Source organism: Dysidea avara, chromosome 2 (assembly GCF_963678975.1).
Source record: "Dysidea avara chromosome 2, odDysAvar1.4, whole genome shotgun sequence".
In the NCBI taxonomy this organism is placed as follows: domain Eukaryota; kingdom Metazoa; phylum Porifera; class Demospongiae; order Dictyoceratida; family Dysideidae; genus Dysidea; species Dysidea avara.
The window spans coordinates 32,728,616-32,872,794 of record NC_089273.1 but is presented as its reverse complement, the minus strand read 5'-3'; the positions used below and the strand labels follow the sequence as shown (position 1 = coordinate 32,872,794).

The 144,179-nt window shown below is 37.3% G+C and overlaps 6 protein-coding genes and 2 long non-coding RNA genes across 9 annotated transcripts in view; 4 read left to right on the top strand and 4 right to left on the bottom strand.

Annotated features, from left to right (window-relative positions):
* Nucleotides 1-34,275: 34,275 nt before the first annotated feature.
* On the bottom strand, nucleotides 34,276-59,077 carry LOC136247093 (uncharacterized). Its single transcript, XM_066038711.1, has 3 exons — nucleotides 59,004-59,077; nucleotides 54,256-54,323; nucleotides 34,276-43,770 (listed from the first exon to the last, which is right to left on the bottom strand). The coding sequence occupies exons 2-3, from the start codon at nucleotides 54,308-54,310 to the stop codon at nucleotides 34,760-34,762; spliced, it is 9,066 nt and encodes a 3,021-aa protein (XP_065894783.1). The 5' UTR covers nucleotides 54,311-54,323; nucleotides 59,004-59,077; the 3' UTR covers nucleotides 34,276-34,759.
* Nucleotides 59,078-59,112: 35 nt separating this feature from the next.
* On the top strand, nucleotides 59,113-79,534 carry LOC136248015 (NACHT, LRR and PYD domains-containing protein 3-like). The gene is made up of 4 exons (XM_066039832.1): nucleotides 59,113-59,187; nucleotides 69,684-69,774; nucleotides 78,104-79,069; nucleotides 79,512-79,534. Exons 2-4 carry the CDS (start codon nucleotides 69,720-69,722, stop codon nucleotides 79,532-79,534), a joined length of 1,044 nt encoding a protein of 347 aa, XP_065895904.1. The 5' UTR covers nucleotides 59,113-59,187; nucleotides 69,684-69,719.
* A 574-nt stretch (nucleotides 79,535-80,108) lies between these two features.
* On the top strand, nucleotides 80,109-84,777 carry LOC136247092 (protein NLRC5-like). Its single transcript, XM_066038710.1, has one exon. The coding sequence runs from the start codon at nucleotides 80,266-80,268 to the stop codon at nucleotides 84,775-84,777; it is 4,512 nt and encodes a 1,503-aa protein (XP_065894782.1). The 5' UTR covers nucleotides 80,109-80,265.
* Nucleotides 84,778-96,818: 12,041 nt separating this feature from the next.
* On the top strand, nucleotides 96,819-115,860 carry LOC136244437 (uncharacterized). 2 transcript variants are annotated; one of them, XR_010695244.1, is made up of 3 exons: nucleotides 96,819-96,987; nucleotides 115,654-115,722; nucleotides 115,769-115,860. It is a non-coding gene; the product is annotated as an uncharacterized lncRNA (long non-coding RNA). The 2 variants fall into 2 exon arrangements; XR_010695243.1 differs by lacking the exon at nucleotides 96,819-96,987 and adding an exon at nucleotides 107,264-107,347.
* On the top strand, nucleotides 110,675-113,141 carry LOC136244426 (uncharacterized). The gene is made up of 7 exons (XM_066036012.1): nucleotides 110,675-111,171; nucleotides 111,229-111,276; nucleotides 111,328-112,031; nucleotides 112,084-112,311; nucleotides 112,367-112,598; nucleotides 112,647-112,700; nucleotides 112,747-113,141. Exons 1-7 carry the CDS (start codon nucleotides 110,763-110,765, stop codon nucleotides 113,055-113,057), a joined length of 1,986 nt encoding a protein of 661 aa, XP_065892084.1. The 5' UTR covers nucleotides 110,675-110,762; the 3' UTR covers nucleotides 113,058-113,141.
* A 3,602-nt stretch (nucleotides 115,861-119,462) lies between the features above and the next one.
* Nucleotides 119,463-122,729, bottom strand: LOC136244419 (uncharacterized). Its single transcript, XR_010695239.1, has 3 exons — nucleotides 122,652-122,729; nucleotides 119,638-119,692; nucleotides 119,463-119,582 (listed from the first exon to the last, which is right to left on the bottom strand). It is a non-coding gene; the product is annotated as an uncharacterized lncRNA (long non-coding RNA).
* An 8,966-nt stretch (nucleotides 122,730-131,695) lies between these two features.
* On the bottom strand, nucleotides 131,696-132,488 carry LOC136248014 (tripartite motif-containing protein 2-like). Its single transcript, XM_066039831.1, has one exon. The coding sequence runs from the start codon at nucleotides 132,383-132,385 to the stop codon at nucleotides 131,696-131,698; it is 690 nt and encodes a 229-aa protein (XP_065895903.1). The 5' UTR covers nucleotides 132,386-132,488.
* The window catches only part of LOC136244412 (E3 ubiquitin-protein ligase TRIM45-like), an 18,910-nt gene continuing 7,096 nt past the window's right edge, over nucleotides 132,366-144,179 (bottom strand). The window contains exon 2 of the mRNA XM_066035999.1: nucleotides 132,366-133,923. Coding sequence (XP_065892071.1) covers nucleotides 132,430-133,917 — 1,488 coding nt within the window. The 5' untranslated portion in view covers nucleotides 133,918-133,923 and the 3' untranslated portion in view covers nucleotides 132,366-132,429. The remainder of the gene's footprint in view (nucleotides 133,924-144,179) is intronic.

Below are 144,179 nucleotides of genomic sequence, written 5' to 3'. Positions count from 1 at the left end.
TAACTTTTATTACATTAAACCAGTTATTCATAAGCAAACGTTTATCGTTATTCATTAGAAAGTAACAAAACATGGGAATTGCAGAAAACTTTGAGCATTATTATGAGCATAATGGGTAAAAAATTTGAGCACTGCAGCATAGCATTATAGGCAAAATTAAAAGCATAATAGGCTGGTACCTAGCAAAGATTAAGCTATCTGATTGTGTATAAACTTTCAACATACAACAAGGAACTCACCTGCTATGACGTGCTGAATTATTTGGTGTCCTTTCATCTTCGTATCGTCATTGTGCTTGTCCAACAATGCCTTAATCATGTGATATCTGTATATCAACTGAATTGCCATCACGTGAGGAGTAACGTAATACCAATAACAAGTTGATACAATGAAGTATGGCTAAGTTATAGCCATTTGTACATTGTTATCTGAAGAAGTAAGATGGAGGTATTGCTCTTTTGCTCTTTCAAAGTGAAATGGGAAGCTCTGGGTGTGATGAAAACGACAAAGTATGGGACTATTTAAGCCAAAATTTAATGGTGAGTAAGATAGTGTTTATTGCTTTTAGATAGTTTTAGTGGTTTCTGTGTTATGGACTTTAGCAGTTACCTAGACATTATGCCTAACAAAGAAAAGACTCGTGACAAAGAGAAGGCTGTCATTGGAGCTATTAGAATCATAGATGCCATAAACTGAAAGCCATTAACTTAATTGCAAAGTTTGGTTTGTACTGAAAATGGATATTGAGGGGGTTGTGGTTGTTGGTGGTATGGTTGCTAGGAGGTAAGTAGATAACAAATATTGTAGGAGTAGCTATGAATAAACTGGTATGTATACCATATAAATTTAGTTATCCCTTGCATGGTGAAGTTCATTATTATACATATAATAGTTGTAACACAGGAATGAGGGCTGTGCCTGATCCGGCTCTCAGGCAGTTGGGCATACATATCAGGCAAAGCCTGAATGCCTTGTGTTACAGCTAATACAGTATTGTCCAAGTGCAACATCGCACTTGCTTGCACACACAATTTTTCTCAAGATTTTTAAAGTCGGTAATTAAGGGGCATGGAAACTATTTCACTTGCGATTCTTGCGAGCGGAACAGAAACAGCTGCCATGCTATCTCACGAGTGAAACAGTTGCCACACCCCTTAATTATCAATTTTTAAAACCTCAAGCAAAATAATTGTGCGTACAAGCGAGTGTGACTTTGCGCTTGGGCAGTACCATATGTAACACTTGTCAGGCTGATAGCCTGTACAGGGCAATCAGTCACCCAAGCCAATACAAGTGCAGCCACTGGATATATTATATATGTGACCAGATTTGTAAAAGGGGTCTTCCACACACATCCAATTCTATGAAAGTGGAAGACCATAACTTTTGTTTAAGAAAGATACAATTCTAAACTTTTCTCCATCTATGGATTTGTGTTGGTGCTCACTACTGCCCAATTTCAATACAATAACGTTTTCTATCAGAAGTTATGAATTGTCAAAGTTGGTAAATTGGAGGTGTGTGGAAGACCCCTTTTCACAAACCCGGTCACATATGCATACCTAAAATTTTTGATTACGGGTCAGCATTTGTTTGTAGCTGACCTCTCTTCAGGGTGATTTTTTTCTAGCTGATCTCTCTACAGGGTGATTTTTTTGTAGCTGACCTCTCTTCAGGGTGATTTGTTTCTAGCTGATCTCTCTACAGGGTGATTTTTTGTAGCTGACCTCTCTTCAGGGTGATTTGTTTCTAGCTAATTGCTCTGCAGGTTGATTTGCTTGTAGATGAACTCTCTACAGAGTAACTTGCTTGTAGCTGAACTCCTTACTTTGTGTCTAGTTTGTAGCTGATCTCTCTACAGGGTGATTTGTTTGTAGCTGATCTCTATACAAGTTGATTTGTGTGTAGCTGATCTCTCTGCAGGGTGATTTGTTTGTAGCCGATCTATCTACAAGGTAATTTGTTTGTAGCTGAACTATCTATAAGGTGATTTGTATGTAGCTAATCTCTCTGCAGATTGATTTGTTTTAGCTGAACTCTGATTTGTTTTCAGCTTATCTCTGTACAGGTTGATTTGTGTGTAACTGATCTCTCTACAAGCTGATTTGTTTGTAGCTGATCTCTCTACAAGTTGATTTGTGTGTAGCTGATCTCTCTGCAGGTTGATTTGTTTGTAGCCGATCTCTCTACAGGTAATCTGTTTGTAGCTGAACTCTCTATAAGGTGATTTGTTTGTAGCTGATCTCTTTGCAGGTTGATTTGTTTTAGCTGAACTCTCTACAGGGTGATTGCTTGTAGCTGAACTCCTTACATTGTGTCTAGTTTCTAGCTGATGTCTCTACAGGGTGATTTTTTGTAGCTGAACTCTCTTCAGAGTGATTTGTTTCTAGCTGATCTCTCTACAGGTAGATTTGTGTTGATTTGTTCATTGCTGATCGCTCTAAAGGTTGATTTGTTGCAGCTGAACACCCTGCAAAGTGTTTTGTTTGTAGCTGATCACTCTAAAGGGTAATTTGTTTGTAGCTGAACTCTCCACAGTGACTTGTGTGTAGCTGAATTCTGTGTAACTGAATTCTCTAGAGAGTGACTTAATTGTAGCTGAATTCTCTACACAGTGCATGGCTTGTTTATAGCTGAACTTTCTTCAGTGTGACTTTTAATGTTCTGAATCTCTATAGTGATATATTTGCTTAACTCTCCACATGGTGACTGTCTTCTTGCTGAACTGTCTATAAGATTAACTGTTTGCAGCTGAACTCCCTACAGAATAACTTGTGATGTAATAAAATTCTATAATGGAGTAAATAAATTAGCCGAATGCTCTATTAGGGTGACTGTTCTATTAGAGTATCTCGATCTCGCATTTGCTACACGGAGTTGGCTTTCGAATCATAACTCAGTGGTTTGTAATCCGATTCTTCTGTACTACTGCAAGGACTTTCTATGAAGATTATTGCAGCTATACACCGATTTTCAGCTCATTGCTCTAAGCGGTTTGCCTAGTAGGCGTGAAAACTAATACTTTTTTATTCATAAAAATCGATCGCGTAATTGTGACACAGGTTGGGTTTTGTGTCATATCTCCGTGGTCTTTATCTCGATTCCTTTCAAACCACCAAAAGGCACTCCTACGATGGTTACTCCATCTACATAGCAATTTTCAACTCATTCCATGAAGCGGTTTACCCTGTAGGCGTGACAACAAATCGATCTTGTTTTACGCGAATAATCGGTAATAACTCCTGAACCATTCATCGGATTTGTACCAAATTTGATGCTAGGATTCGCCTTTGGACTCCCGTTCTGTGTGCCAAATTTCAAGGCGATCGGAGTACGCGTTTGCTTGTTATAGCAATTTTTGCAAGTGTGTGAAAAGACGAAGAAGAAAAAAAAACGAAGAAAAAAAAACGAAACTTTGGCAGCTCATATCTCGGAAATGGCTGGAGCGATTTCCTTCAAATTTGGAATGTAGACTCCCTTGGCTGGCGGGCAACTGTGTAGCAAATTTGGTTCCAATCAGATAAGTGATCACCGAGATACAAAGGTGTGAAAATGACGTTTTCGTTCTTCCTGTCAATATACTCACGGGTGTGGCGCGCCGGCTTCTTGGGCCGCACGACACACTACCGTGTGTCTTGATATAATGTACCGACTGCAGTGCAATATACAAATATTGCACTGACTGCGGTTATGTGCAGCAATGCATAAGTGCTGGCAGCTGAGACCACTACGACACCTCGCCTAATAGGTGGAAAGACACCTCACAGATCACTCGAATTCTTTTGCAGCCTGACATGTAAAGGTCGATTGTGGGCCATGATGTCACCAATACGTATAATGTTTATCAAGCAGCCAATGGCAATTGAATAAGCTAACAAGGTGGCCACAATTCTAGTCTACATATACCGTATGACAACAAATATTGGTGAAACTAATATTTGGCAATTTGTTATAAAATTGCAGATGGTAAAATTTTAATTTGGCGAAATGCTCTCACTGAAAAAGTGGCGAATGGCATAAGTACGATGCTGTACTGACTCGCTTTAAAGAATATTCAGGTTCTGCTTCCATATATGCCTACTGTACTCGAATATCTGTGCTCCAATTTCTTTCATAACCACACCCACTTTCATGATTATTTGCTGTCTGTAGGCATACTCGCCCATTTCTGTGCACAGTTTCATGTCTGCAAGCTTACATGGAGCCACGCTCACTAATCGAGTACGAGAATAGTCAGTATATCCATAGATAATGTAGGTAAGGTATTATCTATGGTAAGTCACACCCATTTGCATGCATGGAACCACACTAATTTACTAGTTTCAGCAGTATCCATGAAGGTTTGTTGAAAACCTACTTCAACAACTGCTTGATCCAAGGTTTAAAAATAATATTGACGAAATTTAAATTGGGCAGTTTAGTGACGAATCACCAATTTGCCAAATTTAGTTCACTGCCAAATTTAATTGATATACAGTATAAAAGCGTACTTATACACCTTACTAGTCTGGTGCCATCTTAGCCTAGATTAAACTGTAGTCCACTTCAACAATGACTAAATAAATTACAATATTCTAAATAATACTCACCTTTATGTTTGATTGTGGTAACCAATTTTTGTCATGCCACCAGATTCGAGTTTAGCCAGTGTGAATAGTAAGAATTAGACTAGTGTCATTAGTAGTTAGGTTTTGTTTACTTAAACCATCTATTAGCTGCTTTTGTTCACTCGAGAGAATCAATATGGCGATTAGTCTGGTGCTTAGTCTATATGGCGATTGAGTGATTACGCTAGCATGCTGAGCACTACATGATGAGAGAAAACAGCGAATGCAAGTTAGTGATATATCCCATAGCGTACTAGCTTTCAATATCTCAGGTGGCTGCAGTACTGTAGAGGGAACATCATTGCAATGTTCAGCTTGGTTATCCACAATTGATGTTAGAAACCTAGCCTTTATAAGTGTTACAGCTGTCTTGTGAGACTCTCCTTACATATTAGGTGAGTGGTACATAACAGTTAAACAACGTGCATTTGTGTTCTGCCTGTATAAACACACTTGCCTTCTGGCCTGACAGCCCTCAGGCTCGTGCGTTTATATCAGGCAGAGCACTCATGCCTGTTGTAACTATATAATAAATGTCAAACCACAAAATTTCTGATCACCATTGTATGACAGTTTCCTGTATTACAGCCACCTGTATGTATGCAGTATAAAGGTCAAACCCAAAATGCCTGTTATAGATGAGTACAGTATACTTGTAGAGTAAATGTATGCACATGCAGTTCTAATACTGAAGTACTGTATTGCATGTTTTTTTATTGCTGTCTTAGCTGGATGGCTGAGGATGAAACTTTAACTCTTGAAAAAATCAGGTCTTCCAAAATATGTAAGTTTTTAGTTTCTGTTTAAGTACTAGTACCTTTGTGTGTTAGGAGAGGATTAACATGTCAGTATGGTAGCTAATGTTGTTACTTGGTTTAGGCAGCATATTAATGTGTGAAATCCAAGGTGGTGGCCAAGAAATGGAAAACAGTTAATAACGACAGTGCATTTGGGTTGCCCCTCTCCATATTTCACTAGGATTCGGCACCAAATTCACCTCAATTGTCATTATTAAATTATTTTGCCATTAACCTACCACCACAACTATTTATTGTTTGCCACCTTGGATTTCACATCTTTTCATTGTCAGTGTTTCTTTTCTTCCTTCTTTACAGAATAAAAGGCCATGACTTGGCTATACTTCACCTTATCAATTTTAAAAGGTGGACCGTTACCAATACCAGTATTGGTATCAATGCCGATACCAATGGTATCGGATTGAATCAGTATCAGTAATACGAGGTACAGATACAGTACCACCAGTATAGACACTCACCACTTTCATTAAACCATCTCTAGCTAAGTTTCCGGTAACAAATAACTTAGTTGGGCTAGCAAAGTAGTTTAAAAAGTTTTTGTTACTCTTTACCAAGTATTGCTACTATTGCTCCATGTGTATTCTAATATATTATATAGAGCATGTGAATCAAATGACAGTGCAGTTGTTTCTCAAAGAAGAAGTTTATGACTACTTGGCTTGCATTTTAATGAAATTGTTTGGTTGCAAAGCTGTAACAAACATAGTGGAATCATCGTCCCACCCATGCAATTAATTACCTAATCAAGCTTACAAGAAACTACCTAAAATCAATCCACAATGATGTTTATCATGTTTAGACAATGAATATTTTGAAACTTGATTGAACTGAGATTAATCAACTTGAACAATTACTATGATATTTTAATAGCTAGCTATGATTACAACAGTAAAATTTCTGTATTAAACTTATCTTGGCTTCAATGCTTATTATCGGTATCAGAATCGGTATCGGCAGATAATTTCAGTACAAATACTTGTATCAGAAATATCAGTAAAAAGTGGTATCGGTCCATCTCCATAATTTTCTGTCAACATCATAATGCTTGCCGTGTCATGGTAATTCAGTTGATAGATGATTTATTAAATATGACTGGACCTGCGATAATAGTAAATGTGGGCACAAACTACACCCTGTCACACAACAGGTCATATATCAGTCACGGAATAGAATATTTGCACTCTGCAACTTTTTATACAAAACACTGTGTCCTTTTAATACATACTGATATTTCAAACCCATAGCATGATGGTACAAAAAGTTATGGACGATGGAAATTTGAAAAAGTAGGCAAAGTTTTACATGCCCACACGTCCTATTCTCACAGGCCCGGTCCATTGAGTACAGTGATGATGCAAGGGTGAAAGGAAATGAAATGATTCAATGCTCTGTAGCTGGGTGAACGCTTCACAAGATCTGCATGTTTGAAACCATGTATGTAAATTAGCAAAAAGTATTGTGCATTTTTAGTTGTTTTTTTTTTAAATCAAAAGCAGTTATCTGGATTATGCAAGTTTAAGGGTTTGTGATATTGCTATTAATGCCATATACCATTGTTAATATCAATTTGCTATGTATTCATATTTTCACAGTGAAAGGTGAAAAGGCACAACTCAAAGATTTACACAATCTTGTTAGCCCTCATTATGCTGTTGCTTGGAAGGAAATAGGCAATGAGTTGGGTGTGCCTGATGGAATTCTTAATGCTCTGCAAAAGGACCATCCAGATAGTAGTGAGATCTGTTGTGATAAAATGTTAGAAGAATGGTGTAATTTATATACCAGTGTCCAGTGGGGTACTGTATTAAAAGCACTGGATTCTCTCCCAGTTGTTGCTCTCCTCAAAAGATTTTCTAGTACAAGTTCCATTCTACAATACAATGATGTTGAGATGTTAGAGGCAGTCACAACAGTGGCTGAACGGTTGCAAGAAACGTCTAAAGAGAACAGGTATAAGGTTTCACCAGATGATTGGCCTCCCAATATTATTAAGCTCAAGCACTTTACTAGTGTTGCACTTATTCATTACAAACACGGTCACACTAAACGGGAGGAAATTGAAGTAATAGCAGAAAAGCAGCACAAAGGTGAAATTTCCAATCTTGTGAAAAATACAAAAGATATTTCAGAAATATTTGCATCAATAGATACTACTAATGAGGTTCCTAGGACAATACTAATAGAGGGAGCTCCTGGAATCGGTAAAACTACACTTAGTAAAGAAATTATGTTTCAGTGGTCCACCCAAAACCTGTTAAACCATGTGAAACTCCTTGTGGTGGTGTTCTTGCGTGACACTAAAGCTCAGCGCATAAGAAATCTTAGAGATTTTGTATGTAAATACTGTGAATGTACAGAAAAATCAAATTCCATCATGGAAGAGTACTTGAACATCACTTCAGGGAAAAACATTGCCATCATGCTTGATGGCTATGATGAACTTCCCAAAGATATGCGAAAAAATACTGAAAATTTTTTTGTACAACTGATTTATCGTGAATGTGCAAGCTTACGAAAGTGCATGGTGATTATCACGTCACGTCTTAATGTATCAGTTGAGCTTCATGGCATAGTTGAACGTAGGGTAGAGATACTGGGATTCACAGAGGAAAACAGAAAGGCATACATTAGGGAGGCATTAAAAAACAACAGCGAAGGTGCAGAAAAATTATTGCAGTATTTGAAGAGGAATCCTGCTGTTAATGCATACTGTTATATTCCACTAAACATGACCATTTTGTTGTGTTTGTTTAATGAAGATGGGGGAAATGCTGAGCTACCAGCAACCCAGACAGAAATTAACAAAAAGTTCATTTGCATTACCATATCTCGGTTCATCAAAACAAAACAGAAGGAGGAACATGATGGTATTTCAGATTTCAGTGCTATACCAGCTTGTTACAAACCGCTTTTCTTGGAATTGTGTCAATTGGCTTTTCAAGCTTTATGTAATGACAAAATTGTTTTTACTAGAACCGAAATTCAAAGTGCCTGCAAGCATCTCACTCTGAATTCTGGAAACTGGAATGGGTTAGGCTTATTAAAAGCTGTGGAGTTCTACAATATTAACGATAATGAAACAAATACTTCATTCAACTTTTTACATTTGTCTCTTCAAGAAACATTAGCAGCTTATCACATAACTTTATTAAATAATGCAAAACAAATAAATTTGCTAAACGAAAACTTCCTAACTAGTAGGTATTTCAACACTTGGATTATGTATGTTGGATTAACAAAAGGTCAGTCATTTGCATTCAGACATTTTTTGTCTGGTAATCCTTACCAGATTTTCACCATGTTTTCATCCTGGTTTTCTAGAGATGTTAGTATATCAAATAAACTCATTGACAACAAAGTGACATGTTTACATTTGTTTCAAAGTTTTTCGGAGGCAGAAAATGATGCTATGTGTCAGTATGTTGGCTATTTATTGCAAGACAAAATGATTGATCTTAGTTATCAAATGTTAAGTCCAGTAAACATCCACACACTTGGTTTGTTTTTAGGTAGATCTACCACAAAGCATTGGAAATTGCTAAACTTATCAAACTGCTACATAGGGGATGACGGAATCAAACAGTTATTGACTTTTAGCATTAACAGCAAGAACACTGTTCATATTGATGACTTGAATTTATCTTGCAACAACTTGTCACCGTTTTCAGCTAGTAAACTTGTTGATTTGTTTTTGGCTTGGAATATTAAGAGAGTTGTAATGTATTCTGGAAACAATTCAGAAAGGAGCACAATGGCCAGCTATGTTATTAATGAAATTGTTGACCACATACATAAAATGGATTATAGTGAAATATGGATGGAACTTTCTGTTGCAAATAAATCTGTCCTTATCGTGTGCAAACAGGAGTATGAAGTAATAAAGGAAGCTCTACAAGAAGGACATTATTCGTATGTCCATTTGTTTTCATGTGAACTAGGAAACACATATGAAGAGTTGGTTCAAATGGTTCTCATATTAGCCGGAAAATGTGTAGAAGTTTCTTTTTACTATTGTAAATTCTCCTTTCAACATGTAATAGATTGTGCCATAAAAAGTAACATTTTGTCGTTTCATTATTTTGACCAGAATGATCTACCTATTGCGGCAGAGATAACACAGACAGCAGAACTTGTAATAAAATTTGGTGATGACCCCTTGCCCTTACATATTTATAATATTTTAACAAAGAAAACACTTGATTTGTTTGAAGAAGCAGTGGTTCAAAGAAACTGTCTGGGGACTTTTATATTTAGAAATTGCACAGATAAGGACATTGAGAATATACTTTCGTGTTTTGATTTCTTTTTACATAAAAACAAAAATAGTTCACAAAAAGCTAGATCTACGACAGTTTTCCCGCAGCTGCTTACACATTTTCTATTAAATAAACATTGTTTAACCAGCCGAACTCTAATTAACACTGTCATAAAATGTCCATCATTGAGGCGTTTCAGTTTGTGTAACAGTGCATTACAAGATCATGACATTTTGCAAGTATGTAAAGTGATTGAAACTTTTACATCGTTATTGTACATCAACTTAAGTGGCAATAATATCAGTGTACAAGCTGCAGAATTTTTATCAGTAGGTATCAACAATAATGTACACTTGCAACATCTTGAGCTGGAAAACTGTAGCATGTGTGAAAAAGGCCTCAAATTTATTTGTGTTGCAGTTAGTCACAGAGATTTGCTAACACTTAATCTAACTGGTAATTGTATCAGTGACAATGTTGCAGATCAGGTAGCAAATGTAATCACAAGCGGAAATTGTATTGAAAATCTTCATTTGAGGAAGTGTTCACTGAAATGTCATGGAGTACAAGTTCTTACTACAGCTTTGACCGATATAAAGTCTTTGGAAGTTCTTGATTTAAGTCACAACAATATGTCTAAAATAAGTGTAGATTTTGCTGCTGTTGATGATGCAAATGGTGATCTCGAGAATTTAGATTTGTCATTCTGTGAATTCCAGGAAGAAAGTATGTTAGTATTGTACGAGGCAAATTTTCTCAATTTAAAGGCTCTCAATTTCAGCGGTAATCACATCAGTGACTCAGTAGCAGATCACATGCAAGCAATGATCATTAATGCAGCTGGTTTGCAGTACTTGAGTTTGTCAAAGTGTGATTTACAAGAGCATGGGTTAATTGCTATAATGAAAAGCATTACTTGTAAGTGCTCATTAAGACATCTTGATATCAGTTCAAATAAAATCACTGATGAAGCAGCAAAGTATGTAGCAACAGCAATTTCCAGAAGTACTGAGTTAGAACACTTAGATTTGTCTTACTGTGAGTTACAGGAAATAGAGTTTGCTCTAATACTAAAAGCAGTTACCAATGTCACTAAACTAAAGCATATTGATCTTAAATCCAATGCAATTGGTGATGCATTGGCTACTGAAGTATCACAATGTATCTTAAATAATAAATATACACTAAAATGTCTTTGCCTTTCAAGCTGCGCCCTGAAAGAGGATGGACTGCAGAAAGTAGCGGATGCTTTGAATCACAACTATTTATTAATGGATTTAGATATTAGTTCAAATTTTATTACTGATAAAGTTACAGCAGCATTAGGTTTGTTTTTCAAAAATTCACAACTCCAGAGATTGAATTTATCATATTGTGAGTGGCAAACAAAGAGCTTATCAGAACTCATTAATGCAACGATGAGTTTGCGATACTTAAAATGCATTAACTTCAGTGGTTATTCACTGGATGATGAGGCAGCTCAGTATTTAGCTGGCTCCATAGACGCTAATGATACTTTAGAGGAGTTAACACTAGCAAAATGTGTATTAAATCCTAGAAGAATTATACATATTTTTGTTTATTTAAGGAAGCTAGGTACACTGAAGTATCTTGATTTGAGTAATAATCGAATTGCCGATGAGGCTGTCACAGTATTAGCAGAAGCTATATTGTGTAATCCAATACAGCATTTGAACTTGTCTCAAAGCTTACAGGGAGTAAGCAGTTCCATCATAGTCACCGCAATTGACAACAGAAAAACACTTCAATACCTTGACCTGAGCAATAATAGTATCGATGATGAGGGAGCAATTTTTATGACAGATGCCATTGTTGCCAATAAATATTTACATCACATAAATCTCTCCAATAATTGCTATAATAATAAAAGTATTGAAAATATTCTTAGTGCAATGGCCATGATTACTTCTTTGCAACATGTTGATTTAAGCTCGTTCGACATCACTGATGAGTTGGCTGATGGTCTGGAAGAGCTGGCAGTTAGTAACAGTGGGCTACATGATATTGTAGTGTTTAAATATGCAATAAGTGATGTTAAAATTCAAACCGTCCCTGCTAGTCTTTCCATACTTGTTGTCAGAAAAGTGCTGTGTATTAATAACCAGATTATTGATACTGATATGATAGAATTACTCATCACCAAAAACAATTCAGTTTGCCATATTGATATAGCAAATTGTGCAATTGCAGTTTCAAATCAGCGCACAATTATCAAATCAATGCAGAAGCTTTCTGAACTAAACGTTCTTAAACTAAACAATGTCATGTTCACTGCTGAGGCAGAAGATGAATTGGAATCTTTGTTTGCTTACACACCAAATTTGCAACATCTTGAAATTGCTGGGTGTGAATTTAGTGAATCCTTCCTCATTAACTTCTCACAAGTTCTGATGGTCCATAAAACATTATCAACCTTAAACATAAGTAACAACACACTACCTGAACCTGCTGTAGTTAGTATCAGCAATAGCCTATCTGAAATCAAAGGATTTCAATGCATTGAAATGGCTCATTGTGAACTAAGCAAAAAATGTCTTTTAGTTGTCTTCAAGGCATTGTCAAGTTTGTGTAAAGTTACAAAATTAAATTTCAGTGGCAACACACATTTTGACCATAGCATGGAAGCGTTTACAACTATCATGACTAATAACCCTGGTCTACAACATGTTGAAGTGGCTGAGTGTAATTTGAGCCATACTGGATTGTCCAAATTTGCTGAAGCACTGAAATCTAACAAATCAACTGAGTTACTACACCTTAACATTAGTGGGAGTTCCATTAGTGGAGAATCTGCAAATAAGCTATTCTCTGCCATTGCTAGTTGCATCAAACTCAATCATCTAATATTGTGTGATTGTAATTGTGATTGCAGTTTCAATAGACTTTCTACACTGTCCGCTATAACTTACCTTAATTTGAGTAATAATCCCATCACCGATGTACATGTTGATGATGTGGCTACCCTGATTGCCAACAATACCAATTTACAGCATCTTGACCTCTCCAGTTGTGGTTTTGATTCCAGAGGCACCTTGAAAATAGTTGATGTATTGAAAACCTTTACAACTTTAGTGTATCTTAACCTGGCATCAAATCAACTATCAGACAGTGCAGAAGTTCTAGCATTTAATATAGCTACTTTGATCACTAGTAATATTACCATTCAACACTTGTATTTACCTCATTGTCTGTTTCAAGAGAATCAACTTAAGGTTATATTTCAAGCAATGAAGGGTATTACTTCTTTAATTTATGTTGATATTAGCTGTAACCAAGTGTCTGATTTGCTATGCCAGGATGTTGCTGCTGTGATATCTACAAATGATCACATGAAAATATTCAGATTACAGAAGCTAAGATTGTCCCAGATTGGACTCGACAGTGTATTGGTAAGTGCTATTCTACCGAAGATTAGGATGGTTAATTATGTCAGCTTGCATCAATGTCTTATCTCTGATCAACAGCTTGACAAATTTTCTGAAATGTTTTCTAACAATGAAAGCATCAGTAATTTAATTTTGCATGACTGTCTTTTTTCCGATGTTGATAATGGCACATCTAGATTTCTACAGTCCCTGAAACACACAAAATTTCTTAAACAACTTAGTCTTACTGGTCTTGTTTTACTGAACAATGATATCCAGAGTCTTCAATCTCTAATTGCATCAAACCAGGATATTCAAGAACTCAGTTTAGACAACTGCAAAATATCCAAATGCAGCAATAATGCTTTGTTTAGCATTCTGGCTTGTATTACCAACCTCCAGCGTTTTAGTATCAACAATATGATCATAAGTAAACAAATTGGAATAGTAGACATCTTCAAAAAAAGTAAATTGTTGCAACATTTAAGTTTCTTACATTGCAAATTACAAATCAGAAATATTTTGCTGGTATGTGAAGCAATTACAAACATAACATCTTTACTGTGTATCAACTTAAGTGGTAACAATATAACCAATCAAGCTGCAGAATTTTTGTCCGTAGGTATCGGCAATAACATTTACCTGCAACAGCTTGAACTAGCCAATTGTAATTTTAGTGAAGAAAGTCTTCAAACAATTTGTAGTGCAATCAGGAAACGAAACTTGCTAACACTTAATTTAAACTGCAATTGTATTACTGATCAAGTTGCGGGAAACTTAGCTCATGTGATCATAAGCAGAAATTGTCTTGAAAACTTGCACTTGAAAAAGTGTTCACTTAAATATTATGGAATTCAAATTCTTGCTAAAGCTTTGACAAAAATCAAATCATTAAAGCTACTTGACTTAAGTCACAACAAGATGACTAATGCAAGCCTTGATTTAGCTACTGTTATGAATGCTAACAGTGATCTTGAACATTTGGATTTGTCAAACTGTGAACTACAAGAAAGGGCTTTGATGGAAGTGTCAAGTGCAAATCTCTTGAAACTAAAGGTGCTCAATTTCAGTGGAAATCAGATCAGTGACTCAGTGGCTCATCAAATGCAAGTGATGATCAGAAATGCTATTGGTTTGCAACACTTAATTTTATCAAATTGTAGTTTACAAAAGCGAGGAATAATTGAAGTAATGGAGTGCACAAAGTGTTCATTGAGACATCTTGATATTAGCTTAAATGTGATCACTGAAGAAGCAGCCAAACATGTAACACAAGCAATTGCCAGAAGTACTGAGTTAGAGCACCTAGATTTGTCTTACTGTGGTTTAAAGGATGAGGGATTAGTCGAGAATGTCAATGATTCAGGGTTTCTTTTAATAATGGAAGCAGCTAAAAATCTCACTAAGCTAAAACACATTAATCTTGAAGGTAATGTGGTAAACGACATATTTTTGTCTGCTGAATTAGAAGCTGTTATTGAAAATAATGTGTTGCTAAATTCTGTATGTCTTTCCAATTGTGACATAATAGAGGAGGGAATGCTTATAGTTGCTGATGCATTTAAAAGTAGTAAATTATTGAGCCATTTAGACTTTAGCTCAAATTTAATTACAAACATGGTAGTGTCTAGATTAACAAAAACTGATATCTTCTCTAAGGCATCACAATTTAAATCCCTCAATGTTTCACGATGTCGGTGGCAGACAAATGGTCTTCTAAACATTTTGCTTGCAACAATGAATGTTAGCCACCTCAACAGCATTGACTGCAGTGGATGTGTGATAGACAATGAAGTTGCTCAGCAGTTGGCTAAGACCATAACTGAGAATAATACTTTGGAACGATTAATTCTAGGCGAATGCACATTGCAGCCACTTGGACTAGGCACCATTCTTGATACATTAAAGAAATTAAATGTACTAAATCATCTGGACTTAACCAGCAGTACCTTTACTGACAAGGATGCAACAAAATTAGCAGAAGTTTTATCATGTAACCAAATAAACCACTTAAACGTGTCACAATGTTTACAGGGAGTAAACAGTTTGGATGTACTAACTGCTATTGCTAGCAGTGTTGCACTTCAATACCTTGACCTCAGCTATGATGACATCAGTGATGATGAAGCAAGTTTGGTAGCATCTGCTATTACTGCCAACAAATATTTACACCATGTTAGTCTCACTAATAATGAATTTGGTACCAAAAGTATAAAAGTGATTCTCTGTGCAATGGCTACACTGAATTCATTGAAGCATGTTAACTTGGATTCATACTGCATCACTGATGAATCTGCTGTTGATCTTGAAGCAGTGGCTAAAAGTAATGCTCTTGAGAATGTTGTGGTCTTAAAATATGCTATATGCAATGTTAAGCTTGAAAATGTTCCTAACAGTATTGCCAGTCTAGTAATAAAGACGGCGCTGTGTATTAATGACCAAACTGTTAATTGTTACGAAGCTCAAAAACTAGCAGCACTTATTTCAAGAAGCAGATCAATTAATCACATTGATTTTGCCAAATGTGTGATTCCTGCTTCAAACAAAACCTTGATTGTCAAAGCTATACAGAAGCTTGCTAAACTAAACTATCTTAATCTTACCAGCATCACTTTCACTGCAAAGGCAGACAAAGAATTGGCATGTGTATTTACCCACTGCAGTAAGTTACAACATCTTGAAATTTCCGGATGTGAATTGAGAGATCCTTGTCTCTTAGCACTATCAGAGGCTATGAAGGAGTATAAACAGTTATTGCACCTAAATGTAAACAGTAACACACTTACTGAAGAAGGTATAGCCAGCATTTGTGATGGCATGTCTGAAATCAAACAGTTTGAATGCCTTGAAATAGCTGATTGTTGTTTAAGTGAAACAGGCTTCTTAAATGTTCTTGTAGCTCTAAGCAAGTTGCATAACTTGGCAAAGTTTAATGTCAGTTGTAATGTTCTTTCTGATATTGTCATTACAAGGTTTACAACTATATTATCAAATAATCCAAGTTTACAACACATTGAAATGGCTCAGTGTAAATTAAACTCATTTGGAGTTATAAAAGTTACTGAAGCTTTGCAGTCTAGTAAATTGATGGAATTGTCATATCTTGATCTTAGCAGCAATAATATTGCTAGTGAAGCTGCAAATGAATTATTTTCAGTGATTGCTGGTTGCAACAAGTTGAAGTATCTTGGATTGGGTAATTGTAAAATGACACATTTATCCCTATTCAATACACTGTCTGCATTGACAACTCTAACCTACCTTGATCTGAGTAACAATATGATTACTAATGCACATGCTGATGTCGTGGCTGATGTAATTGCTGTAAATAACAATCTACAGCATCTTAATCTTTTCCATTGTGACATTAAATCTGAAGGGACTGTGAAGATACTTACGATATTAATTTTGAAACAATTCACAACACTACGATATCTAAACTTGGGACTCAATTTAGCACCAGACAATTCTGAGATTGTAGCTTCAAGTATGGCTGCTTTAATTACCAATAATAACTCCCTTAAATCTTTCCATTTACCTTATTGTTTGTTTCCAGAAAAGTGTCTTAAAATAATCTTTCATGCTATTAGCAATGTTAACTCCTTAATTTGCATTGACATTAGCTGCAATCAAGTTACTGATGCATTATGCCAGGAGGTTTTAGATATGGTAGCATCAAATCCAGGCTTGAAAGAGTTTAGGTTGTGTAAGCTGATTCTGTCCCATTATGGATTTGAGCAACTAAGTGGTATTCTGCCAAAGTTTAGGACACTGCAACATGTTAGCTTACATCAATGTCATGTCTCTGAAAAACAGATGATGGAAATTTGTGAAATGTTTTCTAATAATGAATGCATCTCATATTTAAGTGTGGTTGATTGTGTATTTTCTTATAAGAATAAAGCTGTTTCTAAAGTGTTCAAATCATTGAAATACACAAAATGCCTCAAACACCTCATTCTTAAAAGTGTTATTCTTTCTGACAGCTGCATTGACTATATTTTAGGAATGATTGAGGTCAATCAAAGTATTGAACATTTTTGCTTAGATGATTGTAGAATGTCAGGATCCACTAAAGTTAGTCTCTTTAAAGAGCTTAAGGGTATTAATACTCTTCATCATTTCAATATCAGCAACATGACCATTGGTGACATAAGAGGTATATCAGATAGCTTGAAGAGCAACACTTCACTAAGGTATTTGAATTTATCAAATTGCAAGTTGCAGAATGATAATGCTTGGTTAGTTTGCAATGCTGTACTAGCTGTAACCACTTTGGCACACATTAACTTAAGTGGCAACAATATTTCTAAAAGCAGCGCTGAAATTTTATCCGTTGGAATCTCCAGGAATTCATTTTTGCGACATCTTGAACTAGACAACTGTAATTTGTGTGAGGAAGGTCTAAGATCCATTTGTAGAGCACTTCACAATGGTCACTTACTGACACTTAGTTTGAGCTGTAACTGCATCTCTGATAAAGTTGTAGGTGGCTTAGCAACTGTATTTTCTAACAACCATAACATTGAACACCTTTACATAAAAAAATGTTCCATGGAGTACAATGGGATTAAAGCACTCATAGTGGCATTGGCAAAAGTGAAGTCTCTGAAGACTATTGATTTAAGCCATAACAAAATGTTATGCAGAGATATTGATGTAGCTGCTGTTGTTATTGCTAACAATAGTTTGGAACGTTTGAATTTATCTTATTGCCAACTACAGGAATGTACTGTTAATGATATAGTTTCCAAAGTGAATGCTGTCAATTTGGTTGCTCTTGATTTATGTGGTAATCAGATCAGTGACTCAGTTGCTAATCAAATGCAAGCGATGATCAGTAATGCTGTTGGTTTGCAACATTTGAGTTTGTCAAATTGTAGTTTTCAAGGGAAAAGAATAGCTGAAGTAGTGCAACAGATAAATAGTTCATTGAGATATCTTGATATTAGCTCAAACGCGAGTACTGATGAAGCTGCTAAATCTGTAGCAAAAGTTATTGCTAGAAGTGATGAGTTAGAACACTTGGATTTGTCTTACTGTGAATTACGAGAAATGGGACTTGCTTTAATACTAGAAGCAGTTAAGAGTACTGCTAACCTAAAGTACATCAATCTTCAATCTAATACAATAAATAGTGAATCATGTGCCACAATTGGTGCACTTGCTACAAATAATTATGTGCTAAATTATCTTTGTCTGTCAAACTGTGGCTTAATGGAAGAAGGTTTGCTTAGAATAGTTGATGGTTTAAGAGGCAGAGAATTATTAAGCCATTTGGATATCAGTTCAAATTTTATCACAAACAATGTAATTGATGAACTAAAGAAATCAGATGTATTTTCTATAAAATCGCTACTTAAACATGTAAACATTTCACATTGTCAATGGCAGAAAGATGGTTTTTCAAAAATGTTAATGGCATTAACTAAAGTCTGCAGTTTAAAACACATCAATTGTACTGGATGTAATATGGATGATGTGGCAGCTGAATATCTGGCTTGTTCCATAAGTGCCAACAATTCTTTAGAAGAGTTGGTGCTATCTAACTGTGAGATGAACTCTGGACAACTTGTAACTATTTTTAATGCATTGACAAACATCAACACACTGAAGCATCTCAATTTGAGTAATAATCGTATCACTAATGAAATCATCGTGAAAGTCGTTGAAATTTTGTCTGGCAGTCAATTAGAGCATTTGAACTTGTCTCATTGTTTGAAAGGTGTAAACAGTTCTGATATACTTACTGCTATTGCTAACAGTGCTACACTTCAGTACCTTGACCTCAGCTATAATGACATCAGTGATAATGAAGCAAGTTGCGTAGCATCTGCTGTTACTGCAAATCAATATTTGTGTTATGTAAACCTTACCAATAACCACTTTTGTAGTGGAAGCATCCAAAGAATACTCAATGCAATGACCAACACAAATTCACTGAAACATGTTGAGCTAAATTTTGAGAATACTTGACAACACACTATGCATTCAGAATAAAGTTACCAATAGTCACACATTGTGAAGTCATTTTCAAGTATATAAATACGTATGTTCAATTTTTGTAGCTTGCTTACATTTATAATATAGGTAGTAGGTTCATGCACATGTGTGTCATTACGTCTTTTAGTTTATACATGTACGATTTTTACATTAAAGATACATGTATTTTATTTAAAAATTTTTGTTAGTTTTTCTATTTTATTTAAAAATTTTTGTTAGTTTTTCAACAAATTTTTTTATTTGTAAATCCTTTATCTTCTACGTGAAGTGTATCATTACTTCTAGACAGTAGGTACTGTATACACCACGAGATGCACCAGTAGTTCTAATACGTATATCGTAACAGTTAACAATTGCACAAGTAGGGATGTGCACTTTTACAATTTATTAGCAATTAGTTATGCATTTTGGCATAATGCATAACAGACATGGTAATCGTAATCAATTACAGTCAATTAAAGATTTTCAAGTAATCGTAATTTAATTAAAGTTTTCTAAGTCTATGTAATCACAATCATAATTGAATACATTGGTAAAGTAGTCATAATCATGATTACACCAACTTAACATTATAATTATTCATTTATCTTAATTACCGTGTGGTTGTCTAATGAATATAACTGTAACTAATTACATGTGCTTAGAGAGACAAATATATGTACTTATATGTGACCAGCACTGCTTGAAGGTCCTTAGTTTACTAATTTGTTAAGCTGCTGTACTGTAGTTGTACCCAGTTATATTGATAGTAAAATGTCAGTAACTTTAAGTATATGGAACATAATTGTTTTACTAAGTTATAAACTCTCAGTAAAACATCAGTGAATGCGGGTTTACTGAGAAACTACTAAAATACCAAACAATTAACTGTTCCATATACTGGGGATATACCACCCTAGTAAACTAAGAAACTTCAAGCAGTGTAGATTTGTGAAAAGAGATCTTCCGCACACATTCAATTTACAAAATTTGACAGTTCATAACTTGAGATTGGATAAAGTTATTGACTTGACATTTGGTCAGAAGTGAGCACTCACATAAGTTAATGGATGGAGAAATTTCCAGGTTTGTATCTTTCTTGTACACTACGTATGTGTTAAGGTCTTCCAAGTTCATAGAATTGGATCCCTTTTCACAAATCTAGTCAGTGCAGTCACATATACTGTATGAAGATGTGCACTTATATGAGTACCTTAAAGCCCTTGTATTATAGTTTTTTCATCACACAGGATGCATACACACCCATACAATGTATTCATGATTGCAATCAGATTTCGTTAGGGAAGTAATTGCAATTTAATCGAATACATTAAAAGTAATATAAATCACCGTAATCATAATCATAATCTCAATTGCAAAAAGCAAAGTAATCGTAGTCATAATCAATTACTGTCCTACTGTAATTGTCCCATGCCTGATTTGTATAATTATCATCCTACCATAATTTGATTTTTTTTGTTGTAAAATAATTTTCGTATGCAAAATTTGTACGAAAATTTCTTGCACAAAATTTTTTATACAAACTACTCTAATAGAGCAGACATTTACATAAATCATACGAAAATATTTTTACACGAAAATTTTTATCGCAAAATTTTTTTGTGCGAAAATAACTTACGGTATTATGTGTGTATATATAGCCATACATTATAGTAGGGTCTTCCATATTATCCATTGTGAAGTATTATGTACTAGCAATAATGCAACTAGACCTGGGTCAAATATGCTCAAAAAATTTCCCTGAACACTTTCAGGTATTTCCCAAAATATAATTTTCACCTATTATGTTCTTCAGTGCTCCCTATTATGCTCCTAGGTTAGCAACATTTCTTACAATTATTTTGTTCGAACATTTTAATCAGTGAATGCTCTATTAGAGTATTTGACTACAAAGTGACTGTTCTGTTAGACAGTATCAATACAAGGAGCTATTATGTGCAATGCATTTGAGTGTTCTATTGCAGTTTCCACTGACTGCTCTATTAGGAGTATCAATCTATTTTCATTGATAGGATCATGGAATTAGCTCCATAGTGTGAAATTTAAATATCCACTTAAAATCCAGAAGTTTACCTTTTACCAAAAGCATCAACAAATGTGATACGGCCTGACAAAATTGTTCTTATGCATAGCTTTGACTGGATAAGTCATACCTTGTAAAATATGACCAGACTTGACAAAACCAGACTTCCACACACATCCAGTTTTATGACTTTACTCAAAGTAAGATTATGGATTTAACTTCAAATTTGACCTGTGACTTGTCATGTTGTTGTAATGCTAAGGAAACATTGTGTGAAATGTGTGCTGATGTAGATGTTTAATCTGGTCAGCCTATAACCATTAACGTGGCAAAGTTTCAAGTAGATTCATTAAAGATAATAGAGGTTATGAGTTATCAAAAGTGGAAAGGCTTTAAACTTGCTCCTCTGACAATGCACATTATTGATATACTCTAATAGAACTGTCAGTAACCAGAAAGCTTATATTATTCAATATTGTATAATATAAAGAATTATTCCATGGACAGTTACAATAATATTATATTACTAAATAAATTTGATATACAGAATGTGCAAATTATTTCAATGCATCAATGACAATAACTAATGAAAGCACAGCAACAATGCAACATAATAAATATAACTTCTTATATATACACACATGTAGTGTATGTATATACCTGTGCCTACGTACTTTAAACCTGGTGATAGGTATGTTTGGAAAACCATATAAGGGTATACGGTATTTGACAATGGGATTCAGAGAAAGCGTTGATATTTGCAAAGTATGCATGGCTTTATTCTGGTAAGAGACCAGCTACAGGGGCCATTGTCTAAATTACTAAGACATGCATATTAGGATTCTCCAGTGGATAAATATATATATATATATATGCCCCTCAGGAAATCGCATCATTCCTTCAAGGTTGTTTACTGAAATGCTATAGCTAGCACTGCTTGTCTTACCTACAAATTTCTGCCTTGTTTATTTTGCACACAATCCACATGTCCCATCATCCCATGCTGTATAGACTCTAAGTAGAGATTGCCAGGGAAGAGTTGAATAAAGTTAGCAGTAGAAAGAAATGAAACTAGCATTGCCCAAAAATCAGGCAGTAAAGCCCATCTCCCATTGTTATAATATATATCCATGCAAATTTTAATACTAGCTTTGTGCATTATTACATCATTGTAGCCAATTCATAACTGCCACCTTTGATTTCACAACTTTTTTCACCCAGGCTTTTTGAAGGCCACACCATTTTTTATATATACAGCTTGGTTGTTATTGAGTTGATTTCACTTCTTTTCTATTTTAAATATACACCCCAAGGCCAATCATAAACTGGCTTTGAGGATTGTGTTTACACAAATCATTGTTCTTTTCATCTACAGATGCAAAGACAATGATGTAACGCTAACTAGTGCTCTGCCAATAGAAAAACATAATAATATTGTGACCCAGTCTGTGAAACCTTGATGTTCTATATAAATTTATGGGCAACTCACAGAGCCACTATTAGGAAGCTTTAGAAATTAATTAAAATTATAGAGTGAGTTTTAGGGTATGTACATTTTAATTATATTCATGTATGTTTGGTGCATATACTGACAATTATGCAAAAAATGTGGTAAATTTTCTTTTAGTACCTTGGTGTACTATGCATGCAATTGAAAAGGTTACAGGACCCCTTTTTGCAGACCAGGTCACATACGTATATGTGACCAGATTTCACAGAACCGATCCAAATCGCACATCAGGCAAAATCAAACTAACACCACCAGTGGATAGCTACACTATCGTACTACAAGTTTTGACCCTCAGCACTACTCAAACTACACGAGGCTGGTTTTTACACACGTCTTTTCTGGGTGGTGTGGAGTGCTCAAATGGCGGTTTCAGGCCTTGTGAACGACCTGGCTTGGCAAGAGTCAGTGGTTTACTGGTGGACAGCCTTATAATGTTGGCCAGACGTGTTCTCTGCTGATTTTGCTACATATCAGCCACTAAGGAGCCAGCACAGCCCTGTAATCTGGTGTCTGGACTCCAATCGTGGTCTGCCTCCATTTTGAGGTCTATCTTTTGCCCTCCCCACCACCCCCCAACCTCCACCCCTTTGTGAGCACTCGTGATACTACTTCGCTCGTCCAACTGCTCAGATTTTCTATCTTATTTGGCGGGAAACTGTACAAGCAGCTACAAGTACTGGAAGTGGCTTGAAAGGTAACAGATTGATGCATCTTTTGTGTAAATTTTATACGCGTGCTTGCTATCCTTGGAGAGTTATGCTGGCTTCAATTCTTTAAAACCGTTTATCTCGGAACTTCTAATGTGCGATTTGGATCGTTTTTCCAAAATCCAGTCACATATAACACTCATCTGGCTGTAAAGGAGCCAAACACACAAAAACATACTTTGGAATCACTCCATGACCAGTGCCAGCCACCACACACTGACCAGACTTCTTTCCACTGCTCCAGGATCCTTGGCAGGTCACGTGATCTCACGTGATGCTCCAGAAATAATTTATAACACTCATCTGGCTGTAAAGGAGCCAAACACACAAAAACATACTTTGGAATCACTCCATGACCAGTGCCAGCCACCACACACTGACCAGACTTCTTTCCACTGCTCCAGGATCCTTGGCAGGTCACGTGATCTCACGTGATGCTCCAGAAATAATTTAACACTCATCTGGCTGTAAAGGAGCCAAACACACAAAAACATACTTTGGAATCACTCCATGACCAGTGCCAGCCACCACACACTGACCAGACTTCTTTCCACTGCTCCAGGATCCTTGGCAGGTCACGTGATCTCACGTGATGCTCCAGAAATAATTTATATGTGACCAGATTTCACAGAACCGATCCAAATCGCACATCAGGCAAAATCAAACTAACACCACCAGTGGATAGCTACACTATCGTACTACAAGTTTTGACCCTCAGCACTACTCAAACTACACGAGGCTGGTTTTTACACACGTCTTTTCTGGGTGGTGTGGAGTGCTCAAATGGCGGTTTCAGGCCTTGTGAACGACCTGGCTTGGCAAGAGTCAGTGGTTTACTGGTGGACAGCCTTATAATGTTGGCCAGACGTGTTCTCTGCTGATTTTGCTACATATCAGCCACTAAGGAGCCAGCACAGCCCTGTAATCTGGTGTCTGGACTCCAATCGTGGTCTGCCTCCATTTTGAGGTCTATCTTTTGCCCTCCCCACCACCCCCCAACCTCCACCCCAGGCAAAATCAAACTAACACCACCAGTGGATAGCTACACTATCGTACTACAAGTTTTGACCCTCAGCACTACTCAAACTACACGAGGCTGGTTTTTACACACGTCTTTTCTGGGTGGTGTGGAGTGCTCAAATGGCGGTTTCAGGCCTTGTGAACGACCTGGCTTGGCAAGAGTCAGTGGTTTACTGGTGGACAGCCTTATAATGTTGGCCAGACGTGTTCTCTGCTGATTTTGCTACATATCAGCCACTAAGGAGCCAGCACAGCCCTGTAATCTGGTGTACTCCAATCGTGGTCTGCCTCCATTTTGAGGTCTATCTTTTGCCCTCCCCACCACCCCCCCAACCTCCACCCCAGGCAAAATCAAACTAACACCACCAGTGGATAGCTACACTATCGTACTACAAGTTTTGACCCTCAGCACTACTCAAACTACACGAGGCTGGTTTTTACACACGTCTTTTCTGGGTGGTGTGGAGTGCTCAAATGGCGGTTTCAGGCCTTGTGAACGACCTGGCTTGGCAAGAGTCAGTGGTTTACTGGTGGACAGCCTTATAATGTTGGCCAGACGTGTTCTCTGCTGATTTTTGCCTACATATCAGCCACTAAGGAGCCAGCACAGCCCTGTAATCTGGGTGTCTGGACTCCAATCGTGGTCTGCCTCCCATTTTGAGGTCTATCTTTTGCCCTCCCCACCACCCCCCAACCTCCACCCCAGGCAAAATCAAACTAACACCACCAGTGGATAGCTACACTATCGTACTACAAGTTTTGACCCTCAGCACTACTCAAACTACACGAGGCTGGTTTTTACACACGTCTTTTCTGGGTGGTGTGGAGTGCTCAAATGGCGGTTTCAGGCCTTGTGAACGACCTGGCTTGGCAAGAGTCAGTGGTTTACTGGTGGACAGCCTTATAATGTTGGCCAGACGTGTTCTCTGCTGATTTGCTACATATCAGCCACTAAGGAGCCAGCACAGCCCTGTAATCTGGTGTCTGGACTCCAATCGTGGTCTGCCTCCATTTTGAGGTCTATCTTTTGCCCTCCCCACCACCCCCCAACCTCCACCCCAGGCAAAATCAAACTAACACCACCAGTGGATAGCTACACTATCGTACTACAAGTTTTGACCCTCAGCACTACTCAAACTACACGAGGCTGGTTTTTACACACGTCTTTTCTGGGTGGTGTGGAGTGCTCAAATGGCGGTTTCAGGCCTTGTGAACGACCTGGCTTGGCAAGAGTCAGTGGTTTACTGGTGGACAGCCTTATAATGTTGGCCAGACGTGTTCTCTGCTGATTTTGCTACATATCAGCCACTAAGGAGCCAGCACAGCCCTGTAATCTGGTGTCTGGACTCCAATCGTGGTCTGCCTCCATTTTGAGGTCTATCTTTTGCCCTCCCCACCACCCCCCAACCTCCACCCCAGGCAAAATCAAACTAACACCACCAGTGGATAGCTACACTATCGTACTACAAGTTTTGACCCTCAGCACTACTCAAACTACACGAGGCTGGTTTTTACACACGTCTTTTCTGGGTGGTGTGGAGTGCTCAAATGGCGGTTTCAGGCCTTGTGAACGACCTGGCTTGGCAAGAGTCAGTGGTTTACTGGTGGACAGCCTTATAATGTTGGCCAGACGTGTTCTCTGCTGATTTTGCTACATATCAGCCACTAAGGAGCCAGCACAGCCCTGTAATCTGGTGTCTGGACTCCAATCGTGGTCTGCCTCCATTTTGAGGTCTATCTTTTGCCCTCCCCACCACCCCCCAACCTCCACCCCTTTGTGAGCACTCGTGATACTACTTCGCTCGTCCAACTGCTCAGATTTTCTATCTTATTTGGCGGGAAACTGTACAAGCAGCTACAAGTACTGGAAGTGGCTTGAAAGGTAACAGATTGATGCATCTTTTGTGTAAATTTTATACGCGTGCTTGCTATCCTTGGAGAGTTATGCTGGCTTCAATTCTTTAAAACCGTTTATCTCGGAACTTCTAATGTGCGATTTGGATCGTTTTTCCAAAATCCAGTCACATATATAGACTCTGATGCCAACCCGGTACTAAAACCAAAGGATCTATCTCAATACTGAAAACCACTCTATAATTATTTTTGTGCTTGCTTATAATAGTTGTATTATAGTGCCTGCATGTATTTGTGTTTGCTATAGTATTTTATAACAAATTGATTAAATTCCTTCCATGTTAGGTCTGCATGATTGTATCATTTGTCTATTAGGATTTTACAAGGACGATTATTGGCATGAGTAGGTTTAATAGTAGTGTATTACTCTGCTGATCTGTACCATAATTGCTACAATATCAGCTTTGATTCAATGGAATGCTACTGAGATAAATTATGATTGTATTGCAGAGTTTATTCATTACTTTTGTAATAGTGTAATAGAGCTCACATTTTTTGAGGATTTCTAATAGAAACACACATAGAATGTTCTAGAACAATCCAGATTTTCCATCTATGAAATTGTGAACTTTTACTTTTGAGTAAATTTTAGCTAGAATTTTCATTTATAAGGTAGAAGTGAACAACAGCAGCTCAGTGGTTAAGAATTTGAGTGTTCAGTATGGAAGTCCCCAGTTTGAATGCTGGTAACTGTTTCTGAGATTTTTCATGCACCTTTTTACCCCACCATGACTGTTCTATTAGAATATTGTGATGCCATGATTTACAGTTGTTTGGATTTTGCTTTGTAACTCTATAGTTGCCAATGTGATTTTTTAACTACAAGAGCTATGAGCCTATGATGGTGAACTTGTACCATTATTCCCATAAATGGTTTACCCTGCATGTAGGCGCAACAACAAGTCGGCCTTTTTTAATTAAGTAAGGTAAATAATAATCCGTACCTCTATGACTATTATCAGGTTTGCACCAAACTTGGTATGTGATTGTGCCGCATTACATTCTTAAAGCGTACCAAATCTTAGGAACATCGAGCTCCACAATCACATTTTATGATGGTTTTTTGTAAAGTGTGTAAAAAGAATATTCTAAGCCTCCCAAGCCCCCTAAATAAAAAAAATTTATGAACATGAAAGAAAGCTGAATTTTGAAGGCTCTAATATTTTTATGATTTTGTTTCTAATTGTTGCACGAATTTGGTGTGTGGGTGCTGAAGGTGGAGGGTGTTTGCTGTATAAAATGATTCAAATTTGAGAAGGGAGTATGGAACTATGTATGCATAAATTTTGTTTCTTCCTGTAAGTACTGTATACTCACGTTGTGGCTCACTGGCTTTCTTGCATGCATGTGGTGCACCAGCTTTCTTGGCCTCATGACACACTACTAAGTGTCTTGATTATTATGCTCATCCCAAATTATTTGACACAGGTTAATTTACATACATGCATGCAGATTCGCAGGGGCATAGCTAGCCAGAAGGTGATGGAGGGGCAGGCATGCCCCCACGAAACGCTCAAAATCATTCATGATTGCACAAAGGGCTTGGTGGTAGTCTGACATCACAAAACGTGCAGCACATTTTTGGATGGCTTCCAATTTATGGGTGTGATGTTGGGTATATGGTGACCATACAGTAGCTCCTTAATTTAAAATCGGTTTGACAAACAAGTTATAAGAATCTATTTTAACTTTTTTGTGACAACGCTTTAGGTTGCAGTGAAGGAATGATAGAACGGAATTTGCTTTTCGACATGTGGCATTCATATGTTGGTTGAAGGATAGCTTGGAACTCCTAAGTATTTAGCCTCACTAACACTGTCCAAATTATGTCCATGAAGTGAATATTCAGATAGTAGTGGGTTTCTTTTTAAAGTGATATGTAGCACCATACACTTATCTAAATAAAATTTCATGTTCCATACTTTTCCCAGATTTCAAGTTGCTTAAGGTCTTCTTGGAGAGCATTTACATTGGATTGAGAGTCAATACTTCTGTCCAGGATACAGTCATCTATGTAAACGCAACAGCTGGATGTTAAATTGGAGGCGATGTCATTAATAAAGAGTAGGAATAGTAGCAGCCCCAGGACACTGCCCTGGGGGACGCCACTAGCCACATCAACTGGTTCTGAGAACTGGCCACCACATATCACACAATGGGTATGATTGGACAAAAAAGAAGATATCCAATCTAGTAGTTGACCGGTTATGCCATAATACTGCAGTTTTTGTAGGAGAAGTCAATGAAATACTTTATCAAATGCCTTGTTAAAATCTAGTAAGATAACATCAGCCCGGGTTTTGGCATTTAGATTTAGAGCAATATCATGAGTTGTTTTAATCAGTGGAGTTCAGCTGAATAGATATTTCGGAACCCAAACTGCGAGTTTGAAAGTATGCTCAAATTGGTTAAATGTGACATAATGTTTGTATGTATGATGTGTTCCAGTATTTTGCTACAAATGCATGTCAAAGATATAGGCAGTAATTGGCAGGATTAGATCTGGCACCTCTTTTATATAGTGGAGTTACTAAAGCTTGTTTCCAGTCCTGAGGTACAGTACCTTGATGTAGTGAAGCAGAAAAAAACAAGAGAAAGACTGGATGAGATTTCATTAGCCATGAGTTTTAATAATCTAACTGGAACCATATCTGGACCTTGTGATTTAGAAGGATCTAGCTCTCGAAGAAGTTTATTAATGCCATCAGTACTAATTTCTATTTGAGAAATATTTGGATATGGAGCTGGTCCTAGTTCAGGTGATGAGGTATGGTTGTCCGTTGTAAAATCAGAGGAAAGCTTTTTGTTAAGTAAAATTGCTTTCTCAAGGTTGTTGCAATAGCTGGTAGCATCGGGTACTGATGGAAGCCGGAATGGAACGGAACGGAATGGAATCGATCGGGGCGCGCGCCAAGTTAAAAATCGTTTTTAAACAGATTGTGCGCTATTTCCAACTGTCACACAATAACTATAATTATGCTAGAATTAGTTTGTTTCTGTTCATAGGCATGCTAGTAATCGTTCGCTCGAAAGTTCTATTAAATGCCCACCACATGGTAAGGTGTGTGTAAATAAAATCCATCCAGTTTAGTTTAATCCTGTTGTAGAAGTACTTCCTTACCATTCCAAGAGGTAAACTACTGTAGTATTTTCATGTTGTAGCGGTATTCAAATCTTTTTGTACATGTGTCGCTGGTTTTCTGAAGCGACTATAATTCTACCATTATTGGCAGCGATTTATGAGAGTTCGCAAACTGCAGTATGTTATATTACCAGTGCTTACAAAAAAAATTGGTTAACAGATTAGCTAGATGATCGTTGTTCAGCTTAGACGATTGTACAACGCATTCTTGCAGTGGGCATTAAATAGAGTTGTCGAGCAAATGTTTTCTAGCATGTTTATAGCAGAAACGAACTAATTCTAGCACAATTCTAGTTATTGTGTGAAAGTTGGAAACAGTACACAATCTGTTCAAAACGATTTTTTTTAACTTAGCGCACGCCCCTATTGATTCCGTTCCGTTCCATTCCGGCTTTCATCAGTACCCGGTAGCATCTACTTTTAAAGATGGAATACCACAATAATCTGTCTGGAGTGACTTAATGTAGCTAAAAAGTTTTTTTTCCTTTTGCCAGTTTTATAAGATTCATGTATGATATCAGACATGTATTCATTGTAAGTACTTTGACACTCTTTTTGCATTATTTTGTTTTTTAAGAGTTTTAAACTGTAGCCAGTGAGAAGGGAGGTTGGTTCTTTTAGCTCTGTTGTAGCTTCTTTGTTTTTGTCTCCTTAACTGTATCAACCTACGAGTTACCAATGGTTGTCAGAAGTTATTATTTTGTTTCTTGACTTTTGATGTAACAAATGTGTCTAATGTCTCGAAGAGTTTGTCATGAAGAGCACCCCATAGGGTGTCAACAAGAGTATCTACAGTAAACAGGTGTGTAAATTCTTGAGCATAATTTGTAAGTGTTGTACTCATCTCTTTTAAGTTAGCTTTCTTCCACAAATAGATTTTGTACCTATGAGGTTATGGTAAATTATTTTAGAATTAACAGTGGTTAAAATTATGTCGTGATCACTACTAATACCAGGGAGAGGTGTGCATTGTTGGATGAAAGATGGGTATGAAGTGAATAATAGGCCTATCGTGTTCGATTCATGAGTAGGAAAATCCACCATTTGAGTGCAGCCACATTCTGCTGGCATATTAATCAGCAACTCATTAATAACAAATGGATATCTATGTGCTGAAATAGAATCATCTTCCCAGTTGATATCTGGTAGGTTAAAATCACCTGTACAGTATACAATTGCTTCGGGATGTTTAGAGACTACATCAATCATGTAATTACATAAATTTGTTTGATAAGGTATGTCAGGATGCGGGGGTTTATATGCACAAATGACAGTCAGTTTTTTGTTGTAGCATAGCTGGATTAGAACAGAGCAGGCTTCAGATTCAGAGGACAAATCAACTAAGTCAGATAGGACATAACATCTTACACCAATAAGTATGCCACTATATCCATCAGCATGGTCCTTACGAAATGATTTGTATGATGGGGGAATACTTCATTATTCAGAATGTTAGGATTTAACCAAGATACACAAATAACACTAGGGTTGTGATGATCAAGAAGGTTCCAGAGTGACTATTTTTTATTCATGATACTTTGAGCATTAAGGATTAAAATTTTAATGGAATTGATGCTACTAGAGGAAGCTAGTCAATTGGAAGAGGATGTATTATTCATTGCTGTTGAAGCATTTGAGGGTTTAGATGTTTGAAATTCTAGCTGTGTTCCTACTACTTTACAGTGCAGCTGATTATTTATAAAGATGCAATAGTTATGAAGCTTTGCCCGCTTACGTTCAGTACCTTTTTGGATCAGTAAACGTCTTTCTTTCAACAGTAGAGACTCTTTGGCTCTTTCTTCAGGAGTAAAGTCTGGTTTGAGAAACACTTGTGACTTGAGTTTGGATTTGTTGGAGAATATACATGCAGCATCAGCCGAACAAAGAAACTTGACCAGCAGGTACCTGGGTTTTTAATTAGAATTGTTAGTTTAGTATTTTCTCAGATGATAAATGTCTTTAAAAACTGATGAATTTATTTCACTGACGAGTTCTACAAGAGATTTAAGTAAAACTTCCATATCATTTTTCTGATGAGATCTCTTGTCAGTGTTAGGTGGGGATTCTGAAAGACCGTCAACAACCACATTAAATTTTCTGTCTAAAGTAGAAGTCAAAGAGGAATTGGGTGTATTATGTGAAGTTGGTGTAGTCGGCTGGCTCACTTGTTAGTTTGTTTTCAATATGTTGCAATCTGTTATCTATAGAATCTTGTTTGTTTTGGATTTCACTAGGTTTTCTGTATGATAAGGCATTTGTTTAGCTTCATTAACCCATCCTCAAGTTTGGCAACTTTTTCATCAAGAGTGTTTTTGTTGATCTTGCAAATCATTAAAGAACTTTTAAGCCATTAGAACTTTTGGGCGACATGTAGTGCAGAAGAACATAATGCTTGAGGATGAGTTGCCAAGGTTATTATACGCTTCATCAGACATGCCAGCACACTTGTAGTGCTCCCACTGATAGCAGTACTCACACAATTATACCGTTTTCATCAATTAGCTTATTACCTGAAATACATAGGGTGTCTGTCTCACTTGGTATTCCTGGCTTGTCCTTCATTTTCTTATTTGGCGGAGTTCCACCAGCAGGTTTGTCGCATTTGTGTGACATAGCGGCATAAGTCCAGTCCGAGTACTAAAGAAAATACAAGAGAGAACACACAGAGCGCTTCAAATGTTTCTCGCCTTAGCAGGTACAGTTTTACCTATCTGTTGTGTTGGACACCATGGTACAAGGTCTACTATAATGAAGTGGTCTTATTACAGATTTGGTCTTATTATAGAGGTGGTCTTTTTACAGAGGTGGTCTTTGCCAAGAGGTACCTGTTAATATGAAGTTTTGGCCAATTTTAGTTTCTCAATTTCAGTTTTTCAGTTTCAGTTTTCAATTTCAGCTGTTCCAATGTCCCTCCAAATTCTACAAGAGAGTATGCATCTACAATGGACAGCTATGTATATAACTGACTGCCATCCAAATGACAAAACAATAAGTAAGAAGTCCAATTATTACAATTAGCATTATCATTAAAACTCAAGAGGGAAAAGTAGCTATCGTACTTTGTTTTATTTTCTGCATGCAACATTTTTTTGTATATTATTTTTCGTACGATTTATGTGAATGACTGCTCTATTAGAGTAGTGCGATCTTTAGTAAAAATTCTCATGTAAAAAAATTTTTGTACAAGTTTTGCATACAAAATTATTTTACAAAAAAAAGAAGCAAATTACGGTATACAATTTTTTATACATTTTGAAAATATCAAATTAGCATGAACCTAAGCAGTGCTTTAACTAGTATTGGCAACCTTCAACTTGAGGTACACACGCATACACACATGCACACACACACATACATGTATACATACATGTATACACACACACACATACATGTATACATACATGTATACACACACACACACACACACAAACACACACACACACACAAACACACACACACACACACACACACATGAAAAATAAACTCACAGAGTACTAGCTATAGTCTAGTAGTCTTATCATCAGTAATATAGGCATTATTGTGCCTGTGTTGTGTCTGCATTAGACTGGGATTAGCAAGAGGATGAGTCTAGTCCATCTTCTCAATGACTAAAGGTTTTCGATTGTGGTACTTAATAAGCACATTTCCATGGTATTCCTAGGACTTCTCCATTTATGTAAACAAAATAATATAAAGTAAGAACGTTCGTTCACTGCTGCTGACCACAAACAACCATCATCGAAATCTTCAAGTATGTCTATAAAATTGGTTATACTGTTACTGGTTGGGTTGACTGGTCAGCAAGAGCATACACAGGCTATCAGCCTAGACTGGCTTGGTTGATTGCTTGTACTGACCATGGCCACAATGAGTGATTAATCACTCAAAGCAGGCTATTAGTTTGCAAATAGGCCTGACAAATTCTATAACTACCTGAGGGTCTGATCTATCAAAGTGTTTTATAACTTCCCAATATAAACAAGACTACTCCTTGTATGTGTTATGATCATGTCGATGGTTCTCAATACCAGTTAAAGCACTACTAGGCTCGTGCTATACATTAAAAGTAATAGAGTGATCTGGAGACATACTATAAGAATTTGACTTTGCTTCATGCTATATTTGTCTCTCGCTCACTCTTTTACAAGCTATACTTGACATATATAACACTCGTGTAAGTGCTTTAACTCTTACACACTCACAAATCACAATGCCCCATGTATGGCTATTATGTACAAAATCAAAGAGAATCCAAAGTTGAAGCATGTACTATACTGTTTGATACAGAGTAGAATGTATTTTAGACTGATGCAAGTAGATTATGCGACTGGATTTACGAAAGGTACATTTTCCGCACATTTTACATGATAGCAAAAAAATGATGTAGACTTGTTCCTTATTCTGATAAACTTGCTCTTAGTAACAAAATGCAGCCAAATACTGTAACTAAACTCATAGAAAATTACAGGCATTATGCCATGATCAAGAATTATTTCACTCTAACACAGAACCTTCTCCTTTCCTTTATAATACATTGTAACCATACCTGGTAACTTGCAGGCTTCAATATCATCTTTATTAACTAGTTGTCATAGAGAAAAGCCTTAGTACTGTGAAACTATAACTTGGAGATTTACTCTAAGCTCCACAGTTAAAAAAAAACAACAGGTCAAATCCAGTTTGTAAAAAAGGTACCGTTTTACAAATCCGGTCACATAATACATGTGTAAGATCTTTTCAATACCACTTTATTATCTAAATTTTGCTGCTTTTCCTTATTTTATTCTTCATCACTTAGCCTGCTCTTCAAACTCCATACCCATCTCCACAGCAGGAGAGGCTAATGTTTAATCAATTATACATCAAGACCAAGTTTTCAGTGAACATATTTTACCAATAATTGAGAACTGTGCTGCTACAACAATAATTATAAAGCAGAAATGCCTGTGCCTATTTTGTAATTACAGAAAAAGTGGTAGTTCAAAACAAACAAATGATCCCTACTACTGGGATGGGGAGATAAGCATAAGATGGCTTCAAAAAAAGAAAAAAAATGAAGCTAATGTATACTTAATTGCAGTTAACATCCATAAAAACAAGAGCATAATGTGAATCTAAAAGGATGGTTGTGTACAGTACAATAACTGTTAACATGGCTAATAAAAAGTGTGATTTTCTAACAAAAAATAAACTACATAACATACATAGCTAACTACAAAACGTAGTGATATATACTATGCTACAGTAAATAGCAGTGTATGTATTTATCATGAGTCACTATCTACTGTATGTACATAATATACTGTACATACTACAAAATCTATGAGCTGCTGTCACTAAAAAGCTACATTGCTATGCTGTGTGTATGCGTGTTCAGACTTTTATGTTTTCATGTTTCAAGTTTTGGTTAGTTGATGTAACAGCAGCCATAGCATCAGATGCATTATCTGGCTTTTCGTTGCTACTCAAATTCAAATATTTTAACTCAGATATTTCTGTTAACACACTCAAAATTCGGGTGATGTTGGCTTTCTTCAGCCTGCAGTTTGACAAGTCCAAGTGTTCAACAGAGCAATTTTTAGTGATCACTTTTCCAATCTCAGAGACTGCCTCATAGCTGAAATCATTAAAGCTCAAATCAATACACTTGAGGTTTGACATGTTGTCCAGAGCATCACTAAGCTTCTGAAGAGTTACATCATTCAATGTACAGTTGTGCAAGATCAGATGTTGTAAACTGTTGTTATTAGCATTAAGAACATCTGCCAATGAGCTTGCAGCTTCAACTGTAATGTCACTGCAGCATATGCTCAAGAATCTTAAGGATTCGAATGAACGAAGAGCATTACATAGCCCACGTACATATGCTTCGGTTAATCCTGACACAGCCAATTCTAGGTGCTCTAAGGAGGAGTTGTTGTTCAGATAACCAATCAGTAATTTCAAGGCTTGCTTTGAAACAAAATTGAAATTTACAGCAAGATATTTTATACCACTTGTTAAAGACTTGCATGCCACATCATTAAAAATTGTTTCAATTTGTATCCCGAGGTTCTTGAGCTTGACAGTTGCCACTTGGTTAGTTCGTGAACTTGCATTCTTCAAAGAAACCTTCTTTTTAATGGCAACATCAACACATTTGTAACTGAAGACATTGTCCGGTAAATACACATGACTCAAATCATCATTGTTGTCAATAACTGCAGCAATTCCATCAGCCAGTCCATCATTTATAATGTTAGATGTTAAGTTGATATACTTCAATGATGTACATGTCTTTAACACTGAAACTATCTCTTTCATCCCACTAGGCTTAAATTCACAGTTGGAAAAGTTCAAATGCTGCAGCTGTTTATTATTGTTGATGATAGCCACTATTTGTTCCACTGCTTCATCTGTAATGGAGTTGTTGCTTAAATCAAGATATTTCAAATTCTTGTTGCTAAGTGGCTCATTACTACTCAACTCTGAATGGGATATGTTACAATTGCTCAAATCCAAATGTACCAGTTCGGTGAATCTGGATATTGCACTTGACAACTGCATAATTCTGCAATCATTCTGGCAAACATTCAAATACAATAAATTCTTTAAGCTGTCAAATGCTTGGGCAAGTTTGACTATGGCAGTGTCCTTTAGTCCACATGTAGCCATTTCAAGATGCAATAGAGTTTTATTATTAGCAATAGCAGTAATCATGGAATGCTCTATGACGTCAGTAATACGAGTGTTATTGAAATTTAGATATTCTAATGAACATGCATTCTGAACAGCTTTTAAAGTGTTGCATAATCCAACTTCTATAATAAGAGAGTTGGGGACAAAAGTGGAAGGTGGGCAATCCACAAAGTTGCTGACCTTGTTCCCAGAATCGTTGAAACATCCCAAGATATTTTGCATGTTATTAAGCCTTCCAACTGCATTGTCATCATAATGAACTTCAAACACCTTCAACTTCTGCAGGGCAAAGTTGGTAATTTGTGCAACTGAAGTAAAACATTTGGCATTTTGTTTAGACTTTAATGACAACACATTTGCTACAGCTTCAAATATGTCATCTAAGTCCTGCTTTGTAAAATTGTAAATTGGTAAATGCAGAAAGCTCAATGATTCATTACTACTTATCACAGGTCCAATTGGAACAAGAGTCCCATTCCTGGTATCATTCATACTTAAGTCTATGAACTGTAGAGAGGATATACTCTTCAATGCTTTGATCAGCTGGTTGATCTCACTTGATTGAAACTTGCAGCTTGACAAATTTACATGTTTAATTGTGTTGTTTCTTGATATAAATGCTGCTACCAACTCAGCCCCTTCATTGCCAATGGGATTGTGACTTATATCGAGGTATGATAGAGATAAAACAAAGTTCAAAGTCTCTGGAAGTTCCATAGATGGAATAATCATGCCACAGTCACATAACTCTAAATGCTTGAACGAGAGACAGCTAATTACCATTAATAGTAATGATTTAGTGGCTGTATCAGTGAGGTTATTTCCACTAAGGTTTAAATGTGAAAAACTTTTGTAGTGACTACGTTTAACAGTTTCTGTAAGTGCTAGAATATCAGTGTCTTCCAAGTCACAGTGAGCCAGTTCAAGCTGATTTAGTTTAGTATTCTTGGCTATAACATTTAGTAAGTTAGACATTTCCAGACTAACGGTGTTACAATTTAATTTGATACATGACAGATCTTTGTGGTTATCTAGTGCATTGCCAAGTTTCTCAGTACCGCTTTCTGTTAGGCCACATCCTACTAATTCAAGGCTCCTTAACTTGACATTGTTAGCTATGACCAATGCTAAGTTATCCTCTACTTGTTCATTGACCACAATATTGTTGATATTAAAATGCTGCAGGGTAGTAGTAGCCATAAGAGCTTTGAGGACTTTGGCCTTACTACATTCAGACATTCTACAATCAGCTAAGCTCAGATGCTCCATGTCCTTGTTAGTTGCAATAACTGTTGCTACGTCATCAACACTATTATCACTAAACACAATACTGCAGAGGTAAAGATGTTGTAGAAGCTTAACGAATTTCAGTGACTTAAATATTTCACAAATTCCCAAATCAGAAAGCAGACAATCAGTTATTCTGAAATCAGTTATATCCGGATTCTTTGCAATCATCACAGAGAAGTGACTCAACTGCTGATCAGAGACATGACACTGCTTTAAGCTGACCACCTGTAGTGCTCTAAACTTTGGCAATACATCATAAAGTTGTTCAAGTCCACTTTGAGAAAGAACAAGCTTAAACAACCTAAAAACTTCCAAGTTGTTATTGCTGGCTACCACACTTGTTACATGTTTATACAATGAATCAGAAATTTGATTGCAACCAATATCGATGCATTTCAGGGAAACGATATCCTTCATTGCTTCAAAGAGAATTGTGAGGTCGTAATCTTGAAACTTGCAATGTGGTAAACACAACTGTTCGATTCCATTATTGTTGGTGATCAAAGCAGCGATCTCTGAAGCCACATTACCGAGTTGATCAGATAGGACATTCGATCCCAAGTCAACGTGCAGTAATACAGTGGATTCCTTCAAAACTTTAACTATCTTTAGCACTCCTTCAGAGGCCAGTGAACAATTCGACACATTAAGATGTTGTAGCTGAATATTCCTAGCAATTAAGTTGGCTAAATCTCCAGCATACCTATCTGATATGGGATTATTACTGAAATCAAGATACCTTAGAGTTGTCATTGAATGAAGTGTCCTAAAATGAGATACTTTCAGTGCAGTTATACCACAATTACACAACTCTAGAAATTTCAACTTTTTACAACTGGCAACCACAGAGAACAAGCTGTCTAATGCCTGGCCAGTAATTGTACTGCCACTAAGATTCAGATCTGTCAATTCTTTTAATCTGCCAGAATCCATGGCTTCAACAAGCTTGATGATTCCTGTGTTGTTTAATTTGCAACCAGCTAATTCAATTTTCTTCAACCTTGAATTGTTAACAACCACTTTAGCTAACATTTCAACAGCAAGGTCAGAAAGCACATTCCCAGTCAAGTTCAAGTTTACAATGCCATTCAACTTATTTAGAGCCCTGACAACACGTAAAAGGCAAGTTTCACTTAATTTACAGTCAGCCATTTGTAGTCCTTCCAATCGTGCATTGTTAGTCACAACCTTTGATATGCTTGCCGCTGCTGTTGCAGAAAAAGTGTTGGAACTTAAATTTAGCTGTAATAATTCCTTGTGTGCATTTAGAGCTTCAGGAAGTTTAACAAGGAAAGAATCCTTTAATTTACAATCAGCCAATGCAAGATAATTTAAATTAGCATTGTCAGCAACCAAAGATGTTAAATCATCTTCCACTTCTTGAGTGACAGAAATCCCACTAAGATTAAGGTGTGTTAGTGTGGAATGCTTCCTCATTGTTTTTATAATTCTTGGTTTTCTTGTATCAGGAATCACTGAATTAGCTAAATCAAGATGACAAATTGAACTGCTGCCCCCAATAAGGGACTCTAATGTACAAGCTTCTGTATCGTTAACAATATGGTCATTAATGCACAGCTTTGTTAGCACAAGTTTAGAAGTACTAATGGGTACCTGCTCAAGCTTAACCTTTTGAATTGCATATTTGTAAATGAATATGCTCTCTAGAGCACCATTACAACTAGTCACATTTTCAAGATCAACAGCCAACTCATCGCTGATACTGAATGAACGTAAATCAACAAGCTGTAATGAATTTATCATTGCCATAGCATTGAGAATTGTTCTGGTACCATGACTACTGAACTGGTTGTTTGCGAGATTTACATGGAACAAACATTTATTGGCTGTAATAGCAGATGCTACAAAATTAGCTTGATCATCATTGATGTCATTATGGCTGAGGTCAAGGTACTGAAGTGTAACACTGCTGCCAATAGCAGTTAGTACAGCTGAACTGTTTGCTCCTTGCAAGCAGTGAGACAATGCCAAATGTTCTATACGATTAGCATATATAACTTCTCCCAGAGTTATCACAGCATTCTCAGTAATTTGATTATGGCTTAAATCAAGGTAGTTCAATGTATTCAATTTTTTCAACTCTTTCAGTATGTTTAGAAATCCCACTGGTTGTAGCTCACAGTGTGACAAAACCAATTGCTCTAAAGTGTCGTTAACTGTTATGGAACCTGCCAAATATCGAGCCTCTTCATCAGTGATTTTGCAGCCACTGTAGTTGACACACTTCAGATTATACATATTTGTTGTTGCAATAAGAATTTTTGAAAAGCCTTTTGTCTGTAACTGACAGTGTGATAAATTTAATTGTTTTAGCTGTGACTTACCAAACAAGAGATCTGTGGAAGCTAATTCTTTAGCTACTAGGTCTGTAACTGAATTTAAACTGATATTTAAATGCTGCATTAACTTTGTACTTTTAAGGCCTTCGACAAGTCTAAGTAATCCCTCCTCTCTTAAAGCACAGTCAGAAAGACAGAGATGATCAAGTCTATGATTATCAAATATAAATGCCGCCATTTCAACCTCTAACACAGCATTAAACTGACTTGATTTGAGATCAATGTATTCAAGCATAGTACACTTCAAAATTGCTTTCATGATTACGGCAAATCCTCTCTCCTGTAGACCACAATTAGATAAGTCCAAGTGTGCCAAGTTTGTGCTCTTAGAAATAACACTCGCCACATGCTTAGCTGCATCAACAGATACAGTATTAAAACTAATATCAAAATACTTTAAGGCAGAGTTTGTATTCCTCATTAGTTGAGTCAATGCATTCTCTTGCAAACCACACTTAGCCAAGTATAACCCATGTAAACCAACAGCATTAGCTAGTAGTACTACCATACTGCGAGCTATTGAATCAGTGATGTGAATACCACTGACATTCAGAATCTTAAGATTCTCACCATTCAATGCTTTTACTAACATGACCATTGTACCTTTCTGTAACCTACAGTATGAAAAATTTACACTCTCTAGGCATTGGTTGGCAAGAACAACAGGAGATACATCAAGGTTTGTATGTGACATGTTGTTGTGACTTAAATCAAGAACTTTCAAAGTTTTAATTTGTGCCAACGCTACTACAAGCACTTGAATTCCTTCATACTTCAATGAACACCTTTTCAAGTGAAGATTTTCAATATATTTTGTGCTTGTGACTGCATGTGCCAACTTACCTGCAACTTTATTGGTGATAAAGTTACCACTTAAATCAAATGTTAGCAAGTTTCTCATGCTGATTGCACCACAAACTGAGCTAAGACCACCTTCGTACAAATTACACTGTGCTAGTTCAAGATTTTGTAAAAGCATGTTAGCAGTAATGCCATTGGCTAAAATATCTGCAGCTTGGTTACCAATAGTATTGCCACTCAAGTTGATGTGGACTAAGGTGTTGATACTGTGTACTGCTTGACACATCAACAAACTATTGTGATTTTGCAACTTGCAATTTAACAAACTCAAATGTTGAAGTGATGTACTATTTTTGAACACATCTGCTATATCTTCTGCTGCTGCTTGATCCATAGAGCAACGCACACTGAGCATAAACTGTGAAAGAGATTTCTGTCTCAAAATAGAAGCAATTTGTTGAAAAACAAATTTTGGAATGACCAAACTAGTACTGAGTATGAAGTATTCCCAGTTTGAAAGAGAACTGAAATATGAAACAATTTCATCGATGTCCTTGGCCTCACAATTTCTAAACACAAAAGTCCCCGGGTTAATCCCCTGCATTATATCTTCCTTTATTATACCAAGTGTTTTGTCTGTTATATTGTAGATACGCAATGGTAGGGGATTATCACCTAGTTTTATTGCAAACTCAGCAAGCTTTTGTATAACAATTTCAATCCCTTTTGGGGCTGCAACACTTCGTTCATCATAGTAAAATGATAAAATATTGGATTTCATGACACTTTCAACAACATCTTGGGAGGACACATCACAGTTATGCAAACAAACTTTAGTACTTCTTTCTGCCAACATGAGTACCATTTGAGCTGTTTGCTTAAATGAGCTGCCTAAAGCACATGACAACAAATGGATACTAGAATAATTTCTCACTGACAGTGCTGCTATGACTGTTTCATAATTTTGCATGCACATGATAAGAAAAGATTTATCTGTAATAAAAATTTCCATATGATTTGGTACGAGTTCAATTTTAGATATTTGGTCGATAACATTGTTAACTGTATCACTGTCTATTTTCCTTCTTTCACCATCACCAGAATACATCTTTACTCTCTTAATATTCCAAGCCAAAAACAAATCAGCAAGTAGAGCAGCTGAAGACTGTGATAAATTGTTGTAAGATAAATCTAGTTCATCAATACTCACAACTGTTCTGCTGCTACTACTAAATGCATACAGGCGTTCAATTTCTCTGTCTCCTATATAGCAGTTCGACAAGCTCAATAGTTTCCAGTGTTTTGTAGTAGACCTACCTAAAAATAAACCAAGGGTATGAACATTTACTGGATTCAGTGTCTGGCCACTGAGGTCAATCTTTTGGTCCTGTAACAACTGACCAACATATTGACACATGTCATCATTTTCAGCCTCAGAAAAACACTGAAACAAATGGAGACATATAACTTTATTGGCAATAAGTTTCTTTGATATACCAGGATTCTTAGACAGCCACAATGAAAATGTAGTAGAAAACTGGAATCTATGACCAGATAAAAAGTGTTTGAATGGATATGACTGTCCCTTGGTCAATCCAACATACATTATCCAAGTGTTGAAGTATCTGCTATTCAAAAAATGTTCTTTCAGCAAACTTATTTGCTTATTTTTTGGCAACAAAGTTATATAATATGCTGCCAAAGTTTCCTGAAGAGACAAGTGCAAAAAGTTGAATGAAATATTTTTCACATTTTTAGTTATATTATAAAATTCTACTGCTTTTAGTAAACCTAGCCCATTCCAGTTACCAGAATGCAGTGTTAGATGTTTACAGATATTCTCAATATCCGTTTTATCAAAAACAATTTTATCTTCGCATAATGCTTGGAAAGCCAACTGACACAATTCCAAGAAAATTGGCTTATATTCTGGTGGTATAGAATTGAAATCTGAAAAGCCAAAGTGTTCTTTTTTCTGTATTCTAATTATAAATCGAGATATGGTGATACAAATAAACTGTTTATTGATTTCTGTTTGGGTTGTGGGTAGCTCAGCATTCTCTCCACATTCCTTAAACAGACACAGTAAAATGGTCATGTTGAGTGGAATATAACAATATGCATTAATAGCAGGATTTCTATCCAGGTAGTTTAGTAGCTTGTTAGCACCTTCAGTGTTGTCTTCCAGTGCTTGAGTAATGTAAGCTTTTCTGTTATCTTCTGTAAATCCCAGTATCTCTACTCTACGATCAACCCTATTATGCAGCTCTACAGACACGGTAAGACGAGATGTGATGACCACCATGCTTTTACGTAAGTCATTGCACTCTTGATGGATTAAACTAATAAAGAACGATGTAGTGTTTTTCCGCATCTCTTCAGGTAACTCGTCATAGCCATCTAGTACTATAGCCATCTCTTCACCTCTCGTAAATTTTATGTATTCCTCAAGTATGGCATTGCATTTTTCTGTATAACAACAGTACTCACTGACAAATTCTGTCAGGGATCGTATGCGCTGAGCTTTAGGATCACGCAAAAATACCAAAATAACTAACTTTTTGTGGTTTAACAAATTATTTTTGGACCACTGGAACACTATTTCTTTGCTCAAGGTGGTTTTACCAATTCCAGGAGCTCCTTCTATTAGTATTGTCCTAGGAAAAACATTTGAAGTTTCCATTGGAGCAAATATTTCCGAAATATCCTTTGTGGTTTTAGTGAGATTGACATTACCTAGGGGCTCTGTTAAACTAATTTTACCTTTGTGTTGAATATCTGCAATAACTTCAATTTCTTCCCTTTTATTGTGACCCTTTTTATAATGGATGAGTGCAACACTAGTAAAATGTTTCAGCTCAATATTCGGCCAATCATCGGGTGAGACTTTATACCTGTTCTCTCTAGAATTTTCTTGCAAGCATTCTGCTACATTACAAACTGCTTCTAACATCTCACTCCTTCTGTGTTCCAACATCCCGCCGTCAGCAGTCCAATAGTCACTCATAACAGCCTTTACCTCTGGAGAATCAAGAGCCTTTAACAGAGTACTCCATAAGGACTCGTGATCTTGGTCCCTCCATTCTTTTAATACTTCACCGCAACAGTAGTTGCTGTCTTTTGGATAATCTTTTTGCAGTGTATTCAGCTTCCCACTTGGTATGTCCAACTTCTCCCCTAGTTCTCTCCATGCTACAGCATATACTGGTCTTACAAGATTGTCCAAATGCTTGAAAGTTGCTTTTTGTTGTTGCACTATTGAAAAAATAACAAAAAAGATATACTCTACAATTAATTACAATATACAGGGTAAAACTGCATGTTTGTGACCGGATTTGCAAAAAGGGGTCTTCCACTCACACTCAATTCTATGAACTTGGTACACTATACTCAGTGTTCAAGTAACATGCAAACCTCCATTCATTAAACAATGTTGGTGCTTACTACTGACCACTTTGTAAGTCAGTAGCTTTTTCCAATCTAAAGTATGAATTGTCAAAGTAGATAAATTGGATGTGTGTAAGGCCCCTTTTTGCAAATCCTATTCTATGTTAACAATGCTACTGCATTCCAAAGGTTTTTCTGGTTTCTAAATCACAACAATTCTAGAAATTTACCAACATTACTGGAGGATTTTGTAATTGTCTAACTCAAAATAAGAATAACAGGGGTATAGGGTGGGGAGTTCCCTGAGGTGCCAGAAACCTCTCTGAAACACCAACTGAACTATACAAGTCAAATCAGTAAAGTTTGGAAGAATAAAGGTATTGATTTGCCATATCCAAAGTGAACATTTAAGCCAAATCCCAATACTGCAGAATGACACAAACATAAATTATGGCTATGACTGTTAGTGCCTGTATTTAATTTTTAGTTTACAGTTGCTGTATAAATTGATTTCCTTGCTCTTCCTTCTGTCTAGCGTTGAATTCCGAAACTACTCACTGGAATGCTGATCCATTCCTTGCATACTGTAGATAATGCCAAGAAAACAAAAAAGAAATTTGAAAGCTGCATGAACTAGGCAAGTTTTGCTGAGACGGTTACATATAATATGAAGAGGTTCACTCAAGATCAACAGCCAGTACAGTGAACCTTGATTATCCGAGCCCCTTTGCAACGATAAAAGTGTTCAGATAAGTAAATAGTCCGGATACCTGAAGTCCATACATTTATATATAAAGCTCTGTTGAAATACTCTAATAAATACATACTTGTACTTAAAATACTCCAATAGAACAGTCATTTACAAACGTGAGTATGAGGGTTGGATAACTGAGGGTCAACTGTACTTTAATAAAGCACTCACCTACAAAAGTACATGTACATAATAATAGCTATGTTATAATAAAACATGCACAAGTTCTGTAACGTAGACTCAACTCCACTCGAAATAGGCTCTCTGTAGACTTGTTTATATAAAAACCTATTTTGGAAGGGTACTGCTAAAATTTACTATATGTAGCAATCAAAGATTTTCTTTTGCAAAATTCTTTGGTGCAATCAACTTCATTCCATCCTGATGGTTTGACTTTAATGTAATGCTGTCTGTTGGAGGAGACTTTATCATGTGATAAATAACTTGACATACGAAATGGAGGAAAACAGCCACCTGGGAAGAGAGCATTTCTGATACTGCTGATAGTGAAGTAAAGCAGGCCTTAATTTAAGTTTTTAGCTGCTTAGGACAAATGTCCCCTCATGTTAGCAATTGTAAGGACATTAGACCAAATTGTACAGACATGGGTAAACATAAAAGAAGTGGTTTCATGGAACATGTCTATATTAGAGGTGTACCGATAATCGGATCGGCTACAATATCGGCCACTGATATGGCATTTTTTACCAATATTGGTATCGGTACAGAACAGTAGGAGGACCGACATCACTACCGATATCTATACAGCAGCAATAGTTTGTACATAAACGGATTATATATTTGTTTTCTACGTTATCCATGTGGCTGTTTAGTACCAGTGGCTTATTGTTATCTCTACAACAAGCACTACACTACGAGAAGCCATATAAACACACGTGATTCTGGCAATTGTTTGCTGGAAACCTTATCAGTCTTTAAAAATGAAGAAGTTATATAGTACCTTTGTAATAAGAGTCACAGGATAACCAAGGAAACCAGCTGTACCAACCTTCCAAGCTTGCAACCTTCGCACAAGCCAATATAAAAATGCGTAGTAATACAGAAATATCCGTAAATTAAGGCTTCATGGGAGTATATATAAAAATGTTTGTGGGTGGCTAATTTTCTGGATTGCACAATAGAAACACAAGCCACTACCACCACAGGCATAGAGTAAGCAATGAATATATCCACATGTTGTTGTAGAGTAGGTAATATACACTTTTGCATAGATTATCTATGACTTTTGTTTGTAATGCAAATATCGGATCGACTATCGGTTATCGACTTCTTTTTGTGGCATCAATATCGGATATTGGTACATGCCAAAAACCCATATCGGTACATCTCTACTGGCTAGGGCATGCTCCTCCAAGAAATTATTGAGGATCATTAATCACCAGCTTGAATATGAAAGCAAACAATCAACTGTAAAGGAGAAAAATACAGGCACAGCTATCACATCTGTCATCATTAACTGTATCTGAGATCACATTTAAATGGAAAATCGTGGTAGTACTTTTATGCTACTAGGTACAAGGAAGTGGAGTGCAGCGCATGCAAGTATCTGCATAATTATGTTATTGTACATCACATTGTTTTAATATTGTATTTAAATATCAAGACACATGGTATGTCGTGCGGCCCAAGAAGCCGGCGCGTAACACCCGTGAGTATATTGACAGGAAGAAAGAAAACGCAATTTTCGCACCTCCGTAGCTCTGTGCTTCCTTGATGAAACAAGACGATTTTTGCTGTGGAAATGCCCTCCAACTGCAGCACTCCACATTCCAAATTTGAGCGAAATCGCTTCACGCGTTCCCGAGATATGCGACTTCAAAAATTGGCTCAGTTTCTTCTTTTTTTTTCTTCTTATTTTTCTTTTTCTTGTCGCCCACTTACAAAAACTGCTATAAAACTCGAACGCCATATCCAATTGCCTTGAAATTTGGCACACAGAAGGGGGATGTAAAGGCGCATCTAGGTACCAACTTTGGCTGGAATGCGATAAACAGGCAAAGAGTTATGAGCGATTATTCACGAAAAATAACACCAATATGTTGTCACGCCTACAGGGTAAACCGCGTATGGGAAGAAGCTGACAATCGGTGGGTGAATAGGTTAACTATTGAACCTCAAACTTTTTCTGGTTTGAAAGAAATCGAGCTAAAAAACAGGAAGATACAACGAAAAAACCAACAGTATGTAACAATTACGCAATCGAGATTAGCTAATAAAAAAAAACGACTGCTTGCCACGCCTACCAGATAAACCGCTTGGGGTAATGCTTTGAAAATCGTTGTACAGATGGAGTAATCATCTTAGAAAGGCTCATCAATGGTGTAGAAGAATCAGACTTAAAGCCACGGAGTTATAACACGAAATCCAACTTGGTGCAGCAAGTGCGAGATCGAGATACTCTAATAGAGCAGTCATCCTAATAGAGCAGTCACCCTGAAGAGAATTCAAGAGATCAGCTAGAAATAAGAAAACTGTATAGAGATCAGCTACACACAAGTCACCCTGTAGAGAGATCAGCTAGAAGAAGTTACCTTTTAGGGAGTTCATGCAACTATGGAAAGAGATAGTTCAACTAGAAAAAATCACCTTGTAGAGTTCAGCTACAAAGAAACCACCATGTAGAGAGTTCAGCTACAAACAAATCGCCCTGTGGAGAGATCAATAGAAGAAGTTACCTTGCAGAGAGTTCAGCTACAAAGAAACCATCATGTAGAGAGTTCAGCTACAAACAAATCTCCCTGTAGAGAGATTAGCTAGAAGAAGTTACCTTGTAGAGATTTCAGCTACAAAGAAACCATCATGTAGAGAGTTCAGCTACAAACAAATCTCCTTGTAGAGAGATCAGCTAGAAGAAGTTACCTTGTAGAGAGTTCAGCTTCAAACAAATCACCCTGTAGAAAGATCAGCTAGAAGAGGTCACCTTGTAGAGAGTTCAGTTACAAAGAAACCACCATGTAGAGAGTTCAGCTACAAACTAGTGACCTTGTAGAGACATCAGCTAGAAGAAGTTACCTTGTAGAGAGTTCAGCTACAAAGAAACCATTCTTTAAAGAGGTCAGCTGCAAACAAATCACCTGTACAGAATTCAGCTACAAATAAATCACCCTGTAGAAAGATGAGCTAGAAAAAGTTACCTTGTAGAGAGTTCAGTTACAAAGAAACCACCATGTAGAGAATTCAGCTACAAACTAGTGACCTTGTAGAGACATCAGCTAGAAGAAGTTACCTTGTAGAGAGTTCAGCTACAAAGAAACCATTATTTAAAAAGCTCAGCTGCAAACAAATCACCTATACAGAATTCAGCTACAAACAAATCACCATGTAGAGAGATCAGCTAGAAGAAGTTAATTTGTAGAGAGTTCAGCTACAAAGAAACCATCATTTAGAGAGTTCAGCTACAAACAAATCACCCTGTGTTAGATCAGCTAGAAGAAGTCACCTTGTAGAAAGTTCAGTTACAAAGAAACCACCGTGTAGAGAGTTCAGCTACAAACTAGTCACCTTGTAGAGACATCAGCTAGAAAAGTTACCTTGTAGAGAGTTCAGCTACAAACAAACCATTCTGTTTAGAGCTCAGCTGCAAACAAATCACCTGTACAGAATTCAGCTACAAACAAATCACCCTGTAGAGAGGTCAGCTAGAAGAAATTACCTTGTACATAGTTCAGCTACAAAGAAACCACCAAGTAGAGAGTTCAGCTGCAAAGAAATCACCCGTAGAAAATTCAGCCACAAACAAATTTCCATGTAGAAAGATCAGTTAGAAGAAGTTACCTTTTAGAGAGTTCAGCTACGAAACCATTCTGTAAAGAGCTCAGCTGCAAACAAATCACCTGTACAGAATTCAGCTACAAACAAATCACCCTGTAGAGAGATCAGCTAGAAGAAGTTACCTTGTAGATCATTCAGCTACAAACAAATCACCCTGTAGAGAGATCAGCTAGAAGAAGTTACCTTGTAGAGTTCAGCTAAAAAGAAACCACCATGTAGAGAGTTCAGCTGCAAAGAAATCACTCTGTAGAAAATGCAGCCACGAACAAATTGCCTTGTAGAAAGATCAGTTAGAAGAAGTTACCTTGTAGAGAGTTCAGCTACAAAGAAACCATTCTGTAAAGAGCTCAGCTGCAAACAAATCACCTGTACAGAATTCAGCTACAAACAAATCACCCTGTAGAGAGATCAGCTAGAAGAAATTACTTTGTAGAGAGTTCAGCTACAAAGAAACCACCATGTAGAGAGTTCAGCTGCAAAGAAATCACCCTGTAGAAAATGCAGCCACAAACAAATTTCCCTGTAGAAAGATCAGTTAGAAGAAGTTACCTTTTAGAAAGAAACCATCATGAAGAGAGTTCAGCTGCAAACAAATCTCCCTGTAGAGAGTTCAGTTAGAAGAAGTTACCTTGTAGAGAGTTCAGTTACAAAGAAACCATTCTGTAAAGAGCTCAGCTGCAAACAAATCACCTGTACAGAATTCAGCTGTAAACAAATCACCCTGTAGAGAGATCAGCTAGAAGAAGTTACCTTGTAGATAGTTCAGCTACAAACAAATCTCCCTGTAGAGAGATCAGCTAGAAGAAATTACCTTGTAGAGAGTTCAGCTGCAAAGAAATCACCACTGCCCAAATTTCAAGGCAATAGCTCTTTCCAATCTGAAGTTATCAATTGTCAAAGTTGGCAAATTGGATGTGTGTGGAAGGCCCCTTTTCGCAAATCCGGTCACATATGTATTATATATATAATTTGTATATTTACTGATAAATATTTAAAGTACATGTATTTCATCTTTTCTTCTTCCTGTAGTAAAGAAAAAAAACATAGGTTAAAAAAGTCCCAAAGCTGGCCATAGGCCGGCTTTGGGGTATACAAATACAAAAAGAAATGAAATCTAATCCAAAACAGCCAAGCTGTAAAAAAAGTGTGCGGCCCTCAGAAAGGCTGTGGTGAAAAAAGATGTGAAATCCAAGGTGGCAGCCAAGAAATGGCTGTGATGGTAGGTTAATGGTAAAAATTTTTATAACGACAATTCAGGTGAATTTTTGTGCCGCTTCACAAAATTTACCTGAATTGTCATCATTAAAATTTTTACCATTAACCTACCATCACAGCCATTTCTTGGCCGCCACCTTGGATTTCACATCTTTTTTCACCATAGCCTTTCTGAGGGCCGCACACTTTTTTTACAGCTTGGCTGTTTTGGATTAGATTATGTTGTCATGATCTTTGAATAAAATAATATATAAAATTGGTACAAAGTGAAACAACTAACATGTCCACACACACAATGACATTATACTAGTGACTCTAACCACTGGTCCCAGTCTTCCAAATTCAACAGAGGTTCTTCATCCTTATAAGACTCAGAGTCAACTATAGTAATACTGGATGACTGTCTGTAACTACAAGTGGGTGCCGTTGTATGAGTAGGTCTTTGAGTTCTGTCTTGCCACCACAACTGCACTGCACTCTCTGCATCCCACTGGCTAAGAGGGGGACTTTCTAGACAAATATGCAACAATTCATCAAGCCTTTTTTCACTGAGAGAACATCTCTTGTCGGTTTTCAATATTTTCATCTGTGAAAAACACCTTTCTAAATGTCCGTTAAATACTGGTATAGTAAATAACATTTCAATTAGGGAGAGGATATTATTCCACCGAACACAATCACCATTATCGAACAGCTTTCACCATACTTTCCTGTAGTTCTCTGTCAAATTAATGTACATCCTTCCATAGTCAACCATGTAATTCCACTCCTGTTGTAAGAGACTACAGTCAACATTTGCATATTCCAATGGTACTGAAAACCTTCTAGTGAAATAAGCCAAAGCATCATATCCAAATGAGGCATCATCAGTCTTTTCCCATCCATGGGTAGCAAGAAGTTTTATGGTGTGAGTAAACAATTTGCCATTCTGGCATTTAAATCTATTTTTTAAACATTTTAAAATAGAGTCAACAAATTGAACAAAATTGTATTTTAAAAACCTTATGCCCTTTATGCGGTTGGTAAGTTCCATACCCTGATATATCAAGACACACGGTAGTGTGTTGTGTGGCCCAAGAAGCCGGCGTGCAACACCCGTGAGTATATTGACAGGAAGAACAAAAATGCAATATTCGCACCTCCGTAGTTCTGTACTGCCTTGATGAAATAAAACAATTTTTTGCTGTGGACACGCCCATCAACTTCAGTACTCCACATACCAAATTTAAGCAAAATTGCTTCAAGAACTTACGAGATATGAGACATCAATAATTGGCTTAGTTTCTTCGTTTTTTTCTTATTTTTCTTCCTCTTTTTCCACACTTGCTAAAACTGTTATTAAACGTGAACGCCATATGCGATTGCTTTAAAAATTGGCACACAGAAGGGAGGTATAAAGGCGTACCTCAGTACTAACTTCGGCTGGAATACGATAAACAGGCAAAGAGTTATTAGTGATTATTCATGAAAAATAACACCAATATATAGTCACACCTACAGGGTAAACTGCTTCTGGAAAGAAGCTGAAAATTGTTGGGTGAATAGGTTAACTATTAAACCTCAAACCTTTTGTGGTTGGAAAGAAATCGAGCTTGAAACCAGGAAGATACAACAAAAAAACCAACAGTGTGTAACAATTATGCAATCGAGATTAGCTAATAAAAAACGACTACTTGTCATGCCTACCAGAAAAATTGCTTGGGGTAATGCTTTGAAAATCGCTGTACAGATGGAGTAATCATCTTAGAAAAGCTCTTCAATGGTGTAGAAGAATCGGGCTTAAAGCCACGGAGTTGTAACATGAAATCCAACTTGGTGTAGCAAGTGTGAGATCGAGATAAGAGCAGTCATCCTAATAGAGCAGACACCCTAAGGAGAATTCAAGAGATCAGCTAGAAACAATAAACCGATCAGCTACAAACAAATCACCTTGTAGAGAGTTCAGCTACAAACAATTCACCCTGTAGAGAGATCAGTTAGAAGAAGTTACCTTACAGGGAGTTCAACTACAGAAAGAGATAGTTCAGCTAGAAATCACCTTGTAGAGAGTGATTTCTACAAAGAAACCATCATGTAGAGAGTTCAGCTGCAAATAAATCACCTGTAGAGAGTTCAGCTACAAACGTAGAGAGACCAGCTAAAAGAAGTTGCATTGTAGAGAGCTTGGCTACAAAGAGAGAGTTCAGCTAGAAACAATTCACCCTGTAGAGAGTTCAGCTGCAAACAAATCACCCTGTAGAGAGATCAGCTACGTAGAAGAAGTTACCTTGTAGATAGTTCAGCTACAAACAATCCACCCTGTAGAGAGATCAGCTAGAAGAAGTCACCTTGTAGAGTGCTCAGTTGCAAAGAAACCACCATGTAGAGAGTTCTGTAATAAATATATGTATTATATACATAATTTGTACATTTATTGATAAAATAAGAAATATTTAAAGTATTTAACATCTGCTTCATCTTTTCTTCTTCCTGTGGTAAAAAAAAGATAGGTTAAAAAAGCCCCAAAGCCGGTCATAGGCTGGCTTTGGGGTATACAAATACAAAAATAAGTGAAATCTAATCCAAAACAGCCAAGTTGTAAAAAAAAAAAGAGTACGGCCCTCAAAAAGGCTATATATGGTGAAAAAAGATGTGAAACCCAAGGTGGCAGCCAAGAAATGGCTGTGATGGTAGATCAATGGTAAAAATTTTAATAACGACAATTCAGGTGAATTTTGTACCAAGACCAAGTGACACCAAAATTCACCTGAATTGTCATCATTAATTTTTTTACCATTAACCTACCATCACAGCCATTTCTTGGCTGCCACCTTGGATTTCACATCTTTCTTCACCATAGTCTTTTTGAGGGCCACACTCTTTTTTACAGCTTGGCTGTTTTGAATTAGATTGTTTTACCATCACCTTCACGCAGTCGAAGTAACACTTTTTCAACTGATGGGAGCTTTTCAGATGTATATGTTGACAGTTTCTCAACATTTTTGGATGTGTGTAAGAAACCTTCAATAGCTCTAACAATACACAACTCACTGTTTTGTAACACTTTACACAAAATTTCAGGTGATTTTAAAATATCATGGAACATGACACACCCTATTAAAATTTTACTTTTCTTCCACCCCAGAATATATCCCTTCAATTTTTGCCTGTCTAAAGCCTTTGTTGTCTTGTCCTGGCTTAATACTGTCAAGTGGTGTAAGTATGCTCTATATCTTTCAATAAAACGGTTGAGTGCTGAAACTTTGTGAGCTATAAATCTAGTCCCACAAGCTCACAGTGGACGATTTCCACCCTCAGTCGCAAACTCTGATTCCTGAAAACAAGCTTTCATCTCTGTAATTACATCATCAAGTTCTCTACACTTTTTAGGCAATTTTATATACAAATAATAAATTTGCATTATCATTTCATCAATTTCATGAAACAACGTAGCTTTCAAGGTATCTTTTAATGCTAGCTCTAGTCTATTACCAGGTGGTAATAATCCAATTTCGAACTTTCCTCTTAATCCTTCATCACCAATATTAACATTTGCACCATCACATCCAAATCCTATCAATTTCTCTGGTTGCTCAAGACCCTGGTATGCCAGAGCTCTGCTTACACACTCAGCTAATAGTAAACGCAACTTGAAAATTTTAAAATCATTTTCTCCTCGAGAGACTTGTCCATTATATTTAGAGCTCTGACAATCGGGGCAGATTCCATAACACTAGACCTAGCCGTCTTTCCGCAGTACAAAGACATAGCCTTAGTATGCATGTCGGTCTTGGAGTGATCTTTGAAGTTTGAACATCGAAAGTTAGTGGCTCCTATAACAAAAGCGGCACTATAGTTTCTGATTCCTCTTAGCCTATTGTGAAATTCTTGGCGCACTGAGCAACACAAACTTGTCATGTGGTTGACATCATTTTCACACCTGTTAAATTTCAGCCATGTCATCATCTACATAGACTTATCATTTTTCCTTATCCATTTCTGTACAGTAGATACTGAAACCACTCGTTTCTCTGAAAGCATAGAACTACTTGTAGCATCTCTAGGTCTTTTCTGTGTGGACAATTTTTGTCCTTACATATACGGAATTATGCGGACATTTAAAGTTTTGTCTGGAAATTGCCCGTTGACTGCATGTTATTTTAAGCCCTGTAAAGAGTGTCCAGGTAGCCTTAAATTCCTTCAAAGCCTGTTAGAACATTACTTTTGCAATTTTAAACGCCTAAGTATGCAATTAATACGAATGGCATTTATATAGTGTACAATAAATTTGTTCCAATTAATGCTCACTCTTATAAATCAGTTTATCAATCATTGCAAAAATGTGCAACAGTCTTTTATTAAATATACCCTTTATCATACAATGAAAGAGGTACAAACCCACACAAACGTACATACTTTATGCATTTTCCAAAAAAAAAAGGACACAAGACAAATAAAACAAAATAAGTACAGTTATATGAATATACAAATTTCCTGATGACTTTATGCAACTATGTTTTCCTTTGGTAGGTAAAGAATAGCCAGGTTACTACAAGTCCCAGTCCCTGGGTCCACTGTTTTTACCTGCCCGTTCTTGTACCTTTCAAGTTACTTACATTCTTTGGATGCTCTGATCTTATCAAGTGTTAATGGCTCAACCTCAGACGCCATAGGTACGATCCAGCTGTGGGGAAAAGAAAACATTTAATAGCCCGGTGAGCCACAAGAAGACTAATGCTTTTAAATACAAGGAATCATACCCTTAGCTATAAACTTTACTAAAAGCAGAAAACTAGGTGGCAACTTAATCACTGCAGGTCAAATTGTAGTCTAGACAAAGGCCAATTGTGACCCAGTCTGGGAAAACCGGTCTTATTGCCTAGATAAAAGTATCAAGAAAAGCCGGTTTTGTGTATTTAGTGTGTTGTAGCTCACCAATGGTTGATAACCAAATTGTCACACATTTTATACTAATTCCTTACCTTCCATCTGGAGTATCCACTGTGCAAGTAGCCAACGACTAAGTTTCCTGCCATTGTAGATAGATTTTAAACCATGGTTGACTGTATTATGGGAGCTCCAAAAGGGGAGGGAGGTGGGGACCCAGAAAGAGGGCAAGAGGCCATTTTAAAAATTGAAAAGGAAGGCGTAGGGATGAATTAGGCCTAGTTATGGGCCATTCAGGTCTCAAAACTGGCTAAAATAAAAGGAAATCCACAACAGAAGAATACCACGGAGCTGCGCACAGCCATGTACAGCCACACACAGCCATCCCCAGGCTGACCAGCGCTCCATTAAGGCCCCACACTACATGTATGGATTACCACTGGGCTTGGGAAAAGCAGCCAGCAAAAGCAGACCACTCAAGTATAGCTGATTTTGATTGTGAAATTAGACAGTTTATTCATGTAGCTGTGTATTCTTGGTAAAAAATCGAATCTGCTGACATGGGCGATAAGACCAGTTTTCCCAGATCCAGTCACAATTTACCAAAGAGCTGCTATCTGGAATTCCAATGTACTCATGGCTCCATGTGCCAGCACATGTATATGTATGTCCATTAAAAATAAATAAACACACTAGACATTAGTAACACACATCACACAGTATATTACTGAAGATACAGAGGTTGTAGCTTACACACGTACATGTCTACACACATACATGTAGTCTACAGTACATAATTATGTTGTATGTAGGTTTTGACATCACTTTTTATTTTCAGTATAAATATTCTGTTTTGTCTTTTATTACACGAGCAGCTATCATTCACAGCAGAGCAGCACCACAGATATAGCAACAATTGCAATGGGACAGACTAACGTAGCGCAATATCTTGCCAATCTGACTAGAAACAAAGTATTTGTGCATCAATTATATCTGTTTCATACCCACAATATTAAACATGCACTCTTTTATATGCTCCACATATACCAATAGCTACGCTGTATATGCCATATATACAGTGTAGCTATTTTCTCTAAATTTGCTGCATGGCAAATGTGGCAGTTAGATAGACACATGTACACACTCACAATGTATTCATGCAAATTAAGATAAATGGTGAGGCTTTGTTGGGTTGTGGTACCCCAACTTTTTGCTGCACAACTGGTCCTTGTAATATAATTAAATTTTAGTATTTTTGATTAGAACAATGACAATGTGTTAATTGTATTATAGAGACCCACTACAACCTTACTATTTTTAAACCAGGCGTGTGCCCACAGGGTGTACGCCTGGTTTACTGAAATTGTTTTCGTAAAAGTGTGTGTGTGTGTGTGTTGTGTGTGTGTGTGTGTGTGTGTGTGTGTGTGTGTGTGTGTGTGTGTGTGTGTGTGTGTGTGTGTGTGTGTGTGTGTGTGTACCTATCTATCTACCTATGTTTGTCTGTACGCACCCACACAAGCAAAATCATTAAAATTAATAATGGTAAAAGCAGCTTTCACGTAAGAAGTAAAAGTGAAATGAAGGCAGTACTAAACTTCCACACAGGTAAACTTTGCTCTGAGGTGGTTTCTTTTCGGTGGTCTAAAATATGGGTGTGGCGATCTCCATAGACTTCGTGAATTACCCTCACTTTGGGTTTTACAGGCGTTTAACAATTGAGAAACAACAGTGCTAGCCTCATAGACTACCAGGAATAGCCTATCCCTTTGAGTCAACAATTCTCTATTCAAAGTAACAATAATAGGGTTATATCACATTCAATATTGTGTATCTACAGCTGTTTTGGCCAAGCACAGAAACATGTCAAAACTGAAGAAAGATTTCCTGAAACAGTAATGTCTGCAATTGTGTGCAATAAACATGGGTTAGCGTCCAGAATCGCTATTCACAGTGTTACCAAGTCTGTCTTTTAGTATTAAATAACAAAATATCACAAGTGACCAGGGAGCAACACATACATGCGCTTCAACATAGTAAAGCTTATTACTTCATTTCATATGTGACCATCTCAGGGAAAACTCATCTAGTTCACACAGCTTGCAAATTTCTTTATATTTTATCTGCATTGTCCAAGTAATGGTTCGCCAAAGCTGGACATTACTGCCAAAGTTTCAGTCAATTACGGTGAGTAATTTTGGAATAGTCCATTTCAACGCAAGCTAAAGTATTCACGGTATGCGGTATGGTAATGAATACTAATTTATTAGATGTTGCACAACATCCGGTGTCCTTTGGGAGGCCTTAAAGTGTATTAAAACCTATGGGACTAAGACCTTTACACTTCATGGGAGCCCAAACCATACCGTTTATTCTTATTATAAGAACGTACTTTTATAGCAGCCACTATACTACAACGATGACGTGAAATTGGAGAGGTACACTGTGTTGTGAACGAGAAATCAGCAATTTCGTGTCAAATGGTAGTGATATCTTAAGTTTTAAAGGCTGCATCTTTCCTAAAGCGGGGTATTTTTACTCTTATAAGTATAGAAGACCGTTAGGCAACAAAACATGGCCATTAAACCTACTGTAACGGGTGAAATAATCGCCTAAGATTGATAGAATCACAGCAATGAAAGATCGCCTATTTCTGAGATAAAATTTTGCATAGCGTTGCTCCCATCCTTATAGAACGTAGTAACAAAGTTTATCTCACTAAGAAGACTTTCTAGATGCTGAAAACAAAGTCACTAGAGTCTTCTGCCAAGCTAAAGTCACTTCTTTCCGCTTTACAACACAGCGAATGTTCACAAACTATATACCATTGTGATGCTAACAACCTGAAGATTACAATTTCATTCTCATAATAAGAATAAACAGTACGGTTTAGGCTCTTGTAAAGGTTCCTTACTTCACTCCCATAGGCTTCAATACACTTTAAAGGACACTGGATGTTGCACAATCGTAATTATTAACCACCACCTTGTGTGAAAATGGGCTATTACAGCACTAGAAAGTAGGGGGAGCAAGGAAACTGATTTGTAAAGTAACAATAATAAAAATAAACTACAGGTTCTTACAATCGCAGCCATAACTTCCACTTGGATTAGTCTACAGAGTTGAGATTTGGCTTACAATGTTCACCATGGATTAGCAGATCAACCAAGATATAGTTTTAGCCCTGCAATTACTTGCACATAGGCGTATGAAGGTGATTTTACTGAAAAAAACAATGGCGACAATTTTGTTTATGTCTACCGCATCATAAACAAAAAGTACATGACATGCAAACCATTGGGGCTACAGAAACAAAACAGATATTTGAACTCCCCATGAGTAGGCAAATAAGATGGTGTATAGGTTTAATCAATTTAAGACTTCCTTCCCTGAGTAATGACTCGATTACAACTTGCATAAAATTTTTTTTGTAACACGCATAATTTCACCAATTTTTTTATTCTCAAAACGCATGCTTGTGCGAACTAGACGGGTTTTTACTGAGACGGTCACATATATGGGTCAGACCTGGATATTTCATAAAGCATAAAGTCGGTTAGATCCAGTTGACCTGACTTTGTGTCAACTCTGACACACACTACACACACATGGGGCTACACAGGGTGTTACTACTCATTGGACTGGAACACTGGACTAGAGTACCGGACTGGCACAAGTTTGGTTTTTACAACAGTATCTACAAGTGTGGAAAATTTGAGTTTTTACCTCTTGTGGTTGGGCCAATCAATACCAAATTCCCCTTCAGTCCTTTTAGTCAATTGACCCTTTTGGAACAGGTACTGATAAGGCCCCTATTTGGTGATTATTAGTTTCTCATCCACTGCCCGCATCCTTCTTAAGCTACCGCATGGTAAGCCATTATTTACTCTGCGCATGCTCAGAAGAACACGTGATACCAAACTGTTATAATTTTTGTTGATGAACGCTACAATGCGCTATATATCACCAGGAGAACTGTTGTTTTCCTTAGCAAATTGCTGCAGTGCCAGTTGCAATCGTGCTCTATCGACTTCGTCAAAGCAGGCTTTCAGCTGACTGTCGAAAAGCAGTTGGCGATCACGAAAAGTAGAATCAGCTGGTGAAGGAAATGTTTGTAGTAAGAAAGAAAGACAATTTGGACAAGGTCTGTACATCAGTGTGTTAATATTATAAAATAATGGCATAATGGTAATACCCTCCCGCCCGCATCATAATAATTAGATGAGAAACTAATAATCACCGAATAGGGGCCTAAAATCACAATCATAAAAACACACATGTGATAAAAACACTGGATACAGTTTTTGTGCAGTCTCCACCACTGGCTACCTATGACCTACTGTAAATAGCTAGGTGCTGCTCGAATTGATGGAGTACAGTAACGTACCCCTACAACTCTGTAATCTGTATTCATTGTACGCTACTTAAGAGATAATTTACTATGTATGTAGAATATATGCCACGTTTTACACAAACATACCGGCCAGTCACTAAAGGGAGCGAGAAAGGGAGTAGCCTCTTAGTTGAAAGCGCATACTAAACTGATACTCCAAATAAGCGCCAAATATTATTATTATTTTAAATAGCGCTCACCGCTCTTGAAATTCTTTGGATTCGGTAGACGTTACGTACGCATTATTGACTACTCGGAAGCTGATAAACAGGTTAGGTACTTAATGTAGTTTTTAGTGCGTGTGTGTGTAATGTAGCAGTAGTCTCGTGCATAGGCGATTCTGGGGGGTATGGCCTCCCCTGCTGACACTGAATAACGTTTGCATTGTTTTTATCATAAGGTTTAGGCTGTTTTCAAGCCTTCAAATTGTAAAATCCTGTAGCTTCCCCCAGATCCTCCCGAAATTCTACTTTATATTACAGTCATACAACAATAGTCATGCTGTTCCCTACTTAACCCCCCTGTAGGTCAGGTCTAGAATCACCACTGGTCTTGTGCCCAGACCATTTTTTTTTTCTTTTTGTGTGGGGGTGGAGAAAAAAGGGACTGGTGGATCTCCAATACCTTTTTTGTGTAGCTGGATCTACAACTTTTAGGGATTGTTGATTAGTGGTGATGAATAGCAAAGGCCTGTTAATGAAGCGACAATAGGAAAACTGCACATGTTTGCTTGGCAAGGCTGCATCCTTAGGCACGTGTGCATATTTCCCATTGTCGCTTTGTTAACAGGCCTTTTCTATTCACCACTAATCGACGATCCCCAAAAGTTGTAGATCCAGATGCACAAATAAAAGTATTGGAGATCCACCAGACCTTTTTTCCTCTGCCCCACACAAAAAGAAAAAAGCATCTGGGCACGAGATGAATGTAGCAGTAAGGCAAAAGCGGCATTTCTGGACAGATTTGCTCAGAGTATTTCCGAGCTTACTTCTCCTCGAGAAGAGCAAATCTTATCATGCTTTATGCCAAATTTTAGTCAATGAGTTAGGCTATTAACGTTATACATCGTGAGTGGCAACATGGAAGATGCTAGTCTGGCGCCGTCCGCCCCTTTGCAACCAAAAGTTAAGGTCTACAAATATCAATAGGAATTAGCCTTTCCACAATGATGTCACTACTAAAAATGGTGACCTCTATTTACTGTACTCTAATGTTTTCAAGTATTGTTTTCTATGACATCATTATTTTCATGAGCCATTTAGTTGTTACCGTATACCATAAATATTCGAGGTTGAGCAATGTTGCTAAAATAAACTATTTGCAGGTTCCCAATATGAAATAGACTATATGGAGGTCTAAATATTTCAAGTAGGAGTGCCTTCGTGGTACAAGTAAATTCTATAACAGCCACTCTTTTTATAACTAAATGATAACTAAGTACAATACCCATGCGTATACACAAGATATAATATGATTGGTTAGAATATAATATGAACAGTGTTGGGACAGTTACTTTTTAGTTACATATTACATATTATTTACAACCGAACTATTTAGTTACAGTTACATATTACCCATATAATAAAATAACTGTAATAATATTACATATTACTTTGTGTTCACAGCCTTAAACTGTCACGTGTGAAACTACCACCTTATCACATGACATGATTGTATTGTTGAGCAAATCTTGGGTATAAGCAAGAAGCTGGTGAATAAGCTTCATTCACTTGTAGTGGCTAGGCATTATTTAGTGTATTACTAACGAGATTAGTAACATTGTTACTTAAAGTGATATTACATAATATTAGACTCGTTACAGTAACTATATTACTTAGGTAACATGTTACATTTGCAAGTAAAGTAACTTGAGTTATGTTACCTGTTTTTACAGTATATTTCGTTATATTACTTCATTACTACAATAGTAATATTATTACGTAACGCGCTACTTATGTAACATGTTACCCCCAACACTGAAGATGAATATCGTTAGTTTATGGAGGCTCCGTTACATCACCTCCTCTCTCAAACAAAGCTCGACCCAAGCTTTAGCTGCTATAGTGGACTGGAGCCTTTACAATCCTTGTCCTAGTTTTCCTAGGCACCAACTGCTCCGTATTGTCCTATACTACAGTTGTCTGGCTTCCATGTAGTACACCACTATGGGAAATGTTCTCATCTGTAGTCAGACCATCAACATCTGTATGATCAATATATCTACATTATCCTTGTCCAAGTTAGTATTATACTCATAAGCTGACTGATCACCATGACTGGCAGTCTGTCCTCTGGTATCTCGTTGATCATTACCTCCATTTGATTCATCAACCGATTTATCAATCCATTTTGGAGGACGGCCTGGGGTATTGCGACGCCCACCATACCAGTAATTTCCTATAGGAAAGGCTGGTAGGCACCCGGCCACATGCTGTCTAATTTTATCCTTTGGTGAGTGACCATAAATATGTTCCGCAATGACTCCAGTAATTCGAAAAGACCATACCATGGCCTTGATAGTTTACGATTAGCTCCAGTCTCTACTTGTGGATGTTTAATCAGTATCCACTCACCAATTTTATACTGGCTTGGTTGAGCTCTATTATCATACTGGGTCTTATACTTCACTGTATAGATTCTGCAGCACACTGCTTAGCGGAAGATAAGGCTTTGATCAGTTCTTCTCTGTAATCTTTTACTACTGTGACATCTGTTGAAGTCGATGGTAAGAAGGCAGCCTCCATTGGTTGCCTATAGTCCATGCCAAATAAGAGGAAGGAAGGTTTATTGTGTGTGGAATCACGAAGAGTATTCCTATAAATCCACAGTACTCCATGTAAATACTTGTCCCACTGCAGTCCATAGGTGGCTGCCTGCTTCCTCAACATTGTTTTCAAGGTTCAGTTGAATCTTTCAGTCAACCCATTACACTGTGGGTGGTAAGCAGTTGTGTTGAGTTTTTCAATCCCAGCAGACTGCAAATGTCTTTCATTTGTGCAGCCAAGCTGTAATGGTTTGGTGTTCCTGCTGCAAGTTCAAATTTCAAAGGGGGTTTCCAGAGCTCCAGGAAACCACTTAATACACCCTTGCATTGCCAAGGTGATTCTGTGTGAATGTCATTGGCACACACTAATTGGCTACTGCTGAATCTGGGTGGTAGAAATGATATAGTATCTGTATTTCAACAGACCCTTACTCTTCGCGAAGGGGTGGGCGGCGCCAGACTAGTAGGATGCTAGGTGAAAGAACAGTCTAACTTTACAGTTTGAGGAAAAGCCAAAATTTTATGTGGCTGGGGTTTCCGGACACCAGTAAAAGTAGATGTACCTGGCATTGTTATAGGAAGTGCTGTCCAGTGGTTGACAGTGTTCTGTTTGACTGGTTACATTGTTGCTGACAACAGTTTTTAACACAAGAGGCCTTGCATGTGTGTTGCAGTGCTTTCAAAGATGCAACACTTAATCTACTGCCTGGCATATAAGGGTGGGCAATATACCGATTTTTATTGTTGTGCAACTTTTTTTTTTTACCGAATCGCTAAATATTTAACTTTTAGTAATATCACATACTGACATACCGGGAGAATACTGGAAATTACTGGTTTTCAAATTATTTAAACAGTATTATAGCAGAATTTGTTAGCAAGAGTGGAGCAAAGAGCGTATCATGGGACTGCTAGTAAGGTACTAATGGGAGACCAGTCAAGTACAGTATGAGAGTGCTATTTGTTACCTCTGTCTAAAATGTTTGTTGGCTTTGTCTAAAAAGTTTGTTGGCTAACGCCTCCAATTTATTTTCCCACTTGAAGAGTAAGCACTGTGCAGTCTACAATGAAGATATTGATGCAATGGAAACTTTTATATGTTTAGTAGGTATTTAGCAACACCGCATTATTTATAATTAAAATACCGTGGTATGACGTCGATCAATACTGCCCACCCCTACTGGCATATCAAAACTTTTGTCAGATACTGTATTCCTGATCTCCACAAAGGTTGTACCTGTTTCATTACCATCCTCTAAACAAGGCACCACAACTTCCACTTAATGAACATGAGGTAAGGTTTATCAGATCCCTTGATGAAAGTGGTATGTAAGTTAATGCGTAGTGGTGAAAGGTAAGCTAGAAAGTAATCTTGCATTGCAAAATTTATGTGTTCAGGACACCCGTAAAAATATGTACGTTTTACAACTTACAGTATCTCTTAGACTCTGTAAACTAAAGGTGTTATGCAATTCAGGAGCAGCAGAGAAGGGGTGCAAGGGGGGCTGTATTCCCTGTGAAAAGAAATATGGGGGACTAAAATTATCTATAGTTGTGATGGAGAGCCTAGCTCAATAGCATCAATAATTCAAGATACTCTAATAGAGCAGTCACGATAGAGATACTCTAATAGAGCGGTCACAGTATTCTTATAGAGGAGCAGTGTAGCAAGCTAAATACCGTATAAACAGAAATTTTGGCATGGAATTAATTTGGTGATTTGGCGAATGGTTACAAAATCTCCAAATTAAAATTTTTCCATTTGTGTTTCTGTAATTTATTATTATTATAATAGGTAGCTAAGCAATAGAACTGCACGCGTGTCTAGACCTGCTGAAAATCAAAGCTGTGTCCACTTTTGCTATTGTCATTTTCTTCTTGGCTGTGGTGGTTTGTGTGGAAAGTCAAAGTCTAGATTTCTTTTCAATGGCTCCATCTGTTCGGCCTCTATGGGAGGGCCAGTCTTTACTATCCGTTTAATTTTGTACATGTCACGACTCTTAAATATAAGTAATTGCAATCCAACTTGTGAAATGGAGGATGAAAATTTATTCGATCCATATGCAGTAGCCATCACTGAGAAAGGAAGCAACGTGATTGGGCATAATATTCCACGCAAGATCTCTGCTGTGTGCTCCCTCTTCCTGGCAAAATTATTGACTCCGATCTTCAGTTTTCTTTCACCTGATTTTATACCATAGCCGGTAGCCACGTCCACACTTTTTCACCACGTAAGTTAACTCCGTGCAGCTGGAATTTCATGTCGCTGAAAGGCTTGCTGATACGCACATTTGCACATAATACATTTCGCCGAATTAATTTTTCGGCAAATGCAATTTATCGAGGAATCGCCAAATATTCAGCTCGCCAAAATTTCTGCTTATACGGTATGTATTTACAAATAAGGAGATAGCGTATAACAACAAATATTGGTGAAACAAATACGTATTTGGCGATTTGCTGTAAAATTGCAGTGGATGAAAATTTTATTTGGTGGAATGCTCTCACTAAAAAAAAATTGGCGAGTGGTATAAGGACCATACTGTATAGTTTACACTGGATTCAGTCACTTCATGCATCAGTCTGGCCGAGTTGCTATTCATGATTGAACCAGGTCTGGATTTGACCCACTTTAAAGAATATCTGGGTCCTGCTTCCTAGATAATTAGAGCCTACTGTACGTACTTGAATATCTGTACTGCTGCAGCCATAGGCGGATCTGAGGGGGGGCCAAGGGGTGCTGTGCCCCCCTTGCCCTTTTCTTGCCCCTGTTGGACCTACAGTAGTGTATCGATACCAGAAACTATAATCATGCATTCACACTGTATTCAGAAGTAAGAAAGCCAATGGGTAAACAGAAGACAACAGTTATAATATGTGACTGGATCTGCGAAAATCTGACATAATGGTGCAAGCCTAAATTTTCAGTATAGGCTATTGATTGCAATGCATAAAATATTTATGTAAATGAAAAAAATGATTTGTAAAAATTTTAAACGCTTTATTCTTTATGAAAAAAGAGTGCAATAATAAAATTGGGTACCATCTTATTCGTCTACTCAAGAGGAGTTCGAAAATCGTTGTATCATAGCAGTAGCCTAAAGGATATGTAAGTTATGGGCATTTGTTTATGTCACATTGAAGCGGTCGTACGCGTTCGATTTTTCTTCACTGATTTCATCTTTGTATGTGGTGGTAGCACCATGTAATGGACTCCCCTATTCGTGGCGAACACGATGGTGCAAGTTGCAACTGAATTTTGTAAGTTACAGCCATTTTTATAAGCACCTGTAATTTATTTTCCCAATACTTGCTGTACAAATCGATCTTTCTGTTGCTGCTATTTTGTAGGGCTGTCACTCCAAAAGTTGTTGGCTTACAAGGCTGAAACTTGTCCAATGCATGCACTCGACTTAGTAGATTATAACTATTCAATAATAAAGAATTTGAAAAATGTGCCATTGTGTTAGGTTTTCACAGATCTGGTCACATATAGCTAAACTGTACACTGTAAAGAAAGTGAGGCATATAAATTTTGAATTATGTGCAAAGATTGAGATACTCTAATAGAGCAGTCACTACTCTAATAGAACAGTCGCAATTAAATTCTAATATAATGTTTATATATCAAAGCAAAACTAGCTATTCCTTATTTTGATTTAATATACACTTTACCATCAAACAAGTTTATCTCAGATAGGCTAACCAATTTTTGTACGCATTGCAAAAGCATACACTTTGTTAGCTAAGTGCTATCAAAAATTCAACCTAGGAGGTCTAATTTTTAAAAAAAATTCTCCAACTAAAGTCTAAAAACTGTATGTCCATCATTCATCTAGCTTTATGCTGAATAAAGTTATGCAAATGAATATACGTAACTTCTGTACTAGAATTCCATTCTTATCTTCATAGTGGAATAAGCACTGCTGTGCATTAAACTTCTTGCCCCCTCCCCCCATCTGACAGTGTCTCCTAGATCCGTCTATGGCTGCAGCCCACTTTCTTTCGTGGGCCACACTCACTTACAGTATCAGGATCATCTGCTGTCTGTAAGCATACCAGTGGTGGATCTAGAAATTTTCAGAGGAGGTTTCAGGTTCAGGAAGTTTTCAATAACTGTAATCCCAGACTGTGAATGTTAACTTGAGATAGCCCAGTGGCCTATAGCTAGCCTACGTAGCTAGATATATGGCATAAACTAGCTAGCAATGAATCAGTGAAAATCACTTCATAACTTTTTTCACAGTTAAATATTACCAATCCAGGCCTTCGCAGAAGATTTTGAAGCAAAACAGTATGTACTTGTACTCATTAAAATGATAGTTATTTTTAGAGACACTTTAACGCTGTAATGGCGTTTTCAGTGATTTCAAAAGGCAAAGGTATGAGAAGTTAGGCCAGTACAAAAAGTCCCAACATAATACACTACTTACAGTATGTATAACTCTGGTGATTTTATCATCCACATAAATCGTAATTAAATTTGGGGAGCACGCATTATTTTTCGGAGGGGTTTCAGCTGAAACCTTTGCAACCTCCTGTATCTGCCACTGCATACTCAACCATTTATCAATGGCTGCACATGAATTCACTGATGTCTGTTGCTGTCTACAAGCTAGCTTACATAGAACCACACCCACTAATCCAATACGAGTTCAGCCTAGTCTAGTCTGTAAGCCACACCCATTGGAACCATGCTAATTTACCAGTTTTGTCAAAACTATTTCAACAACTGCTTGACCCAAGGTTTGAAAGTATTGTTTTGATGAAATTTAAATTTGGTGGATTAGTGACGAACTGCCAATTCGCCAAATTTAATTAATATATGGTAGCTATAGTTGGTGGAGGGCAACTATTGCTTGCAGGTAGTGACCCTTTTTTGTTTGTTTGTTTTTTGGTCTTTGACTTACAGCCAGACCATGGCATCACCAAGGTAGAAGACCCTCAGCCCCTCTTAGATAAAGGTGTCTCCTCCGCCCTTGATGCGATTTGTGTGGTTAGAATCTTATTTAGCATCTTTCAGCGTGTAGAACGATATATAGTTTAGCAAATTTGGTTGAAGATAACAACTTGTACTTTTACAACTTGTACTTGTACTTTCGAGTTTTCATTGTCAAGCCCAATGTAAAGGAACACATGGGTACCAAGCTTGTTACTGTCCCCAGTGTTACAGATCAACACATGTTGTACGGCCCAAGAAGCCGGCATGCCACATTGTGAATATATTGACAGGAAAAAAAGACATGATTATCACACATATGTAGCTCCGTGATCCTTCATCCGATTGGAACCAAATTTGTAACAGAAATGCCCAACAGGTAGGAGAGTCTACATACCAAATTTGAAGAAAATTACCCCAGCTATTTCTGAGATATGAGTGACCAATTTGAAAGTGTTTCATTTTAATTTCTTCATTTTTTTCTCTTCATTTCGCACGCTTTGCGAAACCCGCAACAAAACATGCATACTCCAATCAGGCTGAAATTTGGCATACTTAACCCTTTAGGGACCAGCGTCGTTGTACATGTACATCCAAATATGTATAACCTTACCGTAGACTCTGGTTATTAGGCACATGCGCTTATAATTTTTGGAGAAATTATTTGTGAAATTTACTATGCTTGTTAAGCACATGCGCTTATAAATTACGGTAAGGAATTTCTGCTAGGGGGAATTAGTTGTACCCACTACAGTTTTCAAGCACACCAGTTAATAGTTTGCTTCAGTCGTGGAAACGGAAATCCTTAGAAGCCAGGTAGCAGCTATAGCTATTGTTATTACAGACGGCAGTATCTGCTAGACACAGGCATGGCGAGGCATTGAGTGTGCTGTGACATGTCTAATTCATTCTGACAACAATTCTACGTAGTATGAGGTGGCAGAGGCGATTTCAACCATATGCGCTTAACAAACAGGTGTCTATCACAAGTCTACCATATGTGCTTAACAGGCAATATGTGTGTAATAACCATGTGCGCCTAATAACCGGAGTCTACGGTACTTGAGGCGCATGTACAGTGTGTCCTAGTGTATAGATAGTAAACAAAGAGCGTAACTCTGCAGCAACTGAAGCTGCGGGCTTGGAACAAAGACCATTTGTGACTGGATCTGTGAAAACCTGATGATATCCCACAAGCCTAAATTTACAGTATGTAGCATTGAATACAATGGGTGAATTATTTGTGTATTGTTGAAAAAATTCCATAAATTTTTTGAATGCCTCTTATGAAGGAAGGGACTAACAATAAAAACCTGAATATCATCTTATTTGCCTACTCAAGAAAAGTTGGATAATCTTTGTTTTGTTGCAGTATCCTTGATACGTAAGTTATGAGCGTTTGTTTATGTCACGGCGAAGCAATCGTACCTGATCAATATTTCTTCATAGATTTTTCCTTTGTATGCAGTGAAGAAAGGCAATAAAGAGACAAGCTTACCCAGTAATTGATTCCTCCATTCATGGCAAACATGATGGTGAAAATTTCAGCTTCGTGCAGTACGTCAATCCGTTTGCAAGTTTCGTAAGCAACTGTATTATATTTTCCCAACACTTGCTGTACAAATCAATTTTCTGTTGTTGCTACTTTGTAGGGCTGTAACTCTGAAACTTTTTGGTATATGAGGCTGAAACTTTGTCAGAGTGTACACTTGACTAAGTAGATTATAAATATTTAATAAACAGGAATTCGAAAAGTGTGTGATTGCGTCAGGTTTTCACAGATCCGGTCACATTTTATTCGTCATTAGTAGGCGATTCTTTTGATATACTGTACAAGGCGAATATACGTAATATGAAAAGCTATGCTAGTTAAAAGTTGTAATCTATCTCTAATCTCTACAGATGACTTGTTTAATACTGAACTCTCCACAGGATGATTTGTTTGCAGCTAAGCTCTATACATCATGACTTGTTTTGTTTATAGCTGAACGCTCTGCGAAGTAACTTAACTTTCTACAGGGTGACTTATTTGTAACTGAACGCTCTAATAGATAATTTTTTGTACCTAAATTCTACAGGTGATTTGTTTGTAGCTGAACTCTCCACAGGGTGATTTATTTTTGGGGGTGATTATTTGTGGCTGGACCTTTGGGGATTTGTTTGCAGCTGAACCCTCTACAAGGTGATTTGTTTGTAGCTAAAGTCTCTACCGGGAGACTTGTTTGTAGCTGAACTCTCTACCGGGTGACTTGTTTGAAGCTGAACTCTCTACAGGGTGACTTATTTGAAGCTGAACTCTCTACAGGGTGACTTGCTTGTGGCTGAACTTCCCACAGGGTGATTTGTTTGTAGCTGAAATCTCTACAGGGTGACTTCTTTTGTATTTGAGCTCTCCACAGGAGTGATTTGCTTGCAGTTGAACTCGGTGACTTGTTTAATGCTGAATTCTCCACAGGGCAATTTGTTTGTAGCTGAAAACTCTACTGGGTGACTTTGAACTCTACAGAGAGACAAACTGATAAAAACAAGTCACCAGGAAGCACCCAAGTCAGATAAAAACAAGTTAAAAGGAAGCATCCGAGCCAGTTTTCGGCCAGCTTTGTGGCTTGCTATACAAAAAAGAAGTGACATCTAAACCAAAACAGCCAAGCTGTAAAAAGAGTGCGGCCCCAAAAGGGCTAGGGTGAAAAAAGTTGTGAAATCAAAAGTGGCAGCCAAGAAATGGCTGTGATGGTAGGTTAATGGCAAAAATTTTTTAATAATAATTCAGGTGAATTTGGTGTGAAATCTTTGGAGGAGGTAACTCAAATTCATCTGAAGTGTTGTTACACTTTTTTAACATTACATCACAGTTGTTTCTTGGCCACTACTTTTAATTTCACGATTTTCACCCTGGCCTTTTGGGGGGCTACACTCTTTTGTTACTGCTTGGTTGTTTTGGTTTAGATATATACTTAAAAGACTTGGTCTTTCTTAGAACCATTGTAAATGTTAGAACCATTGTAAATGAATAAATCAGTATTTATGTGTATGTCCTCTACTACACCATTTTATTTTTGCACAGGTATTTTGCAGTAGTTTAGCAACTTACGTACGTACCATGGATACTACTAGTCATCCAATTACTCTTAATAGTATCAGAAGGTCTGAAGACAGTAAGTATATAATGTCTCAAATTAGATTGTAAGCATCAGCAATTTGCATAAAAGAATTATGTATATAGCAGTAAAGGATATCATAATTATATGCTTGCATGTATCAAGACACACTGTAGTGTGTCATGCGGCCCAAGAAGCCGGCATGCCACACTGTTAGTATATTAACAAGAAGAAAGTAAATGCGATTTTCACACCCTTGTAGCTCCGTGATTCCTTATCTGATTGAAACCAAAGTTGCTACAGAAGTGCCGGCTAGGTAAGGGAGTCCACATTCCAAATTTGAAGAAAATCGCTCCAACAATTTTCGAGATACAAGCGGCCAAAGTTAGGGTTTTTTCTTCGTTTTTTTTTCTTCTACTTTTTGCACACTTTGCAAAATCTGCCATAAAACACTAATGCATGCTCCAATCAGGCTGAAATTTGGAAAACTTAAAGGGCTCATTATGGCGAATCTCAGTACCAAGTTTGATAGGAATCCGAAGAACATTCACGGAGTTATGACCGATTATTTGCATAGAATAAGGTCGAAGGTCTGTCACTCCCACAGGGTAAACTGCTTGAAGGAATGAGCTGAAAATTGCTATCGTAGGAGTGCCTTTTTGTGGTTTGAAAGGAATCCAGTTAAAGACTATCAGGTATGACACAAAATCCAACCTGTGTCACAATTACGCGATCAATTTTTATGAATAAAAGAACTATTAGTTTTCACACCTACCAGGTAAACCACTTAGGGCAATGAGTTGAAAATCGGTGTTTAGCTGAAATTATTATCATAGAAAGTCCTTGCAGTAGTACAGAAGAATCGGATTACAAACCACTGAGTTATGATTCCAAAGCCAACTACGTGTAGCATATGCGAGATCGAGATACTCTAATAGAACAGCCACCCTAATAGAGCATTCAGTTACGTTTATGTCTTACTCCATTATAGAATTATATTACATTGCAAGTTATTCTATAGGGAGTTCAGCTACAAACAGTTAATCTTATAGACAATTCAGCTACTGTACTAGCAAGTCACCCTGTAGAGAGTTCAGCTACAAATATGTTTCTGTAGTGATTCAGAACATTATAAGTCACGCTGAAGAGAATTCAGCTATAAACAAGTCACCCTGTAGAAAGTTCAGCTACAACAAGTCACTGTAGAGAATTCAGCTACAAGCAAGTCACTGCATAGAGGGTTCAGCTACAAAAAAGCTACCCAGTAGAGAGTTCATCTAGATCAGCTACAAACAAGTTACTTTATACAATGTTCAGCTACAAGTAAGTCACTCTGTAGAGAGTTCAGCTACAAACAAGTCACTCTGTAGTACAAACAAGTCACCGTGTAGCTGGAGAGTTCAGCAACCAATCAAAAAACCACCCTGTAAAGAGTTCAGCTATACAAACATGTTATAACTCTATAGAGAGATCAGCTAGAAGAAGTTACCTTGTACAAAGTTCAGCTACAAAGAAACCATCATAATAAGAGTTTAGCTGCAAACAAATCACCCTGTAGAGAGTTCAGCTACGAACAGATCACTCTGTAGAGAGATCAGCTAGAAGAAATCACCTTGTAGAGAGTTCAGCTACAAAGAAACCACCATGTAGAGAGTTCAGTTGCAAACAAATCATCTGTAGAGAGTTTAGCCAGAAACAAGTTCACCCTGTTGAGAGAACAACTAAAAACAAGTCACCCCGTAGCAAGATCAGCTACAAAGAAACCATCCTTTAGAGGGTTACAAACAGATAACCCTATAGAGAGTTCAGCTAAAAACAAGTCACCGTGTAGAGAGATCAGCTAGAAACAAGTGATCCAGACATCAGCTAGAAACAAATCACCCTGTAGAAAGATCAGCTAGAAACAAGTCATCCTGTAGAGAGATCAGCTACAAAAAAGCCATCCTGTAGAGAGTTTAATTACAAACAGAAAACCCTATAGAGAGTTCAGGTCACCGTGTAGAGATATCAGCTAGAAACAAGCCATCCAGAGATCAGCTAGAAACAAGTCACCCTGTAAAGAGATCAGCTACAAAAAAACCATCCTGTACAGAGTTCAATTTCAAACAGATAACCCTATAGAGAGTTCAGCTACAAACACGTCACCCTGTAGAGAGATCAGCTAGAAACAAGTCACCCTGTAGGTAGATCAGCTACAAAGAAACCATCCTGTAGAGAGTTCAGCTACAATCAAGTTACACTATAGAGAGATCAGCTAGAAACGAATCATCTTGTAGAGAGTTCAGTTGCAAACAAATCACCTGTAGAGAGTTCAGCCACCCTGTATAGAGTTCAGCTAGAACAAGTTACCTTGTAGAGAGTTCAGCTACAAAGAAACCACAATGTAGAGAGTTCAGCTGCAAAAAAATCGCCCTGTAGAGAGTTCAGCTAGAAACAAATTATCCTGTAGAGAGTTTAGCTATAGAAACAAGTCACTCTGAAAAGAGTTCAGCTACAAACAATGATAGTTTCAGCTACAAACAATGATAATTTCAGCTACAGTTTAGTTATGTACAAAGTCACGTTATTAACTAAAGTATGTGATAATCATCATTCAATGTTAAATATACAAATATTTAATCAGACAAAAACTATACACACAATTACTTCCTTTGTTCCACAATTCCTGTAGTAAAGAAAATAAACAAGTTACAAGGAAGCATCAAAGCCAGTTTATGGCCAGCTTTGTGGCTTGTAATTCAAAAAGAAGTGATATCTAAACCAAAACAGCCAAGCTTTAAAAAAAGAGTGTGGCCCCCAAAAAGGCCAAGGTGAAAAAAGATGTGAAATCCAAGGTGGCGGCCAAGAAATGGCTGTGATGGTAGGTTAAAATGGCAAAAATTTTAATTACGACAATTCAGGTGAATTTGGTGTCGAATCCTAGTGGAGGAGGCAACTCAAATTTACCTGAATTGTCGTAATTAAAATTTTACCATTAACCTACCATCACAGTCATTTCTTGGTCGCCACCCTGGATTTCACATCTTTTTTCACCTTGGCCTTTTTGGGGGCCACACTCTTTTTACAGCTTGGCTGTTTTGGTTTAGATTAATATTTAACTCATGACTAAAACAAGTTACAAAAAGGAATTTTGATTCAATCAGTTCACTATAAACAGACAAGCAAATCCAAGGTACATACTGTACGTATTTCCTCGTATAAAATCCTGGGACTTTATTTCTTTCCCAGCATTATTGATCCGGCCTGTAAATGAATAGGGCCTTTATTAGAGACCGGGCATTTATTTTGGATTGGTCCATCCGATGCCCATTGTTTAGATTGAATTAGGGTGGTGGTAGGACGGGATTGCTGTAATGAAAACAGTGATACAGTGTGTTGACTATAAATAAGTGTAAGGTAAGGCTTAATGATTGGAAAATAGTTGTCTCTGCATGCACTAGGACTCGTCCGGACTACTCATGTGATTACTTGTAGTAGGGCTGAGCAGTATTATCGTTTTAACGATATACCGCGATATTTTGAGAGTATCGATATCGCGATGTTTTGTTATTGACTATCGTGACACCATGCCTATACATTTACTGTCATTAAAAATCCATTTACTGTCATTAAAAGTCCATTTGTTATGCATTACTTGGCTAAGAATCCTTGTAAGTGATAAAGCCTACCCACCTGGTTACCCCTGCAGAGAGGTGTGAACACCATAACATAACCTCAAAGCATGTGTTACAATAACTGTTACTGTAAACAAGGGTGATAGTGGCTAGCTTGGTACTACATTAAAAGACTTCTTGCAGGAATACTGAGCAATACGAGTAAGTAGAATTTTAGGATAATGGGAACGGGACGGGAACAACCTGTGGAAAATGTCTGATAAAGGTCTTTATGCCAATATAATTATAGAGGTTGGATTTTACAGCACACTGCTTCTTTACAGCATTGTTGGATTCTTCTGCTAAAATGATCGAAACACTCTAATAGAGCAGTCACCTTTAGTAAATAATTTGATATGTACAGAAGCTATCGAGAAAACAATCTACAGATGCTTACATAAACCATCATAACTTACTGATACAACGACGTACAGAATTGAATCTTGGCTCATTGTGTTTGCCATGAATTTGTGCATCCACCAAGGTATAGTTTTTTCCCTAGGCATGCTTCTTTGTTCGAAAAGGAAGGCAAATTCACTGAAAACGATCGTCGGTAAATTCTTTCATCACTGCAACATAAACAAACGTCTGTAACTTTGGAATCTTTTCGTGTATGGAGATGAAACAAAGATTTTTGTACTCCCTATGGACAGGCAAACACGATGATGCCCAGGATTTATCCATTGACGGCTTAATTCGCCCACCAGCGAGGCGATAAAAACTTGCATTTTTTTTTTCTGGAGCTTGCATTTTTTACCCATAGTTTTTAAATGCGTTTTATTACAAAAGTACTGTTGCATGTATATCGACGGTTTTCCAAAATTCGGTCACACATGAAGGCACTGTCAGTTAATTAGAATCCTTTTATAAACTTATAATGGTTTAGATATTATGATATACATGTAATGGTGGTTTCAAGGAAGTAGCTAACTTTCAATGTTGATGACTTAGCTAGTCTATATACCTATCTATGACAGCTATAGCCCATCAATTCACAGACCACCAATATGGGTCCCTGGTGGGATAGCTACCGAAACATTTTTTTTACTGCTCTATTAGAGTATTTTGCTTGTCCGGCTGTCTAATGCTGTATTTCCAACGCTGCTTAACTTAGGAAGCTGAAACTTGGCTAGTCCATTCCTACGTCCCTGTGGAAAACAGAGAACAAATAAAATGCATTTTGAAAATTGTGCGGATATCGACGGTTTTCTAAAATTAGGTCCTATATATAGATGTGGGAAGTTGAACCTGCTACGTCTCACATGATGGGCATGTGGCAGCTGAAGTATGTGTAGGTGCATGGCTCCAATGGGGAGACTAAAGACAGTTTGACAAACATACCAGTGCTGCATGCATACTTGTATCAAAGCTATGAATTTTATTTGGAAGCAGTAGGTGCAGTTTTCGAAACCTATAGTATGTGATGTCAGTTAGCTAGAGTACTTCGTGAATCTCAGTTGTCATCAGTATTAATTCAATTATTAAAAGAAAGGTTTCAAAGGAGTAGCTAACTTTCAATGTTGATGACTTAGCTAGTCTATATACCTATCTATGTCAGCTATAACTCATCAATTCACAGGCCAGCAATATGGGTCCCTGGTGGGATAGTTAACAAAACATTCTTGATTACTCTATTAGAGTATTTTAATGCAGGTGACTGCTCTATTAGAGTGTTTTGATCATTTTAGCAAAAGGGTCCAAACAATGCTGCAAAGAAACATTGTGCTGTAAAATCCAACCTATCCAACCAATATATTATTTATCAGGTGTTTTTCATGAGTCGTTCCTGTTCCTGCTTTCCATTCCCGTTTTCCTCTAATTCTACTTATCCAATGCACTATATACTGTAGCACCAGCTATGATTGACTTATATGTAAGTATCATGAACTCTTCAGTATCGTCAGTAGTGGCTTTAGTATCGATCGCGATACTAAAATGGCAGCCCTAACTCGTAGTACATGTACCTTCAACCCTCAGAAGGCTCTAAACTCAAGTATGAAGAAGCAGTAGCAACAAGGGAAACATTTAAAGCCACTAACTGTAGACTCAAGTAATAGCCCGGGCCTCTATTTGTAACCTGGCATTTATATTCCAAAGGTGCTGGAGGCCCCCCAGTTTATAATCGAGATAGGCGTTTAATCGAACACAGCCTTTATACGAGGAAATATGTATGGTATAGTGATTTCCCTGTACTAGTCTGTGTGAAAAAGACTATTTCCAACAAGTAAATGACAGTGGTAAACTGTATTTTTTACCACATCATAAACAAATATACTGCCACAAGTGTAATATGGGAAAAATAGCATGGAAGCATGGGTGAGAGACTAATACAGTACGAGGTGAAACTGACTGCTGTGTTCGGTTTGAGACTGTGCCAGAGTGCTATTTTATTACCATATTACATGAGCATGGCAGTGTTTTAACTGGTTTATAGAGCTTTCTGTTTGTCTTTGTTCAGAGAATTTACTCAAACCATGTCAATTTTTATCCATCAGACAATTCAAATATATGTGACCGGGCCTGCAAAAATAGGGCATGTGGGCACATAAAGTTTGCCTATACTTTTTCACGTTTGCATGACTCATAACTTTCTATGCCATTGTGCTATAGCCACATAATTTTCAGTACTTATTAAACATTTCATTGGCACTATAATAATAGTTACAGAGTGCAAATACTCTATTCCAGCACTGTCTGTTATGTGATGAGGTGTAGTTTGTGCCCACATGCTCTATTTTCACCGGCCTGGTCACATATGCAGTATCAACCAAGATTAAATAAAACAAATACGACCAGCCGAGCAAAAACCGGTCATTTTTTTTTACAAAACTTGCTATTAAATAGTATTGAAATAAACCGTCTAACAATACATGTGCTATATAAAAATATGTACAGTTTAATTTCTTCAGTACATACTGAAACAGTGCTAAAATGAATAAAACCTTTATAGACCATCGGATTTGTCATTTCATGGAGAGTAAAAAATACTTGCTTCGTGCATGTTCATACATATATGTGAGTTATGGGTACTTAAAGGACTTGCATGGGCAAAGATCAAACGAATAAGAGTGCTATTATTTCCATACAGCACTGAAAGAAAAATACAGCACTAGTTATACAGCACTGCATATGAGAAATGAAGCACTGTTGATCATGTGCTTGCATAAAATTTTAAATCACCAGAAGTAACCAAAATGATGATATAATTTATAACCAAACTTGTAATATATATACACTTACATTGTTACATACATAACATGTGGCAGTTGACAAGTTTCAGAGTGTAGTTGCTGCAGTTTCAGAAAACATTTTTAGTGGACTTCATGTACAGTACAATTAAGTTTTGTGTTTTACTGTTTGCATAAGAACAAGTAATCAAAGAAGAGTTTACAAAGAGTTCATGAGTATACAAATATACAAATTCCCATGCATTGTACAGATAAATTGTGACCAGATCTGCGAAAACCCAACATAATCGCACAAGCCAAAATTTATAGTATAAAGCATTGAATACAATAGGTGAAATATTTGTGTATTGTTGAAAAAATTCTGTACATTTTTGAACGTCTTTTTCTTAGTGAAGGGAGGGACTTACAATAAAATCCTGGATATCATCTTATTCACCTATGTACTTAAGAGAGTTCGAAAATCTTTGTTTCATTGCAGTAGACCTAAGGACATGCAAGTTATGGGCATTTGTTTATGTCACGTTGAAGTGATCGTACGCGATTCATAAATTTCGCCTTTGTATGCAATGAAGAAAGGCAAAATCGTACCCAGTAATTGATTCCCTTGTTCATGGCGACCACGATGGTACAAATTTCAACTCTGTACATCATTCCATTCTTACAATCATTTTAGTAAGCCCCTGTAATTTATTTTCCCTATACTTGCTGTATAAATCTTGGCATATGAAGCTGTAACTTTGCGAGAGGGTACACTTGACTAAGTAGATTATAAATATTTAATAAACAGGAATTCAATAACTGCGTGATTGTGTCGGGTTTTTGCAGATCCAGTCGCAATTTATGTGTTGTGAAAAAGAGCTGTTAATGTACATATGCTGACCCTCTACATGTAGAAAAGTGCATAGTGCTCAGTATCAGTAACATTAGTGATTCTGTACATGCATATGTAGATACACATGTGCGGGTGCATAGCAATAAAAGGGGCAATGCGTCGCAAATTTGTTTTGTTGTAAAGCCATTCAAGATTGCAGAAACACGTGATTATTTTGTGTACAATAAAATCACATGTGTGTGTCAGTGGATGGGAGAACAATCTTAAAAACTATACACAGATTTTATTCTATTGCTGTAAAAGGAATAAACAAGCAGCTGGGGAGTAATTGACACTACACGGCAACTTGTGTTCACGTATCACAACCAGACAGCATTGTTATTGTATGAAATGAAACTCTTCGTTTTGAACAAGATGATCACGCCCTCTACCATCATGTATCGGCTTTGTTACAATGTTATAGACAGCCCAGGGGGCATTCTAGCTCATCTGGCTTACAATCTTCATACAAGGACAATTATATAAAGACTGTCACTTTAATAACACACGTGATCCATAACACAATGACGCAATTTGTTTTAAATGATTACATCATAAACTTGGACGGCTTCACGTATAAACAATTCAGGATGCATTGCCCCTTTAATATTATATTCATTTACATATTTTGTACATTATTATAATGTATAATATGTTGTTTCTTTTGATAATAGAGTGTAAAATGAGACCTGAACTCAAACATTTGTCAGAATTGGTCACTCCTGCATACGGTGCTCAGTGGAAGTTCATTGGAAAGTCTCTTGGTTTTGAAAATGGTGTACTTGAAATTATAAATTGTGACTTTCAGACCACTGAGAAGTGCTGTAATGAGCTGTGGGATAGATGGCTAGATACATTTCCTACTGCCACATGGGCTGAACTTATATTCATTATTGATACAAAATGTTTCTGTTTCTTGTCTATTAGCTCATTGCCAGAAGCTGTTGCTAATTTGGAGAATGCCTTAAAGCAGCTTCATACAGGAACAAGGTACAAAACGTCAGAAGATGAATGGCCTCTTTATCAACCTAAGCACTTTAACAGTGTTGCTCTTTTTCACCACAAAGACAAACTTGTGACCAGAGAACAGCTTGTTGCATTAGCACGTGTGCAAAAATCAGGCAATGTTGATGGATATGAGCACACTAAAGAAGTTAGAGAAATATTCCTACCAACAGAAGTAGAGGGTAGCGTAACCACTCATCCAAGTACTATATTAATAGAAGGAGCTCCAGGTATTGGCAAAACTTTTTTGTGCAAAGAAATAGCATATCAATGGGCTAACGGAAACCTACTTACTGATAAACGACTTTTGTTTTTAGTTTATTTACGGGACCCAAAAGTGCAAAAAATTCGGCATTTTGGAGACTTTATTGATTATATTAGTTCTTCAAATGTATCTGCTTTTGCAACAGAATTTATAAGCAATATGTCTGGAAAAGATATAGCAATAGTGCTGGACGGTTATGATGAACTTCCACTTGCTCTCAGGCAGCGCTCCTTTTTAGCTGACTTAATAAATGGACGCAGCGTTCACTTAACCAAATGCACTGTTGTAGTTACATCTCGTCCAAGTGCATCTGCTTGTCTTCATAATAATGTTGATCGACGAATAGAAGTGTTGGGGTTTTCAGAAGAAAGTAGGGTAGAATATATCCGCCATACATTTAAAGGTGAAAATGACAAAATTGCATTTATGTTGGATTTTTTAGAGAAACACTCAGCAATCAATGCCTTTTGTTACATACCGTTAAACATGACCATTCTTTGCTGTTTATTTTTGGAACGTAGCACAGACTTACCTAAAACTCAAACGGAGCTCAATCATAAATTTATATGCATTACCATTTTGAGGTTTTTACGAAAAACATCAGATACCACAGATAACTTGTCTGTTCTCTCTGATCTCTGTGCTCCTCATAGACAAATCTTAAATGAGCTTGCCATGTTAGCTTTTACAAGATTACAGGAAGATTCAATTGTTTTCACTAAAAAAGAAATTAAACCATTGTGTCCACACCTTACATTACATGAACAAAATTGGTCTGGTTTAGGCTTGCTTAAAGCTGTGTCCTTTTTCAGTTTTGAGCAAGGCACAAGCATAGTATCCTACAATTTCTTGCACTTCTCAATACAAGAATTTTTGGCAGCATATCATGTAAGTTTGCTCCATGAAGACAAACAAATTGTACTTTTAGATAAAACTTTCTGGGTAAGTGATTTTTTGAACATGTGGGTTATGTATGTTGGATTAACAAAAGGTAAATCATTTCCCTTTGCTCACTTTTTGTCTGGGAACACGTTTGTATGGCAAAGTCGACTTATTGGAACAACAGGCATATCAAACAGCATAATACAAAGTAAAGTAAAGCGTCTCCAGCTGTTTCAGTGCTTTTCAGAGGCAGAAGATGATGTCATGTGTAAGCAGGTAGGAGAATTGTTGAAAGATGGCAATATTGATCTCAGTGGTCAAGCACTGTTGGGTAAAGATCTACACACTTTGTCATTGTTCCTTGCAAGATCCACTACTAAAGTGTGGACAACAGTGAATTTATCTATGTGTTCTATTGGCGATGATGGAATCAAAAACCTATTGAAATCATTTTCCAATGATTGTAAAAGTAATACAGTAATTAAAATATTAGATCTGTCGTGCAATGGTATATCATCTTCATCAGTCACTGAACTTGCAAAGCTTATTTTATCCTGGAATATCTGTACTCTTAAAATTACTGCTAATAAATTGCAGGAAGATATCTATGTATTAGCAAAGGCTTTGCAAGACAATTGTGATTCTGGTAAGATAGTACATTTAGATGTCGCCCAGCATTATATTATGATAGCTTGTTTAGCAAAGTACAGTGAAATTAAAAGGGAGTTTGATTCGTGCTGTTTTACAGGCTTGTATTTGCTGAAGTGCAACTTCACTGAAGATGTTTTTGGAGCAATTGAATGGCTACATTCCTTTAGTAAAAGTCACAAACCTCATGTCATCATGTACCTGTGTGACAATGCTATTCCTTTTCCCCTTGTAACAAACTATCTTTTGCTTCCAGTACACCCTTATTCACATTGCAAAATGCTTTTACAGGATTTTGGTGTATCTGCAGCAATGGTTGCTGCTGCTATTGAGAAATTGACTGTAACTTGCAAATTAGCTGTACAGCTTGGTGATAACCCTTTACCTATCCATATATGCAATGTAAACAATAATAAAGATAACAATATTTGTGAGTCTCTTATCCAACACTGTCATAAGGGTACTATCTGTGTTAAGGGTTGTCTAAAAAGTGAGTGGGTTACTCATTGGTTGAGCAAACTTCATTTAAGAAGAAATTTTAACGTGTTTCATCTTAAAGGTCTATGCAGTATTGGTAATTTTGCAGATAACCTAAGTGCCGTGATAGGTTACAGTAATATGTTCAGTTGTTTAAGGTTAGATACATGTGATCTGAAAGAGGTAGAACTGACCAGTATTTTTCGAGCTCTAAAAGAGAAATCAAGCACACTGAAACGTATTGAATTTAGTCAGATTGCAATTTATGGAAAGGCTGCCACTAAACTGGCCAGTCTAATCAGTGTTAGCAATGCACTGGAATACCTAAACTTATCTGGCTGTACAGTAGCTGAAAAGGATTTAACTATTATTATGGCTGCAATGAAAGATTGTAAAGGTCTAATCTACCTTGATTTAAGTCATAATTGTATCACTGAGCAAGTTTCCAAAGCTATAGCTAAGTATTCCATTGGAAATAAAAGCAAGTTGCAGCATTTGTATTTGTCAAACTGTAATTTGACTGAGGAAGGGATTTCAGTGCTTGCCCAAAGTCTTCAAAAAGTCAAAAAATTGCAGACACTTGATTTTAGTGGAAATGTAATCACAGCAACTGGAGCAATGAACATTGCTACGGTACTAGATAGCTACAGTAACTTACAAACTCTCTTATTAAGTAATTGTGAGCTGTGCAGTGTTTGTATAAAGCCAATTCTACATGAATTGCTTACAAAGGAAAATTTAAGACAAGTTGATTTTGGATGTAATGTGATTAACAATAATGATTCTTTAAACATTGCTGCCCTTGTTTCCAATAATCCGCATCTCGAACATGTAGACTTGTCTGACTGTGATCTTCCAACACCAACTTTGATTCACATTACTGAAATGTTGGCAAAAAATTCATGTTTAAAGTTCTTGGTTTTAAGTGGTCACAAGTTCACTGAAGTAGTCAGTACTAACTTTGCATTATTAGTTTATCAGAATGTTAATTTGGAACACTTAAGTTTGTCAAACTGTAGCATTAAAGACATAAAATGTTTTAAGAGTCTTCAAAACCTGAAATCGCTAAGGTCATTAGATTTTAGTTTTAATGTGCTTAATGATGAAGCAGCTGTTACAGTTGCTAAGGTAATCTCCAACAATGCTTCCTTAAGTTGTATGAGTCTCTCGAAGTGTGCTTTAACAGACTTTGGTCTTATGGAGATTTTGAAATCAATGAAAAAGCACTCCTATATCACTAATGTTGATTTGAGTTACAATAATGGTAACTACGAAGTGATGCTTGCATTGGCAGCAGTAATTTATGAAAGTAATAATTTAAAGACTCTGTGTATCTCAAATTGTAATTTGCAGCAGGAAGGATTCTGGGCAATCATAAAGGCTTTGCAACAAACTGTAAGTTTAAAATACCTAGATTTAAATGGTAATGCTGTTACCAATAAAGTAGGCAATGAATTAGTCAATCTTCTAAGTGTCACTAATACATTGGAGTATGCAAATCTTTCAAACTGTCAGCTAAAGGAAAAAATGGTTTTAAGAATTTGTGCTACTTTATCAAATATGACAAGTTTAAAGTGTCTTAACCTTGGGGGTTGTAAGCTAAATAGTGAAGCTGTGAGTACCATTCGAAACATAATAGAGCAAAATGTTTTCCTAGAACATTTAATTTTGCCTAAATGCTGTATTGAATGTTCACAATTGATCTCTATGTTGGTAGTCCGACCTGAAGCTATGAAGCATATTAGCTTTGGCTTTAACTTGTCATCTAGCCAACCTGGAGCTACCACAATAAGTGATGGAAAATGTAAGCTTACTAGGATTGAGTTTATTGATTTTTCTAGTTGTAATTTACAAAGAGCTGAAATTTCAACCATCTGTAAAATCATTTCCACTACAAGAACACTTAGACATCTAAATCTAAGTGACAATGTTGGTGTAGCTGCCGAAACTGTTGCTGCATTGACTAAAATCATAAGTAAAAATGTGTATCTTCAACACTTTGATGTATCTAATTGTCTTATACAGAATGAGGATCTGAAAACCATATTTCGAGCCTTCAAATATCATGTATTTTTGAAATTTCTTGATTTAAGATCTTCACATGTCACTGATGATGTGGCAGTTGACGTTACAACAGTAATTGCTAACAATTTTGCTCTAAAACATCTTAAGCTGTCTCATATTTCATTACACGAAAAAGGTTTTAAGGTGCTCATAAAGTATCTTAATAAGGTTAAATGTTTACAACAACTATGTCTAAATCAAGTTGACATTGCTGATAGTGAAGCAAATGTCATTGCTGATTGTATTAGACAAAATGATAATATTAGCCACCTAAATATGTCAGCATGTAATATTTCAGAAGCTGGAATTAGCTCCATTCTAATTGAACTAGCAAATATGCAGTCATTAAAACAGTTTAAACTCAATGACATCATTATTAGTGATTCCAGTGCTGATAGGCTTTGTAACGTCATTGACAACCAGATGGAGTTAATTCATATTGAGATAGCTCGATGTAAACTTCAAGATACCTGCTTTCAAAAATTGATGGATGTTCTTCCTAATAGTTTAAAGCACTTGGATGTCTCTGGAAACTTTATTTCTGACAATGTTGCACTTAATGTTGCTAGTTATTTGATGGGGACATTTACCATTACGCATTTTGATCTCTCTAAATGTGCATTAACAGAAAAAGGAGCACAGCTTGTATTTGGATCTTTGCAATCTTGTGATTCCTTAAAGTACTTTGATGTATCTTGCAATGCATTATCAAATGAAGTCAGTCAAACATTGTCTAAGGTTCTGTGTAGCAACGTTGCCTTACAGTTTCTAAATATGTGTGATTGTAAATTAACTGAAACTGGTAGCTATTTTGTTGTAGAGGCATTGAAGGGTACGACCAGTCTAAACCACATTGATTTGCGTAACAATAACATAGGATTTCAGTCAGCAATCACGTTGGCGGAGGTGCTCATAGGTAATAGTCAACTGGAGTGTGTCATGTTGGAAGGGACCAGTTTAACAGAAGATGGGACTGCGAGTATTTGTAAAGGATTGAAAGACAGTAGGGAATTAAGACATCTAGATTTGAGCTGTACAAATATTTCAGACAAAACAGTTACACTGTTCACTTCATTATTTATGAACAATAAGAAAATGATGTATTTTGGCTTGCCATTTACAAGCCTCTCTGATGCTGCACTTGCTATAGTCCTACATTCTATTGCAACCAATGTTAGTGTTTTGGAGACATTGAATTTGTCCACATGTACTATTAATGATACTTTGGCTAATAGTTTAGAAGCTGCTATTGCTAGTAACACAATGCTAAAGCTATTAAATTTGAATAAAATATATTTATCTCAGAAGGGATTTGACATTTTGCAGCAGTGCTTCTCAATTATGTACAATTTAAACAGTATTGTATTTGATAGTGTCAGTTTAACAGCTTCAAGTGTTCAGTCACTGGCATCTAGTCTAACTAACAATAGCAATCTTCAGTTTTTCAACTTAGAAAACTGCACTGTTGCAGCTGGGGTACTTGACATAATCACTAATTCACTTAAACGTGTCAGAGCATTACAATACCTAAACCTCAACTTTGTTCCAATAAGTGATGGAGATGAAGTTGGAATAGCTGCAGTGATAGCCAACAACACCAATTTAGAACACCTTGAGCTAGCTGGCTGCAACATATCAGAAGCAGCTATTGTGAAAATATTCGAGGCACTTGCGACTAACAATAACCATCTACAATGTCTAAATTTAAGCTCTAACAGTATTTCTCATCATGTAAGTATGTGTTTGGGAAAGTTGCTGGAACGATTGATGATAACAAATTTGATGATATCTAAAACTCAATTGCAAGAGGAAGGGTTTACTGCCATCCTTAATAGTGTTCGAAATGGGCCTATTCACTGTATTGATTTAAGTTTTAATAAGATTACATACAAGTCAGCCTGTTGTATAGCAGATATGACTACTTCCACCAGTCTTCTGGAGCAAGTAGATTTGTCTGGTTGTGTTTTAGAAAAAAACTGCAGCTGCAAAGATTGCTTCCGCTTTTAAAGACTTAACATCATTAAAGCATCTTAGTATGAAGTTTGATAGTGATGATACAGCACAAGAAATAGCTGGTGTGATTTTAAATAACAGTGAACTGGAATACTTAAACTTGGCATCGTGTAATCTTCAAAAAGAAGGATTATTGGCAGTTTTGAATGCATCTAGTAAAATTACTACATTGAAACACCTCAGTGTTAATATCACTTGTATTTCAACTAGTATCACTAAGGCTGTTCTAAACACACTTTGTCGTAATTCATATTTAGAACACTTTGAACTGTATGGTGAAATTCCAGAAGAAGATATGATTAGTATTGTAAAAGCATTTCAAGATAACATTTCATTAAAATTTTTTAAAACCACTTCCAGTAGTATCACAAATAGAGTAGCACATGAAGTTGCTAACTTCTTGCATACAAATCCTGCTGTTGAGTATCTACTAATGCCACAATGTACTCTACAGAAAGAGGGAATAAAAGAAATTGCTATGGCACTTAGAAATCTGACGAATTGTAAAGTTATAGACTTTAGGTCCACCTTTCTTACTGATCCTGCTGTAGTAAAGAACATACCAAGTTTATTCAACAGCAATACATATTTACAATTGTTTCATGCTAAGGCAATCTTCTTATTTGAAACTGAGTTCTATATGCTCCACAGTAACTTAAGAAAATTTGCTTCTTTGGAATTCCTTTACATTGAAAGATGCGTTGTTAGTAATGAGGTAGCTACCATTCTAACTCATGTAGTTTCCTCTAACACAAATCTTAGAGGTCTTAGTTTAGCATATTGTGATATACCTGAAACTGAACTGGAAAACATTTTTTCAATGTTGAATGGTTTACAATATCTCAATATAAATAATATCAAAATGAGAAATCTGATCAAAGAGTTTGCAGCAATGATTTCTAAAAGTGTTAAACTAACTCACTTGGAAATTGCTGGGTGTGTTCTATCATGTGCTAGTACTCAGCTGTTTGAAATAGTAAGTGCTAAGCTAACGAGCTTGAAACATGTCAACTTTAGCCACAATACCATTACTAGCATTGCTGCAAAACACATAGTAAGCATATGTAACTGCAACAATGACCTGGAGAGGTTTGAGCTTGCTCACTGTCTTATCAATGAGAAAGAGTTGTCTACTATTGTGTACTGTCTTAAAGAACAAAAGAAGCTAAAATACATGGATCTTAGATTTCATTACTTTACACGTGAGACTTCTGTTAAACTTGTTCATTTGATTTTGTCTTGTTCTTTGGAAACCTTGAAACTAGCTGGTGTCCACACAGAAATAAATGACTTTGTAAAAGTTACTTTTGCTTTAGCAAAGATGACATCACTGGTATATCTTGATTTAAGTTACAGTTACTTCAATGATGAAGCTGTCCTGAACATAGCTAATGTCATTGCCAATAATACACACTTGAGAGAACTAAAGCTTTCTGACTGTGAATTCTCCATTAAAGGATTAAAGGAAATCGTTGCCATTTTACAAAAGAAATTTTGTCATCTGTCCTGTCTTGATTTGAGTTTTACAATAACAAATACTAAAGTATTAATTGATCTGTTGCCATTGCTCCAGTGTGTAACTGATATTATGCCATGGAATGTCTTAATTCTTTCTGAATTAAAACGAAAGGATTTTCAGATGTCAACAATGCTAAATAATATGAAGCAACATTGTACAATGAAGCATTTCGAGTTAATTTTTGACAATTGTCCTAAAGAAGTAGTGTATTTAACAGTAGGTATTGTGAACAAGAATGCTGACTTTTCAGTTTTAAACTTGTCAGGTTGTTGGCTGAGGTTAGGAAGTATCAGCCTGATTCTTTCTCGACTTAAATGTGTTGCATCACTTCGCCACATAGACCTAAGCTCAAACCATATAGGTGAACAGCCCATTGAGCAACTTTGTGAATTATTACATAGCAGTGTTGATTTGGAACATTTAAATTTATCAAATTGCAAGGTGAAAGCATCTGGACTTCTAAAAATAGCACATAAATTGAAATACAAGACATCGTTACGCTACTTAAATGTTAGCTTTAATGATGTACACTTTCTAGTGACGTTGGATGTCTTGAACATAATTTCGAGTAACTCTGCTATCACGTTGTCACATTTGAACATATCTAATTGCAGACTGCATCAAAAGGAGGAGAAAGTCTTTACTGACCATTTACAAATCACCACTCTTAATCATCTAGATTTCAGTTACAATGTTATTTCTAGCCAAGCAGCCTTTGCAATTGGTAATATTATTGCTAATAATATTGATATACAATATTTGAATATGTCTGGCTTATTGGTGCAAGATGATGACTTCAGTCAAATTCTAGATGCTTGGAGACGACCTAATTATTGCAATATTTCACTGAATCATATTGATCTTAGTGAAAATACTTTGACTGAAGACATGAGCAATGGCCTTGCCATGGTATTGAGTAGCAATAAAATTACACTGAAGCATCTTAGTCTGAAAAACTGCAAGATTTTAGGAGGAATTGGAAATATCTTTGAAGCATTAACATTAGTCACCTCACTGGAGTATCTAAGTCTTAGTAGGATTACCATCACTGATCGACTTGAAAACAAATTAGCAATCGCTGTATCTAATAGCACCAATTTACGATTGTTAGACCTTTGTGACTGTAAATTAAGTCAAGAATTTATAGCTCAAAAACTATCCACGGTTTGTAATATAAAATATCTAAGTATATTATTAGAACATCTAAACATTAGTAAAAATTATATTTCTAGTGGCTCTTGTATTAAGCTCACAAATTCGCTTCATGCTGTTGAAGTATTACAATTGTCTGGTAGTTTCACTGATCCAGCAAAATTTTCTACTAATTTAATAGCATTGCAAAGTGTATCAACTCTTACATATCTGAATCTGAGTGGTAATGATTCTGGTTCACATGTGGAAGGCTTGATTCAACTTGTTAGCAACAATGCTAGTTTACAGCATTTAGATTTGTCAAAGTGCAAAATAGACCAAACTGGGATTAAAATTTTGTTTGATATACTTGGAGTAAAAAATTCATTGCGGCATCTTGATATTAGCAATAACAATATTTCAGTGCAGAATCCTAATGCAACTGTTCCTTCCATTGAAAATAGTTTGCTTGCGTATTTAAATTTATCAAACTGCAATTTATGTGAGGAAGAAGTTCTTGCAGTTTCTCATGTAGTATCAAAGTGTTCCCATTTGAAGTACATCAACTTGAGCTCCAGCAGAATTTCAAATGAAGCAGCTATTTACGTTGCGTCGTTGGTTGAATACAGCAAGTTGCAAAGTGTGCATTTGTCTGATTGTAGGTTAGAAGATGATGGAGTTAAGGCAATCTTTCAAGCAATAGTCAATTTTAGTGCAAGAAATGTTACAGAGATTGACCTTAGCTGTCAGCTTCTTTCAGAGTATGTTACAAGATGTATAGCACTTGCTATCACACAAGCTCCTTATCTAACTTACTTGAACTTGTCTAATTGTGGACTCAGAGAACATCCACAGGTCACTAAAATTTTAAATGCTTTAGAAAACGTGAAAGTCCTGAAAACTCTTGACTTCAGTTACAACGACTTTCCTCAACATTCTACAAGCATCCTACGAGACTGTGTTGCCCTACAGCAATGGCTATATGAGTTGAATCTGAACAACTGCAAACTGTCATTTTATCAGGTATCAGAAGTGCTGGATGCCATAATGGATAAGACATCCTTATGTTGCTTGAACATTGGTGGTAATAAAATCGATGTTGCAGTAGCAGATAAAATTGCTACTTTGATTTCCAACAACAAAAGTCTAAAGGAATTAATACTTGCAAGCTGTGAGATGCAAGAAGATAGTGCAATCACAATTGTAACTAGTGCACTAAATGTTGCCAATTTACAGGTTGTTGACATCAGTTTTAATCCAATAGAACACACAGTTGATCACTTGTCAGAGTTAGTAGCCCCTCACAAACATATGATGTTAAAAAGGAATTCGCTTCAGAATGAACTCAAATTAGTAGCTAAATATTAGATTTATGTAGTGTAGCTATTTTATACATATTAGCTATAGATTTAGTATTATTCCAAAGCATGTAGTGTAGTAGTAGTAGTATAAAAGTGATTATGTTGTAGTGAGCAGCAAATTTATTGTGTGCACATGCAAGTATTGCCCTTTGTATTTTTTTACATGTACATGTAAAGCTACTGTATTTCCAGTCTAGGGTTCTATTTCCTTCCAAGCGTTTTATTTATAATGAATAGATTAATTAAGTAGTGTTATTCATTAAAATTATAATCATGTCAGTATTAACTGAAGAACACTATCAAAATCGAAAGTGAAGAAATAATTACTAATTCGTGGTTTATTCCATAGGATAATCCATAATAGAAGTTCTATTATGGACTTTTGATAATAGGTCTTGGATAAATTTGTACGTATGTGCCAACAGTAGCAGATAGATTATTCATTCCGATTTTCTCTTGAACTGCATCGTGTAGAGTGTACAATATAACTGCTCTATTAGGTGGTAGACAATCTTGTGTCAAACATCAAGAGGCAATGTATGGATGATCATGATTTCAATTTTAAATGCTGATGTACTGTATTGTAATATTATTTGTGAGAGTCAGTTAGTTACATGTACAGACCATATGCAGGACTATAGTCTCAAGTTTAATGATTTATTGTGTGCAGACCAGAATGTTGCAGCGTACGTAGACTGTGTAGTTCAGAATTGGCAAGACAAAAATATCTTATAGGTATATATGTATAGCTTAACGCGACAATGTGTATATAAACTCGGTAGCAGACAGTGTCCACATACAAATAAACTTGCTTGATCAAGTACTTAGCATTAATTTGCAACATATTAAATTATCAGTATTTGCCATGGAGCTAGGGTGCTTGTATTTGGTGATGTAAGGATTATGTTTTAACATGACTGTCAATACATATCAATCATACTTTTCCCTATAATTATTTAATTTCCTACAAATTTCTTTCAATATTTGCAAATTAATCTTCTTGTATTTCAGTATCAGTACATGTAGAAATGTGACTGGGCCTGCGAAAATAGGCACATGCCTACTTTTTCAAACTCCTTGACTCATATAATTTTTTATACCATTATGCTATGGCAGTAAGTATTTCATTGGCTGTATGATGCAAGTTACAGAATGCAAATATGTGACCGGATTTGCAAAAAGGGGTCTTCCACTCACATCCAGTTCTATGAACTCAGAAGTCCATAACTCGGTGCTCAAGAAACACATCCGATCATCTGAAACTTTTCCATCCACTAAGCTGTATTGATGCTCACTTGTGACTAGATTTCAGGTCAATAGCCTTTTCCAATCAGAAGTTATGAGTCATCAAATTTGATGATGTGTGTGAAGACCCCTTTTCGCAAATCCGGTCACATATTCTGTTCCAGTACTGAGATATGACCTTGAGTGTGACAGGGTGTAGTTTGTGCCCACATTCCCATGTTTTCTCAGGACCAATGATAAGTAGGTAGTGATGTCATTGACTTACAATAGTAGTAGCTCCAGCACTCTCCTTTGACGTACACCACTATAAGTATAATTGCACTAATTGGTTTGGAGGTGGCACCATCAACATACCACCTAAACAAAAACTACAACATCAATACATCAAGAAAAATAAGATAAAAGAAATTAAATAGTGGTAATGTGGTACCTCAGTAACATTAAATTGTTTCATAAGATAAAAGTACTTCTTTTACACTGTGAGGACAAAGAGTCCATTAATATTCTGGCTAACAGTCCATGGCCTGTTATGCCTATTGAAATTGAAAAAAATAATGCTATATAAACATGTAAGTAGGAGAAATACTGATGTATATAAAGCCTTGAAAATCTGAATAGCTGTGTGAAATCTACAACCCTCAGTCTATGTAAAGGGAAATCTGGATGGTAAGACAGTTGCGGGTTGTCGATAAACTTGGAATGATTTTTTTTAAATTCAAGCAATTCAGATTTTTAATAGACAGAGACCAAATAATATCACAATAGTCATAAGGTGGCATCACAAAAACTGAGTATAATACACACAGCACTGCAGGTGGCAGCGAACCATTATAACAAACAACTGAAGCAAGTTTTGATCCATGCTATGAATATGCAAGGTCCAAGATAATAGAAGGTCAATCAAAGCATCCAAATACCAAACAGGATTAACTTAAGTCAACACTTAACCACCAGCTGAAACACTCACAGCTTTACTTGCCAGTCTCTGACAGTTTCCAGTAAGCATACAATTAGCTTATAATATATTTCAACGTAAATGAGAACTATGAATGAAGCCTAGTAGCCAGTCAAACTGTAAACATGTTTCCACCATTTGCAAAACAGAATGGCTACAATGTGTATAGCTCTACAAATATAGATCTCTACAGTATTGACAGCCTTAGCTGCATCAGTATAAAATTAATTATTAATATCTTCATCAGCATTTTTGAATTTCAGCCATTCATCCATTACATGAGTAACACATCATGTGTAGAATAGCCTGCATAAAATCCAGATTGATATTATTTTTTAAGTGTGATTACATTAATTTTGATTATTATTTTTACAAGAACCAAGAAGGCAAAAATAGCCCGTACACCAACATATTATACAAAAATAATTGTACAGAATTATTACTGTGTGTCCAATGTGTATCCAGTTTGGACTTGAATCTGTTTAAGGAGCGTACTTCAATAACATGTTGTGGTAATTAAATTGTTCCATGTATTCACTACATGGTAAGAGAAAATTTACTTCGTAACAAACAAGAGGAATGGTACTTGTAAAGTTTTAATTCATGTCCTCTGGTAATTACAGAAGATTGTGTGAATAAATCATTGATATCAATGTCCACTAAACTGTTGAATATTTAATATAAGCATATCATGACAATTGCATGAAGGAAGCCTTAATTCTTCAAGTGTAGCATATCTCGTGCTATAGTCACTATCATGTAAACTGGTGATCAATTTAGTTGCTCTGCTTAAGAGTATGTTGAATTGTTTCAACTTTCCTTTTGTCCATTATGTAGTGAGATGACTGAGATCCCCATTATTGTTATGCAGCACACACTCAAAAACCTTGGACAAAACATGTACAGTTAGTGCAGAGATTGAACAAGCTTGTACACCGCATGCCTACATTATTTTTTAAGAATGGATCTGCTCTACTGAAAAGGAACCAAGGAAAAATTCAATAGTCAATACACTTATTGATAATAACATTCGCAAGCCTTGCCATAAATATAAGGAAAGGTTCTAACAAACAAAGTTGGGAGACCATCAGCACCACAAGTTTTTTGAACATATAAAGAGGAGAAAATCAATGACACTGAACAGGTACAGATTTTAATGGGGTACTTGAGATAATAAGATAGTCTCTAGAGTTCCTTGGATACATATACATGAAATTGACTAGGAGAAAACATCCTGACCACCTGGCGGACTCCTGTAAGCATTGGAGCGTTAATTGGATGGCTGCAGGTTCGAGGCTGCCTAGGTCCAGTCATGGATTTTTTCTCCTTTCTCCACCTTTTCAAACACACTTTCTGTAACAACTTTAAACAGGCTGTAGGACCAGGTGCTCTACAGACCTTAAAGCCTTAATAAATAATAAACTAATATCCATTTGGTTCCACATGGGCTACTTTGAGATAATAAGTCACTCATAATAAGTCACTCACTATATGTGACCAGATTTGTGAAAAGGGGTCCTCCACACACATCCAATTTACCACGTTTGATGACCCATAACTTCAGATTTGAAAAGGCCATTGACTTGAAATTTAGTCAATAGTGTACACCAACATAGCTTAGCAGATGGAGACAATTTCAGGCTAATGTCTTTCTTTGTCACTAAGTTATGGTCTTCCAAGTTCATAGAATTGGATGTGTGTGGAAGATCCCTTTTCGCAAATCCAGTCACATATAGAGTTCCTTGGATACATATACATGACATTGACAAGGAGAAAACATCCTGACCACCTGGCAGACTCCTGTAAGCGTTCGAGCATTAATTGGATGGCTGCAAGTTTGAGGCTGCCTAGGTCCAGTCATGGATTTTTTTTCTCCTTTCTCCATCTTTTCAAACACACTTTCTGTAACAACTTTAAACAGGCTGTAGGACCAGGTGTCCTACAGATCTTCAGCAGTTGTGCTGTAAAGCCTTAATAAATAAATTAATTGAAAAAAGAGAGTATAGTCTTATCAAAAAGGTTATCCATAAAGTCACAAGCTAGTACTGTACTAATCACATTGGCTGTAGGTAAAAATGATCATCAGTCAGCCATAGCTGAAACTTGACTTTCATATGTCTGCTTAGAGCAGCTGGATAAAAATTGAAATCCTTACAAAATTTGCCTGGCTTATTCTTAAGTGAAGATCCTGAAAATATGCTGATTGCAACATAGCATTATGTTGTATTCTGACAAACAGCATTATTTTAATTCAGGTGTACATGACCTCCCTTTGTTTCATATGTGACTGAATTTGCAAAAGACACAGTACTGTACCTTTTCCACACATAATTTGATCCATTTTGTGAACTTTGAAGCTTCAAAACTTTGACATGGTATATAATTGTCTGAAAATTTCTATGAGTGTAGCTAAAGTATCTGGCTGCATTTTGAAACTAAGAGCAAGTCAATTAGGTAAGTGGTACATCCTTTTGTTTGCTGATGTGTATGTGCAAATCTGGTTACATTATTATATTTATTGAGATGATTATCATGCAGATGAAAAAGTGTGAGTACAAAAACAAAAATAATGAGCATGTGATGTCCTTGGACAATATGTAACCACCAAAAGGACTTACAATTGTAGGGATATAGTGGGCACGGCAAAGACAATGAAATGTGTGTGAAGCTACATCCACAGTAAGTAGTTAGTCTGAACTATCTGTCCATTCCTTACAATACCTGCTAGCTAATTTAGAAAATTCTTTCAGAAGCACAAACTGAAGTTCTTGTCGTGTTATTTGATAGTGGCTGTAGATAGTAATAATCGATCTGGCTGTGTAAAACTAGTAACATCTTTGATTGCCTTGGTGGAATGTGACTGGAAATGACCAATGTCTGGTTGATATGGGGTGACCAATATCGATGACAGAATGGTTTCTTGAGGAGTTCAATCATCGGATAACACAAACCTTGTAAATCAGCATAAACTGAGGTCTTCATGGCCAGACAGAAGGGCTTTCAAGTTTCAACTTAGTCACTATTATATAACACTTGGTTTTGTTGGAAGTATACCTCTGCTGAATTAATGCCACTTTACAATTACCCAGAATATGAGCAGTGGTTGCTAATTTTCATTTCTTTGATTCCTAGCTAATATATTTCCTTGCACGTTTAATAATGAACATTGGTACCTACATGTGGTCCAGAGGTGGATCTAGGATTTCAGAAGAAGGGGGTGTGCTAACAGGGGGCATTTATAATGGGTGGGAGGAAAAGTGACGACTATCTGATTGGTTGATACAACTAACTCCAGAGTGTACAAAGCACACTCAGCATCCTCTATCTAAATTGGTCTAGGGGCATGCCCCCTTAGGAAAAGTTTGCAAATTAGTCTACTGAGATTGAATTTGGTAATGGCTAGGCTTTTCCTGGACACTCTAATAAACATTTATTATTAAAGTTTACTTAAACAGATTCATTGACTTCTGGGGATGCATAAACTATTTAGTTTAAATTGTTTTAGGGTACCAGCTCTAATTACTACAGTACGTATATAGTAGGGCTGAGTAATGGTGTGAATGTTGTGAATAAACAGCATATGTGCAACAGGGGCTCTTGTAGCCTTTAAAATTGTCACATTTGACTAATCATACTGTAATTCCTCATGTTTTGAACCTATCACCTTCATATTACACCAAGCCATAGTGCTATGTTAGGGGTATAAGGGGACTAAATTTCAGGGAGATACCACATTCACAAGTCAAGTTATAGGTTGTCAAGTACATACAATTGAAAAGGCTATAAGACCCCTTTTCGCAGACCAGGGCGCATATATAAATTTTTGATTTTACTAAATTACAAGCAAGAATTAAAATGATATTACACACATAACTATTATCATTGTGATGCACTGTGACGGGATGGGTGAGATTATTTTGGTCAAGTTTTTCTTTGCTGCTACAATCTGCAATTATATTGTGTATTTGTACAACATACGTATTAGGTCCAATGCACTGTCCAGTAGCCACTGGTCCAATGTAGCTGACAATCTTTTTATTGTAATGCAGTAGGCATACACTAAGGACCCTTCTAATAAGTCTGTTAGAGATGTAAACACTGCACCTGAACCAGCTGTAGTGGTAGCAACAGATACCCAGTCTACAGATATTGTCCACTTTCTGTACTTCTCCTGTTGATTTCTGTGTGCTCACTGTTGATCCAATGTTTTCTTTAGCATGACTTTAATAACATACCATAATCTTTTATTACAAGTGAAGCGATTTCGCCAACCACCAGTTATTGTTGGTCCACCATGTATCCATTTCAAGAAGATTTGATTTGACTTATTATTATTCTCTTTGCAATTGGCATCAGCTATTCTTCCTTACGAGAGCTAAAACACATAGCTACGTACAGCACAAACAGACACAAAAGCAAAACTAGGAAGAATAGCTGAAGCCAATTGCAAAGAGAATAATAATAAGTCAAATCAAATCTTCTTGAAATGGATACATGGTGGACCAACAATAACTGGCAAAGCTTGTTTTTAACATTTCTGTGTGTTACTAATTACTAACACACATCTTTACTTAAATACATAGATTTAACACATTCATTTGTGTCTTATCTTTTCTTTGCATGTACGCTGGTTGGTCAGTGTCAGAAACTTTAGGGTATCAGAGTGCTAGGTACTGATGCATGGTAAAAGGCTCTCCTTGACGCTTTTAAGCATGAATTTGGGCTTGCTCAGCACCTGACATGTTCCATTCATGTTCACAGAAATGTTAAAAACAAGCTTTGTGAATGTAATGTTCCATCACAGCTTCAGTAGAAATTCTTGATGATGTTTTTGGAAAGAAGCTGGGTACAGAGTATGTTGAAGGGCTTACAGATGCTGATCACACAAGGAAAGGCCAGGAAATAGCAACTACTAGCTATATAGTACAAGTGAATTTGATAGTTTTATTGATTGGTTCATTTTGTATGAGGTACCTGTGATTCGTAGCTCAATCTTGAAAAGAGTGTGAGAGGAGTGTGGTTTGGGTTCACAACTGTATAAATTCACAACAAATGTGTCGGAATCAGCAAATTACAGTTATATATTAAACACAAGTAAATTACAAGCAAAATTACAGTATATGTATTGCTTGCTGTTTTTGTAACATGGTACAACTGCTGTTGACTATTTCTGTAACTTGTTTTTGCATTTTAGGTAGCCAAGTATAAACATTTTGTGATGTGGCAATTACTTTTATACAATGAAATGAAATTTGCATATAGATCAGTAGGCAAGGGTATGAATACTGTTAAGAACTGACATCACTATATATTACTTTTTTTGAAAATTGACCCCATGGCAGATTATGCAGTACTTTAACTATAACCACGTTGTTAGAACAATGTTGTATAATTCCAGTAAAGTGAAATTCCTTTGGTAACTGAGTTGGTGTCATGATTACTTACGTACCTCTTGTGGCTAATTTTGGGCCCACTTTCATTAATTTCACGAACAAAAATAAAATAATGTAGAGGTGAAGCTACAGGTATCACACGAGAATCCGTAGCTATGGAATCACCATCACCAACTGGAAAGCCTCTAGTTACAAAGTCAGATCTGATGTTAAAAATATGCCTTACCTATAAACTGTTGGCTGTCTCCTAGCCCTACCCAAGTGACACATCACTGCTCTATGGGGGTGCATGCACAAAACGATTGATTTGTGTGTGAATTTATTAGGATCCTATTGTACAGGCTAGCAACTCTGTTGCCACTTGGAGTCTATTGTTGGTTAACCACCCGGTTCTCGCATTGTTATCCGGGTACTTACCCGGTAGTTGTTAACCGTAGTCACCAGATTCTACCTGAGTTACTGTTAACATGTTTTGGGTAATTTAGTCCTAGAATCATAAATCCTTTAGAAATAGAAGGACAGGAAAAGCATACCGGAGGCTGGCGCGGATACACTGCGGCCAGCGAGTAGGTCGAGGCCAGGAATCTGGAGAGTATTTAGGTACAATTTGTTGTCTACACCCACTTCTGTTTTGGCATATATATAACTAGCGCTTTTTATGACTGGGATGGGACAGGAATGGGGGAACACAAGTTTAATATGGCTATGCCAGGCACTGTCACAGTTTATATCACCATGATCAGTCCCATGGACCGTTCACTAGATAGGGTCTTACAGCACAACTATAGCTACTTGGTCCCCTTCAACACTGCAAATTGTCCGGTTGGACAACTTATGTTATGCCTAACAGATCTTGACTGATCCGGGCCCTCTGCCATAAGTAGTCTCCTGTTTGGTGCATTCGATGGAACAAAACTGCTACTTGCTGTGATGAGAATAATAATATTTAAGTGCGCGCGCCCCAGAGGGCGATCAGGCGTTATTTAGAGTTGAATCGTTGTCAGTACCGTAACAAACTTGGGGGCTTGTCCGGGAGACGATACGTCGATGTTCTACCTTTCAACCCTACCTATCGACAAAAGAATTTTATATTGGAACCTTTGCAACCTTCGCCTACGGTGAAAAGCCGATATCGTCGTTGTTCAGAGCGGATTCTTCCAAGGCGTCCGCCATTTTTTTCTTAACCCACCTCTAAAAGTCCTTGGTGCCGGGTTTACAGGCACCTGTAAAGGGTTCTATCGTCGACTTTCGCTCCATGTCAGATTTCAATGTTGACTCGTTTCTTAGCGATCCTTCGCTTCAAGTGGTAAAGTCGCTGAAGAAGTCTCAGCTACAGCAAATAGCCACAAGGCTTAACTTAACGTTCACTTCGTCTACTAGAAAGAACGAACTCTGTTGGTTAGTCACTCAACATTTAGTAGATGAAGAGCTAGTTTCCGAAGAGGAGATCGATGAATCTCAATCCCCAGTTGTAGACCCCAGTGTCGTAGAGTTGAAGCGTCTAGAGCTTCAAGACCGTGAACGGGAACGAGAGGCTAGAGTGAAGCTTCGCGAGTTGGAAGTACGTGAGAAGGAAATGTCACTGCAACTGAAGTTGAGAGAATTAGAGGCAGCAACAGTAGCTCCTTCAACACCTTCCCCTGGACCTCCATTACCCTTTGATGTGAGCAAGCACATCCGCTTTGTCCCGCCATTTCAAGAGAAGGAGGTAGACAAGTACTTTCTGCACTTTGAGAAAGTGGCCACTAGTCTGGTGTGGCCGAAGGATGTGTGGATGGTTTTGCTCCAGAGTGTGCTTATTGGAAAGGCCAGGGAGGTGTATTCAGCTATGAGTGTAGAACAGAGTGGGCAGTATGACAATGTCAAGCAGGCTATGTTGAAGGCGTATGAGCTCGTTCCCGAAGCCTACCGTCAGAATTTTTGGAATTGTCGGAAGCAGGACAAACAAACATACAGGGAGTTTGCCAGGGACAACGAAGCCTTGTTTGATCGTTGGTGTGCTTCTAAAGAAGTAGTAAAAGATTTTGAGAAGCTTCGCCAGCTCATACTTGTAGAAGAGTTTAAGAGTTGTTTGCCCAATAGTATCAAAACCTACATCGATGAGCAAAAGGCAGACAGTCTCCAGCAGGCATCAGTACTCGCCGACGACTACTCCCTAACCCATAGTTCTTTTTCGGACAGTTCACATAATTCGCACAATAGAGGGTTGCACAGTGACACTACTCGCACTCATGCCGATTCCAAGTCCACGGGTAGTGCAGTAGACCCTCAGAGGAATATGCAAAGGTTTACCTCTGGTGGACCAATTTGTAATTATTGCAAACGGAGAGGGCATGTGATCTCAGAATGTCGCACTTTGGAAAAGAGGAGGAATCATCCTACTGGCCACTCATTGGTTCAAGCTGTGAATAGACCTTCCTCTCCTAGTCCCAAGCCCCAGGACTTGGATAGTTATCGTCCATTTGTATCCGAAGGGCGCGTGTCCCTTCCAGAGGGTGGAGATACTATGGCTGTGAAGATTTTACGTGACACTGGTGCCACACAGTCTCTTATTGCTTCCCATGTTTTGCCGTTGTCGGATCAGACTTCTGCTGGTGCAAGTGTGCTCATCCAAGGAGTAGGCCTGGATGTAATGAGAGTACCACTTCATCAGATACACCTTCAGTCGGATTTGGTATCTGGCCGCGTAGTAGTAGGAGTCAGACCTAGCTTACCAGTGAAAGGTGTATCTCTAATCCTGGGCAACAATCTGGCCGGTGGCAAGGTTCAACCTGACTTGCAAGTTATTAGCAACACTGAGCAAATACTGTGTTCAAGACCTACTACTGATGGGGTTTCGGACACTTTCCCAGCTTGTGTGGTGACAAGAGCAGCAGCGCGACGTGCTCAGGCACAACAGAATTGTGCACCTACCAACCAGCCGGATACTGGAAGTGACGAGGGAGATGACCAGGCTGAAGACAACCTGTCAATAGCGCAAGATGTACTTGACCAGGCTGTAGAGAGTCAGTCAGTACTGCAGGATCGAGGTGACCAGACTGATGATGATCGCGGAACAGTACAAGATGCAGGTAACCTTCCTGTATCTAGTAGGCAACTCATTGCTGATCAGGAGAGTGATCAAGAGGTTAACCAGTTGGCGCAGTTTGCTGTTAGTGAGGAAGAGGCTGGTCGTCAAGCACAATGTTTCTACCTTAAATCTGGCGTACTGATGAGGAAGTGGCGACCAAGAGATGCCCCTGCTGGTGAGGAATGGCAGGTTGTCCACCAGATAATTGTACCCAGAAAGTACCGAGGAGAAGTGCTAAGTTTAGCTCACGAGTCATTCATGGCAGGCCATCTGGGTGTCAACAAGATGTACTCCAGAATTCTCACCCATTTCTATTGGCCACATCTAAGGAAGGACGTCTCCGAATTTTGTAAGTGTTGTCATGTATGTCAGAAGGTTGGTAAACCTAATCAAACGATTCCAGTGGCACCTCTTAAACCCATCCCAGTGTGTAGTGAGCCTTTCAGTCAGGTCATTATTGATTGTGTTGGTCCTTTACCAAAGACTAAGTCAGGTAACCAGTATTTGCTCACAATTATGTGCAGATTTACACGCTTTCCAGAGGCTATCCCTCTTCATAACATTAAGGCACCCCGAATAGCCAAGTCTCTTGTCAAGTTTTTCACCCTTGTTGGCCTACCTTCCCTGATACAGTCTGATCAAGGCTCCAATTTTATGTCTAGTCTCATGCAACAGGTTACACACCAATTAGGGATTAAGCAATGCAAATCCTCTGCTTATCACCCTGAGACCCAAGGAGCACTTGAACGCTTTCATCAGACTCTGAAAACTATGATTCGCGCGTACTGTTCTCAATTTGAGAAGCAATGGGACCAGGGGATTCACTTGTTACTTTTTGCCGTGCGAGAAGCTGTCCAGGAATCATTGGGCTTCAGTCCTTTTGAATTAGTTTTTGGCCGGACAGTCCGCGGCCCTTTAAAGCTATTGAAGGAAGGCTGGCTTACAGAAGAACCTCCCACAAACCTGCTGGATCAGGTTTCGGCCCTCCGTACCAGGCTTACAGCTGCTGGCGAACTCGCTCAGAAGAACTTTAAATCTGCCCAAACCAAGATGAAGTGCTGGTATAACAAGAAAGCAAAATTACGCACTTTCAATGTAGGCGACAAAGTTCTGGTATTGTTGCCACTTAAGAATCACACACTTCAGGCCAGGTATTCTGGTCCTTATTTGATATTGAAGAAAGTGAATGATGTTGATTATGTCATCAGTACCCCTGACAGACGTAAGACTCGTCGCCTTTGTCATGTCAATATGTTGAAACCGTACTGGGAGAAGGCTCCAACACAGAGCCAAGACGTTCACCCAACTTTGATGGTAGCTGTTGAGAAGCCAACAGAAAGGGAAGAGTTCCCTCTGGGTAAGGACATGACAGGAGATAGCGTCAAGCTGAAGAACTCTGGTGTTTTAGCCAACTTAGAAGTGAAGATGCAGCACCTTACAGCTTCCAAGCAGACTCAACTTTCTTCCCTGCTCTTGGAGTTTGCGGACTTATTTCCAGATGTGCCGAAGCAGACTACCTTAGCAGTTCATGATGTAGATGTTGGAGATGCTAGTCCCATTAAGCAGCACCCGTATCGGGTCAACCCATTGAAGCTAGAAGTGGTGAGACAGGAGATTGAGTACATGTTGGCTAACCATATTATAGAACCAAGCCAGAGTCAATGGAGTTCTCCCTGCGTGCTCGTTCAAAGGGGGACGGAAGTTACAGATTTTGTACTGATTTCCGCAAGGTGAATCTGATCACTAAAGCGGATTCATACCCCATTCCCCGCGTGGAGGACTGCATAGACAAGATTGGTGGTGCCGAGTACGTTAGCAAGTTTGATCTTCTGAAGGGATATTGGCAGGTTCCCTTAACACCTCGCGCAAAGGAAGTAACAGCATTCGTGACTCCTACTGGTTTCTTTCAGTATAAAGTGATGCCTTTCGGGTTAAAGAATGCGCCAGCAACATTTCAGAGAATTATCCACCAAGTTCTTGCCGGCCTAGAAGGATGTGAAGGGTACATTGACGACATCGTTATTTTTAGTGATACCTGGGAGCAGCACCTGCAGCGGATTCAGCAGTTTTTGACGTGGCTCAGGCAAGCTCAACTCACTGTCAATTTAGCCAAGAGTGAGTTTGGTCAGGCATGTGTAACTTACTAGGCCATGTTGTTGGTAGAGGGGGAATTAAACCCATTCATGCCAAGGTAGAGGCAATAATGAACTTTCCTAGACCCAGTAGCAAGAATCAACTAATGAGTTTCTTGGGCATGGTAGGCTTCTATCGGAAGTTTTGCAAGAACTTTGCAGTTGTGGCTGAACCTCTTACCCGACTCCTTCAGAAGAAACACAGCTTTGTGTGGAAAGATGACCAGCAGCAAGCTTTCTCTAAAATAAAGAGGCTTCTCACCTTAGCCCCAGTACTAGCGATGCCAGACTTCGAGAAGCCATTCATGATACATGTGGATGCAAGTGATTTGGGAATGGGGGCTGTTCTGATGCAAGAGGATGTACACAAGTTAGAACATCCAATCTGTTATTTCTCGAAGAAATTTAATGCCGCTCAGAGAAACTACTCCACTAGCGAAAAAGAGGCATTGGGATTGATATCAGCTCTACAGCAATTTGAGTTCTACATAACACCAGCCCAGTTCCCTATAGACATTTTCACGGATCACAATCCTTTGGTTTTCCTTAATCGCGTAAAGAATCGTAACCAGCGTCTATTGAGGTGGAGTTTAATGCTACAGGAGTACACCCTCAACATACACCACATCCCAGGAAAGCACAACGTTGTTGCAGATGCATTATCGCGAGGACTTTGACACTGGTATAATATTGTTGTAATGTGTGAATTTATTGTTTTACTGGTATTTTTAGGCAGTTCATGTAATTTTATTGTATTTAGGCCATTTGTTTTGTTGTACCAACCCTCTTTTCATGGGGGGGTGTGTGATGAGAATAATAATATTTAAGTGCGCGCGCCCCAGAGGGCGATCAGGCGTTATTTAGAGTTGAATCGTTGTCAGTACCGTAACATTGCTCATTTGCTGCTACCGCCTTTGAATCTTGTATGGTCCAAGCAGACTACTTGAGTGGCAGTTAGTCTGGTCAGATCACTTACCACTTACAGTGTGACAGAGCCAAAATTAGAACTAATGATAAAAACTTGGTTCCTTTACCTGGATAGAACCTATGAATGCACTAGTTTTAAATCATGGGTATGTATATACACTTCATTTGATATGCTGTAAACTCTTGAAGAGTTTTGCCCATCCCTGTTAATTGTTTTTATGAGTTATGGGATGAAATGTTCTATTGAAAAAGCACATGACAAGTCTACGATTAAATGTTGACGCTGTTACCTTAACTATGTACAAGAGTAGATTATTAAAGTGCTGAATATTTTTGGAGTCTCACACTATCCATATACTCAGAACACAAATCACAACCATCATACAATTTACAGATTCTCATTTTATTCATAGCACTGAAATCAAGCCCTGTAAATTGTAAAACCTAGGGTAATATGAAATATGACTTGGGTATGATTTGTTACTGGAAGAATTAAAGCAAATTAGAAAATTTATGCTCAGTTTCTTAGCTTTGATGCTTATTGAGGTTACTAAGTGCAACCCGTGGTCTAGTTGTGGTTGTTCACTACATCTATCCAATGAAAATCAACAAAGCCATAAACAAGAAAGCCTAGCTGTTTGTTTAATTTCTGGACAAGAAATTCGTGCTAATGTACTGATGCCATGTTTGACTATCAAGACTCAAAGGCAGCCACAGATTGCCACTTTCTATGCTCTTTCTTTTCCTCCTTCACTCAGTAGGGAAATATTCTTACTGTTAGCTTATTATTTCTACACAAGACAAACATCATTGTCATTGATTCACTAAATGTCATTGGTGACAAATCTTAATACTATACAGTCAGTTTCTTTGCTCACTTTACCTCCTTTACTCAGCAGGGAAATAGCCTTACTGTTTGATTACTTTCTGCCACTGCCTACTAATGTCACAATGGCTCTGACCTGTCACTATCAACTGGTATGCCAGGAAAATATCAATATAGCAGCCACAGTTTTTCCACTTACTTTTGCTCTTTCTGTATCCACTTTGCTCAGGAAAATTTTCTAGAGCTAGCGAACATCGGTTTCTATGCCATTTAGCCCTCAGGGCTTGGCTACCCACGATTGATTACCTCAGCCTGTAGCCTTGGCAATTAATTTGTGCGTAAATCTTGCCCACATCATCTTTGGGTCTCTAAATAGTATAGAAACCTTGTCAGCTCTTATGTGCCAGGAGAGTAAAATACTGATCAAGTAGGCTGTTGCATCACTCCATCAGCTCCGAATGCAGCAGGAATTCCAGATCCCAGGCTGCGGTGTGGCTCCTTAGCCTCTTGACTAAATTATAAATTTTAAATCTTCAACAATACATTTATGGAAAAAAATGGTCGGACAGTTGATGCATATTATATTACTACTTGGGACCAAGAAGAAGGCTACTAAAAACATGTAAACATAACAGGGGGTCAGAATCTCAACATCACAATACAGAAAACCCCAAACCAGCTGGTGACTTGATTCTAAGACAACTTGTGTCTGGTTTCTTAATCTCAAGCGAATGCAAAGTTGAAGGTAATCTGTATGTTGGGCTGGTGAATTTTCCCTGCAATTATTTATTGATTATAGTGGGACATACGTACATATAAATTTCTTAGAGGAAGCCTTATTGAACTAACGGTAGATGCAATTTATGTCTCTAAGGCACAGTCTCTTCCATTACTACTCCAGAAGTATAAATTGCATGTGACCTTTTGAGAATTGTGTTTGCAATAAGTGCTCAGCAGAGGTTGCATCCAATAAATGCCATCTGTAATTAGTCTCATAAAAAAGATTAAAATGATTAATTAAAAATGTGACCCGGTCTGCGAAAAGGGCTCTTATAGCCTTTCCAATTACATATATATGGTAACCCATAACTTGACTGGTGAATATGGTACAAGCCTACAATTTGGTCACTCAACAACCCTAACCTGGCAGTAGCTGTGGGTGTAATTACATGATGATAGCTTTAGTAGATTAGGAGTTATGATTAGCCAAACATGGATAATTGGAAAGGCTATAAGAGCCCTTTTCGCAGACCGGGTCACAAATACAGTTTGTAGTATAATATGGATCTCTGTGGGTGCATGGATGCATTTACTGTATGTACTATGACGTGAGTGTAATGTGTGTATGTTGTTGTGCATTTACTGTATGTACTACGATGTGAGTGTAATGTGTGTATATTTGTGTGTGTGTGTTAAGTGTCGTAGTGCATATGTCTCCATGGTAGCATAACTGATTATTTGGCAATCGCACGCAAAGTATAGAAATACCCAGTTGTTGTTGCCGTTTCCTTTACCAAGCATTCCATTCTTCCCAGGTGATCTGTTATAAACTGAGGAAAAGCCAACCGAGCTGTATACAGTACAATGGGGACTTGATGTTCTTGAAAGCAACTGCCAACTGTACAGTCTCGTGTCACACAGTAGGTGGGATTTTTGAATGCACAGACAATTAACTCGTGAGGCAAAACTGTCTCATTGTTTCACTGGGTATGCTTGCAACAGCCAGTGTATGTGTCTAGTTTGCATGTTGTTCTGTAAACTGGACACCATAGAACTAACCAAAGTTGACTGAAAATCACGTAGTACGCATGTATGTACAAGTACGCATGTATGTATGTATGTATGTATGTACGTATGTATGTATGTATGTATGTATGTATGTATGTATTGTATGTATATGTATGTATGTATGTACGTACGCACGTATTTATGTATGTATGTATGTATGTATGTATGTATGTATGTATGTATGTATGTATGTATGTATGTATGTATGTATGTATGTATGTATGTATGTATGTATGTATGTATGTATGTATGTATGTATGTATGTATGTATGTATGTATGTATGTATGTATGTATGTATGTATGTATGTATGTATGTATGTATGTATGTATGTATGTATGTATGTATGTATGTATGTATGTATGTATGTATGTATGTATGTATGTATGTATGTATGTATGTATGTATGTATGTATGTATGTATGTATGTATGTATGTATGTATGTATGTATGTATGTATGTATGTATGTATGTATGTATGTATGTATGTATGTATGTATGTATGTATGTATGTATGTATGTATGTATGTATGTATGTATGTATGTATGTATGTATGTATGTATGTATGTATGTATGTATGTATGTATGTATGTATGTATGTATGTATGTATGTATGTATGTATGTATGTATGTATGTATGTATGTATGTATGTAGGAATGTACTTTGATATTTAGTGGGGAAGCAAATTTTTAATTGTCCTTTAGTGGTATGTGGGTAGTTGTGAAACTTCAGGTTCAGCAACCTCTCCTTGTGATCCACTAGTCCTGCCCCAGGAGGATTTGCCTACACAAGATTCAACTGCCTGAGTGGTGCACAGGAATCCCAGTGCTGGTTTGCTGGGTGGTAATAGCTGTGTTTAGCATGGCTGCCGGAGGCTTTGTTTGCTTTCATTTTGCAGGTTGGTACCAATTTTTCAGATGCTGAAGACATGAGCCCTCAATATGGACACCCTGAGATGGACACCTCTGTCACTGCAGAACAATCCAATGTATTGTGCTGTAGTGCTTTGGAACCTGTCCATGAAAAGTTCCCTTATTAGTGAGGTTTCCTAATTTCATGGGTCTAAATGGTGTATACTAACACAAATCGGATCATTGTTTCAAGTGCCCCTTGTGTATATGGGTTTCCAGACTACTTTACATACATAAGGTTTCAGGGTTATGAAGCCCCTTTAATATGATCTTAATGAGTCCATAGTTCTACGTCTCATGTGCAAGGTGTTTTAATGTTCCATTAAAAAGGTTCTATTGTAAAGTGAATTATAGTGGTGAGACAAATACTTTTAATATGCACTTATTCTGTAGCCTCACCATCTGTTAACCTTGGTTAGTGAAATGGTGCATGGGATTATAAGCTTCATAATAGGAATCATTGCTATGAAAGCGCTCAACAAGGAGATCATCACCTAAACTGCAAATTTAGTATCTACCTTAGTCATGCTAGTTTATCTGTTGCTATATACCATACTGAATTGTACTGTACTGTATACCTACAACTATAATTATACCATACTGTATGTACCACATTGTTTGATCACAAAGAAGACTTTAAAATGATATTGTTAACTTGCCAGTCGCTTCCCAAATGTTGATACATAAAGACTGCAGATGTAAGATGAGAAACTGTCTGGTGGAGTGATGATGTGATACCACTTATGTGTGTACATATGCTTTTTATGTGAGTATTAATAGATTTTTACTTTGTACCCCTGCACACTCTTATACTAGGCCAGCTTATTAGTCCTGTTTTTTTTTTATGCCAATTCCTAGGGTTATGTAGAATGTGATTATGGCATTTGGTTAGGGTTCAAAATATGATATGTGTTGTGGGTACAGTAATGAAAGATTGTTTACCATTACAAGAAAGAGAGCGTGATGTAGAGCAATTGCTTCATCTCTGGCCAGCCAACTTGAACCTCCATGCATTATTACTGTAACATGAGGTTTACATGAATATGAAGTGCATGTATCATGGAGCGTGCATGTTACAGTGAGGGGGACATGCATGTACCATGGATGTAGGGACCGAATTCCATTGCCATGCATAGTACATGCATAATGGGCATGCTGCATGTAGAATCCCACAATGAAAGCCAACAATTGCATGGTTGTTAAAACTGTGAGAAATAGTTATGCAACTCCGATCCTGTTTGTATGACAGTTCTAAATATGTACTGTGGTAGTCAGTAATACTTTACATAGCAGCCGGGGTGCATGGTAAGCATTGGATATAGCAGTAATCATAGTAGTAACAAACACCATGCACATTACATGCATGCCAGCATTTAGTATCAGTACATTTTATGACATATATAAAGTGTTAACACAAATATGCATGTTAGTCTCATACATGCAACATGTTGGGAAAGTGTCCAAAATCCATGCATCTTACATGAAACATGCATGTATATTAACACTGATAGCACGCATGTTTCATGGGACAAAACCATGTAAGATGTACGTGTATCCATGGTAACCATATTATCCACTATCAATGTTGTTTACAATAGTGTATGGGTACAGTGTAGAATCTGTAATCTGAAGGCATGTAGCAGTGCTACTAAGGGAACTCGTAGACTCTACACTCAAATTATTCACTTTTCAATGGTTCTTGTACAGTAGTGTGGACAAAGCAGCTGAATCTCTGATAATATAGTGCCATGGCAAGCATTACCATATGAGCATGCACTTTTATTTGATTAGTTAAGACTACCAACTAATTATTATGAATTTGTTATGAAGGCATAATAAAAGTAGTAACTGAGACAAAATCAGAGAAGCTTCAGAACCTTTGGAGATATCATTGAAGGTAGTTTTGTTCCTCCAAAACTTAGCAACCATGATCTGGAATGTCGAGATTATCTCAGATATTCCTGGAAGCATGCAACAGTATCGTTGACAAATTTTGTAGTCTAAGTAGTTACACTAGAGCCTGCATAGTACAGCTGCAAAAAAGTGTGTGACCATGTGGGTGTGTTCAAAGGTTAAAATTTGACCTTCGTTCCAACCCTAGCATAGAGTACTAAAAACCAGGTGAAGACGGACATGTGTAAAAATACCCTGATAGAATGGTGATGTTCTTGTACATTATAATCTTGCGAGTACAGCTGGTTTTTCCATATACGTGTAGGTGTAGAAAATATCATCTGGTTACATTTGCCGCTTTTTATTTGACACTGGCAAAATTCTAGCAGAGCCAATGAAAACAGTTGGCACAAAAAATGATGCAATATACCACTTGGGATCGAACAACTGTTGCTAAGGACACACGACAACTCTGTTAAGGGAAAACATCATGAAATTACATTGCTTCTGCTAACAAAATGCTTTTTTTTATCAAACAGTTTTTCTATGCCTACACACACACACACACGCACACACACACACACGTGCACACACACACAAAAACCAGCTGTGCTTGTGAGACTACTTGTTCATATAATTATGTCCTAACACAACCATGCATAGAGTATAATTATGCCTTTAGTGCTACCTTCACTTGTAATCGCACTAAATCATAAAAGTTTGAAGTATACAAAAGATAAGTCCAAGAAGCCTGTCCCTGGGTGGTGCATTGTAAATCTAGACTGCTATTAGCATTGATTTAGTGGTTATGATACCCTAGTATTACACAAATCTCTTTTAAAAAATCGATTCATGCAAATTTTTATCCAAGTACTGTATATGCTTACATATATAGAGCTGAGTGATAGTAAAGCTATCACTTATCACAATAACAACAGTATTACGATATTATACTAGCAGTCACTCAACGTCTCACAACGACACACTAGTACACACCACGTAGCTAGCTGCTTTTCTTACAGTCCATTGTTGTTGTAATCTTTGTTGTGCATGTTCTACTGGACTTTCACAGTTTCCTCAACTTCAACACTATCAGTGTTTGCCATGTTTTTGACTTAAGTACAGATATGCATAATTTATCATGACAGTACGATTGCATGCTATTGTCATCATAATGTTACTCACTATCATGACATAATTGATTAAGCAGAACTATCACTCAGCTCACCATAGCTGGCTATGTTGCTGACATCAAATTGTCTGAAAATCCATGTGAATTGGTGGGTGTGGGGGTGTGTACTTATGTATGTTTACCTGTCTGCAGTCAGTTGAGCAAAATGTATTATGCTAATGTATATCTAAGAAATGATTGCTGTATAGAGTGTGTGTTAACTCAGCACAGGCTAATGGTTTCTTCTTACCGATAAGTGTACTAAACAAGAGTTGTGAAACCTTTACAAAAAGGTTTACCAATTGTTTATGACGTAGATGTCTGGAGTGGCACATTCAGTTAAATTTAAATCAGCATATCCCATTCATATATGTGCAATAAAATGGAGAGTGGTCTCAAGGCTTACCCTTAGATTTGAGAAGATACGTATTTCTGGTATTTGTGTTGAAGTGCTTTTGTGCAATTATGCAACCAATAAATATTGATTTGTGAATCACAAAATATTGAGATTCTTTATTGCTAAACAAAATCGTAAAAATTTATTTGCCAAAATTTTATTGATGGTCTAAGCAAGGTATATATAATAGTATTTGCTGGGCTTCTAGTTTTTATTAATGTGTTTACTCTAGTAGTATACTATACTGGGTTGTTTTGCTCCTAGGAATGGATCTGCATGGGCACTCCAAGTCCATGTGCATATAGAAACAGTGTTTTGATACAATACGCAGACATATACTATATTATGCATACTATCAGCCTACATCTGTATGCATGTACATAACTATGATTGTATCAAGAGTATATAATGTGGGAGGGAGAGTGTCGAACTACGCTATAGCCTGTGAAAAATGAGCCCGTTAAGTGTTTCCGGATATTTACGGATGCCTACGTGTATTTACGTAATCTCGACTGGTGTTGATAGGCACGAATCGACACGTCTATGTCAAGGCGGCTAAGACCTCATGGCCGCAAGAACCAAAGTGAACGATGGCTGAAACCCCTTCGAAACATACAGTGGTTCAGCAAAATGTTGAAATGTCCAGTGATATTGAACGGGAAATCAATTATGAGTTGCAAGATGGCATCACCGGTGACAGTGAAGGGACTGAAGCGAACGCAGTAAGTGAAGAACGAGGTGAAGGAGTGCCTGGAGAGGAGAACAACGGTCCTGTAGAGATTGGGGAGGTGGATCGAGCGGAACATGAGCTTTTTCATCACGAAGTGTGCGAGCTGGGGACCAATGATTTTCCGGATCTGTGTTTTGTTAAAGCACAAGACGACGCAGGGAACTCTATGGTAGTGATAACTCAGCAAACACTAATGTTTCACCGTCCATTTGGCTTTACTTCGCGAGTCCAAGTAACCATCAGGGGAATGGAGTACGAAGTTCATGTGATGATGAAGAAACTGATTTCAGGTACCTTGAAGTCTGTCAGGGATGTGAAGGAATTGTGCCGTCAATTTCGTGCTGGCTCTGGATACAAATTTTGTCCTGGTATTGACCCAAAGTATTACAACTTGCATTATTTTGAAACTGTCCGCTTTGATATTAAAAGTGTGAGGAAAACTGCAGAGCCTTTTGCCCGAGTAGACTCAGTAAACTGCAATCTATGGTTTTTGCTGGCCAGCAATGCAACTGCAGCTGAAAAAGCATCTATGGAAGTTCACTGTGCTGCTTGTAAGAGGCTAATCCACTATTTGAATTGCCAAAGACGCCGTACTTTAGCAGAAAGCCCTAGTCGAAAGCTGAAAAGGCAATTGTCATCATCACGGGCCAGGCTTTCATATATGTCTCCAGCTAGCCAGAATAAGAGAAAATGCCATGCGCAAAGTGAGAGATCCAATTTGTTACGAAAGTTGGAAAAGTGTTCCGAGTCAGATGTAACGTTGAATGATGAACAACATGACGAGATGTGTGCTATTGTGGAGAGTATTAGGACTGAAGAGTTGGAAAAGATTTTACTTGAAGGTAGTGAACACGGAGTTGGTGATTTAATGAAGGAGATCTGGTACACTGATAGTAAGCGTCAGAAGCAGCAGTTCCTGCATGATCAGTCCAAGAATGGTAAGCTTTACAGTACTGTTTAATTGATTATATTATTATTATATGATTGTTTGTCAGTTTCTGGAGAGCGAGGTAACAAATGGAGCATGATAACTGTTAGAATTGGTCAGTTACTTTGTATGTTAAACCCCATTTATATAGCACTTTTATGTTTAGCCTTAGCAGTATATACCAGGAGTCCTGCAGCTTATGAGGCTCTTAAAAGTTTTGGAATTTTGCAATTGCCATCCAGGTCAACATTACAAGCCTACACTGGAGCATTTATGCATGAACCAGGAGCAAGCAGTCAGTGCATAGAGAGGCAGGTTGCTCGTTATGTAATCTTTAAGGAACAGTGCAGAGAAGCTGGTAAACAAGAGCCCAAATCGGATGGGGTACTCATATTTGATGAGGTGAAAGTTGCATGTCAACTGATGTGGAACTCGCGTAGCCATCAGCTGATGGGCCTTGCCATGACCCACCAAGAATTGTCTTCCCTTAATGACATTTATAGATTATTGAAAGAACCTGACAGTGCACAGCAAACATCTTATATACTCCAGTTTCTATGGCGTGACCTTACCAGTGAATTCGACATTGTGGGACCTTACTTTACAACTTCTTCTTCCATGGAAGGGAAATTTGTCATAGCATGTGTTTTAGAGACAGTCAAGCTGTTTCAGTTTTATGGCATGAAAACAAGCCTGTTGGTTTGTGATGGCGCATCTTCAAATGTTTCAGCCATAAAAGCAAGCCACAAACACAATGGAGTATATTCAGTTGCTCAAAACAAAGATGATATTTTTGAAGTGAAACCATGGATGGTGAATCCATTCAATCCACCTCATCACATTTACTGGCTAATCTGCCCATCTCATCAGGTATGTACCAATCATAATGCACGAATGATCTTAAATTTTCACTTTCTACCAGCTCAAAAATATGGTGAATGCACTGTTCTCTTCAAAGAGCACTGGTACTAAGCATTTTCAGCACAGTGGCCAGTGCAAGTTTGGATGGAATACGATTGATGACTTGTATCAACGAGAATTGAGTCGAGTGAAGCTTAATTGTGCAAGAATGGTACCAAAGCTGAAGGAAACTCACTGCTTGCGGGATGCGTGGACTAAATTAAATGTCTTACCAGCAAAGATAATGCAGGTAATAATGTGGTTTTGTGAGAAATGTGTATTTATGTCATCTGGCTGTGAAATAGCAAGAACAGGTATTGTCAGAGCTCCACTGGCATATTCATCAGGACCATACTACACCTGCAGAAGCAGCTAAGACAGCTGAAACATTGGCATACTTGGAAGCCTGTCAATGCCTGTTTGAACATGGGTTTCTGAGTCATGAAAGAATTAGAGGTCTCAATTCTGAGGTGCTGAATAACATCAACAAGGGATACCGCTACTTTTCCGGATGGCTTACTGATCTGCTTGAATGCGGTATTTTACTTTGAACATATGTGTGAGATTTTAGTTTTCTTTCTACAGACCCAAATTTCCCACACACTTCCAACACACAAAGGGAGTTCCTGTCATGGCAAAGTAAGCTGATTCAGAATGTGTGTATTTTCTATTTTTCTATTTGTAGCATGGGACCTTCTACGGATAGATATCTATGGCTTTAACGCCTTTGCTAAATGGTTTTTTAATTGCTATCCAACATACTTTATTTCACCCCTTCGAATTTGTGGATCTGCAGTGGAGAGTTTGTTTAGCCAATATAAATACAGTGCTGGTGGAAAGTTGGATGCGGCAAACTATGCAACAGCAAGATGTTCTCATTTGGTTAAGCAGTGTGTTGCTAGCCATCAAGCTGGGAAAGATTATCGAGACCAGTCTGTTGGAATTGAGCTACCATTAGTAAAGCACAAGTATGGTAAAGCAAGCACAAAGGACTAGTTAACTTGTAATATATTGACCAGTGTATTTAATGTACTACTTTATCTTTATTGAAATTTCACATGCACAATATGTGCCAAATCATACAGTCAAGAATGCATGTACTATATTGCAGTGAACTTAGCCCCCAGTTGTGTGTGATGAGTTAACAGTGTGTTCCGTAAGTTTACTTCTACAGTGGATGCCACACCCTTCTTAGTTGCTAGTTGTTGTTTCATTGAAGAGACGAACTCTTGAATTCTAGTATTGCACAATTTCCTAGTAAACTCTACAAAAACACTTTCTAAAACTTCTTCATTGAAAGTCTCGATGTTTGGTAGCTTTTGGGCCAATACAGTTTTAAATGATTCCCGTAGATCATCACGTGCAGCGACAGTAGTGTGTCCCACCTGCAAGAAACAACACCAGTTATAATTCGATTTGCAAAGGACAACAACATATTTCAAAATATACACAAGCGTTTGAGACTATCACACCCAGTCATGGTCTCTAATAAAGATGAATAGTTTTTAGAATTTACTATAAAGTTAAACTATCTACCAGTGTTCACCTTTATTAAATCAGCCCCATGTTCATTTAACCCTTTTGAATTGACCACCTGCTTTAAGACCTTGTCCACTTCACGAAGGTATGGTACAAATAGTGGATCAGGGAAATACATGTAACCCCTGTCACGATACTTTAAGTATCCTGGAATGCACGATTTGTCCTTGGTATTGATAGCTTGTAGCACAGTGATTTTTTGAGAAAGGACATTTCTTTGGTCATCAGAGCACTGTTTGATGTCCTTGTATAGCGCATGCAACATACTACAAAGTGCTGCTCCTCCAAAACGGTAGTACACGCCGTCTTCATCTGTTCCTATTGTTACACTCCCAGACTCAACAAGTTGTTTCTGAAATCGAGTTACATGTTCTAATAGAAAGTGGTACACAGTAGATGACACTGTTATCATAACCTTGTTACAGTGGGGAACAGGCATTCCATTTGCTTTACAAAATTCCAACCATGTGCTTCGAAGGGTATTCACAGGGTGTTCAGCCAGCTCTTGGTAATCTATGTCTTGCAAAGAATATTCTTCACTAAGCAGGAAAACACTACAGTAATTGTGCCAATCTAGCTGGAATCGTAAGAAGGAGTCTGGAAGTTTCTTGCTGCTGATGTAAAGTGTCCCAAAGTAACGATGGTGATGCACAAGTACTTCTCGAAGAGGCTGCTCTGATGTACACAACACATTTGCAAAATCTTTCAGTAATCCACCATCATCAAAAGTTTCCTTCAGTTTACTGATTACTTCCCACTGTATAACCTCACTACTGATACTTTGTATTGACTGCAACAACTCATCCCTCTCTGATTTCTTCATTGCTTTAGTTTTACTAGTTTTGCCCTTCTTTTGAGAGGTTTTCTGCTGCATGGCTTGAGCTGCTTGAGCCGTGGTTGCTCCAGTACTTGAACCTTTGCCGCTTATAAGCTCTGAGCTTTTTGTTCCCTTTGAACTGCTTGTTCTTAGACTGGCCTTCTTCTGAGCGAGTTTTTGCTTTGTGGCTAGGGATGCTCGAGCCGTGGTTACAGTTGAGCCATCGTCGTTTGTGGACTCTGATTCCTTGGAATTGCTTGCTCTAGCCTTCTTTCGAGGGTTTTTTTTGCTTCGTGACTTGGGCTGCTCTAGCTGTGGTCGCTCCTGCATTCGAGTTTTCTCCATTATTTGTCTCACACTGAGTTACGTCCGTCCTTCTTTGCTTGCTCGCCGATTCTACTTCTTTTTCTAACAGTTTGCGCCGTGTACTTCGTCTTCTGGCACCTACAACTCCATTCTCAGTCGAACTGCACTCAGCCATATTTGTGACGCACGTGCATATAAGCGTGCGCGCCCTCAACCCACAGCATCGCACGCCGGTCTCACCTATTTACACTTCTTGTCGAGGCCATAGGACTTAACGGGCTCATTTTTCACAGGCCATAGCGTAGTTCGACACTCTCCCTCCCACATTATATACTCTTGATTGTATGTATAGGTGTACGTATCTATCATATAAAAACTGGGTTTCTATTTCTTTAAAAACATTTTTTACCTGGTCTGTAACGAAATAGGGCCTTTATTTGAGACCGAGAGTTTATTTTGGTTAGGTGTGTTTGTATTTGTGTGTACGTGTGTGTGTGTGTGTGTGTGTGTGTGTGTGTGTGTGTGTGTGTGTGTGTGTGTGTGTGTGTGTGTGTGTGTGTGTGTGTGTGTGTGTGTGTGTGTGTGTGTGTGTGTGTGTGTGTGTGTGTGTGTGTGTGTGTGTGTGTGTGTGTACATGTAAGTATGTTTCAGAGACAGCATATGTAACCCACTAAGTATAAACCTAACCAGTTTGCATTGTTCTTGAATTTCATTTTATGACTTCTTTAAATTTGGTGTCTAGTGGGAAATTCAATGGGCTGTGAAAGTTTCAAACCTTGTCTAGTGAGTATACTTTTGGAGTTATAGTGATCTGACTGGACTGTGTTTCAATTCACATAATTACTGTAGGCTCTTTGCTTTGCTCTATATGTATTGAGGAGTGTTTAGTTCATCAATTTGTTTATGTACTGTTTTTTTTTTAATCGCCAGACATTTTACACAGATTCATGTCATGTTCCTAAGCATTCTACCAAGGATAGTACACTTCTGCACAGTTTGGTATGCTACTACACACAATGTATTCATGTGTTACTTCTTTACACAGAAGAGGATGGTTCATGTTAACTTCTACACAAAGAATAATGATGGACATTAAATTTTATAGAAATATTTACATGTATATATACTGTACACACTTTAATTTTTATGAAATTTCATGATGCATATATTATATTGAGTTTTTCAAAGTGCACAGTAATATAATGTATATAGTATATAGTTGTACTTGAAGCCACTCCATGGCCATAATTTCATGGGTCACATATACGCATTTCAACAATAACAACTTGTGGAAATTGTTAATGCCCATTTTTAAGGGGTACCTGTTTAATTTCACTGAATCTGTAACAAACTGATTATATATATATATATATTAATTATATTATAGTATAGTATTAATTAGTATAGTATAGTATAGTATCATGTACCACGGTATCATGTACCACGGTAGTGGTATCATGTACCACGGTAGTGGTACATAATAGGGATCAGGCAGAAATTTTTCAAAACACTCTAATAGAACGCACGCCAAAAGCAGCCTTCCGGGCTTTAGATTTTATTTCTAAAACATTCTAGACCTTTCTTTTGTGTTTACAACACTAGCCAACAAGTATTAAAAGTAAGGGAAATGGTTTTAGGTGTTTTTTTAAAATTTTGAAAATGGTTAGATTCTCCATCTTCTTCTTTCTTTCTTCTTTCTTCTTTCTTTCTTGTTTCGCGCGCCTACAACTCGTAGGAAGTAGATATCAGCCCTAAAAACGTATGGCGTATTTAAAAAACATTCGTACCCAGGTCTGTGTGGTATTAAAATCTTCCCTCTCTAATGCGATTGCGAGATATAGAGCAAGAATCACTCTTCGAGACGCCATTCGATCGAGAAGCCATACAGATGATAATATAGAATTGTTTAAAATTCCATTGCTTTAGCTCACAGGACTAAAATGCATCAAGTTGTATCACACTAAACATTAAACATAACTATTGTTCACTGAAACTCGGGTTTTAGACTTCCTTCATTACGAGACAGTGAAGGGGGTGTGGCCCGCACCTCGTCACTTAAACTATTACTGTACGCCTTTCGTGTATACTTTCTATTATATTCTTCAGCTGTTTACCAGCTAAGAGTCGACATAACAAGGCTTGTAAGCTATTGGAACACACTGGTAAATTTCGAATTGAAAAGGGTGTGTCCCTTCCGTACGCGATTGAAAAATAAAAAGCGGGATACTCCGTATACTCAGCACTTTAATTGGAGTCGACCACGTTTTGTCAAGCGTGTGTTTTACTCGTGTTGAGATTTCGCACCGCTTCGTTGCAGTAAACGGTCACACTAGTGGATTTATCTACTCGTCAAAGGAACGTGGTATTGTTTACTGTATTGTTAACTGTATTGTTAACTAATTGTTTATTAAACTTATTTATGTAATTGTTTATTGCCAGTTGATATTACAATGGGTTTCTTTATTAAACAATCATGTACTGTTGAACGTATATTTAAGAAGTAGTCCATGTGCATGGACATGAAAAAAATCATGAAACTAGTGGGGCAAAAAAATTATTAATTTTCAACAAGTAGAATAGGGATCAAATATTTGATTTTGAAAAAAACTGCGTAAACAAGAAGTAATAGGGATGATAATCCACAAAATTCTATGCATCATCAGTTCAAAGCAAGTTATTTGAATAGTGTACACTCAATTTGCGATTCCTATTTCAACTTGTGGTTAAATTTTGTTAAAATGTTGAAATAGGAATCGCAAATTGAGTGTACACTATTCAAATAACTTGCTTTGAACTGATGATGCATAGAATTTTGTGGATTATCATCCCTATTACTTCTTGTTTACGCAGTTTTTTTCAAAATCAAATATTTGATCCCTATTCTACTTGTTGAAAATTAATAATTTTTTTGCCCCACTAGTAGTATTAATAGTAGTAGTAGTAGTATAATAGTAGTAATATAATATATATAGTATAATAATAGTATAGTATAATAGTAGTATAGTATAGTATAGTATTAATTATATTATAGTATAGTATATATTAATTATAGTTCGCATCTCAGATTATATATAAACTGATTATATATATGGTGCATCGCTACTTCTTTACAATAGCATTAGCTTACAGAATTCAATGCGCATGTAGCTAATATAAGATTCCTAGCTATTATAATAGCTGATTAATTTACATTTTATTTTGCTACATAGAGATAAGCTGTTCTTAACAGAGCACAACATTACTGTAAAAAATACGTGGTGAGATCCATGGTAATAAGATATATAGTGATCGCTACTGGATTTCTTAGTGATAGTAAGCAGTGACAATCACTATTTATCTTGTCACAGATATCACCACTTATATACAGCTTCTAATGTTGAAGCTTCTGGCATGGGCTTGAAGTTCTGTATAGTTCGCATCTCAGTCTGATATGAAGTTAATAATGTAGTTATGTATGGAAGGTCTGTGTTTACAGGTCTGGTCAAAAGTTTGATTCATAACTGATTTTGTCTAATAAAGCATACATGCACAAAGCTATTACATTCAATTTGACTGTTCCCGAAGTAGGTTATGTCCATCATTATGACTTTATTATTCTATATCTGTGATTCTGTGGGGTCTAAATGCCATGTGTAAAGCTGAAAATGTATAATAATAATATTATTATTATTATAGAGACCTCTCACGGTCTCACCTCTAGAACAACAAAAAACAGTACACGTGGCCATGAGCACATTAATTTGTTGCATAGCTACTTTCAAACTTTTATGAGCTATAACTTCATGTCATTACAATAATATTTTCAGCTGCCTAAGTTATGTATTATACATTAATTAGAGGGGCATTCCAATAAGTAGCTAGTGGTACATGTATGCTTTATTAGATAATATTGCATTATGTGATGGCTCCATAAAGTTTTTCCGGTTGCCTGCCACTTCTTAATTGGTGGACCTCTCTCACTGCTGCCACACTCAGGCCTGCATGTTACTTGTAAATAATTAGTATAATGACTTTGTATCCTTTTAACTTAAAATAATCATGCAGTTAAATTTTGTGTGTATGAGCGGCAATGTCTGTCTAGTGGTTGTGTTTTGTATTGTGTTTATTGGTGTGCTGTGTGTGTGTGTGTTATGGTAGGGAAGAACGGCAATTGCGTATTATTGTATGCATGAGAAAAATCTATTCAATCTCTTTAGATGTTCTTCTACACACAAAATAAACCTATATTATTGTTCAAGCATTGATTATAATTACAAACTACCCTCTACACAGCACTTGTATTTATTTGAAAGCTAGTCATGATCAGTTACAAACTACGTGTACAAATAAGTATATAGAAATTTCACAATGATACGGTACACAAGGACACGAACAGAAAGCCTCTATGATAATTTGGTCAGATATATCCTCAGTCATATACATACTATAGCTACTAAGCAACTGTTCAAAACAAGCAGTATTACTATTCAGAGTGCTACATAGTTAACAAAATACAAGAGCACTTGCTGTTTGTGTTTGGCCATTGCAAACTGTGTAAAGTAGCTGTGTGTCATGATCAGCTTGTGCAGTGCATAATCTCATGGGTCATAATAAAATGTGGTGATTTGTAACACATATATTTTCCCTGAATATGTACCAAATGAATATGGACATGGAATGGCTTATGCCATTTTCAATCATACCCCCACACATACTACATACATGCGTAACGACATTAGTATCATACACTTTTAAAAAACTCAATAAAATACATGTATCGTGATGTCATAAAATTCGTGTACAGTATACATGTAAAGGATTCTATTAATGTCCTTGCAGTTAATCTTTGTAGCAGTTACTGTAACATGAACCATCCTCTTCTGTGTAGAGAAATACATTGTATGTAGCAGCATACTAAACTTTGCAGAAGTGTACCTTGATCTTAGCTACCAGAGCCAGGAGGTGATTGTCAGAATCCTTAGTAATGAGTCTGTATAAAAACGAAAAAGGCATGTGATTTTTAACGAAACATTATGTCCCCACAATCACAATATTCTAATCAGAATGAGATATGTGTACCTATGCACTATTATCAGAAACTTAAAGTTAGTAGTGTACCTAGTAACCATTACCTATAGTTAGCAATCTTATCATACGTATGTGCCAGTATTGTAAGTGGGTCGGGTCATCCAGATTATCCGGGTCACTTGGGTTGCATTTTGTCCAGGTCAAGTGGGTCTCGTCCACTTTATTGAATATCTGGGTCTGACCCAGATGGGATCACATGTTCATAAATTTACAAGCTCAATTTTATTGATGGAATACATGTACATACTGAAGGAGCTTACGTGGAGCCATGCCCATCATTCGAGAATGTGCTTTGGTATTTGTCAGGATTATGGATCCATGTCCATTATTTTATCGGGATTGAATGCTGCTGTATGTGGGCATGCATGGCATCATTCCCACTTATAGGGATTGAGTGCTGCTACTGCTTATACCGTATGCAAGGACATTTTGATGCAAGTAAAATTTGACGAATTTACACTTCAGCAGATATGATGAAATAAATGTTGATGTAGATAAAACTTGTATCTTTAAAGGCGCTTAAGGAATTTAAATTTGACGAATTAAATTAATTCATCAAAATTTTCCTTGCATGTGGTAGGTAACTAGTCTGGCATCAAGACAGCCCACTTATGGTCTCTGTAGCTGTCTGTAGACTTATATGTAGACACACCCACTTGTCGACTGTTGATAATGTCTGTTACAATACTTTTGCAGATGACCCTTCCTGTAGCAATAAGGCTCACCTTACGTTAACCCTCAATACTGATAAAACGACTTGTATGCAAGTCTTAAGATTGTTTTGCAGCTGCAGCTGGTCCCATCCATACAAACTATTGTTTTAGTTGTTGAGGGTATTGTGCCCAAAATTAACCCTTGGGTTTTGAATGAACAATATAATGTCTAGTATGATCATAGCTTCTAACAATTAAATCTGTGCAGTGCCATAAACAGCAAGATTGAAACGTTCCTTCCATTAAAATTAAATCTGTGTGATATAAGTGAATAAATCACAAAGAGGAGTGAAACATAGAGGGTAGTAGCCAAGATGAAAAGTTTCCAAAAATGGACTTGAGTATGTTAATAAGCTCTCAGATACCAAGTGAACACCACAAGGTACTCAGTATTACTTGGGTATTTGTGGCTACTGCAGTGGAACTTTTTCATTATGAACACTGCAGTACCATTATTCTTAGTAAATAACAGTTGACTTTTAAAGACATTGAACTATGTATGTAATATTATATAATTATCCCTAGAGAGCAACAATTCGAGAATTCACCATACCACCAACACATTCACTACTCATTATTATTATTATTATTTGTTAATTGGTACAAGGAAGACAAAGTCTTATAAAAACCAATCTCAATACATCTAAATAAAATCAAACCGGCGGTCATATAAAAATGCATCTACTTTAGTCTTAAAGATCAGTACATTAGGTGCAGATACAATTTCTTGGGGTAAGGTGTTCCAATCATTGACGATTCTCTGTGAAAAACTATGACCTCTAATAGCAGTGTTAAAGCGATTTTTGTAAAGTTTGAGTCCATTTGATCGGGTGGGGTTGGTATTAACAGTAAAAAAATAGTCTTTGTCCACAGATACTAAATTGTTCAGGATTTTGTAAGTCATAATCAGATCCATTCTGGTTCGACGGAAAAGTAAGCTGGGTAGATTAAGTTCTTGGAGTCTTTCAGAGTATGTCAAATTATAGAAGGAGGGTATAAGTTTTGTGGCTCTTCTTTGAACTGCTTCTAATTTACGAATGTTTTTCATAAGATGAGGGTTCCAGACAGTTGACGCATAATCCAAAATTGGGCGAACAAGAGTAACGTATAATAATCTTATTGTGTTGGCATCCCTGGAGGCAAAGGTACGTTTAATAATTCCCAATACCCTGTTAGCTTTCATTACAATTTGATTAACATGAGATGTAAACTTCAAATCTTTATCAAATACTACACCCAGATCTTTTTCCTCCACAACCATGGAGATCATATTTGCTTCATTTTCGGATGAGAAATAATACTCTGTGTTTGATGAATGTCCAATTGTGCTGTAGTGACATTTAGGAAGGTTAAGGAAGGATAGCCATGTGTCACACCATTGCAAAGTGGCATCAATGTCTTCTTGCAGAATGGAGGAATCTTCAGATGAGCAGATGGGGCGATAAAGTTTTGTGTCGTCAGCAAAGATACCCAAATAGCTCTGTATACAGTCAGGTAGGTCGTTGACATAATTATATAATAAATAAGATGGGACCAAGCACACTACCCTGCGGGACACCACTAGTGACAGTAGACCACTCAGAGAGTGCTCCACGAACAACTACTCGTTGCTTCCTGTTTGATAAAAAAGCTTTAATCCAATGAAGTATCGAGCCATTAACACCATATGCTTCTAACTTAGTCAGCAAACGTCTGTGGGGAACCTTATCAAAAGCTTTTTGGAAATCTAGGTACACAACATCAACACTAGTTCCATCATCGATACACCTAGTCCAGTGTTCCATAACAGTCAATAGCTGCGTCTCACAAGATCTCCTGCTACGAAACCCATGTTGCTCATTGCAAAAAAAGTCATTTGCTTGGAAGTAAGACATTATCCTATTTTTAATAATTGACTCAAGCATTCTGCAAAATATTGAAGTAAGGCTGATTGGGCGATAATTGCTAGGAAGATTTGTATCACCTTTCTTATGAATGGCAGTGACTGTTGCTAGTTTCCAGCATGAAGGCAAAGAGGACTCCTGTAACGATTTATTAAATAGGAGATAGAGGGGTAAAATAAGTCCATCTTTGATTTCTTTCAACACACGTGGGTGACAGTTGTCTGGGCCACAAGATTTATTTGGCTCATATACGAGACATACTTACCATTCTTGAATTCCACTGGGAAGAGTCGGCTCTGGTAGCTCCTTCTTTATCATAGCAACATACTCCTTCAGTGGTGGAGTTGATGAGAGACACTGAGGCTGGTTTTCTACGGTTAAAAAAGTCACGGATCGATTCCTTGCGAAAACGAAAAGACTGAAGGCGAACTGAGCAAGGAATCAACCCGTGTTCTTTTTAGCCTTAGAAAACCACCCTCTGTATTTCTTATCGACTCTACCGACTATCGTTCATGGCATTTCCAGTGCGTACGTGGCTTGAAAATTAAAAGGAAGTATACGTTTTATGACGAAGGTTGATTAAACACCCCGAGCTCTTGCTTGGGGTGTGAAAACGAGTTTACGTATATTGATTCTGGACCAGACCCTATTTCGGAGTAGGCGCTTATAATCTCTAATCGATAAGCGCCGTGACGAAGAAAAAGCGGTCTGGCCACGCGAGACTAGCAATGCTGCACGTAGTTCAATTTGTTTTCATGCAGGCTACAGGACCGTCGAGTCCTGTAGACTTTCAGCTTTTATGTTGCGAAGTTTTAATAAAAATAAATAGTTTAGACTGTGAAATAAACTAACTGTAGGGCGAGAGCTGTACTTCCTGACTGCTCTATTAGAGTGACTGTTCTATTAGAGTATCTCGATCACTTTCTATAAAGTCAAAAGTAAAAGTTTTGCGGGGACGGGTTGAATAGCTATATAACGGATGCTAGTTAAATATAATTGAATGCATATAGTTTTAAAATACTGTTTAATATAGCAGTATAGTTTTTCCATGATAAAATGCTAACACAGCTCAGTCTCTACTGGAATTGTTATAGCTACTCAGCTAAGTTTGAAAGGGATTATGTCTAAACCAAAGAAAGCCATCTAGATTCGCCACTGCATGAAGCTGTTAGGACTTGAGTAGCTTTGTAGCTAACTAAAGCCAGCTAGCTAGCTATAGTTGGTTAACCAGAAGGTTTTAAATCATCTCCTTGGATGAAGGATTTAGCTAATATATCGATTTAAGCTAATGACCCATACGCGTATGGGTGCCCTATACGCGTATGGGTATCCCATACGCGTACGGGATGTCCCATACGCGTATAGGAAGCCCGTATGGGTATACGCGTATGGGTCACAATAAGCATATAAAAAGTCCATTTTTCCAAAATTTTAAAATTGGGCTGGAATGCCTAGTTACATAATATAAAATACTATAGACCCTGTGCGTGCCAAGGCGTAGTCTGGCAAAAACCGGAAAAGGTTGCTACGGCTTCAGGTTTCACGATAGTTCAAGAGAAAAGTGAGGGCAAAAGTATCGAGCGTCCTATTGCAATAACCTTCCGTAAGCGGAATAGCTACACTGTTAAAAATAAAGAGTAACCACCACCCTGAAGAGTTCCCAGTGTAGGGAGGATTTAACACCCCATGGAGAGTAACCAACACTCTGAAGAGAATAACCATTACTCTGAAGAGTAAGTGACACCACCTTCAGAGCATGTGTTAGGTCTATTCTCCAGTTACTCCTTTAGAGTAATGGTTACTCTCCAGGGGTGTTAAATCCTCCCTACACTGGGAACTCCTTGAGAGTTGTGGTTACTCTTCATTTTAACAGTGTACCCATGCAGCAAGTATGTTATATACTTTTATCCAGTAACTTCTATCTTTTAGCACGATTCCTTTGTATTAGCATTAAAAAATTCATAGGCATAGAATGCGTATGTTTTTTTCCCCTCAAAAAGGCAGATGCGTTTGATGATGTAATAAAGTGGTGCGCACTTAGTCTATATAGTCTAACCCATGCCAGTGAAGAAGAAACCAAAGCTGAACCCAACCCTAACCTTAACGCTAACCTGATTTTTGCCTGTTAAACATAATGATAACTTTCACTGTTTGTATAAAGTTAAGTTTTTGGGTGAGTTCGAGGCAAACAAGGGTTGGCCGAGCTTCGCCAGGACGCTCACTTCGCTCGCTCTAACCCTAGCTCGCCTCGAACTCACCCAAAAACTTACCTTCATACAACTAGTGTGTTTGATACTCGAGTTACAGCTACAACAGACAACCGACTAAATACATATTTGCACCGTGACCGGTGACCGGCTAAATATAGGTGGGGACTATTCTACGGAACGGAACGGAACGGAACGGAATGATGGACTAAACTGCGGAACGGAATGCTTTCTCAGATTGAAGCTTGCAGCTTACCATTGCTGTACAAGTTATCAGTGGCACTTCCAGCAGGTAATCAAACGTTACCCCAAGAAAGATAAAACGAATTTAAGGATCGATTGTGGGTTCTTGTTGGTTGTCATTAGTAACGAAGTACTAATTATGGGAATAGCTGTCTCAGTGTGTTCATCTTCGGATATATCAAGTAGGGAACTAATGCATGACTTGTTTTTACTAGTATGTGAGTTATTTTTACTTACTTGACTTTAGAATGTACAGTCTGAGGCCCAGCCTTTCTAATCGGCATAAATCAGTATGTGTATAGCTACACTACAAAAGAAACAAGTATGGTGACAAGCTGAATCAACTCAGTCTAAGCAGAATCTAAAGGAATTTTGTGCAGTGTGTGAGGGGCAAACATTCAGATACCTCAAGGAGGCTATATTGTGTGAACATCAATGATTCATTAACAGAGTAGTGGACTATTGTCAGATATCTCAGCCTGAGTACTGAGTTGAATTCTGGATGGGGTCTATTTTACAGAATGGAATGCTTTCTGAATCAACTTGCTATCGTTGCTGAAATTGCATTTTATCAGTGGAACCTCCAGGAAAATGGAATAGGATAATTATAAAACATTAATTAAGTGATTGTTTAGGTAATCATGACTTTATTCAGTCTAATAAACAGATTATATGGTTGATTGAGTGAGGTATCACTTTCAGAATGTTCAGACGACCAGTGATGAGATGCATGGATTCATCGAATTTTTGTTGTGGTTGGAGACATTAAATATCCAAAAGCAAACTGACTGTATAATATTAATTCACTTTCTTTATATTTTCTCAACTTTGAGCCTGTATACAAATAATTGAATTTTCCTTGTCAATAGAAATCCTAGAATAAGATGGGAGAGAAACTTATCTTTGTTTACCTATACTGTACAACCAAGAGTTCGTAATACTGATTTGTATGGGAGAGAGTGTCTAACTCTCAGTATGGCCTGTACAAACACCCTGCGTAAAGTTCACCTTTCATCAAATCAACACCTTTACTGGGGGATAGAAAACTGTTGATTAGTGTTGCTGAAGAAGGTAAAGCCTTTGTTCTGAAATAAGGCCGAGGTGTTACTTTAAGCAGGGTGTTTGGTGAATGCGTTCAAGTTAGACACTCCACCTTATTATGAACTCTTGGTACAACTTCAAAGGAAAATGAAGAAAACATACAGATGAATCAATAAAATCACTACAGTAGGGTGAATTACAGACTAGTGAGATCTTGGTTAATTAATGACAGTGGTTGGAGATTAAGTGTGGTAGCTTCTTGTTCTTGAATATGTTGCAAAGTGGAAGTACAAATCAAAATGGGATATCAATTTCATTATGAAAAATACATAAATAATCTAGCATTACTATTTCATTTGTCCTCCACTTAAACATGCTACAACAGTACTAGTGTCAGTACATTGGCAGTGAGTCTACCTTGAAATCTCAACTCTAGAGTAGATCCAACACAGGACAGCCCTCACTGTAACAAATACATGTGATCCCATTGTAATTTCATGGACCAGCTGGACTGGGAATCACTTGAAAATAGACGAACAAATTTAACCTGTTTTGTTTGAAGTGAAGCATGTGAAATGTTACACTTAAGAAATCCTAGGATTCTTAGGTGGTATGTAATTAATGTGAGTGTTCCATTTCAGGTCTGACTAGATACATTGAAATTACACACACATCCTGGTCCAAATCACGTTTGCCTGGTGGCTACAGGCATGGTTTCACATGCGGCTTATAATAGAGATTTGGCTGATCTTGGAGTTTTGGCATTTAGCCTGATTCAAGGCTAGCAGTCAGACACATCCTTGAATTGTGCAACAGATAAAATCAGCTCACTATTGAATACGGCATTAGTCCACTGCACCAGCTGTTAATATATAAATAACTCCATGCATACACTTCAGAGATGTTTGCAGAATATACCCTCCTTGCGGTCTGCCAAAATATTTGCTCCTCACACACTGCACAAAATTCTTCAAGTTTTAATTCAGCTGGCTCTTTCCTGTTACCAGTATCTTCCTGCTTGCTTTATTTATACACTGACTTATGACTTGAAAGACCGGCCCAGACTGTTTTCTAAAGTCTAAATAAGAAAAACAGCTCACATAAAGTTCCCTTCCGTATGGATGAACATCACTGATACAGCTCATCCCACAATAATACTTCGTTACTAATGACAACCAACAAAAACCCACAATCGATCCGTTAATTCTTTTTATCTTATGTTTAATCACCCACTGGAGATGCCACTGCTAACTTATAAGGGAATTTTCAGCAATGGTAAGTTGCAAGCTTCAATTTTAGAAAGCGTTCCGTTCCGTGGTTTAGTCCATCATTCCGTTCCGTTCCGTTCCGTAGAATAGTCTCCACCCTAAATATACACTTCGTTAAGATTACTATCAAAATCGTAACTTCTTGCAGACAATTACTTATGTCATTTAGCTATCAAACTGCTTCATACAGCTACAATATGTGACCGGATCTTGGAAAACCTACCTTTTGGGCACAAGCTAACTTTTTGGGAAAACTCAAATGAAAATTTCAACAATAATTTTTAAATTAATTTTTTTGCACATTTGGATAAAGCAACTATTACACCTTCTTGCTGTGACGTTTCACACCCATAGCTTCTTTTTCCTAGGAGATATGGATGATTATATCAGACCATGTAGTAATTTCACATGCATGGGACAACAAGTAACTTACAAATTGGGTGATTTGTTCAGGTGCTGGAATGGCTAAAACTTAGTCTTAGACAATGATACAAGGCATTTAATTGCAGAAATGTACCAAGAATACTTCATTAAACTATCAGAAATGTCTTTTAAAGTATTTTAGATGGTAAAAATGAAATTATTAGTAAACAAAGTGATTTGTCACCATTTGTCACCCTTAATCACCCACAGAACTCAATACATTACCATAAAAGTTAGTTTGTAATGTACAGGACAGAAAATCAGCCATATCTCAGAAATGCTTAAAGATATTAAGCTGAAATTTTAACACAAGATAGATGAGTACCCAGTATCTCATTTAAGCTATAAAACAGAAAATTGACCCATGTGCCAAAAAGGTAGGTTTTCCAAGATCAGGTCACATATAGTATTGTAGTCACTAAGGTGCTACGATGACATTGCTTTGTCGTACTTCTCCTTAGATTCATTAGTAAAGTTAGAATTCCCTTTCTCTAGTACTTCTCTTTTAGTGCTTTTCTCAAGGCACAATCGTCCATCACGCTCTTGAATAAGTAACCATGTTCCGTCACCTCCACCATAGCAACACTTCATTTCCGCGTAGTCTGCTTTTCCTCTCTCCAAGTATTCAGCTTTAATTTCATCTGACGCTGCTTTCACTGCAAATGGCAGCACTAACGGCGCTACCAATGCGCTGCCCACACCAATTGCTAGTCCAGCTACACCTTTTCCAACTGCACCTACTATTGTACCGGCCTTTTTCTCATCATTCATTTCACTGTCAACACCATTCCACACTGAGACACACACTGTATAGTGAACTGGGCCAGGATCTCTATAAAAAATGTTACCAGGCTTGATTTTATTTTCATAATAATGTGGAGCAGCCATAGATAGCACAACGTTAACTTCTTTAGTAGTTAAATTTACCAAACCAAATCCTTTCGATTCATTTGAGCCCATTTTTTTATTGGTTCAGGGTAGCTATATAGCTACAACAATACTAGCTTTAGAGATATAGTAGCACTATAACTATAACTCAAAATTTTTGCTTGCGTGAAAGAAAAGTTGTGCAGTATGTGAATATATAGTCCCGCTACTTATAGACGGATTTATCGGGAAGGCGTGGTCACACTACGTAACATTAAAGAATCACGTTAATGACAAGGCATGGCAGTATTATATAAAACGAAACCCTGATTTGCGTTAGGATGGGTAGCTAGCTAATAATTATCTAGGTATCAATTGCTCTATTAGAGTAGTTACTTGACTGCTCTATTAAAAACAAATAACATGTCACAAATGACTCTGCTAGACACATAATTGCATTCCTATCATCTAAAACATATTTTAGAGATTTATAGTTTTTATATTACTAATTATTTCCACTTTAATGCATCGGGAAATTGTAATACTTGGTATGCACGAAGCTACACCCAATTGCTGTCTGTAAACTCACAGTAACTACGTGGAACCAAACCTGCTGACTGACTTTAAATTATAAACTTACCGGCTTAGTTATCACATAACTACTCGTTTACTCAACACGAAGCGAACGCTCAAAACGTAGTCTCGCTCTATCGAGACTACCCGAAACATAGCTCTTATCGCACGCCTCGGCTTTAATTAATCCGGGTCGCATCCGGGTCAGTGGGTCATCATCCGTGTCAGCATTGTTATATAGTGACCTGGTTTCAATGCTGATAAGTAAGTTGGTGTACCAGCACACATGTAGATTACTATATGGTCTGGGGTGTAACAGTAATCGTCCATAGCAAGGAGGCTTAATCGGGCTTAATAGTTTCAAAATTAAATGTGCAAAAAGATTATTTTTAATAAATTACTGAGATTTTCACTTGAGTTTCCTATAACTTTTCCATGGTATACTAACTATATAGCAGTTTATTAAACTGTGTAGAAAAATGTTTAACGCTATAATTTATGTCAACTGTGATGCAACCAGAATTAACATAGACATGATACATAAAACAGTGCAATGCCATCAAATCTATGGATAGCAAATTAAGTTGCAATGTTTAATGGCTACATTAATCTAGAAAAATAACCTGTGAACATTTTGTTAATGATCACATAAAAATAAATATACCAATATGATACATTATAGCAATGTATTTGGCACTACTGATGTTAACCATCTTATTAAGCTTTACTTGCATGTGAAGGTTTCCAAGAAACCAACCACAGTTTTTTAATGGAAGGATTCACTTTCACTTTGGTTTGAAATCAGCACTGTGGCTTTTCATGCTATATGTATCATGGGTAATGGAATCAGCAAAGTGAAATTAACATTATAATCAGCACCAAAGTGAAATCAACACTGTGGATTTTCATGGTACATACCATGTGTGGTTTTTCATGGTTATATACCATGAAAAACCACAATGTATGCTGATTTCATACCAAAGTGAAAGTGAGTAAGTTTGTATAAAGTTGAGTGAAATTTACTTTAATAGTTACATATATACAACAGGTCAGATCCAGGCATTCAAATGGTTCCATGGAACCACTTTTTGAAAGAGCTTTAATATCAACTTTGTAGTTGATGAAATTCTGCCAAGTTTTCTCTAAATTCAGTACACCAAAATCAGTTTATCAGTCAAATACATACTCATTGCAGACATTACTTTACTACAAAATCACTTGAAACTGCTACCTCCCAGCATCTTATACACAATAGGCCCCTCTATTATAGTTTTAATCGTTTGAACTTAATTTAAAGATTTCAGTTGCAATTCTAAAAGCCTAAACAGTAAGATTAAACAGTGATACATTGCTGGAGAGTAATTGTTTATAGTGAAATATTACTACTAGGTAGATAGACTGAATTTCCATTTACCATGTTCCAGAGTGGAGCTGGCCTCCTTTTAAAAAGTCTCCATGGATTCATGGCACAACTTTCAAGGTTACCTCAGTCCAGTGATGCAGTTTAATGAAAAGAGAAACTTGAATTCCATACACAAATAACACAATATAACTCACTCAGTTTTTAGTTGGTTACCTCAGGTTCCATTATGGTTACAAGGCACACACTTGCATTTACTGCAAACTCAGTTCAATGCATTTTAAATAATTCAGCTGAATGGATCAAGGAAATGTGATTGCCTGATAAAGTAACTACAAGTATGTTGATAGATGGATGTTGAGTTACATTGTGAAATTACTTGAATTTTTCTTTACAGTAGCTGATGGTCAGTTTAGGCATAGCAAGTACCTCATGGTTGGGGGGACAGACAGAGGTAAGAACAACATAAAAGCCGAGCATGTAGAGCATGCTAAACTAGGGTGTCTGGGAGGCCATGCCCCCAGGAAAATGCTTGAAACTAACCGATGAATTTCAGAGTATTTTGTAGCAGTAAAAATATGCTTGAAACATTCCAGCAGTGTATTCTTATTTTGTGTAATTACTTCTGTGTCAGTCATTGCTTCTATGAAAATTAATAATAGTCTAAGAGGTGCTTTTCACAATCATTGATCTAAGGTAAGGCCCAAACGAACTTAGGTGAATTCGAAGGTTCGTTCGAATAAATGAACATTTGAATGCAGGTTGAACAGTTCAAACTGTGTCCCATAATGATGTGGGGGAAGCTAGACATAATTATGGTATTTGGCATTTAATTAAGTTACGTGTTGATGGTTTAGTGGTGGTCACAGGCCATGCCTCTATGAGGTTTTAAGGTTTCTATGTGGTGCCAGTCACTTGTCTCAACTGTATAGCAGTAGTAAAATGTATTTAAAACCTAGTAACCACAAGCATTTTTACTTGTGGTATTGATTTTCAAGTTTTCTCAGTGAAACTGTTCAACTGCATGTGTGTATTGCAAACTTTTGAGACATGCATTTAACACTTAATATGCTGTATTACAATATTATGTAGTGTTGTACAAGATGGTAACTATAACAACCAGAATAAATTACACATAAAGGTAACCTAGCTACGAAAATTGGAATATTATAACCACAAACAATAAATAAAAATAAAATGAAATAACTACTAATTCAATTATCATCAAAACACAACAGTGTTAGTGTTACACTACTAGTGTATAGTTTACATAGTCACTTCACTTCAGTCCTGTAAAATATAAACACATTATATTATTGTTATAAGGTCAGTAGTTGGTAAAGATCTGAATCCTTTTGTTGTAGTGGTCACTAACATAGATGCTACCATTAGGACTGAGAGCAATGTAACCAGGACAACTAAACTGACCATTAGCAGATCCCTTAGATCCAAAGCAATGAATGAAGTTACCAACATGGTCAAAGACAGATACACGATGATTACCATCACTAACTAAGATGAAGCCATTCACATCAGTGGCAAGACTATATGGACTATTCAACTCACCCCTATTAGATCCTTGTGTACCAAACTTGCCTACATAATGACCATCAAGACTAAAAGTGACTATGCAATGATTACTACGTATACTGTCAGCAACAAGCAACTGATTATTGACATTAACTGCTACATCATAGGGACCACGTAACTGATCAGAACCAAAAGAGATGCAAAACTGACCATTGTACTGGAACACTGATATACGATGGTTACTATAATCAGCAACATATACCCTACCAGTATGTGTTGTGATACAATATGGATACCACAGTTGACCATCACCTGAACCATGACCTCCAAACTGTAGCAAGTAGTTACCATTGACATCAAACTTCTGTACCCTGTGGTTACTAGTATCAACCACATATAAGTGATTGTAATTATCAAATGCAACACCATGAGGATAACTGAATTGACTATTATTACTACCACCACTACCAATCTTCCTAACTAACATATTCTGACCATCAAACACATACACACAATGGTTGGAGCAGTCATCTACTGCCCATACTCCATTCCTACCAAATACAACACCCCACCAGGGTTGACCCAGGGTTGACCCATCCTACCATTATTATTCACTATCTTGTTAGGCAGTTTAAGTGCTTGGTAATTTCTAATCACAACAATGCTATAGGGACTTCCCTTAATTTCTTGACCATTTATTGACACATGTAACTTTGCCTCTCCAACTTGTTCACCTACAAAAGAAGCCACATAACTACCATCATTGTTATCCTTTACCTCCCCAACAGTAACATTGCCTGTAAATGATATTAGCTGGACAAATACCTTGTGACCTCCTGTGGGACAATGATCTCCATTGTTATCCTTGGTGATGATAGTGACTTCTACCTTTTTACCTGCAATGATGGATTGTGGTAGATTAGCTACCTCAGAACTATGGAAGTTTACAGCAGAGAAAGAACCAAATTGTGGAAAAGGATCTTTACTAGGTGTAAACTTCATTGAGGCTGATCGTACAGGATGTTTGTTAAGTTTCTTGTACTTCCCAGTTAGTTGCTGCATACCATCAATCACTTGCTTCTTTGCCAAGTTTGCAGACAATGCTTCTTGGTCAGAGTTCTTCTCTAGAGCATCATTCAGTTCCTTCATGCTTACAAGTTCAGTTTGTGTTGCATCCACTTCATCAAGTTGCGTTGTAAGTTCCTTCTGTTTCTGTGACACTGTGTCATGTACTTGTTGCTTCACTTGATCTTTCTGCTTCATCAGCTTTTCAACTAGTTCATTATAATGTTGGTCAATTTGCTTGTTGATTTCATCACCTTGTTTTCTTATCTTCTTCATCATCTCGTCGATGGTATTATGTGCACCAGACAGGTCTTGGATCATTCCTTCTATTGGAGTGGTGACCTTCTTTAACTGAGACCGGTGTTTACTGGCCATGTTTTTCATTGAGTCATGATTGTGGCCATTATGTTTCTTTATTGTACAATACATACACACCAGTTCATCACATGTCTCACAGTAGTACTTCAGTTGTTCATCATGTTCCTTACAAAGTAGTACTATTGGTTTAGCTTGTGTTGGTATATCTTTGTTTGATCTCAGTTCAGTTAATGGTACAATGCCATGACTGGCAAACATCTTGCTACGTTTGTGGAAGTCATTACAAGCGTGACAAAGAAATGAGTTACAGTCAGGGCAAAATGATACTACAAGATCTTTTCCAATGCAACTGTCACAATTGACTTTCTCTTCCCTGGCCACTTTCTTCTTTAGAATTAAATCATCGACTAGTTGGTTGATGAAGAAATTGGTAGCAAATTCCTTCACTCCTCCTGCAGGAACCTTAGCTTCCTTCCTGCACTCAGGACAGATGATCTTGGATTGTACCTGCATCTTCTCCAGACATCCTTCACAGTAGGAATGATAACAAGGCAGATACTTGGGGTTGTTGAACAATTGATAACAAACTGGACAACTTAAATTATTTTGAGCTTTCTTCACTTCCACTGCTGACATTGTTCACTACAATGTGAAGAGTAACAAATATTACACACATGATAACAGTAAACAGATTACATAAAAGTAGCTCAAATTATACAACAGCATACTCTGTGGACAAGTGTATCTATCAAAAACAGAAATGCAGGTAGCTAAAATTTCATCAATCACCACAGCATATGGTTACAATTATATAGTAAATTCCGAAGATATACTTATTTTTCAATAAATAGATGGTTTCTAATACAAAACAGCAGATTGTAGGTAAAACTGGATCAGGTTTCTTGACCACTGACCCTAATGGCAATCAGTGTGTGACTTGGAATGATCAATTGCAACTCACTGCAATTAATTATAAAGTAACAGTACAAGCCTTAGTAGATGTCCTGGCACTCAGAACAGTTTTTGATGCATGTATAGTTTCACTGCATGTGGTTGTAGACAAAAAAAAGTAAGACTAAAAGCATACAGGCAGCCAGTATCACATGGCTAAACAGAAGTGAAAAGTTTCTTTTAATGGTTGAAGTATACCTGTATAGGAGTGACTTTATTAGTTGCAAATGGCTTAACAATTAAAAAATGACCTTGTTCCTAGTTATTGTTTGTTAAGAACATATGCAATTTCTGGAAATCGTGTGCTTTGCAAAAAACAATGAGCTGAAATAAGCAGTACATTGAATAAGTTCTGTACAATATGCTCATGAGACTTCACATGTCAAATTACGTGTGTGATCTTCTCAGTAATCGTTTGATTCACACTAATAGTTATAGAAATTGGATTGGATGTACCTTGCCAAGATAATACAATTGTAGGGATGTAATTTTCACCACAGAGTTACTGCACAATCTGATGTGTTTTCACTGTTTTGTGCTAAAAAGATTCAACCCTTTTCAACTGCATGTCTAATTATTTCAGGACAAGGCATCTATATTAGTCATGCGCCACACTCTCAACTGGGAATAGGTACCTTCACCAATGCAATCCAGTTTCTTGTAAGACTTTTCAAGAACTACCACATGTCACAGAGGAGGTAGGACATGTAATACGAGTGCTACTTACATGTAGTCAAGGAATATTATCAGATATCTGGTAAATCTGGGGAATAAATTCCTTGCCAAGAAATTTTTTCACCAATGTATTTGTAAAGGTGTCTGATGACATATTTCAAAAAGTTTAAACTCAAATCCTGTGGGGGAGCCCATGACAGCTGCTGGAGCGTGAGTACCCAAACTGAACCATTATCGCAAAAATTAAAAAGTTTAATTTTGCCTTGTGTGGAATCAAAATAGGGGTTTTTCATGATTCTGAATTGAACAAAAGCATTTGTTTTGCACCAAAACCACTCCTTGGTGGAAAAGACCATGCCCACTTTCCGGTGTTCAGAAGAACTACAGTACTATTATAGCTATTGATACAATACAATTTCAATTGTTGTAGAAAACATAATTTTAAATGTATTCCGGTACTTAAAGTTTTGTAGTAACCTTATCAATATCAACTGGGAACACTGAGAAGCCACACCATGTAACAAAGAAGTATGAACTCATTTACATAAACATATAACTGTGTTAACACTCTGTTTTGTATCATGCAATCAGCACCATCTTAAATCATTTCTATGTGAATGCAGATTGTATGTATTCAGGGTTATTTTTGTAAGTTATTTATTGTAGTTTTTGTGTATAAATACAGTATGCTGTGTAGTCTATGCATTAGTCAGTGTGTGGTGATAAGACAACTTTACTGAAAATATCTTACTGCAAAGTACTACAGGTTGACATGGAGATGAACATTCACACTGTGGGTGTAGTATCACATGGTTGATGTCATCAAGATATTCATCAGAGCTGAAAGGCTTGCAGACTACAATGGGCATATTTCCTGCATTGTTACCAAGATGCTGGACATCTTTTCAGCTGCAGGCCATCATCATTATGCCAAGGGTGCACCACTGTATTGCCAGCTGATTGTGCAACTCGAAACTTCACCTGAATACAAAGAAACCTTAGACAGTTTTACAGCCCATGGGAACTATGTTGTCTGTTATGCTTGTCATGAAAGGTCCAGTACCTGGTGTGACTTCTGTATTGAGCAGAGACTGATGAAGGTGGCCAAGTCAGAAGGTGGGTTGAGCAGAGGGAGGATGAAGAATAATGATTCTGGTCACAAGTGTTGGATACAAACCCTCAACCACTTTTCCGATATCAATGACTGCATGGAAGAGGGTATCAAGAAACATGGTCCACTCCACAAAGACCTACGGATGAAGCGAGACACTGAAGCAATTGGACTTGTCCTCAAATGGCTAGAGGAAAGCAACCCATTTGACCTTGATCGTGACAAACAGTTTCCTGTATCTTTCTCAAAAGGATTCACAAGCACAGCAGATGATGTGATCAATGCTGAGAGAGCAGCTGAAGTGGAGAGGAAGATGCAGTAAAGTCAGTGACATCTATCATGCAGGTAAACTTCAAGGTACAGGCCCTCTCATCGCTCAGAAGGTCAATGAAAAGAAGCTTCACATAAACTCTCTTAAGGGTGCTCTGTACAGTTCGCTTATGTGGCTTCCCATGAAATTTACTTTGTTCTATAACGTACAAATGGTTTTAGCAAATGTTCTATACTTTTGTACTGGATATAAGCTAACACTAGTACACAGTTTAGTCCAAACCTAACTGCTAAATTTGCTTTAGAACATGAGTTACAGTTTTTCCCTTTATACTAGAACTAGTCCTACAGTTTACGCACAAGAGCCTTGATACCTTTATGATATACTATGCTAAACAGCACAAACCATTGTGCGTTTTTATTTTTGTCTTTTAGCTTCTCAATCATCACATATTTATCTATCAGGTTGACACTCCCAGAAATCCTTTTCTATACTTCCACGTTATTCATCATCTGAACTTGCTATTTCAAAATGGCAAACGCTCTTCTTTGGCAAAATTACTAAAGTAGCTTGTGTGAAAATTTCATGTCTATTGGATTAAAAATGATGGAGTAGTTCTAATTTAAGTGAGAGGGTGTAGAATAGCAAGATGCGTTCGCTTGTTGCTATGGTATACCTAATTTACAGGTACTAAAATGCGTCAATATGTCACAGACTAATTAAGTGACCATAATATTTCTTTTAATGCAAAACAGACTATGTCTTGGGAAGCCTTGTACAAACTGTACAGAGCACCCTTAAGTTGTTCAACCGACTGATAATTATTTCTCATTAGACAATGGTATTCAGCATTTCATTTGATGTGTGGAGGTCTCTTATTTGCCAAGAAACCTGGTATCAGGTGTTTACAGATAAGACACCCGGCAGTTGTTTATAACCACAATGTACGTGGTCCGCACTAATGCAATTAGCCTTTTGTGGACAATTAGTATTTTGCACATTAGTAAATACCAAGTGATTGCAAGCAGATTATAAGAAATTACAGTGGCTGAGCTACTATTGAGGCAACCGAGGCAGCTGCCTCGGCAACTGTGCAGCTATCTCGGTAAAAATTCAGGCTGAGCAGGCCTGAGTTTTGACACTACGGATTTCCTACTCAAACATTACTAGACAAGCACTGATTACTGTATTACACATTATAGAATCTATTGCTGTAGGGCTGGAGTCCATGGTGACACGGTGCTGGACCACTTTTCACGACTATTCAACTACTTGTAAAAATATTGTGATACTCTAATAGAGCAGTCATTGTAATATACTCTAATAGAGTATTCAGTACAGATTATAGCCACTGTTTTGATTACATTTGTAAATTGTCTTTACATTACTTTTCAAAAGTTCCAATGAGTCAACTGCATGGCATTGCATTGAACTAATTGATCATGCATTAGCAGCTATAAAAAATAGCCTCCACATCCCGTTTTAAAGCATATACTTTGAAAATTTTCCTTTAGGGAGCATGCTTCCAGTCTCCCTAGCTTGATATGCTTAGCAAATGGAGTTGAACATCACACGAAAGAGATAATCTCTGACTTTAGTATCACAACAGATCAATAAATAAGTATAATGTGCATGACCATGATCTCCGTTGCAGTCCATGGGATGGCTTGACTATTCAAAATATCTCCAGAATAAGTCAGTATTTTGTGTTGAGTCTAATAATTGAAGCAGGGTCTGTAGCATTAACTAAACTAGAGCATTACTTACGACATGTAGTAAAACACTCAGTGCCTTATGACAGTTTCTTCATTTCCAACCAAGCAGCCCTTCAGTGCTGGTCATTGCCGTACTGAAGCAGTGTTACTAACAATAACAAGTAGTCAACCTGCACAATTAATGCTGTATCACCCGTACTTGAAGTATTTGTGAATCAGTTGAGTCAGAAGTAGACCCTCTCAATTAGCTAAGTAAATATATAAACTTTGCTTTGGTAAAATGTTTTTCCTGGCTAGCTACGCTACTGAATTACACACAGGCATGCTGTTATCACGGGTAGCTCAGTGGATTTATAGACCATCGTGGTAACTGGTTAATCAAAAAAGCTATCAATTCAGTTTGTGGCCTTCGCCACATTAAAGCGTGCTCTGTAGACCAAGACAGCCATGCTGGCACCAGCTATTCCCATTCGTTGCCATTCACTCTGTGACGTATCTATAATGCTTCAAACATACTTTTTATCGACTTTACGAACCTTCAGTTATCTTTTGCTTGCTGAAATACCCTCAGTGTTTAAATGGGAACTCTCTATACTAACTCACTGCTTCTCGGTATGCCATTGTCTAAAACACATAGACACTCACAATAGGCATCTTCAAGGATTTAAAAACCATCAGTGATGTCAATACTACCTCGGCTATGCCTTGGTATTTATTGACGTCACCTCAGGTTTTTAAATCCTCAAAGACACCTATTGCGAGTGTCTAACTACTACAAGGGATATGACAGTCAAGGCTAGCTTAGAGTATGAGCTGACTCCCTTCCCATTGTCCTTGTTACCAACAAAGACCAGAAAATGAACAAAGCAAACAAGGCCAGCTTTTCCAACACTGGCCTGAACGGGTTGACTGATCCACTTAACCTCACTGACCAAGCCTGCTCCGGCCTGGTGGTTGATGTGGATAGCTGCTCCACAGGGAATAAGTTGGAAGGAGATTGCTGACAGCTACCTCAGCTATGTTCGGTATCTTGGCAGACACTCTCAAAAGATAGCTGTTGTCTTCGATGGATAGCTATAGCAACTCACCAAAAGATCACAACTACATCCAATGTACCAAGAACTCCTGCTATAATCTACAGATTGTACCAGATATGATACATATGACACCAAGGGAAAAGTTCATGGACAACACTCACAACAAAAGTGAGCTCATCTATCTCCACTATTTAACATTCCGGAAATATCAGATCACTATGGTGTAGTGTGACAATGAGACACTTCAATTGTGAGAGTAGCATTGACTGATGCAACAGATGACTCTGTAGAGGTCAGTACATTTTTACTTACACCTTTTGCATGGTTGTTGATTTTACAGGTGCAGGCAGAATATGCAGATTTGCTGATGATGCTGGTACACCATTGCTCAAATACCAACCATCCACAAATTTTCACCACTTCTAAGGGCTCTTATGATGTGAAGACGATCTGAGAAGTATCCTTTGAAAGACAGAGGCACTACTTGCGCTTTTGTCATGATGAGTATGGATGGACTGTAGGGGTTCATGGTTATGAGCCAGTTCCTACTGTAGATCCCATGGCTCCTGAGGAGCTACTCCGGTTCACGAGCTGTAATTGTCAAGGAGATTGCAACACCCAATGGTGCAGTTACAAGAAGAACAGCGTCCAGTGTATCTCTGCATGTGGAATTTGCAAAGGCATTACATGCAAGGATTGTACCAATGATGGCATAGAGTCTAGAGAAGACTCACACATCGACTTCTGAGGTGTTTGACAGTTGGAGCCATTTTTAAATTGTAGTGTCTATTCAAACAAATACATATAGCTAGTATAGCGGGGAGGGGGAAATGTAGTAAATAAAGGAAAGTAGGCATGGTCTTTTCCTACCACTGTGGTTTTGGTGCAAAACAAATGCTTTTATTCCATTCAGAATCATGAAAAACCCCTATTTTGACTCCACACAAGGCAAAATTGAACTTTTTAATTTTTTGCAATACAGTTTCGGGTACCCAACATTCCAGCTGCTGTCACGGGTTCCCCCACAGGAGTTGAGTTTAAACTTTTGAAATATGTCATCAGGCACCTTTACAAATATATTAGTGAAAAATTTTCTTGGTAAGGAATTTATTCCTAGATTTTAGCAATATTCCCTGACTAATATATATATTATTGGTAAGTCTCACTGGAGTATAAAACCTGCAAACTATGCTTGTATATACATTTCAATGCTTACAAGCTATTTAATTTTGTAAGAATTTATTGGCAAAAATAATTGTTTAACAGGGGCTCTTACAAATCAACATACATTTCTTTGAAACAATTACATAGGTGAAAACATCTAATGAGCCCTATAAACCCCATGTTTATTTTGTACTGCACGCAGTTATTGAAATTCACATAAAATACTAACATGCAATTAAAGAAAGTAGCATGCAGGCCATGCATGTCCTACCTCCTATGGCATACTCAGATTGCTGTTACATAGATCCCCAACTTTAAAGTGACCAATCATTCATTATTATAGCAGCACCAGCTCTGCTCTCTAGAGTGCTACTGCTAATGCAGTAGTGGCAATAGCTAGCTGAGCTGATACAGTATGAATGCCAGCCCCAAACAACAAGCACATTAACATAAACTACTGACCACACAAGGAATACAATCCACAATATCAGGATAGTAACAAAAGTTAGCGATACATCTTATAGCACAGTACCACCTGTATAGAAAATGAATTTTAGAGAACTTTTAGAAATAACACACTTGTTGCCTACCAGCTACTCACATGCTATATCACTCAAAAGTTATCTGGTGACTTATTAGCCCTAGTGAAATATTGCTACAAACATTCTTGTTGTGCTACATTTAACTTTCCAGCTGCTTAGAGTGTGACTTCATAAAAATCCGTGATCTAAGATTAGGTACTGGGTAGTCAGCTCAGCTGGTTTTCCCAGGAGATAAAAATCCCAAATGGTACAATCAAATACATACATACATACAGTTTGATAACTAATTACAGTAATTAAGGTTAAGTAAGTAAATAAATTCATCCAAGTTTCTTGATTCTATTATATTAATTGGCAACTCATTCCAGTCTTTAACATTTCTAGGATAAAAAATATACTTATAGGTGTTGAGGGTTGCTGGTGGCAGAATAAAATGATCAGGGTGATGTCGTGATGTATGAAACCTCCTTAACATTCAACTTTGAACAATAAGGAAGACCTTTAGACAACTACCAGGCTAGTTTTTTCAGATATATACTCTATTAACGCACACTTCCTGTGCCAAGAAGTTGGACTAATGTCACCAGACAACCTTCACGTGATCAAGCACGTGGGCGGATGGGGACGAGACTACTAGTATTGTTTTAGTACAGGTTTTCATTTTAGTTCTAGTTTAGTTTTAGTACCAGTAGGGAAAAACATTTTAGTTTTAGTTTAGTTCTAAGATAAAAACTTTTGGTTTTGGTTTAGTATAGTAAACAAAAAGTAATTATGTAATTTTGTAAAGTTTGTGTAGTTTTGTAATTTAGTTTAGTTTAAGTTTAGTAAATAAAGCTAGGAAATCGAGTTTTAGTTTTAGTTTAGTACAGTACACTAAAAGTAATTTATGCTCACTAAAAATAGGTTTTAGTTTTAGTAAACTAAAACAATACTAGAGACTACCTGTTGCCAATGTGTGCACATCAACACCTTCAGCAACAATTCAAAACTTGGAATAATCACATTGGTGAAACTTGATGGTATAATAATACAACTAAATGGGATTAGCTATATGCAACCTTTACAAAGCTTGGTCTTGGACTTAAAATTTAAGTCCCTGAAATTGGTTAAATGTCTGCAAATAGCAGTCTATAGCTTGGATTCTTATCAAACTTACAGAATAGACCAAGTGAACAATGAGATGTAGCTTTCCTCATCATGGGTTCTACAATATACATTTTATTGTGCAGTTTAAGAGTGCAAGCGATCTAACCACGCATTTTACAACAACCTTAGGTAGCATCCTGGTAGAGAGAAAGCAAGTACCAGTGTTGACATAACCATAGTTTTATGTTGCAAAATTTTAATATGGTTATTGTTTGTACTAAAATTATCACACTGGTCTGCCAGTTTAGACATCATTGTAAGATAAACATCCTGCAGTTGTAAATAAATCTTTTGGGGTAGCTAAGTTGATTTTAGTCAAAAATTTGACAGCTAGCATGATGACATAGCAGAATGTTAGCTCAGTATCTAATGCACTGGTATTGTAAGTACTGAATATCGGATTGAATCAAAAATCCTAGTATAGAGCTATTTCAGCACGTGATCAAAATTACATAAACCTAATACAATGAATCTTTTTGATCAGTTAATCTCAAAGTCATACTGTAGGAAGCTCCTTGACGAAGCAGCAGGGATTGCAATCTCAGCATTCAGGAAGATATTTCTGGTGAGAGACTGTCCAGAATGAACAAACAATAATTTTTTTTCTTTGTAATTTTTCTTGCCACGCTCATTTTATGGCATTTGCCATATGTGGTCGCGTGAGTCCGAGGACACACCACACTTTATTTATTTTGTATTGTTCATGTCTTTTTCATCAATAATGATGGTTTTTCTCTCTGTACCGAGACACCATTTTGGCATAGATACACTAACCCCAGGTACCTGGGGTTAGTATATCTATGATTTTAGTGTACCACCTGATTGATATGAACTGTGGAATGTAGATTGTCAAGCTAAGCTGAAGGCCTTCCCGATGGAGCATAGCAACGATACAAGGGATTTCTCAGCAATTTTTGAATTTTGAGCTGACTGTTTCCCAACTTTTTCCTCCTACCTCAAGTCCTGCCTGTCCTGTGGAATCTATTGATACCATTTGTTACTTGTTCTAAGGACTGGTTTTGCCACAACAGAGCAGCTTTAAGTATGGAAAGGCCTTGAAGCCTACAACCAGTTTGTATGCTAGTGGTTGTGGAAGGATGTTTATATTGTATTGAACAGGAAAGTTACTAGAAAGTTACTGGCTGGGTAAGGTATATTTCTTTATTGAATTATAGCCCCTGATTGAATGATTCTTGTAAACTATCTTCGTACAATTCATTCTATGCACATAGAAAGCTGTAAATATATATTATGTGTTGTATAGGTCCGCCACTCACAGATGATGAGTGAGACCAAGAGTTCCTATACATAATTATGAATTCTTGACCAAGAGTTCATAATATATGATGGGGTGAGATGTCGCTGTGCGTGTAGATAATTCTAGAGGAGTCACGTCAGGTCTTGCAATTGCATGGTTGGCCTTGGAGAAGTCTGAACACATATATTAACAGTGCTTTTTTATGGTTTACACAGACAATTTCAAGGAAACAGGAATAACAAACTTGTGCTTTTGCAAAGGTCCAGAGAAAGGATTCGCAGTTGAGTGTGGCAACAGTGACTGTAAATATCACTTTAGTTGTTTGAAGCTCATGACTGTTCCAAGGGGAAAGAGGTACTGCATGCCCTGATTGTAGAATTTCCCAGTTTCTAAAAGAAAAAGGCAAGAGTAAAAAACATTTAAGTGAGGCATGCCATATTATTTGTGTTGTACAACCATTGGTGTAAAATATTTACTGTATGCAATAGTCTATTCAGTTTTAGTCAAATTAATGGTACAACTAAGTCTTATACATTGTTTAAAGCACAGCGAATGTGGATCATTCAATCAATCAAAGGTGCTTTTTCTGATTATCAAAAATGAATCGGTAAAGTACGTTGTAAAATTGGAAGCCTTTGCTGGACAGAGCTAACAACACAATCCACATGTATGTGGATAGTAGCAATAGTTCTAGTTTGCTCAACCTCTGCTGCTGACAGTTGATTCTTTTGTGAATGCAGGAAGGTGTAATGTAGCCTGCATGGCTCTCACAGAATTGGCAACGTCAAAACCACAGTCTGCCAACACTATAACCCCTGGTAAGAATTTCCTCAGAATGCAAGTTTTCTGTTAAGTATTTGTCACTAGCACATTCTAAACCATGACAATTTGGTAGCTTTGTCAGCTGGCAATGTCCTACTTGCACTGTCAATTCAAATGTAGCCTTCTGTGCCTTTAAGTTGGGTAAACCAGTGTGCGCTCCAGTGAAATTGTCATTTACGAAACTTTCCTCACAGAATGGTGGTAGA

Coding starts and splice junctions, on each gene's coding strand:
- LOC136247093 (XM_066038711.1), bottom strand. CDS start 54,310: ATGGCGTCTGAGGTTGAGCCATTAACACTTGATAAGATCAGAGCATCC. Junction 43,771..54,255: donor GATCAGAGCATCCAAAGAAT/GTAAGTAACTTG, acceptor TTTTTTCAATAG/TGCAACAACAAAAAGCAACT.
- LOC136248015 (XM_066039832.1), top strand. CDS start 69,720: ATGGATACTACTAGTCATCCAATTACTCTTAATAGTATCAGAAGGTCT. Junction 69,775..78,103: donor TATCAGAAGGTCTGAAGACA/GTAAGTATATAA, acceptor TTTTGATAATAG/AGTGTAAAATGAGACCTGAA. Junction 79,070..79,511: donor GTTGGGGTTTTCAGAAGAAA/GTAGGGTAGAAT, acceptor GTCCTTTTTCAG/TTTTGAGCAAGGCACAAGCA.
- LOC136247092 (XM_066038710.1), top strand. CDS start 80,266: ATGATAGCTTGTTTAGCAAAGTACAGTGAAATTAAAAGGGAGTTTGAT.
- LOC136244426 (XM_066036012.1), top strand. CDS start 110,763: ATGGAAGTTCACTGTGCTGCTTGTAAGAGGCTAATCCACTATTTGAAT. Junction 111,277..111,327: donor CATGATAACTGTTAGAATTG/GTCAGTTACTTT, acceptor TTTTATGTTTAG/CCTTAGCAGTATATACCAGG. Junction 112,701..112,746: donor GGAGTTCCTGTCATGGCAAA/GTAAGCTGATTC, acceptor TTCTATTTGTAG/CATGGGACCTTCTACGGATA.
- LOC136248014 (XM_066039831.1), bottom strand. CDS start 132,385: ATGTTAGTTAGGAAGATTGGTAGTGGTGGTAGTAATAATAGTCAATTC.